Here is a 126,189-nt window from a genome sequence, read left to right as displayed (position 1 = left end):
AACTGTGCTGCTCTGCTTTGACTCTGTTAGCTAGTCAGGCATTTCCCCGGCTCACATGGGATTTTTCTGGGGTGGTAGGGAGAATGCATTTCTCTTCAGATTACTCTCTAGAAAGCCATGTTTCATTTGCATGTTTGAAGAGTGCCTTACACTCTCACATCCTCAGCATCTACATATTTCCACTCTGTGCTAGAAGGCTGCTGGCTGCCTCCTCATCCCTTTCTCCCATCCAGGCACAGACCACGTGCACACACACTCCACTCTGTGGAGGCCCTGCAGAGTGGTAGGCACTAGGTGGCAGTCATCCAAGAATCCCGAATAGACCCAAACGGGATGTTCAAAGCAAACAGCGATGAGGCCAAAGGACTCACGTCGCATTGTAGCAGGCAAGGTTCCCAGAGGCACTTTCCCCATCTGACAGCAGTGCTCCAGTACCCAGGACACTGAGGGGGCCCAGAGAGTAGTCTACTTTTTCCAGGTTGAGTGACGTTGGATTAAGTGACAACTTAATCCTGTTTACTCACCTCAGATGGATTTTGTTAAGCTCACATAAATCCTGTATGTAAAACACCTGATGCACAGCAGGCATATGGCAAATGTCAGTCCCTCACTTCCCTTCTCTGACTTTGAATGCATCCCCAGCACACTGCCCTGAAGTCTGCACACAAGAGCTTGCCAGAGCAGATCAACTGCCTGCCAAATATTACAACAGGATCCTTTGTCTGTTTTTGTTTTTGAATTAGGATCCTTTCTTAATTCACAATTTCTGAAAAGTTATGTGCAGTGATATATTAGGGGCATTTGCGTTGCTGTATGTCTCAGGGAACTCAAACAGGGGCTCTGTATCAACCTAAAGGGGTGGGATGGGAAGGGAGATGGGAGGGAGGTTTGAGGGGACATATGTACACCTATGGCTGATTCATGTTGAGGTTTGACAGAAAACACAAAATTCTGTAAAGCAATTATCCTTCAATTAAAAATAAATAAATAAATAAATAAATATATATATATATATATATATATAAAGATGCCTATTATCTTGAAAGTAACAGCAACACCTATCAGAGAGACCACAATAAGGCAGCAAATGTTGTCCTAGCACTTGCTGTGCCCGGCTCTGGGTGATTTACATTTATTGACTCATTCAATCCTCACAACACTTTGCCCAAAGCACAGTTACCTCTACTTCATACCTAAGGAAACTGAGGCAGAGAGGTTACATGGCTTGCCAAGGCCACCATGCCAGTGGCAGGGAGAGCTGGTGGGGCAGACGGTTGCAGGGGAGACGGTCTGGCTCTAAACTCATCATTACTACTTTTTGATTAAGCAATTAGTTACCTTCTACCTTTTGTCTAATGTTTTCAGATATAGGAATGACTTAAAGCAGAATTCCTATGAAATTATTTCATATCAAAGAATCAACCTATGCTGGCCTTCAGCTAGAAAAAGGAAATGTTTGTAACATCTTTACATTGGTTTGTAACACCAATGAAGCTTTAACATTCTATATCATTAATTTGTGAGTTAGTTTTATGAGAAAGAATAAACTTTATAACTCCTTGCCCTAAAATCTAAGGCACACCTGAGGTTCACCAAACCTATGGCAGCCATCTGTCCTGGTCATTATACATGTAGGAATTTTAGGAAACAATTTTACTAGGACATCTATACTGCAGGAATTAGCCATGATTTCACCTCTTTTCAAAGTAATATGCATTACTTGTATATATATTCCTTATATATTTCAACATATTTCCATGTTGCCTAGCCTAATGTTATAGGGTGGTTGGTTAAGAGTGTGAGTTCTAAGACTGATGTGGATTGAAATCCTGGTGCCACAACAAAGGTTAGATTTGGACTGTTTACGTCATTTAACTTCTTTAGGCCTCAGGTGCTTCATCTAAAATACAGAAAGCCTTCATAAAGCAGCCTGTGAGGATGTTTAGCACACACGCAGTATTGTTTTCCCCTCTACGTTGGCTTCATTTGTTCTCATTGCTGCTGTAATGGTAAGAGCCCAGTGTTGTCAGTGACACACACATAAAGAACTTGCTCTCTGAAAGGCTCTGTGGCATGGAAAAATGAGCCCCAATTTTTGAGTCATTTAATCTTGAATCCTAGGTTTCACTCTCAGCCTTTGTTTCCTCAAATGAATGTGAAATAGTGCCACCCTTGTCCCCTAAGGCTGCCATAAGGATAAACTACGTAGGAGGCCCTACACTGGCCCACAAAAGGTGCTAATGAGCATTCTTTTTACATGAGTTGTAGGTACTGTTGCTGTTGTTCAGTTGCTAAGTTGTGTCCAACACTTTGCGACCCCATGGACTGCAGCACGCCAGGCTTCTCTTTCACTGTCTCCCAGAGTTTGCTCAAACTCATATCCATTGAGTCATGATGCCATCCAACCATCTTGTCCTCTGTTGTCCCCTTCTTCTACCTTCTATCTTTCTCAGCATCAGGGTCTTTTCCAGTGAGTGGGCTCTTTGCATCAGGTGACCAAAGTATTGGGAGTTTCAGCTTCAGCAATAGTCCTTCCAGTGAATATTCAGGCTTGATTTCTTTTAGGATTGACTGGTTTGATCTCCTTGCAGTCCAAGGGACTCTCGAGTCTTCTCCAACACCACTGTTCAAAAGTATCAATTCTTCGCCACTCAGCTTTCTTTATGGTCCAACTCTCACAGCCTTACATGATAACTGGAAAAACCATAGCTTTGACTAGACGGATCTTTGTGGGCAAAGTAACATCTCTGCTTTTTAATACACTGTTTGTCATAGCTTTTCACCAAAGAGCAAGCATCCTTTAATTTCATGGCTGCAGTCACTGTCCACAGTGATTTTAGAGCCCAAGAAAATAAAGTCTGTCACTGTTTCCACTGTTTCCCTATTGGCCATGAATAGATGGAACCAGATGCCATGATCTTTGTTTTTTGAATGCTGAGTTTTAAGCCAGCTTTTTCACTCTCCTCTTTCAGTTTCATCAAGAGGCTCTTCAGTCCCTCTTCACTTTCTGCCATTAGAGTAGTATCATCTGCATATCTGAGGTTGCTGATATTTCTCCCAGAAGTCTTGATTCCAGTGTGTGATTCATCCAGTCCAGCATTTCCCATGAGGTACTCAGCATATAAGTTAAATAAATAAGGTGATGATATACAGCCTTGATGTACTTCTTTCCCAGTTTTAAACGAGCCTGTAGTTCAATGCCTGGTTCTGACTGTTGCTTCTTGACCTGCAAACAGGTTTCTCAGGAGGCAGGTAAGGTGGTCTGGTATTCCCACCTCTTTAAGAATTTTCCAGTTTGTTGTGATCTGCACAAAGTCTTTACCATAGTCAACGAAGCAGAAGTGGATGTTCTTCTGGAATTCTCTTGCTTTGTCTATGATCCAACAGATGCTGGCAATTTGATCTCTGGTTTCTCTGGTTTTTCTAAATCCAGCTTGTACACCTGGAAGTTCTTGGATTACATATTACTGAAGTCTAGCTTGAAGGATTTTGAGAATTACCTTGCCTGCATGTGAAATGAGCGTTAACTGTACATAAGTTTGAATATTCTTTGGCATTGCTTTCCTTTGGGATTGGAATGGAAACTGGGCTTTTCCAGTCCTAAGGCCACTACTGAGTTTTCCAAATTCACTGCCATAGAGTGCAGCACTTTAATAGCATCATTTTTAAGCATTTTAAATAGTTCAGCTGGAATTCCATCACGTCCACTGGCTTTGTTCATAGTGATGGTTTCTAACGCCCATCTGACGTCACACTCCAGGATGTCTGGCTCTAGGTAAGTCACCATACTATCGTAGTTAGGTCCAGGTCATTAAGGCCTTTTTTGTATAGTTCTTCTGTGTATTCTTGCCATGTCTTCTTAATCTCTTCTGCTTCTGTTAGGTCCTTGCCGTTTCTGTCCTTAATTGTGCCCATCTTTGCATTAAATTTTCCCTTGGTATCTCCCAATTTTCTGGAAGAATTCAAAGGGCAAGAGCAAAATGTCCTTTGCTCACCTTTAGGCAAAGTCCCTTTGAAAACCCAGCCTCAAAGAAATTCACCAGCACAAGGAGGCAGGTAACCAAGGCAGAGCTGGGAAGGGGCTGCTGGGACCAGAGAGGAGACAGAACTGACGAGCCCTATTTCCCACTGTCAGATGGAGCCTGGACGTGCTTTTGTGCATGATGCTTGCACTGCCGTACTGTGGGATGTAGAAGAAAAGGGCAAATGTGAACTGTGGGTGGGGTTGGGCTGAAAACACCATTTGTTGCCAAGGAAACACCAGGAACAATTCATAAGGTTCCAGTATCGACTTCAGGAACTCTTTGAGAATGAAGCCTTTTCTCTCCTTGAGATTCTTTAGCCTCCACTGTGTTGAGGCTATTCTTTACAAACCAGCATCACCAAAGCAGAAGAAAACGTTTGCACTCATGTCAATGCCACTCACTGTAACGGGCAAGGAGAATACAAGCCATGTGGCTTCCAACCACACAATGCTATGGCACTGTGATTTCACTTGTTGAATAAAGAAACCTACAAAGCTTGGCCACCGAAGGAAGAGATGTTACAAGAGTGGCAGCCACAGATACCACTTCTCTTTGAAAAGCTCACTGCTCAAACAGAAGGCTACAATATGCCAGCATTCAACAGCAATCCTAGGACATTGATGAAGATCATCAGACCCTAGGCAGTACAACCAGAAAAGTAAAATCCTCAGCTGACATGGGCTCTGCACAATTCATTTATAACCCTGGGAGTTGGAAAGGTTTCTTCTATTAACTTTAGGCCAGGATATTCCTAAAGCCAATTTAACCCCAAATTTAGATTTGACTTTATCACAATATTTTTAGAAAGAAAGACTCCATCTCCTTAGTGATGTAAAGCAGAAAAATTAAAAGGCTTGACCACAGACAAAGAATGAAACCCTGAAAAGAAAGTGAAGTCGCTCAGTTGTGTTTGACTCTTTGTGACCCCATGGACTATAGCCTACTAGGCTCCTCTGTCCGTGGAATTTTCCAGGCAACAGTACTGGAGTAGGTTGCCATTTCCTTCTCCAGAGGATCTTCCCAACCCAGGGATCAAACCCAAGTCTCTCGCATTGCAGGCAGACGCTTTACCATCTGAGCCACCAGGGAAGCCCTGAAGAGCGACCTATAATATGCAGTAGAGCTAAGTGTTCAATTTGGTCTGAGTGGTGGCTGATTTTGAAATAATTTGTTCTTTTACTACATACTCTATTAAAACTATTTTACAGTGAATAAAAAGTCTGTTAAAACAGCAAAGAGAATAGTGAACACACACACACAATTTGCTGTGTCTCTTGGAAATCCAACAGCCTGGAATGGGCTCTCGGTTACTCAGTAAATCTTTTGTATTAAAGGCCAAGTGTATGCCTTTTTGGTAGGTCGCTAACCCCAGGAGGAAGCACTTTTGTGACAGGAGGGTTAAACGTTCACCTGACAAATCTGGTCTCTGTGGAGGCTTGACAAATCAGAATTCTAATGAGATTCCACACACAGTCCAAAAGAAATGGAGCTATGCATTTCTCCAGAATGGATTCCACTGTGAAATAGACAATATTTAATACAAAACAAATGTGCTAACCCAGAGGTAGCAGATTCACTTTATATAAGTTATAAAATTACAAAATTGGGTAAAGGTTTTCCAAGTGTCAAGGCATTTGTCTTAAATGGATTTTCAAGCTTTAACACGGATACTTGCTTTTAGCTTAGGAGCAGAATTCTTATTGGAACAAAATCCTCTATTAAACACATAAAAAAAAAAGCCCTGAAATGAAAGCCTTTGAAAGCTGGTACAAAGTTGAGGATCCAAGGCACAATTGTAACATGGAAATGTGTGTAAAACAACTGAGGATTTTGTTCCTTTTAGCATTTCACAAGACTGCCAAGTGAAAACATTTTTACCTGAATTCATCAGGAAGACATCTTTTCTGAGAAACACGCTCTGACTTACAGATATAAATCAAGACAAAACTTGTTTTCCTTCTTCTAGGCTTGACTTTCAAGAAATTCAAGAATCAAATTTTATACTCAGTAACAGCAATGTGTTCACCCTTCTTTCTAGTCTCATTGGTTTTGCTTTTCTTCCCTTAATGTTCATATTTTATTTATTGTGTATGTCTTTTTTGGATATGCTTCCCAAATTCTTTTGGCAAGGAGGCCAGGTATACTTCAAATACACACCCGACAAAAGCAAGCAAATATTGCAAATACTTTTAGGATATAAAAGGGAGTATCTTTGCCCTCATAGAACATCATAATCAAAAGCAACATTTCAGAATTACCTTAAGTAAGATAATATACACCTAGATACAATAGCGGGCTAAAGCTCATTATTTTAAGAAGTCCCCAGGACTTCAATTTTACCAAGAATAGACATATTTCCTGAATATAATCTTAGTTATCTTCATTAATATAATCTTAGCTACCTTCATTAGCCCAACCCTGGGCTAAGAGATTAGAAATTGTGTGTGCTTTGCTTTTGACCCTAGATAAGTCATTAACACCTGGTTATCATAGTGTCCTCTTTCCTATTGGGAAAATGGTACCTCCTCGACAGTAGAAGACCCATTATGATTAGGTAGGTGCTCTTAGAAGTAAAATTGCAATATAAATGCAATGTATCACCATCATACACATTAGAGGCCTGAGTGATTCTTTCTCAAGAGCTTAAAAACTTCTTTACATTCATGGCAAAAATTTATCTTTCTAAAGTCATACTTTCTTTGGCAACAACATGAAGAGGCAGGAAAGCTGTATAAACACACAAAGATGCAGGAAACAAATAATGAAAGAAAACATTTCTATACATAAAACATTATTTATACCTGTTTTCATTTTTTACATTAAAATATAAACATCCCCTTATCCAACATAGCTGGCGAAAAAACTAAACAAAAAACAAATGAAGGATTTAAAGATAGCTGGTGAGTTTTCAAGTGTCCTTGCTTAACACCAGACATTATGACTCAATAATAAAAAGAACCAAACTGGTAAGAGAGCTATAAAGTATCAATATACAGCAAAATCTCGATGAACCAGAATACGCCAATTTCCTGGTTAATCAACTATTTACAAGAAAACTCTTCTTGCTTTAACCATTAGTTTATAAAAAACTTTCTCAAGTTTTACTTTCTAAAGTAAAGTGAACCAAGTTAACTTTCTGGTTCAGTAACTACAAAACACCAAACATAAATCAATTTTATTTTGATGATTTAGGATCATGTGGTACCTTGGGATAATCTCTCAGAATACTCACAATTTCTTTGCAGTTTTTTTAGGGGCAGAATATTGGAGGGAACTGGAGTTTCTTGTATTAAATAAATCCCCCAAATCATAAGCTTTCACTGTCTTCTTTTGCCTCATTCTCCTAAAAAGGAGAGTGTAGCAAAAAGGTTGTAGTTAAGCAGGATTTCTCATTGTAAGCATACCTATATATACTGGTTCTGGAAACAATGCAGTTTGGTGACTTTACCCCTCTGGACAATTTTTTCTGTTTAATTAATATACCCAGTAACATGAATTATATGTAATGAGTCCACTGTTTTTCTGGATATCAAATTTCAAACCTTATGAATTCCTTAATTAGAATCTTTCTTCAAGAAAATCACTCATGAAGATGATTTCAAAACCAGAAAGTGAAAGTGTTAGTCTCTCAGTCCTTGTCTGACTCTTTGCAACCCCATGGACTATAACCCACCAGGCTCCTCTGTCCATGGAATTCTCCAGGCAAGAAATACTGGAGTGGGTAGCCATTCCCTTCTCCAGGGGATCTTCCAGACCCAGAGATCAAACCAGGTCTGCTACACTGCAGGCAGATTCTTTATCATCTGAGCCACCAGGAAGCCCTCAAAACCAGAACCAAAATATGCTTCCTCTCACAACTGCTTAAACAATCTTTACAAGTTATCAAAAAGCACCACTTAGATAGTAGGTGCTTAACTCCTCGAAGTCATGAAATAATATGAGGGATAATAAGTGCTGAGAGAGGAGTTACCTTCTGACTCTTAGAACAACTCAGTGTTTCCACAGGGCAGGACCCATATCACTTGGTGGCTTGTGAGATGACTTTAGGTGATACACAACACAGAGTTAAATAATGTTGAGTCACAGTGTGAATGTCATTCCCTTTATAATTTTCTTTTAAACTTCTGATAATTCCACAGAGAGAGCCCATTTTGGGGCTAGCTAACATCTCTCACTGCAATAAAGAGTAGGCTTCTTGGATTCAGAGCCTTGGCAGTCATTAGCATCCAGTTAGAATCTCACAACATCCTGTTTTATTTTTAATTTATTTTGCAGTTCTCTTTTTTAATGGCAAACTGATGCTGGTTTTTCACTTGGAGTAGAGGTTAGTTTCTTTTTAAAATGTTTTAAAATTTAAAAGATAAATATTAAGTAAATAATAGCATATGTAATAGTAATACTTAAGTGATTGAAGTTTGGCAAATAATGGCTATAGCCTAATGACATATTTTTAAAAAGTGATTTCAAAAGAAGGTGATTTCAAAAGAAGGAAAGAAACATGTGTCACTGTGTTTTCAATACTTATGATGCTCTAGGGATGAGCTCACCACAGCCTTCTCCTACATGAGGTGATTTCCAGAGTTAAGATTCAAGCAAAAATATAAAAGGAAAAAGAAACCATTCCATACCAATCTGGACTTCATAGACTCATGGTACAATAAATGTGCAAATGATCTAATATTTAGTGAGTCATTTGTTTTACACATAAACTTTCCAATTCACTGCAGCATCTTTTATTTGGTCTGTACTAATGCCTCACAAAGGCAAACTGGGGTTGTAGAGTTCCTGCTTGGTTCTCAGGGCAAGTACCACACACACTTCTTGACTGAATTCTCCAGCCATGATTCAGAGCTGTTGGCCAAGTCTTCCAATGGCATCTGACTGTTCTTCCAATGCCATTGCCCTGTAGAGAGGGCTCTTCAACTTCTTCTGAATGATAATCATGGCCAACATTCTGCTGAGAGGAATTTGCCTACCAGGTATTGCATGCTCACAGGCATGCCATGCTGACTTAAAAAGGACAGCTGGAGAGAAAGAAAGCAGAGCTTCTCATTTGTGGTGAACAGTTTCTTCATCACAGTGGTAGTGTCCTTCCTTTTCCTCTTTAAGGCAAGGCAATATGTCTGAAGGATGGTGTCAGACATCATAATCAGGAGCTTTGCCCTGGGCTTGCCTTAGCCAGATCTGTAGTGTAACAAATGCTCCCACAGTCACGTGAAAAAAAAGCTGCCAGAGATTGCGCAGTTCATAGAGATACATGTTGCATAGACAGATTAAACCGAAAGTCAAAAAAGATTTGACATTCCGCCAGCTGGTATAGTAGACGAGTAAATAACACTGTTGAAAATATAAAAATAAATGATGATTAGGGTTATAGGAAGAAGAAATGGATGCTGCAACTATAAAACTTTAACAGGCCACAGGGTGAAATATGAGAGTGGAGTAAGGGGATTTTTCAACTACAGATAAGACAATGTAATATCTTTAAGACATTCAGCTATGAAAGCTCCACAGCTTAAGAGGGAAATAGGTTTCTCCTTTTATATTTTTCATTTTTCAAAAGGAAAAGCGTTTTGTATTGTATTTAAAATAGATAAACTTCCATGCAAACAAGCTAAACAAATTCCTCAAGATGACAGGCAACTAAGACGCAGTCTTAGGATCTTAAGGGTTCTTATCCCAGAAAAGTTAAAAAAAACTCATACAAGTTATTCAGCAAAATGGGCTCATATAACCTGAATCTGTATATTAATGAAATCAACAAATATTTACTTGAGTCTAAGGGGCTAAACTACGACCTGAGAGAACACTTGAGGGAGAATTTATTCAATGGAAATTTATTTATCTGTTTGGTGTTGTTCTTTGGTTTTAAGTAAACAAAGACCTCACTCAGATGGAGCTTACATTCTACTGGGAGAAGACAGATTATAAAGTTTATATATAAATATATATATGTATTTATATATATAAAATCAAGCAGTTATGTTCTAAAAAAGATTTTTAAAAATGGGACACAGAACTCAATGAGTGCTGATTTAGAAGATTTAAATACTCTCGTGCACCCAAACCCTGGCATTCACCTTTCCTCCTTTATTTTTCTCTATATTATATTTATTAACATACTTCAAAAATATGCTTATTTTTTTTGTCATCTATAGTCTTCCAATGAAATCCAAGCTTCATGAAGGGAGAGGTTTTTAACTGCCTCGTTCACTCACTTTTCTCCATTGCCCCAAACAATGCCTGAAAGTTAAGTCGCTCAGTCATGTCCGACTCTTTGCAACCCAGTGGACTGTAGCCCACCAGCCTCCTCCATCCATGGGATTCTCCAGGCAAGAATACTGGAGTGTGTTGCCATTTCCTTCTCCAGGGATCTTCCTGACCCAGGGATTGAACCCAGGTCTCCCACATTGCAGGCAGACGCTTTAACCTCTGAGCCACCAGGGAAGCCCAAACAATGCCTGGTATGTATATAATAAGTGCACAATAAAAATCTGTTGAATCAATGAATTATTTTCTAGAAGATATCTAAAATTCCAAGTCTGGGATATATAGGAGTTACATATGATCACAAAGTCTTAGGAAAGAGGTGCAGGACTCTGTGTGAGATTTATATCCAGACTTCAGAACAGGAAGAACATTAGAGTGTTTGTGACAATACAGAAAGAATGTGATGTTCTGCTTAATGCATTTAGTTCTTATACAGATCAGGCCTGTGTTTGCTATCCAAGCAAAATTTAACTAGAAAAATTTATTTTATTGGAGTGTTTTGAATTTAACAACTTGAAAAAAATAGAAATTTTCTTTTGAAATAATTTTAAATGTAAGAAAAGTTACAAAAGCTTTTCACCCCAACCAAATGTTATCCTCATATAACCACAGTATAATTATCAAAACAGGAAATTAACATTGATTTTAATACTATTAAGTAACCTAAAGACTTCACTTGAGTTTTGCCAGCTATCCCATAAGACCCTTTTCCTGGTCCAGAATCCAATCCAGGACTCCATATTTAATTTAGTTGTCAGGTCTCCTTGAATCTTTAACAGCTCAAGCCTTTCTTTGTTTTCTGTGACCTTAACAGTTTAAAGAGTACTGATCAGTTATTTTGTAAAATGGTCCTAATTTTGGTTCGGCTGATATTGTCTCAAAATTGAATAGAGGATATCCAATTTTGGAAAGAAGAATACCAAAGAGGTAATATGTGATGTGTCAAATTACTTATTAACTGTGATCTTTTGGTAAGGTGGTATCCAACAGGTTTCTCCGCTAGTTACTGTTTTTCCCTTTGTAATCAGTATCCTGTGGGAGGATACTTTGAGATAATGTAGATTTCTATCCCATCATACTTTTGCCCACTGGTTTTAGCATCTATTGATGATTCCTGCCTGCCACAAGTGTTTGCCAAATGGTCACTTTCAATTTCCATCATTCTCTACATTTATTAACTGGAAAATTCTACTATGAAGAAGAGATAGATTACCTGGTATTTTTTTAAAATAAATATCTAAGTTGTGGTTTTCAAAGGCTTTAAAGATAATGGTCTGTACCCCACAGATTACTTACTAATTACAAAGAGGAAAAAGATACTTTTGCAATGGAGATATCCGATAGGCAATCACTTAATCAAATGATCAAATTTATTACATGCCTCTTGACTTCTGTAATTAGAGGTATACATTATACTATACTACATAGTATGGTCACCAAAATAATTAACCTGAATCTAATCACAAGAGACACATCTAGATTATGGGGCATTCTATAAAGTATTTGCTGGGACTGTTAAAAAATGTCAGGGCTATGAAAGACCAAAACAAAATAGAACAACAAAAAGGCCAGGAGATGGCATTGTAGGTTAAAAGATACACAACAACCAAACACAACGCACAATTTGAAATCAGAGGAAAAGAGCTACAGAGAACATTTCGGAGACAACATAATCTGAATATGAATCCTATGTTAGGTAATACTGTATCAGTGTTAAATTTCTTGGGTGCGATAAAGGCATCACAGCTATGTACAACAGAACGATGTCTCTGTTCTCAAAAGACACACGCTGAAGTTTCCAGAGGTGAAATATCTTGATGTTTGTAACTTACTTTAAAAAAAAAAAAAACCTGCAGGAACCTCTGCTTCTGGGAAGATGGAGTTGATGTACTTTCCTCTATTCTTACCACTGCATACAACTAAAAATCCTGGATATTATATATCAAACAAGTATCAGATGACTCTGGATGATAAAGAGAAGAAGGCAGACAGGCTAAAGACCTTAAGTCTCAAGGAATGACACACTGGTAAATTACCTAAGTTTGTTTGTTTTGCCTCATATATCACACTTGGAGCTGAAGAAGTTGACAACTAGAAAACCACTGGATGTACACCAACAAAACAAACAAAACTCAATAAAATTTTGCTTTCTCTAGCCAAAAGACCAAGAGTGACGCGATTTTCCACAATAGAAACTTGTACATAACAACTATTCTACTACAGCCAAACACCACCAAAACCAAACCAAAACAAACCAAAAAAGCCAAAACACACACACACACACACACACACACACAAACGGTGACCACCCATATTCACCCCATCAAAGCCTATGTGGGCAGCCTATAATGCTCTAAGGAGATATTCTCATTCTCCAGGGCTTCAGAGAAGGCAAGTGGGAAGCCAGAACTTTGATTTCCACTGGATGGTAGGAGTCTCTCAACCCCACCCCATGGTGTATCACTGGAGACTAAGAAGGACTGCAGAAATTCACCTCCACTTGGCATTAAAAAGGCAATGGATTTCTCATTAGAAGCTATGAAGTTCAGATAAGAGTGGAACAACATTTTTCAAATGTTGAAAGAAAATTAGCTCTCAATCCAGAATCCTATATCCAACAAAATATCCCTTAGGAATGAAGGAAAAATAAAGACAGTCTCAGATGACAGAACCCACTCCAGTGTTCTTGCCTGGAGAATCCCAGGGACAGGGGAGCCTAGTGGGCTGCCATCTATGGGGTCGCACAGAGTCAGACACGACTGAAGCGACTTAGCAGCAGCAGCATATGACAGAAGATGAAGAGAAATCATCACCTGCAAATATACTCTAAAGGAATGGCTAAAGGAAGTTCTCTAGACAGAAAGGAAACCAAAAAAAAAAAAGGAACCTTGCAACACTGGATAGAAAAGGACTACATCAAAAATACATGTTAATGACTAGCTTTGCCTTTTTAAGAATTTTCTAAATTATGTTTGATGATTGAAGTAAAAATTGTAACAAGGTCTGATATGTTTCTAAATATATGTAGAGGAAATATTTAAGACAATTATAAATAGAGAAGGACAAAGAGATATAAAGAGTTACAATTTCTATGCTTCACCTGAACTAGTAAAATGATGACATCAGTAAACTGAGTAAGTAAAATGTAATACCTAAAGCAATATTTAAAAAGTCATCCAAATAAATACATTCAAAACCATCACAGATAAAACAAAATGGAGTTCTAAAAAAAGTGTTCAAGTAATCCACAGGAAGAAACAAACAATAAAACAGAAAAATGAAAAAGCTGAAAACAAAAAATAAGATGGCAGACAAAAGCCTTAACATGTCAATAACTACACTGGATATAAATGGCTTAAACATAGCAATTAAAAGATAGAGATTGACAGGATGTATTAAAAAGCATAACAAACTCTATGTTATCTACCAGAAACTCACTTCAAATGATACAGGCAAGTTTAAAGTAAAAGGATGGAAAAAGGCGTAGCATGCAAACACTAACCAAAGGCAGGCATGAGTGGCTATCCTACTATTAGATAAACGTAAAAATATTTTGGGACTTTCTGGGTGGTCCAGACTCCATGTTTCTACTGCAGGGTGCACAAGTTCCATCCCTGGTTGAGAAACTAAGAAACAGAAAGTGCAGCCAAAAAAACAAAAATAAATAAGCAAAATTATTTCAAAGAAAGTAAAAATAACCAAGGACTGAGAGGGATATAATGATAAACGGATCAATCAATTAAAAAGATCCAGTAATCCTAAATGTGTATGAAGCAAACAACAGAGATGCAAAAACTGATAGAACTCAAACAAGAAATTCACAAATACATGAATATAGTTGAAAATTTCAACACTCCTCTGAGTGTGCATGCATGCTAAGTCGCTTCAGTCATGTCCAGCTCTTTGTGACCCCATGGATCCCATATAGCCCACTAGGTTCCTCTGTCCACGGGATTCTCTAGGCAAAGATACTGGAATGGGCTGCCATTTCCTCCTCCAGGGATCTTCTTGACCCAGGGACCAAATCCGCATCTCTTAAGTCTCCTGCATTGGCAGGCGGGTTCTTTACCACTGGTGCCACCTGGGAAGCCCAACAATTGATAGAACTAGCCAGGAAAATCAGCCAAGACATATAGAAACTGAGCAACACTACCAACCAACAGACTCTAATCAACACTTACAGAACACTCACTTAACAACAACAGAATACACAGTCTAGTCAACTGCCCGTGAAATATATACCAAGACAACACATATTCTGGGCCACAGAACAAACCTCAACAAATGTAAAATAACTGAAATCACACAGAATCTGTTATCAAACTACAATGGGATCAAACTAGAATAATGGAAAGAAAATGAAAATATCCAAACACTTGGAAACTAAGCAACACAATTCTAAATAATCCATAGGCCAAAGAGGAAACTGCAAGGAAAACATTTTTTAATACACTGAATTAAACGAAAATACAACATCTCAAAGTATGGAATGGAACTAAAGAAGTGCTAAGAGGGAAATCTGTAATATTAAATGTACACATTACAAAAGAGAAAATTCTCAAATCAAATGATCTAAGCTCTCACCTCAAGAATCCAGGAAAAGAAGAGTCAAATAAACCCAGAGCAAACATGAGGAAAGAAACAATGGAGGCAGTGCAGAAATCAATAAAATAGAAAATAGGAAAGAAACAATAAAACAAGGAACAGGCTCTGTGAGAAGATCAATGAAACTAATAAGACTGATCAAGAAAAGAGAAGATACAAATGATCAATATGAGAACTAAAATAAGAAATATCACTACATATCCTATAGACATCAAAAGGATAGTAAGGGAATACCACAGCCATCCAACACACAAATTTGATAACTTAAGTGAAATGGACAATTTCCTCATAAAATGCAAACCATCCATTGTAAACAATTATGCGAACAGCTCTATAACTATTAAGAAAATTGTAAGACTTATTAGGGTTTTCCTGGTGGTCCAGTGGTTAAGAATCCACTTTGCAGTGCAGGGGACACTGGTTCAATCCCTGGTCCAGGAAGATCCTGCGTGCTGTAGAGCAACTAAGCCTGTGTGCCACGACTACCGGGCCCACGTGCTACAGCTACTGCAGTCTGTACATCTAGAGCCTGCGCTCTGCAACAACAGGAGCTGTCAAAATGAGAATCCCACACAGCACAGTGAAGAGCAGCCCCTGCCCCTCGGAACTAGAGAAAGCCCATGTGCAGCAGCAAAGACCTACCACGGCCAAAAATAAAAATAATCTTTTTCTTTTAAAGACTTACTAATAGTGGAGGTAATCAAAACTGTATGGCACTGGCAGAGGAACAGACACACAGATCAACAGAACGGAACAGGGGATCCAGAAACAGATCCACACAAACATGCCCAACAGATTTTTTCAGTGCAAAAGCAATTCAGTAGCGGGGAAAAAAAGGAAAAACTGATAAATTAAACTTCATAAAAATTTAAAATACTTGAACTACAAAAGACTCTTAAGAGGATGAAAAGCCAAGACTGGGAGAAGATATTTGCTACATATTTGACAAAGGACTAATATCTGGAATATATAAAGAATTCTCAAACTCAACAGTAAAAGACAAACAATCCCTTTAGAAAATAGGCAAAAGACATGAACAGACATTTCACCCAAGATGATACACAGGTGACAAACATGAGACGATTTTCAATATCAGTAGCCCCCAGGAAAATGAAAATTAAAACCACAGTGAGATTATCACTACACATCCATCAGAATGGCTAAAAAAAAAAAATACAGACACCACCAAATGCTGACAAGGATGCAGAGAAACTAGAGCATCCACACAGTGCTGAATGTAAAATGGTACACCACTCTGGAAAACAGCTTGTCTCTTAATAAGCATGCAACTGCCATGACCCAGTAATTACACTCCTGGGCACTGAGCTCAGAGGAACGAAGAATTTTTTCACACAAATCCCAACCATGAAAGTCTATAGCAACTTTATTTATAACAGCCAAAAACTAGAAACAATTCAGATGTCCTTTAAATGAGTGAAAGATCAAACAAACTGTGGTACAGCCATACCATAGAATACAAGTCAGCAATGAAAAGGAACAAACCATTGATACGTGCATGGATAAACCTTCAGAGAATTACGCTGAATAAAAAATGCCAACCACAAAAGGTTATATATACTATATGGTTCCATTCATATAACACATTCAAAATGAGAAAATTATATTAATGGAGAACACAGTAGTGGTTGCCAGAGATTAAAGAGGGGTTGGAGTTGGGGCAGGAGGGAACTATAAAAGGCAACCTGAGGAGTCTTTATGGTAAGGACTGTTATATACTTGACAGCATCAATATGCATTGCGATGTTGTATTATAGCCTTCCAAGGTGGTTACATTGGGGGGAAACAGATAAAATGTTATACAAGCATGCTTTATGACTCCAGGTGAGTCTAATTGTCTCGAAATAAAAAGTCTAATAAGGAGAACAACTTCACATATTCATTTTACCTGCAACTTACACTGTAAACAATGAGTATATACCCCATATACATACACAAACAAAAAAAGAATAAGACAAAGCAAACGTTGTGAAATGTTGACAACTGGTGATTCTAGGTGCACCAGTTTCTCAACTTTTCTAGAAATCTAAAGGTTTCCAAAATAAAACACAGAAGGAAAAGTGCAGTCTCTAGTTCCTTCTGATTTCCTATTTTACGTTTTTGGTCCTGCAGTGCAGCTTGCGGGACTCTAGTGCCCAGATTAGGAACTGAGTCCATGCCCCCTGCTGTGGAAGTGTGGAGTTCTAACCACTGAACTGCCAGGGAATTCCCAGATTTCCTATTGTGAATGCTCCATATCAAGATGATCTCTATCTGACTGAACCCTGTGATTCTGTAAGTATCGAGAGACTGGAGGAAAAGGCACCAAACCATTTAGTAGTGGCCTTTGAGGTCTGATCTAAAGGAGATTTAAAAATACCCTGAAATTGGAGATACAGCACATCCCATGGTAAAAGGTAATCACTTAATTTTTCCTATGGGGAAATCATAGGAATATGCTAATCATATTTGGAAAGTATTCAGTTTCAAGCCTGTCAATATGAAGGACATTGTTTTTTTAATTCTTTTTTAAAGTATTTATCTGTTTACTTCTCAAGTGAAAAGAAGACCTGGGTGACATTGCTCCACCACAGGCTACTCTTAAAACTATCAATACTTTCATCTGTTCTGAGAAAGTTAACAGAGGTATGCCTGTCCTTGGCAAGAGCACTGGTTCTAAGATCACCTAGATTCAAGTCACTGACTGACTGTAAGAACTGTCTAGGCTGGAGTGAAAAATGGTGATAATGATAGGATTAGTGTGGGGCTTTCTTTGAGGATCAAATGGCATAAGGAATGTAAAGAGGTTACCACAAAGGAAGAGCTCAACACATTTTTGCATTATTATTAGCATTTAAAATTATTTCATTAAGGTAAAACAGCTTAAAGTATATTTTATAAGGATAATCATTCATGAGACTATTTTAAAGTCAATATTTACCTCACATTGTTTTAGAATATGAAATAGTACATATAAGTTATTAAGTTATACACTTACAGCATTATAAAAGTCATGCAAATATAGGAATTTTGCTTAGAGGTAGCATGATATAGTGTAATGAATATGACATTTAAAATCTGAAGACCCAGTTCAGTTCTGACTCTACCACTTGCTGGCTATGTGATCTCAGGATAGTATTGAAACTGCTTCAGATTTCTTTTTTTCAAAAGAGTGAGGATAATATACCCTCTGTGATAGACTGTAGAGATTAAAGGACGAAATCTGCACAAGAATATTTCATAAAATTAAAATACTTGTGACATCAATGAAGACAAGCTTTCATATCTCCTGTATGAAATGTCATTCATTATAACCCAATCTGTCAAATTTGACAGAAAAACAATTTCTAAAGCTAATATAAATGATTAAGAAAAATTAGGGGAATTAAAAAAAATGGAGCCACTGAAACTAAAATTTCTAATGTCTTTACATAAAAGTCAAATGCATACATTTAATATATTTCCCTAAAGATTTCTTCTGAGTTTTAGGTACCCTTTTATTTGCAGTACTGAATCTAACATTTTTCTATGCAAGACAGAGAAATGTGACACCTGTTAAGTGTTAAGTCAAAAGGCCTTACTTGCTCTAACATGTTTCAGCAAAAAGACTTGAATCTGGGTAATCAGCATGGTTAAATCTCCGTTCTCTAACTCATCTGTGCCTCTGTGCCCTCTTCTGGTCTTGGAAATGAGAGTATGTATCTCCCTATCATTCAGGTACAAAGCCTCCTCTCTCCTGAAGTCTCAGATCTACTTGGCCTTCAAATCTCAGCGAGTCTTCCTTCTCAGCGTCCTTTCTTTTCCTATCCCTACTGCCATTCCCTGGAGAAGGGGTAGGCTGCCCACCCCAGTATTCTGGCCTGGAGAATTCCATGGACTGTGCAGTCCATGTGGTCGCAAAGAGCCGGAAACAAGCGAGCGACTTTCACTTTCACTTTTCACTGCCATTATCATAACTTAGGCTTTCATTACCTTCTGCCTCAAAACTAATAGCCTTACTTGTAGTCTCTCTGCTCTGACAATCTACTCTATTCATCACTGCTAAATTAAATATCCTAAAATCCTGCTTTTGCTGTTCCCTCTTCACAGACTGTCTCAAAAATACAAAATTCTCAACCTGGAGTAAAAGCAGAGCCTGCAAGTAGAATAATAAGTCACCAGAATATCTAGAAGTAGCCTTTACTGCCACAGGCTGATGACCTGCTGCCAATGAAGCCCCAGCACAGGAAAAGGGCTAACACTGAATTTATTGGGATCTATGTTCATTCAAAAGGGTCACAAAGCTTACAGAGGCTCAAACTGAAAAACGAGGCAAAGAACTCAGACATTATTTTATTTTAAGTGCCCAAGAAGTTTATTAGAAATGACACCTGAAATGAGCAATGACAGGAAGGTATTTCTTAAAAATGAGAGAGAACCTACCTGGTAAAGGCAGGCTGCTGTTCCAAGAAAAAATGCAACAATGTAATTAAAGTCCTCACCATCACTCTGCAAAAATAAAATAAAAAGTTACTCTTTCTGTGGAAGCCCATTTCCAAAAACAATCCATTGGGATAGGATATGACCTTTATGCACAAATGGTCAAAATTTTCAAAAGTGGCATATAAAAAAAAGAGTCCTAAAAGAGAAACATAAAACCTGGGAGTGTGAGGTAGAGGAGTCACAGACTACCAGTGTTCCTCTAGGTCTGGGCTCCCCCATCAATTATATCTTACCCAAGAGAAGATGAAAGCCAATGGAAACAAGTTTCCGTGTAACATTAAACGTGCCTCATGTGTCTCTCCTTTCCACTAAAGAAACCATATGAAAATATACAATACCCCAGCAGCCTATAAAGCTAGGCCTGCTTATTGGGATTACTATTTGACTCAAATAAATACTGATAGTTTACATCTAGAACTAGCAGATCACGGAACTGTCCAATGAAGTCATTTGACATGATTAACGTTTTTTTAAAAAGACAACTAAAATTGAAAAGCTACTGTCCACTAGAGTGTGCTAAATCCCAATGAGGAAATTCAGTCACATGTATTATGCTAAAACCACTCAGAGGAAAAACAGAGATAGATTATGCATAAGAGTATTTCTTTTAAAAGAAAACTGATGGAGACATGCAAAAACCCATTTTTTTCTACTCCTTTTCGGCTCCTTTTAAATATCTGTATTTCTCAAGTCTTTTGATGGAGTAGAACATAAAGCCCAAGCAGCAGCATCGCATTTCTTTTCTTCTAGGTAGAAACATTAAATGTGGCCTTTATTTTAGAAAAAAAAATCTCTATAGACAATAAAAATTTTCAGAAGACATGGGAGTGTCTCTCATGACCATGAGTTCTTGAAATAACATAAAGCGGACATTCCTTTTCCATTTGCTACTGGACAACAGAAGTGCCTGTAAGGCAGAAAGAAAATGGCTTACCCTAGTGAGAGGATCTTAAAATAGAAACCATTAATCTGTCTGGGATGGTTAGACTAGTTCTATACCAGAGACAAGGAAGGTCAAGAAAAAGCCCTTCTACTTTAATAATTCTAAGACTTTTAAATAAGTTCTGCTTGATTGTTTTTTCTTCTTCCTTTCAATGATCTTTTTTGATTATAAAAGTTCATATTCATTGTAGAGAATCTGATACAAAATGTTACAAAGAAGAAACTCACATAGTACATAATATCACAATTTTAGGAGAATTACTGCTAACCATTTATGTACTTCCTTCTAATCCTCTCTGTACAAAAGTATATGTACATTGAAAAAATGGAATCACACTTTTATGTACTTTTTAGTACTTCACACTATATCATAAAACATGTTCTCAAGATACTAAATATTTCTCAACCACTTAATTTGTAATCATTACATAACCTTTAACTGTGGGGCTATATAATAATTTCATTATTGTCTTAAAATCAAATATTATATTTTCCCTAAATCTACAGTATCACTTTATAATTCTCCTAATTGCCTTTGGAACACTCAACAGCATGTTTCTGGAGTAGATCAGAACTGGGTTCAAATCTTTACTTATTAGCCAGCTGTGTGACCATGGATACTATTATTAATATTTAACTCCAATTCCCTTTTTTGAAAATAAAAGTTGTAGAAAGTCAGTGAAATATCAATAATATTGGGAAACACAAAGAACAGTAACTGACACAGTAAGTATTCAAAAACATTCACTAATTTTTCCTTCCCAGAGGTTACTATGTGCATCATTTATCAGATAATTAGGATTACCTTTCAATATTGTTTAAATCTCTAATTTACTAGCCTTGTCTTCTCAGTGAGATCCTAACCTTCCTTCAAGGAAGAAAATAAATGTTACTACTTGCAAGAAACTGTGCACAAAGTGGGAATTCAACAAATGAATGCCAAATTGAGTTGTGCTTTGGAAAATCTTTATTTCCACTTAGTAAAGAGAATATTTATAAACATATTCTTCCATTTAAGAAATAGTCATTCATTAAACACTGATGGCCCAAGTACTGTGTTATGCAACCAAGGACAGAAAACAAGTCAACACAAAATGAGGAAGCTCAACTCTAATCAGGAAGGCAGATACAGAAAGTAACAATTTACATCCGAAGTGGTAACTGATGGGATAGGTGTATGTATAGGGTACTAAGGGAGCATACTGGAGACACATTTAATTCTGGAGAAAAACAGGATCAGGGAAGGTTTGTCACAGAAAGTACAGCTTGATTTGCATCTTGAAGGATAAACCAGTAGACAAGGTAGGACAAGAATTCCAGGCAAACGGAGTAGCTTGTACAGTTTTAAGAGGATAGGATGACTCCAAGGTCTCCTATTTAGGCAACATTTGAATGATACATACACTAAGTTGGCCTTTCCTGGTTGTTCAGATGCTGCAATGTGGGAGACCTGGGTTCGATTCCTGGGTTGGGAAGATCCCCTGGAGGAGGGCATAGCAACCCACTCCAGTATGCTTGCCTAGAGAATCCCCATGAACAGAGGAGCCTGGCAGGCTACAGTCAGTCCATGGGTTACAAAGAGTCAGACACGACTGAGAGACTAAGCATACACAAACACTAAGCTGGGAATATAGGAGGAAAAATGGGCTTGAGAGAAGAAAAAATGAGTTCATTCTGGACTCAGGTATTTTGGAGTTGCTCGTGAGATATCCAAAAAATAAGTTCAGTAGCCATTTAAGTCAGCTTCAGGGAAGAGTTTAACCTAGAGATCTAGTTTAGTAGTCAAATATTTAAATAGTAGTTAAATGAAATAAAGGAGTATGACAACGAAATGCAAAATATATTTCTTGACTGGCTGATAGACTAGAGAAAGGAAAAAATATAAATATAAAGGATATTTGGAATCAAATATGAATTGTGAAATCTGAAAACATTTTATAATTAGCTAATACTACATTGGTCTTCAGTTTCTTTGGTTTAATAAAGGTATTGTGATTATGCAGGAGAATGTTCTAGACCTAAAGACAGACATATTGAATAATTTTGGAATAAATCTGTCATAATGCTGAAAATTTTACTTTCCAATGATTCAGAAAAAAAAGTAAATAAAGAGAGAATGGAAGAAAGAATGGTAGGTATGTAACAGTTCAGTTCAGTCACTCAGTTGTGTCCGAATCTTTGTAACCCCATGGACTACAGCATGCCAGTCTTCCCTGTCCATCAACAACTTCCGGAGCTCACTCAAACTCATGTCCATCAAGTCGGTGATGCCATCCAACCATCTCATCCTCTGTTGTCCCCTTCTCCTCCCACTTTCAATCTTTCCCAGCATCAAGGACTCTTCCAATGAGTCAGTACTTCACATCACATGGCCAAAGTACTGGAGCTTCAGCTTTAGCATCGGTCCTTTCAATGAATATTCAGGACTGATTTCCTTTATGATGGACTGGTTGGATCTCCTTGCTGTCCAAGGGAGTCCCAAGAGTCTTCAGCACCACAGTTTAAAAGCATCAATTCTTCAGCGCTCAGCTTTCTATATAGTCCAACTCTCACATCTATACATGACTACGGGGAAAACCATAGCTTTGACTAGACAGATCTTAGCTGGCAAAGTAATGTCTCTGCTTTTTAATATGCTGTCTAGGTTGGTCATAGCTTTTCTTCCAAGGAGTAAGCGTCTTTTAATTTCATAGCTTTACTTTCAAGGAGCAAGTGTCTTTTAATTTCATGACTGCAGTCACCATCTGCAGTGAGCCCCCCAAAATTTTTTGGAACCCCCAAAATAAAGTCTCTCATTGTTTCCATTGTTTTCCCACCTATTTGCCATGAAGTGATGGGACCAGATGCCATGATCTTAGTTTTCTGAATGTTGAGCTTTAAGCCAACTTTTTCACTCTCCTCTTTCACTTTCATCAAAAGACTCTTTAGTTCTTCTTTGCTTTCTGCCATAAAGGTGGTGTCATCTGCATATCTGAGGTTATTGATATTTTTCTCGGCAATCTTGATTCCAGCTTATGCTTCATCCAGCCTGGCATTTCTCATGATGTACGCTACATATAAGTTAAATAAGCAGGGTGACAATATGCAGCCTTGACATAATCCTTTCCTGATTTGGAACCAGTCTGTTGTTCCATGTCCAGTTCTAACTGTTGCTTCTTGACCTGCATACAGATTTTTCAGGAGGCAGGTCAGGTGTTCTGGTATTCCCATCTCTTTCAGAATTTTCCAGTTTGTTGTCATCCACACAGTCAAAGGCTTTGGAGTAGTCAATAAAGCAGAAATAGATGTTTTTCTGGAACTCTCTTGCTTTTTCCATGATTCAGTGGATGTTGGCAATTTGATCTCTGGTTCCTCTGCCTTTTCTAAATCCAGCTTGAACATCTGGAAGTTCACGGTTCAAGTACTACTGGAGCCTGGCTTGGAAGATTTTGAGCATTATTTGGCTAGCGTGAGAGATGAGTGCAGTTGTGTGGTAGCTTGAACATTCTTTGGCATTGCCTTTCTTTGGGATTGGAATGAAAACTGACATTTTCCAGTCCTGAGGCCACTGCTGAGTTTTCCAAATTTGCTGGCATATTGAGTGTAGCATTTTCACAGCATCTTCTTTTAGGATTTGAAATAGCTCAGCTGGAATTCCATCACCTCCACTAGCTTTATTCATAGTGATGCTTCCTAAGGCCCACTTGACTTGGCATTCCAGGAAGTCTGGCTATAGGTGAGTGATCACACCATCATGGTTATCTGGGTCATGAAGATCTTTTTCGTATAATTCTGTGTATTCTTGCCACCTCTTCTTAATATCTTCTGCCTGTGTTAGGTCCGTAACATTTCTTTCCTTTATTGTGCTCCGGTATCTCTAATTTTCTTGAAGAGATCTCGTCTTTCCCATTCTATTGTTTTCCTCTATTTCTTTGCATTGATCACTTATCTCTCCTTGCTATTTGTTGGAAGTCTGCACTTGAACGGGTATATCTTTCCTTTTCTCCTTTGCCTTTAGCTTCTCTTCTTTTCTCAGCTGTTTGTAAGGTTTTCTCAGGCAACCATTTTGCCTTTTTGCATTTCTTTCTCTTGGAGATGGTCTTGATCACTGCCTCCTGTACAATGTCATGAACCTCCGTCCAGAGTTCTTCAGGCACTGTCTATCAGATCTAAACCCTTGAATCTATTTGTCACTTCCACTGTATAATCGTAACGCATTTGATTTACGTCATACCTGAATGGCCTAGTGGTATTCCCTACTTTCTTCAATTTAAGTCTGAATTTGGCAATAAGGAGTTCATGATCTGAGCCACAGTCAGCTTCCAGTCTTGTTTTTGCTGACTGTATAGAGCTTCTACATCTTTGGCTGCAAAGAATATAATCAATATGATTTCTATATTGACTATCTGCTGATGTCCATGGTAGTCTTTTCTTGTGTTGTTGGAAGAGGGTGTTTGCTATAACAAGTGTGTTCTCTTGTCAAAACTCTGTTAGCCTTTGCCCTGCTTCATTCTGTATTCCAAGGCCAAATTTGCCTGTTACTCCAGGTGTTTCTTGACTTCCTACTTTTGCATTCTAGTCCCATATAATGAAAAGGACATCTTTTCTGGGTGTTAGTTCCAGAAGGTCTTCATAGAACTGTTAAACTTCAGCTTCTTCAGCATTACTGGTTGGGCATAGACTTGGATTACTGTGACATTGAATGGTTTAGTAGCTGTTAATTGTATTGCTTTTTAAAACCTTTCTGTAAGTTTGAATTCTGTCAAAATAAAATGCTGTGTGGTGGGGGAAACAGGGATACAAATGAAAAAAAAAAATGCTTTTCGGTCACTAACAAGAATCTCTATATACTGCTATGAAATGATTTACATAGTTAGATGGAAAAAGATTCAAATCAATAATATACTTCCATTTACAAAGGAATAATTTTAAAAGAATATATAAGTAAATATATAAATACATATTTATTAACATATGTGGGCTCCGCTGGTGGCTCTTTGGTAAAGAAACCACCTGCAATGCAGGAGACCTGGGTTCAGTTCCTGGGTTGGGAAGATCCCCTGGAGAAGGGAATAGCTACCCACTCCAGTATTCTGGTCTAGAGAATTCCATGGACTGTATAGTCCATGGGGTCACAAAGGGTCGGACACAACTGGGCGACTTTCACTTCATTTCACTAACATATGCACAGAGTCTTTCTAGAAGGATATACCGGTGGTTGACTCTGGGGAGGAGAAATAGGAAGAGAATTGCCTATTATGAAAATTACAGGCTCTGAAATTTGCCATATACATGTTTTACTTGTGTATGCATGACTGTTGATATCTGTAGGATACCTGCATTAACTTTTTAAAAAGTCATTATGAAAATATCCAAGAAGATGTAGACTTTAAAGACTATAAAGCCAAGCACATGACACAAACCCTACAATTTAAAGGACAGGTGGAGGACGAAATTTACCAGATAAACTGAACAACAAGAAGAGAAAGGGAAAAAAATACAATAGGAAAAACTGTTTCATGGCAATGAAGGGATGAGATTAAGTCAAGAATAAAGTAAAACATCAAACTATTAACAGTAATCTATTTTATTTGGTTCTAAGTTTTCTAAAATAAACATTATTTTTTAATTCAAACAATGAATTATTTTCAAAAGCAAGCACTGAACAACATGTGTGATGAGACAGAGAGGACACATAAAACAAGGCTTCTAGAGTGGCTGCAATATCTGGTGACCCAAAGGACACTGGTGAACTTAATGGTCACTGAAAGAATTATAAGGGCAGAAAGGGATCATGGTAAACCAAGAGAATAGAGGTAATTGAACAGGGGCACAAGTGTAGTCTATGCTTTCAAAATACTAGAAGGGAACATACATCAAGAAGTTTTTTAGGGGTGTTTGTTTTAAAGATCAGCAGGCTATAGCATACTTATGAGCTGAGAGAACAGAGCCAGTAGAGAGGAAGCATATGAAAAACAGATGGATAGCTACAGGATGGGGAAACATGGGGCAGAGGTTTAGAGAGGGACGAAAGTGGGAGTCAGTGGGGGCAGGGTGGACAGTAGATGGGATTAAGGGTGAGGTGGGGAAGAAAGGGCTGAAGTAAAGAGTTCAAAATTTTAAAAATCACATTCACCTTCAGAGGCTGCTCGGGTACCAATATACTGCTTGAAAAATAATTAATAAAGGGAAAGAATTTTTTAAAATAAGGATGTCAAGGTAAGCAGAAGCTTGCTATGATAGGCACAAAATGTATTAGAATGATACTATTTAAATGTCCGTAATAATTGAGAAACATTCACTTTTTAAACTTCAGTGAAAAAAAGGACGCAAAGTTACATAATGGTATGATATGTGTGTGTATATATATGGTAGATATTAATAAAACAAGAGAAAATTGGGGATTTTTCTTTTCTTCTTTATATTTTTCCTTCCAACTCTTTATGCACAGAACACATGAAAAATGCATTTATTTTTTTGAAGAAAGCAACCATTGCATCTTAACATAGATATAATGCTGCTGCTGCTGCTGCCAAGTCACTTCAGTTGTGTCCAACTCTGTGTGACCCCATAGACAGCAGCCCATCAGGCTCCTCCATCCATGGGATTTTCCAGGCAAGAGTACTGGAGTGGGGTGCCATTGCCTTCTCCAAGATATAATGCTACTAAAGAAATAAAAACTTCCATTGAGCTTTAATAGGTACATAATTTGTTTAAAAGGTAGTAACAAATCTATGGGAAATAAATAACTCCAGGAATAAAGACAAGCTGACTTTTAGTTATAGTATCCATTACAAACGTCAGACATGACTGAGTAACTGAACTGAACTGAACTGAACAAACAACTTTAGAATCAGAGCCGTAGTAATGAAGTGATCCTTGAGCCTCTGTAGTCTAAAACTTTCCTCTTGCAAAATAGAAAAATGATATCCAAGAAGGTAAAATAACCCATCCAAGGTCACAAAGTTTGCTATTAGCAAATGTGACCCAGGTATTCTGACTTCCGGGTCAGCATTTCTACTTCTGTATCAGAATACTCGTCTTTTTTTCCTAGTGCACCACATGTGAATTACTTCTGGTTGGCATCAGTCTAATTAAGATCATCGTTCCAAGGCTGATCCTTAAAAGAACACAGGAAAAATAAGCCCAATGTGATAAAAGCTTATGCATTTGTGAGGTGTCAATTCACAATAACATCTCTAAACTCAGAACAAAGTATGGAAAGAAGCAAAAATAATCTAATTTACACGTTACTGTGAATACCAAATCAAATTTACCAACTTGAAAAAAAAGCTGTACTCATCCTAAACCTCCCCAGTCTGAACTTAGATACCAAAGAAAAACTTCACTACTGGGCATTGTAATAAATCACTTGTTATCACCCTAAGAATCAGTTATTAATCCAGAAGAAACAAACTTGTGCTGAACCTTCAAACGACATTAACTACATAGGAATGTTAATTCCTGTGGGTTCTCAAATTTAAATTGCCTCAGGCACCAAGTTACATACTAGAAGATAAATGTGGCAATCAGTTTTAATACTTAAGGACAGTATTTAGAATTCACAGCCTTAAAAAATCAAATTTGAAATTAATATCAATATATTGCTCACATTCAGGACACATACTATACATTTTCAGCTAGATCTAAAAATATGGCCCCCAAATAAACCCTTTGCTCTTAAATCAAGTATTAAAGAAATGCTGAGGCCACTTAATCTAGGTACTGTTTTTCCACTTCCTCTGTTACTACCATGATCTGCTGCTGCTAAGTTGCTCCAGTCGTGTCCGACTTTGTGCGAGCCCACAGATGGCAGCCCACCAGGCTCCCCTGTCCCTGGGATTCTCCAGGCAAGAACACTGGAGTGGGTTGCCATTTCTTTCTTCAATGCATGAAAGTGAAAAGTGAAAGTGAAGTCACTCAGTCGTGTCCGAATCTTAGCGACCCCATGAACTGCAGCCTACCAGGCTCCTCCGTCCATGGGATTTCCCAGGCAAGAGTACTGGAGTGGGGTGCCATGTCCTTCTCCAACTAGTGTGTGCGATGAGTGCAATTGTGCAATAGTCTGAGCATTCTTTGGCATTGCCTTTCTTAGGGATTGGAATGAAAACTGACTATTTCCAGTCCTGTGATAACTATATGTTTTTTTTTTTTCTTTAGCATCCTTGCATTTGAACTCGGGGCATTGCTGCTGAGCTTCATGTTCAGCTTCTCTTGCAGATAGGTGTGGCCATATGACTAAGTCTGTATCAGTGGGGTGTGATTAGATACAGGTAAGTTCAGAACAGATAAAGGTTTAAGACCCATGTTCGAGATTCTGCACTCAAGTCTACACAGTGGACCACCTCAAAAAGATCTGCTTTACTGATCAAAAATTATCTACAGCAACTGTAGAGATTATTCCAAACACAAAGCACAGTGATGAACAGAGAAAAGGCTAAGAAGTATGTCTTAAATTCAGTGGCTTTAATGAGAATAAAAAGAACATTTTAACCAACACAAGTCACAAACAATGATAAAAGAGATGCTGAGGGAAGAGTAAAAGAGAGAAAACTCAGGTCCCTAATTTTGTATATATTTCCTTTCAGGTTAATTCAAGCTATAAAGGACGTACTGTTGAAATTAATCTAGTTTGCATGCCTAAACTCAACCTGCTAAGAGCTCTAAGTTTATCACAGTGCTCTCTGCAATCACATTTTTCTCCATTTGTTAGCCTATTATCCATTCCATCTTTTAGGAATCCAACACTACGTGGACTCCAACACTACACAGTACTCCTTCATTAGTTTCATAACAAGACAAGGAAACATATCTCCAAGCTCTAGTCACTTACCAGAACATTCTCTCTATACAGATGTAAAAACCCCAATAACTGGAACAATGAGAATCTCTACTTTTGGTACAGTGAATTTCCAAAAGCAGTAATTCTCATTTAGGTGAGAGGATCGAAATTTGCTGGAAAATGCCTTAAAACTACCAATGAGTGACAAAGTACCTGTAGATTACATTCCCCCAACTTTGTACTCTTTTGTTTCCTCACTCTTCTCTTAAAGCATCACTGTTTTAGGAACCTCAACTGTTGATGAGTGTATTTGGGTTATGGCAGAACAAAGACTTAAAACAATGCTAGGAGAGTAACATGACCAGGTGTCCCTAGCCTCCAGATAGCTAATATCCCCACATGGAACAATTTACAGTTCCCTGGGTCAAGTGAGAAAGCAATGTTATTGGGGTGAATTTAGTCTAGGATGACATGAAAAAGAATTCCATATCAACCATCAGAAAGACACATCTTCAAAGATATAAGCATCCCAAACTATAAAAGACCACTATAACTTTTTCCCCATTCATAATTCACCCCATGCTGCTTTCATACCCCACCACCACAGTTTTAAGGAACTGTTTAAAACAAAAAAACCCTGAAGCTCCTCGGGAAATTGTAGACTCTAAGAGACAATAAGAAGCTTCAAAAAATGTAGGGAAAATGCTCAGCTTCCTCTTACTCTCTATGAAAATATATACCTTTACTCTGCCTGAAATTTCTGTTTCTTGAAAATCTACCTATTAATTTGGATTAAGACAAGTGTTTTCCAGATTACATAATAAGTGCTAATAAATATTAATTTTTAGCATTTAAAATCTGAATGTCATATATTTATATGGTTCAAAAAGTAAAAATTAAGATATATATTGTGAAGATTCCCAATCCTACTCTGCTTCCTATCTATCCAGTTCCCATTACATTTATTAGTTTTTTATCTTTCCAGACTTTCCTTGTGCAAATTAATGCAAATTATAGTTATTTCCCAGGACATCTTGATGAGGGAAGCTGGGGGCCAAGCTGAGAGAGACTGGTGGGTACAATGTCAGAGAACCTGTTCTGTCTCTCAGTGGCTTTCTCAAAATGGCCATAGTTCTCACACAGCAAAAATTTGTACATCCGACTATGAAATACAAATCAGACTCCTGAACCCAGGCTCCATTCTGGCTAGGGCTCTGGTGTCCCTACCTGGCCCATGTGAAGGGGAACACTCTGCCACTGTTAGAAAAGAAAGCCCCATCCACCATTTCTTAAGAGCTGGCCAAGTGTGTAGAGCCACACCTAAAGAAATACCAAAGTCCGGAGAATGTGCCTCCATTCTTTGCTAGAATCTGGTGGTGGGGGGGAGGTGTGTGTACATATGAACAGACTGCTATCTTTAGAGCAGCTTCAGGTTTACAGAAAATTTAAGCAGATGGTACAGCGAGTTCCCATGTACCCACCCTTTCCCCTACTCAGTTTCCTCTATCATTAGCATCATGCACTAACATTGCAACTGAGAACCAACAGTGACATACTATTACTAACTGAAGTCCATGGTTTACATCAGGGCCCACTGTTTGTGTTGTACATTCTACTGGTTTTGACAAATGTATAATGACATAGGGCTTCCCTGGCAGCTCAGACAGTAAAGAATCTGCTTGCAATGCAGGAGACCCAGGTTTGATCCCGGGGTTGGAAAGATTCCCTGGAGAAGAGAATGGCTACCCACTCTAGTATTCTTGCCTGGAGAATTCCATGGACAGAGCAGCCTGGTGGGCTACAGTCCTTGGAGTCGCAAATGAGTCAGACACGACTGAGCAACTAACACTATATGTGTACTATAATGACATAACCACTATTATAGTGAGAATTTTTTCACTGCCCTAAAAACCTCATGCTCCCTTCCTCCATCCCTCCAAATCTTTTCACTTATTCTCTTTATAAAGTTTTGCCTTTTCAAAATGTCATATAGTTGAAATCACTTAGTATATAGTTTTTTTTTTTCAAACTGGCTTCTTTCATTAAGCAATATGAACTTAAGGATTAGCCATGTGTTTTTGTAGCTTGATAACTCACTTCTTTTTATTACTGAATAATATTCCATTGTATAGTTTGCTGAAATCTGTTTATCCATTCACCATTCACTTTTTTTTTAACATGATAGATTTATTTGGATATATTTTGCCTTTTTTTTTTTTGGTTGTGCTGCATGTGGAAACCTTAATTCCCCTACTGGGGATTGAACCCATGTCCCCTGCATTGGAAGCATTGAGTCTTAATCACTGGACTACCAGGGAAGTCTCCAGTCTCCTTCATTTTATAAGAAATGAAACTGAGGAACCAGAAAGTAAGGTGAGCAATTCAAGGTCACAGAGCTAATCAGTAGCTCAGCTGGAGTCAACCCTCTCTCTCGCTCATCCACAAACAAAAATCAGCTCTCACACTTCTATACGACTGTTCTTTCCACTATATCAAGGTTTTTTTGTGTTTTTTTTTTAAAGGCAAGAGAAGATCTTATTTATTAGCTTTTTCCAGTCAGCAGCCTCCAAATTGCCTTTGTTTCCTTTTGGCAGGTTGTTTAAGTGGGTTGAAATTGATGCCCTACTAAAATAAAGCTAAACAGCTAAGCAACCAGGGCAGGAATGCCAAGAGACAGCAGCCAGCTGCCCTGTGCCTGAAAGGGAACAGGGGCTTTACCTGTAGGCCCAGGATGTTCAGGAGAGGAACCAGGAGTCATAAGAAGACCCCCAATCCCACTGGAGGGACAGCTCGGCTGCCTGAAAGCTGTGATGTCCTCTGCTCTTGGCTTCATATGGCTGAGGACTTTCAGAGGGTACTCAAGATGCCACTCTCTTGCATATTCCCCAAACTAACAGCAACTTTAAAACAATATAAAGTCCCTTGACTGGGTTCTTACAAATGATATTTTTAGCATAATACTGGCCAAAAAAAAAAAAAAAAGAGAGAGAGAGAACTAATTTACAATGTGTAAGTGTCAAAAACTTCAGAGAATGTGAGTAAAAACAGGGAAAGGAAAAGGGGAGATGTGCGTAACTTCAAGAAAGGAAGTTTCAAAAGTTTACAAAAAGAGTAAGAGAAAAAGTATGTTCTGATAGCTACAGTCTCTGGGAGAAACTCCTCTGGAAAACAAAATAGTTGGCAATATCTGAAAAAATTAGCGATTTCAGAGGTAGCCATCAATAAAAAAGAAAAAAAGAGCAGATAACTAGGGAGGAAACCCCAAAGCAGGACGAAAGCCTGCCTATGAGTGCTCTCCTCTTTCTTCCACTTATCTCTGTCTACTCAGGTCCTTCCAGGTCCTGCTCACTGCCCCCTCAGAGCTTCCTTCTCGTACCCTGACTCCTCTTTCAAACTCTCTGTACTTGTCATTTATTTGTGGACTTCTCTGCCTCCCAATTCAATTCCAGGGCCTGAGACTGCAAGGCCCTTGTCACACATATCTTGGTTTCCCCAGAACACCTCTAAACAGTGTCTCCTGCAGAGCAGATAATAAATAAATATGTTAGTTAAGTCGAAGAAGCCAACTAGAAAGTAGTGTTTTTAAGAGGAGAGGAAACTAGAGTAGTATAAAGGATACAAAATCTGGGCACAGTAAGTTGTACTAATGACCAAATCAATCTAAATCAATTGTGTAACAAGTGGAATCAAAAAGCACAGTCACCTGAAATTGCAGAAATAGCACAGTACCTGCAGGAGACTTTCTATGGCATGAAAGCCTCGAATTAAATTCAGAGCAGCACATAAAAGACTAAGGATAAATGCCACAATCCCTGAAAGAGTTGCTGGTTCCAGTCTCTGGTGAGCTGAAAAATAAAAGAAATGATCAGAAATGAACATCAATATCTCACATCAATACCTATACTTATATAAAATGAAATTCACTGCCCAATTTATATGGATCAAATATTGGTGAATCTTCATAAAATTATTTAATAATATACCTTACAAATTAAATACTTTTTTAAATGCAAAATGTCTGACATGACAGCTTCATTCCCTTGAACTCAAGTTAACTTTTTTTTCTACATTTTTAACAAAGACACCTAATTTGCATTTGGGGTACATAGTGCTAAGGAGTTCTCACATTTGCCAGTAAACCATATAGGAAAAAAAATCTTATTGCCTAAATATGTCTACCATTTACAAGTAGCTGCAAATATGTGTTTTTTTTAGCTGCAAATATTTGCGAAGGTGACTTTGCTCAGAAATTCACTGCATAATTCCTATTTTTTCTGAAAATGCTTAGGAGACATTTTAAAGGATAAACATAGCTTGCTTTTAAGAAAAGCTCTTCCTTATTTGGGTCCCAGGGCTATAAATACCACAGGATATATGTGAAAGCTCATCTATAACCACTGATCTGAACTCTATAATAGAATGGACTCTTACAGTTATGAGGCTCCTGGTCTCTGAAGACCACTTGAAGATAAAACAACAGTTGATGAAGTGACCAGTTTATTTTATAAACACATGCCTTATCCATCGGGGCTTTACAGTGTAACACATTTAGATATACAAGAGCTTCCCTTCATCATTCTGCAGTTAACAAAATTAACTATAGAGTCTAAATGAAAACACAAAATTAAATACATAATCATCTAGACCTCAAAAGGGAGAGAGAGGGAAAAAGAGGACAACAGAACTATATTTAGATCATTTTATTTTAAATCACTGAAGTGTAAAAGCCCTAACAACGAAGCTAATGAGGTAGAACATTAATATAAAGGCTTAAATCTTTGCAACTTATATTCAACAATTACAGGAGAAAAGCATCCCTAAATAATTCATAAAAACACAAAAACCCACATGTCACGAAAAAAGTTATTCCTCAAATTCAGTAGGAATCCAAATATAGGATATATTTTCTTAAATTTCTTCTGTGCCAAAGCTAATTGCTTGTTCTCCCAGTTAATTTCTTTGAAGTCGCTCAGTCGTGTCCGACTCTGAGACCCCGTGGACTGTAGCCCGCCAGGCTCCTCTGTCCATGGGATTCTCCAGGCAAGAATACTGGAGTGGGTTGCCATTTCCTTCTCCAGGGGATCTTCCCAACCCAGAGATCGAACCCGGGTCTCTCTCCTGCATTGTAGGCAGATGCTTTATCCTCTGAGCCACCAGGGAAGGCTTGAGATTAATATGAAAGCAAAAATTAAATTTCTTTGTAAAGTATTGGTACCAGATTTTCTATCACTAAGGAAAAAATCGCACAACTTAAGAATCTATCCAATGGTCTAACAATTAGTCCTATTCTGCATCCCTCCCTCCATCCTTCTCCACTCCCTCTGGGTAGTAAGGGGGAACTGACCTCCAAGTGAAAAAGAAATCCTTCGCAAGGACCTCACAAAGCTACAAAGCTACCTGATAACTAAACCGATTACAGAAATAATACTTCTAATGCCCATGGGATTTTCCAGGCAAGAGTACTGGAGTGGGGTGCCATTGCCTTCTCTGCAAGTATACAAGTTTATCTTACAAAAAAATCAAATAGTAATCTATACTGTAATTAAGAACCATAGCCTTTTGTGGTCAAGTAAGGAATAGCCATTCTTTAATGAAAAAATATTACCATTTTAATGTGTTGATCAATACCTATTTAAGAAATAAATAATAATATTTACCGAGTTTCTAACACTTGCCTCTTAGGCCCTTGGAGCACTCTCTTTATAATGATAGTATATGACTTAAAAATTATTTCAAATAACTAGAAACATTTTTAAAGGCATTAAAGCAAATGACAAGCCTCCTTTAACAAGGACAAGGCACAGATTATGTTGAAGGACAGGCTGGAAAGGCGCCAAATCACCACAAGAAAGAAAATTCTCAAGTGGAGATTCCCCCACTCCCACCCCAACCCCTTCCTAAGACCTGTGGGAACGCTTACTAAGAAAAACTCCACCTGCACAGAATGTGAGGCTGACACTTTGTAAGGACACTTTTTCATTTTAATGAATTGAACGAGATATTTAATCACATTTCAATGAATTATATTACATATTTTTTATTTTATAAAACAGATTTTAGATGAATTATTATTCACAAATGCTTACTTCACACTTTAATTTGGCACCATGATAGGTACTATTAGGTATAAAGCAGGTTTAGAACAGTAAGAAATGAAGAAATGAGAGGTAATATAGAAAATAATAGTTTTGTTTAATTCAAAATAACACTATCGGGTCACTTTTTATTTGTTTAGCTATTATTGTCTTCTGCTATGATGCTTTTTTAAAAATTAGTCTCCTTGAGCCCAATAACTGCATTTTCACATCAAAATTAAAATTTTAATGTGCCAATGATTAATGGAAAGTTTAAAAAAATTCCTAAAGAAATAAGAGCAAATCCCTTGGAACAAAAGGGCTATTGGTTATAGTGAGCTAATATATTTATTCAGCATACATTTTTGGGCATGATTCTGTGTAAGATGCTGTGCTTTACAGGATTTAAAAAAATGAATTACCCAATCTGCCCTCAAGGCACTTCTAGTCTTTTACAGCAAAATGGACAGATAAGCTCATGGAAGTAATAAGCATTCTAAATTAAGAGTTAGGGAATTTTGAAGAAGAAAGGTGACACGGGAGTGGTAAGAAAACCTAAAGAGATGGTTAAAACTTAGACATGTACAAATGGGAAGAACTGTACTCCACACACAGAAAAGAACATGAGGAGCCTGGAGATGAAAATGGGAGAAGCAAATAACAACAGCATCAACAAAAACCACTGCCACTACTTCTAATCCTTCTAATAGTGGCTGCTCTCAATGTACCAGGCACCAAGTGCTTCATATATACAATCTCATTCTATCCTTCCAAGAATTCAGTGCAGTACACACTACAGGTTTCGAAGTTTTTTCTAACAGGAAACTATGGTTTAGGGAGATTGAGAAATTTGCCCAAACTGAGTAAAGGAACTGACATTTAAATTTAGGTGGGTCTTCCCAGGTGGCACAGTGGTAAAGAATCAGCCTGCCAATGCAGGAGATGCAAGAGACCTGGGTTTGACTCTTGGGTTGGGAAGATTCCCCGGAGTAGGAAATGGCAACCCACTCTAATATTCTTGCCTGGAAAATTCCATGGAAAGAGAAGCCTGGCAGGCTACAGTCCATGGGATTGCAAAGAGACATGACTGAGTGACTGGGCACACACACAGCCTGACTCTAGAATTCATGCTCTTAACCACTTTGCTATTGGGCATTGCTACTGGTTTTGTTTTGCTCAAAAAGATGTTTATAAAAGTAGGAAGAAATTAGATCAGAAAGGGAGGCTAAAACAAATTAACAGTCTGAAATATGAGGCTAAAAATTATGAACAAACTCAACAACAGGGAAACATGGAAGAGCAAGATTTATGATAAAAGCTGTTCTTAAATAATATTAACCTGTAAATGGGTTGTAAAGAAATTAAAGGTATAGAGAGATACATAATATTTTCTTAGTGCCTTCTCACTAGGGATACACAGTCCCATTTATCCTTCAAAACAGTGTACTTCGTAAGATAGGAATGACTAAATTCTTTGTGTTTGAATTTTCTCACCTACAAATTAAGGTTAAATAATTTGCTCTAAGATGACTACTAAGTGCCATCTTCACAATCAGCAGTTGGGTCTGAAAAGCCCATGCTTTTCTACAATTCTGCATTAAGAAATTCATGAGTGAGTCATTGTAAGATATTGACTGAATTGAGGACCTGAATTAGAATACTGAAGTAGAAATGGAAAAGAAGAAAGAGGTGAGAGAGATTAGAGAGTCTAAAATTATTAGACTTGGCAACTAACTAGATGTGGGAAACAAAACAGAAAAGAAAAAAATCAAGGAAAATGCCAAGGTTTGGAGTGCAGGTATTAGAAAGATAAGGGTACTATTAGCAGACCCAGTGGAAGAAACCCAGGTTTGATTGAGAATGGAGACATTTTAAACATATCAAACTTGAAGTGATGGTGAGATATGAGATATGTTTAATAAGCAACTGAAGAATGCAAGAAAGGTGAGTTGGAAAAACAGATGAGGTCTGCATCTGATGGGAAGGGTGTGGATGAGATTACACTGAAGGAAGTGAGCCAACAGCAAATCCTTGGTAAACACTACCTTCACAGAAAGGAAGAAGAGGCAGGGAAGACAGACGTAGAACAAACAGAAGAGGAGGGAGCAACAGAAGCTCAGGAAGGGGAGGCCATCAAGAAGGTGTGGATTACAATGCCTGTAAACAGGCCAAAGACAATCTGAACTGAAAAAGAAACAAGATTCGATTTACTGACAAAGATGGTTCTGACTCTTCAGAAAGTATTCAATGGTTTCAGAAGAGTGGCTGAAGGCGAAATTCAGACTGCAAGGAGTTAAATAACTAGTAAAGCTAAGAGACAGCAGCAGTAAGTGAACACTTCTGCAGTTACAGGAGAGGAAAACAGGACGATAGCTTGACAGATACAACAGGATTGGAAAATAATTATTTTTCCCCAGTAATGGGGTGGGGGAAGGAGACTTTAATAAATTTACAGGTGGAACAACAAATTCAGAGAAGAAGAAAAATCAAGAGAAAGGAAAAATAATTGGTGAAACAGAGTACCAGAACAGTCATAGTAAGTATTCAAAAAGATGGTCCCATTCTAACCTCAAACCTCATTAGTGTCTATGCTGAGTCAAAGACAAAGTTCAGAAGTTGCAGTCATTCAATGATGTCCAAAACACCTGGAGACACAGGTTTTAAAACGCAGAGAAATTTCAAGTCAGTTCTATCTAAATGAGCACAACTTATCACTAAATTATGACTGAGACTAATGAAAGGTATAAAAGCACACTATTTTTTTTTCACTATAAGACCCTTTCTTATCATTACCACTTGTCAAAAATGTGCATGTCCTTCAAGTTTCCAAGGTCTAAAAGTGTTACTTCCTTTTTATCTTAGAGCATGTATCACATTCTACCTTGTATTTTATTTACTGACTTTTACTTGCTTTTCCCATCTTGAAACCAGACATGTGCTTACTGTCTTTATAAAATGCCCTGCAATATTTAAGCATAATACTTTGGAGGGAAAAAAGCAATAAATATTTGTTAGATTATGAGGGTGTGTGTGTGTCTATGTGTGTGTGTGTATAAGAAAGAGATTGGGAAATCTACTTGCATTGTGGGACAACAGCCAAATACAGCCACATTTTTAGGCAACTAATAAATTGTCTAGAAAATTATATAGATTGACAAAATGCTGATTAACCACCAAGTACTTATGCTAAAAACGGAGGTATTAAAGAAACTAAGAAACATGTATTAAATTTAGGGTTTCATAAATTTGTTTTGAAGGATATAAAATTTAAAAGAATAACAACATTAAATGTTGGTGAGGATAGAGGGCAATCAAAACTCTCATACACTGCTTGTGGGAATGTAAAATGGCACAACTACTTCAAAAAACTGGCAGTTTCATGAAGAGTTCAACATGCACCTAACCCGTGACCTATCAACTTGACTCCTAATATTTACTTGAGAGAAATGAAAACACACAGCAACAAAAGATGAATGTTTATAACAGGTTTATCTACAATAAGCAAAAACTGGAAACAAGCTAATGTCCAGTGTTTACCCACTCTGGATAAACAAATTGTGGTATGCCCACACAGTGACTACTACTCAGTGATGGGAACAAACTACAGAGATGCAACATACACATATGACATTTTATTAAGCAAAAGAGGCTGAACACAAGAATTACACTACATAGTCTTGTTTACATAAAGCTCTAGAACAAATAAAACTAATTTAAAGTGAAAAAAATCTTAATAGTGGTTGTCTGGAGTAGGATAGAGATTGACTGAGAAAGGTCACAAAGAAACTTTCTAGGGAGATGGAAATGGTCCACACTGTGATAGGTGTATGTACTATCATGGTTTTTTACTCTGTATTTTTGATGCTTTGACATCTTGGGGCCTTGCAGACATCGAAGGACTGCCTCTCCCAGGACTATTTAATTGCTAGAGATGGCAAAAAACTCATCTGCAAGCATGGCTTTCATAAGCAAACCCCACATCTGGAGCCCACACTCCTAACTACAAGGTTCTCATACCAAAGGGCACTATTCCCCTGCATGAAGTACCCCAGGGGCAGCTATCACTACAAGTATTCAAACTAGCCAATCTTAAATGTACTTTCTCTGCCTCTCCCGTTCCTTCCTGGGGAAGGCACAGCAAAGCCTCTTACCTCCTAATCTGTTGGCCATGCTGTGCCATACGTAAATAAGAGTAAAATCTATATTTTGAAACAGAGTGTGGTTTATACACTAACTGTTATATCCATTTGTTGAACCATACAGCAAATATCTGTGCATTTCAGTATGTTCAAATTTCCCTTAAAAAAGAAAACTGTGGCAAACTACTGGGTATAAGATAGGCTCAACAATGTGTTATACAACATGGGGAGTATAGCCAATATTTTATAGTAACTGTAAATGGAAAATGACCTTTATAAATTGTATACAAACTTAATTTAAAAAGAAAAAGAGAAAGAACTGTATAAATTATCAAGTGGATAAGTGGGTAGTGAGGGGAGGTATAGATGAAACAAGAATGTCAAAATATTGATATAACAGTTGGATGATGGATACAAAAGTGTTAATTATAATATTCTATTTACTTGATATATGTTTAAATTTTTCTATAATAAAATGTTTAAAAAAGAAAACAAGTAAAATTAAGACATAGTATTTAACATATTGACCCCAGCAGAACATCTGTCGAAAAAAGATATCAAAAGTAAGAGAGAAAAAGGCCTGCAAAATAATGTTTATCAAATAACTATTAATTAGATTCTAAAATAAATTCATTTAGGAAAGACAGCTGCAAAACAAGAAAGTATATTTAAACTGGGAGACTATACAGAAAATATTATGCAGGCCTGATCTGAATTAAAAACAAATTTAAAGTTAATATTATGATAATCTCCAATTGCCAATTACTTTAAAATTTTCTCTTTCTTATGATTTTTCTCTCCTTTCTTAAAACAATAACAAATTCCAGATTTCTCCCCATTTTCGAAGTATCTCCTATTTGGTGATCCAAGATACCATTGCAATCTACACGTCAGAGTAGAGACTTATGGAAGTTAAGTAATACAAGGAGTTTCTAATAAAATCTTCTTCCTAGTAGGTCAAGTTGAACCCCTACCCCAAATTAAGGTAATTCTCCTGGATCCTGAGTATATATTTTAATGAACATATATTCTTAGCAAGTGCTAGACCTATGGAATTAAAACTACTGGAGAAGGAAAGACCAATGGAAGTCTTGGAGCTCCCTCAATCCAAATATCATCAAAAAATTAATCCCTAGGCTAACTGCAGAGATTGGTGTGACCACCCGAAGCTTGCTTAAAAAGATGCATAGGTGATCATCACTATCATCCTATCATCCTCCTTTTTAACTTTCTAGTTTGTCTCCAAAATAGGTGCATCATAGAGGATGACAACAGATTACTGTAGGTTTCAACCGCACATGCTTTTCCAGATGCAGTCTCCAGGTGGAACAAACCAATTAACTCCCTGGCACACAGGTACTAACTTTTGTACACTTTTTTTTACCTATCCTTAAACAGAAGATCAGAAGCACTTTGCTTTTACTTAATACAGATATCAGTAAATTTATCATATTGCCACTGCTGCTGCTGCTGCTGCTAAGTCGCTTCAGTCATGTCTGACTAGGTTTTATCAGCTGTGTGCCACTGATTTGTCTAGAGCATGTGTTAGCAAACCATGACCCACAGACCAAATCCAGCCTAGCACCTATTTTTATAAATAAAGTTTTACTGCAAGACAGTTTCAGCTATTCTTTTACATACTGCATATGGCTGTTTTCATACTATACCAGCAGAGTCGAGTAGTTATAAGAGAGACCACATGGCCTGTAAAATATAAAATATTTACTACCTGGCCTTTTACAGAAAAAGTTTGCTAAATCTTGGCTTACAAGCACTTAACATCTTAACACCTCATAGAATATTGTATTAATCTACTTCATTGAGGACCTCATGCTGACAGGACCTGAAGAACAGACAGTATATGCTTTGTGTTAGATATCTTGAGATGACATATATGCCAGAGGGTAAAAAATAACCACAAGATTATAAAAGTCTACCACCTCCGTCAAATTTCTGGTGGTTAAAGGTCTAGAGAACATTGAAAGTAAAGATCAAGTTGCACCTTTCCACCCATACCACTAAGAAAACATATATTGCTTAATATGCCTTTGTAGATTTGTATATGATGCTTCAACATGTTTACTAAATGACAATGGTTAAGGAGGGCCTAAAGCAACAGAAGGATCCAGACTTCAATACAGGACATTTTTCTACTCAGCACTTATGACCCAGGGATCCAATGTTGCTAAAAATATCTGTGGGACTTCCCTGGTGGCACAGAGGATATGAATCCTCCTGCCAATACAGGGGACATGGGTTCGATCTCTGGTCCAGGACAATTCCATATGCTGTGGAGTAACTAAGTCCACGTGCCACAACTATGGAAGCCTACATGCTCTTGGGCTCTTAAGCCACAACTAACAAGAGCCCCTGTGTCACAACTACTGAAGTCCACATGCCCTAGAGCCCCCACGCCATAAGTGCTGAGCCGATGGGCTGCAGCTACTGAAGTGTGTGTGCCTAGAGCCTGTGCTCTGCAACAATTTCAAGAAGCCACAGCAGTGAGAAGCCCATGCACCACAACTAGAGAGTAGCCCCCACTCTCCACAACTAGAGAAAGCTCGTGTGCAGCAATGAAGACCCAGTGCAGCCAAAAATCCACTAATTAATTATTAAAATCTGTGGGTAAGAGGGATGATGTTTTGAGCCTGTAGTAAACCTGAAAAGAAAAATCATAAAAGAGGCTCCAGGTATTCTGAAGCAATGACACAGCCCTTAGGCAAAAAATGTTTTCATTTTCAGAACTAGTTTTAGGCTTATTAGCCACCACAGAAGTCCATACCACAAAATATCAGATATATATTAATAATCTCTCTTCTCTTTTTTTGTTTTGTCAAATAGGGCAGTTAAGGCATGAGAAATTGTATTTTCAATTACCATCTTTTCTCAATCAGAAGTTACCTTGTCAGCTTATCCATTGGAAAGAAAGACTATAAAACCCAAAAGAACCACAAAAACTGACAAATGAAACAAAGAGGTATAATAAGGCAACAAAGAACAGAAAATAGATCAAAAGTAATCAATACAAAAAGGGGCAGAAAAAGAGACATCTGATCAAAATCTGAAAGAACAAAACCAAATAGCCAAGATGATAGGTTTAAACCCCGACATACCAATAAGCACACTAAACATCAATGATCTGAATACATAGGTAAACAGGTAGATATTGTCAAATTGGATTTTTTCCCCAAAAGACTCAACTACATGATACCTAAAAAAAAAAAAATACTCTTTAAATATAAAAATACAATAGTCTCCCAAGGCAATATAAATAAAAGCAAAAATAAACAAGTGGAACCTAATCAAACTTACAAACTTTTGTACAGCAAAGGAAACAATAAACAAAACAGACAGCCTACAGAGGGAGAAAATATCTGCAAATGTTTTAACCAACAAAAGCTTAAACTCCAAAATACACAGATAGTTCACACAACTTAATAACAAGAACAAGGAAAAAACCCAATCAAAAAATGAGAAGACTTTCTCCAAAGAAGACATACAGATGGTCAACAGGCATGTGAAAAATGCTCAACATCACTAATTATTAGGGAAAAGCAAGTTAAAACTATAATGAGGTACCGCCTCACACTGGTCAGAACAGTCATCATTAAAAAGTCTATAAATATCAAATGCTGCAAAGGGTATGAAGAAAGGGGACCCTTCTACATCTTGGTGGGAATGTAAATTGGTACAGTCACTATGGAGAACAGTATAGAAGTTCCTCAGAAAACTAAAAATAGAGTTGGCATATGATCCAGCAATCCCACTTTGGGGCATATATCCGGACAAAACTATAATTCAAAAATGTTCACTGCAGCACTATTTACTAGACATGGAAGCAACATAAATGTCCACTGACCGATGAATGGATAAAGATGTGGTACATACATACAACGGCATACAGCAGCATGGACTTTGAGATTATCATACTAAGTAAGTCAGAAAGAGAAAGACAAATACCATGTGATATCATTGATATGTGGAGTCTAAAAGATGACATAAACATGTCCATAAAACAGAAACAAACCCACAGACACAGAGAACAGACTTGTAGTGGCCAAGGTGCAAGGAGGGAGGGTAGGGATGGACTGGGAGTTTGGGATTAGCAGATGCAAACTATTGTATATAAAATGGAAAACAAGATCCTACTGTATAGCACTTGGAACTACAGTCAACATCCTGTGATAAACCATAAAGGAAAAGAACATGAAAGAGAATGTATAATATAGATAGATATGTATAACTCAATCACTTTGCTATAAAGTAGAAATTAACACAACACTGCAAATCAACTATATTTCATTAAAAAATATATAAGTAAATGTATATATTTTAAAATATATAAATGTAGTTATTTAAATTAACTAATTTATTTAAATATTAAATAAGTATTTTTAAAAATACATTTACCTATTTAAAAATATGTTAAAAACAAATGTTAAAAGAAAAAAGATGGTAAAATATATCCTAATTTAAAAAAAGAAGATTATCATTGCTCTATTAATAAAATAGACTGCAGAGCTAAGAATATTACTGGATATAAAGAAAGTAATTTCAAAGGACAAAGGAGTACATAACACCAAGAGAACAATCCTAAATATTTAACAAGATTTAAAATACACAAAATATAAACAATAAGGAACAAAACATAAATTTGCAAATAGAGTAAGAGATTTCAACACCCCTTTCTCAATAATTAACAGAAACAGAAAATCAGAAAGGTATAAAAGACTTGAACACCATCAACTAGCTTGATCTAAATGATATTGATCACTGATAATGACATATAACCATCTAGCCAGTAACAGTAGAATACATATTCTTTTCAAATGAACAGAGAAAAATTACTAAGATATACTATACTCAGAGAAAACAAAACAAACTCAATAAATGTAAAAGGATTAAAATTATACAAAATTTGTACCTGGCTACAGTGAAATTAAATTTGAAATCAATAACAGGTATCTGAAAAATCTCTATATATTTGAAACATGTAACATATTTCTAACAAATCCATGGGTCATGAAAGAAATAAAAAGGGAAATTTAAAAACCATTCTGAACAGACTGAAAACAAAAATGCAATAGATTATAATTTAAATTCACGAAATGTAGCTAAAGCAATATTTAGCGGGAAATACACAATACTAAATGTCTGTATTAAAAAAGAAAGTTCTGAAGTAAACTATCTCAACTTCTACCTTCAGTTCAGTTCAATTCAGTCACTCAGTCATGTCCGACTCTTTGCGACCCCATGAGTCACAGCACGCCAGGCCTCCCTGTCCGTCACCAACTCCCGGAGTTCACTCAAACTCATGTCCATCGAGTCGGTGATGCCATCCAGCCATCTCATCCTCTGTCGTCCCCTTCTCCTCCTGCCCCCAATTCCTCCCAGCATCAGAGTCTTTCCCAATGAGTCAACTCTTTGCATGAGGTGGCCAAAGTATTGGAGTTTCAGCTTCAACAGAGAGTGAAAAAGTTGGCTTAAAGCTCAACATTAATAAAACATAGATTATGGCATCTGGTCCCATCACTTCATGGGAAATAGATGGGGAAACAGTGGAAACAGTGTTAGACTTTATTTTTTGGGGCTCCAAAATCACTGCAGATGGTGACTGCAGCCATGAAATTAAAAGACGCTTACTCCTTGGAAGGAAAGTTATGACCAATCTAGATAGCATATTGAAAAGCAGAGATATTACTTGGCCAACTTCTACCTTAATAACCTACAAAAAGAAAACTCAACTAAACTCTAAGGAAGCAAAAGATAGGAAGTAATAAACATCAAAACATAAATCATGAAACAGAAAATGAAACAATAAAAAGTCAAGGTAAGCAAAAGCTAGTTTTTTAAGAAAATCAATAAAAATTATAAACTCCATAGGGGAGAATGGATACATGTGTATGTATGGTTGAGTCCCTTTGCTGTTCACCATGAAACAATCACAACATTGTTATCAGCTGTACCCCAATACAAAATATATTTTTTAAAAAAACAAAGAAAAATGATAAACTCTAAGAAGACTGATGTCAAACTTTATGCCCCAAAATTCAATAACTTAGGTGAAATGGACAGAATTCTTACACGAAACAAACTAATAAAACTCACTCAAGAAGATAACTCGAATAACTACATTCACTAAAGAAACTTATCTGTAAACAAAAACCTTATCACAAAGAAAACTAGAAGCTCGAAAGGCTTCACCTACTAAATGCTTAAAGAAATAAAACTTCTACAGAAATATTTCTCAAATTTTGAAGAAGAGAGAATACCTTTCCATTTATTCTATGAAGCCAGTTTTTTCATGTTAGCAAAACCAGACACCCCCTCCCCCCAAAAAAAATCACAAAAGAGGAAAACTACAAACCAATTCCCTGATGAATACAGGTACAATATCTTAAGAAAATTTTAGCAAATTGGATCTGACTATATAAACAGGATAATACAGGATAAACCTCAGTGGGGTTTATCACAGAACCACCAGATTGATCTAACATTTGAAAAGCTACAATCATCTCAATAAATGCAGACAAAGCATTTGACAGAATACAACTTCAGTTCCTGATAAAAACCACTCATCAAACTGGGAATATAAGGGAATTTTCTCAACCCGGTAAAAAGGCATCAAATATAAACCTTAAGTTAATATTGTATTATAAGTATTTAACTGTTTAGACTGAGCTTTTCCTGGTAAGATCAAAATCAGGAACAAAGCAAGAATATCCATTCCTGCTACTTTATTCTTTCAAGATATCTTTGTTAACCACAGAATTCTACATTTGCAGTTAACCTCTCTTTTAGAAGATATTATTAAGTTGCCTTCTGGCCTCCACGGTTTCTGTGAGAGGGACAGAGAGAGAGAGGGTATGTATGTGTGTGTGTGTCTAATGGTTTGCATTCACATAGTCTGGTCTCCTCAAGGAGTCTGGTTATTTTTGATTGCTTGCCAATCTATTTTCAAAATCGTATTGTAGACATTAAAGCTTGTGAGACTATTTCTTCTAGGATATTTGTTTGTTTCTGCCAGGATCTTTGGAGCAAAGCATGGTGTAATCAGCTCAATTCAGTTTCAGAGACCAATATAGTTCAAAACTAAGCTGCAGTCCTGATAAAGCCTATCTACTTCACACAGAAAGCCTACCTACTTCGTACGCCTTCCTGTCTATCCTTTTCTTAGAGTGCAGAAATGCAAAATCCTAACCCAAAGCTGAAGAGCTGCTCATGAGGTTCAACACCTTGGTGGGTTCTGCGCTCTAATCCCTGTCTCCCAAGTCTTGAGAGGTTATCAGTAGTTCCCTCCAGAATTGGAAAAAGCCTCTCCACCAAAAAAGTAGTTCCAAACATTGGGCTCATTTTTCTGAGCCACCATTTTCCCCTGTAACCTAGTAATTTTTAGTACTCTGTTAGGTCTCCAAAGACTTCAGGAACATTATATTTTAAATTAAATTCTACATTAGACCTGTTATTCTACATAATATATACATTCCATTTATCTCGTCCACATGTATTTCATGGGACTACTGGTCTGAATGTCTTCCCTGGGGGCTCAGATGGTCAAGAATCCACCTGCAATGCAGGAGGCCAAGGTTCAATCCTTGGGTCAGGAAGATCCCCTGGAGAAGGAAATGGCAACCCACTCCACTATTCTTGCCTGGAGAATTCCATGGACAGAGGAGCCTGGCAGGCTATAACTCATGGGGTCATAAAGAGCCAGACATGACTGAGCGACTCACACAATTGGTCTCAATTACCTATTCCATCATTACTGGAAGTCTTTAAAGTAATAACTCCTTCATTTATTACTGATTTTAATAATTGAATATAATCCAAATATAATAAAATTCACCATTTTAAAGTATACAATTCAGAAATTTTAAAACATTCACAGAGTTGTACCATCATTATCAACTAATTCCACAACATTTTTATTACCTTAAAAAGAAACCTCATAACAATTAGTAGTTATTATGCCTATTTTGCTCCAGCTCCTATCAATGGCAAATATACTTTTCTATCTGTGTAGATCTGCCTGCTTAGGACATACTGAATAACTGAATTATAAATATGTGACCTTTTGTACCTGGCTTCTTTCACATCATGTTTTAAAGTTCATACGGTACCATGTAATATCAATACTTCATTCTTTTTTTATTACTTAGTAATATTGCAGAAGCTCTATACAGTCAGCAAAAACAAGACCGGGAGCTGACTGTGGTTCACATCATGAACTCCTTATTGCCAAATTCAGACTGAAATTGAAGAAAGTGGGGAAAAACACTAGACCATTCAGGTATGACCTAAATCAAACCCCTTATGATTATACAGTGGATGTGAGAAATTAAATTAAAGGAGTAGATCTGATAGAGTGCCTGATGAACCATGGACGGAGGTTTGTGACATTGTACAGGAGACAGGGATAGAGACTATCCCTAAGAAAAAGAAAAGCAAAAAAGCAGAATGGCTGTCTGAGCAGGCTTACAAACAACTGTGAAAAGAAGTGAAAAGCAAAGGAGAAAAGGAAAGATAAACCCATTTGAATGCAGAGTTCCAAAGAATAGCAAGGAGAGATAAGAAAGCCTTCTTCAGCGATTAATGCAAAGAAATAGAGGAAAACAACAGAACAGGAAAGACTAGAGATCTCTTCAAGAAAATTAGAGATACCAAGGGAACATTTCATGCAAATATGGGCTCAATTAAGGACAGAAAAGATATGGACCTAACAGAAGCAGAAGATATTAAGAAGACATGGCAAGAATACACAGAAGAACTGTACACAAAAGATCTTCACGACCAAAATAAACATGATGGTGTGATCACTCACCTAGAGCCAGACATCCTGGAATGAGTCAAGTGGGCCTTAGGAAGCATCACCACGAACAAAGCTAGTAGAGGTGATGGAACTCCAGTTGAACTATTTCAAATCCTAAAAGATGATGTTGTGAAAGTGCTGCACTCAATATGTCAGCAAATTTGGGAAACTCAGCAGTGGCCACAGGACTGGAAAAGGTCCGTTTTCATTCCAATCCCAAAGAAAGGTAATGCCAAAGAATGCTCAAACTACCGCACAATTGCACTCATCTCACATGCTAGTAAAGTAATGCTCAAAATTCTCCAAGCCAGGCTTCAGCAATACGTGAACTGTGAACTTTCAGATGTTCAAGCTGGTTTTAGAAAAGGAAGAGGAACCAGATATCAAATTGCCAACATCTGCTGGATCATCAAAAAAGCAAGAGAGTTTCAGAAAAAACATCTATTTCCGCTTTATTGACTATGCCAAAGCCCTTGACTGTGTGGATCACAATAAACTGTGGAAAATTCTGAGAGAGATGGGAATACCAGACCACCTGACCTGCCTCTTTAGAAACCTATATGCAGGTCAGGAAGCAACAGTTAGAACTGGACATGGAACAACAGACTGGTTCCAAATAGGAAAAGGCAGATGTCAAGGCTGTATATTGTCACCCTGCTTATTTAACTTATACACATAGTACATCACGAGTAACACTGGGCTGGATGAAGCACAAGCTGGAATCAAGATTGCCAGGAGGAATAACAATAAGCTCAGATATGCAGATGATACCACCCAATGGCATAAAGTGAAGAAGAACTAAAGAGCCTCTTGATGAAAGTGAAAGAGGAGAGTGAAAATGTTGGCTTAAAGCTCAACATTCAGAAAACTGAGATCATGGCATCCGGTCCTATCACTTCATGGCAAATAGATGGGGAAACAGTAGAAACAGTGGCTGACTTTATTTTTGGGGGCCCCCAAATCACCACAGATGGTGACTGCAGCCATGAAATTAAAAGACGCTTACTCCTTGGAAGGAAAATTATGAGCAACCTAGACAGCATATTAAAAAGCAGAGACATTACTTTGCCAACAAAGGTCCGTCTAGTCAAAGTTATGGTTTTTCCAGTAGTCATGTATGGATATGAGAGTTGGACTATAAAGAAAGCTGAGCGCCGAAGAATTGATGCTTTTGAACTGTGGTGTTGGAGAAGACTCTTGAGAGTACCTTGGACTGCAAGGAGTTCCAACCAGTCAGTCCTAAAGGAAATCAGTCCTGGGTGTTCACTGGAAGGACTGATGTTGAGGCTGAAACTCCAATACTTTGGCCACCTGATGTGAAGAGCTGAGTCATACGAAAAGACCCTGATGTTGGGAAAGATTGAAGGCAGGAGGAGAAGGGGACGACAGAGGATGAGATGGTTAGATGGCATCACCAACTCAATGGACATGAGTTTGGGTAAACTCGGAGAGTTAGTGATAGACATGGAGGCCTGGCGTGCTGTGGTTCATGGGGTTGCAAAGAGTCGGACATGACTGAGCGACTGAACTGAACTGAATATTCTATTACATGATTATGCCATCTTTATTTATTCATCAATTGATGGACATTTGGGTTATTTCTACTTTTTAACTGGTATGCATATTCATGTATACATTTTTGTTTAGACATACACTTTCAATTTCTGGGATATGTACCAAGAACTAGAATTGCTGAGTCATATGATAACTTTTTTTACTCTTCTAAGAACTTTCAAACTATTTTCCAAAGCAGCTTACCATTTTACAATCCTATTAACAACATAAGAATGTTCCAAATTCTCCACTTCCTTGCCAACACTTGTTATTGTCTGTCTTGTTACAGTCATCCTAGTGGGTATGACGTGGTATCTTAACACCTTGCTTTGTTTTTTACTAATGACTAACAATGTAACAGTGAAAGAGGATAGTGAAAAAGCTGGCTTGAAACTCAACATTCAAAAAACTAAGATCACGGCCTCTGTCCCCATCAATTCATGGCAAAGAGATGAGGAAACAATGGAATTTTCTTTAACAAACGATTTACTTTCTTGGGCTCCAAAATCACTGCAGATGGTGACCGCAGCCATGAAATCAAAAGACGCTTGCTCCTTGGAAGAAAAGCTATGACCAATCTGCTGCTGCTGCTAAGTCACTTCAGTCATGTCCGACTCTGTGCAACCCCATAGATGGCAGCCCACCAGAATCCCGTCCTTGGGATTCTCCAGGCAAGAATACTGGAGTGGGTTGCCATTTCCTTCTCCAATCTAGACAGCATATTAAAAAGCAGAGACATTACTTTGTTGACAAAGGTTCATCTAGTCAAAGCTATGGTTCTTCCAGTAGTCATGTATGGATGTCAGAGTTGGACCATAAAGAAAGCTGAGCACTGAAGAACTGATGCTTTTGAACTGTGGTGTTGAAGAAGACTCTTGAGAGCCCCTTAGACTGCAAGATCAAGCCAGTCAATCTTAAAGGAAATCAGTGCTAAATACTCACTGGAGTACTGATGCTGAAGTTCCAATACTTTGGCCACCTGATACAAAGAACTGACTCACTGGGAATGATCCTGATGCTTGGAAAGACTGAAAGCAGAGGAGAAGGGGACAATAGAGGAGATGGTTGGATGGCATCACCGACTCAACAGACATGAGTTTGAGCAAGCTCTGGGAACTGGTGATGGACAGAGAAACCTGGAGTGCTGCAGTCCATGGCGTTGCAAAGACTTAGACATGACTGAGCAACTGAATGATGTTCAGCATTTTTTCATGTGCTAATTAGCCAGCTACACATTTTCTTTGTAGAACCATAAGTTTTCTCCTAGGAATCTCACAGTTTTAGCTGTTAAATTTAGATCTCTGATTCATTATGAGTCAGTTTCAACACATTTCGTAAGGTAGAGGTCTAACTTCATTCTTTTGCAAGTTGGTATCCACTTGTCCCAGAATTATTTGTTGAAAAGACTATTCTCTCACCATTGTCTTGGCATTTTTCTTAAAAATGAATTGACTATAAGGATTTCTTTCTGTACTCTCAGTTCTAGTCTGTTGATCTGTACATCTGTCTTTACACCAGAACTACAGTCCTGACTATCTAGCCTGGTAGTAAGCTGGGAAGTGTGAGTCCCCCAACTTTATTCTTTTTCAAGATTACTTTGACTATTCTTAGTTCCTTGCATTTCCATATGAATTTTAGGATCAGTTTGTCAATTTCTGCACACACACACAAAAGCTGGAATTTTCATAGAGACTTCACTGAAGCTGTGTATCAATTTAGGAGTATGAAATGAAAGCAAAACTGTCTTTGAATCCATGAACAAAGGACTACTTTACGTTCCATTAATTTAGGTCTTCTTTAATTTTTTCCTATGTTTGGTACTTTTCAGCATATGGGATTTTCTTTCTAATTGCAAACAGTAGAATACGTACGTGTCTTGTTTTGGCCAATAGTTGCTAGGATCTTCTTAATTTCCATTTCAGATTGTCCACTGGTATTATTTAGAACACAAATGACTTTTCTATTTTGGTCTTGTACCCTACAACCTTGCTTGATACATTAGTTTAACAGTTTTTTGGTGAATTCTTTAGGATTTTCTCAGTTGAGAAATGCATAGTATATTTATAACTGTTATACCTTAGTATATTGATTCTTTTATCATTATATAATGTCCTTTGTTTCTAGTAGTGGTTTCTGTTTAAATTCCATTTGTCTGATATCAAAATAGCTATTCCAGCTCTCTTTTGGTTCTTGGTTGCAATATCTATCTTTTTTTCTTCCTTTTACTTTCAATCTATCTGTATCTTTGAATTTTGGTTTTTTAAATCCAGTTTAAAAATCTCTAACTTTTGACTAGAATGTCTCATCCATTCACATTAAAGAAAGCCCATTCGCATACGATGTGATTACTGAGACAGAAGCCTTACACTTGCCATTCCTACTTACTTGATATCCCTCATGCTTTTGCTCTCTTCCTTATTCACTGCTATATTTACGATAAGTGAATACTGCAGTGTTTTTCTTCAGTGATTTCTCACTATTTGAGTTATTTGCTTAGTATCTGCTCTAGAAATTACCATATACATCTTAATTTATCAGAAACAGCTTCAGATTTATACTAACCTAATTCAAATGAGCTACATAAAACATTACTCTTTTATGGCTTTATTCCCTTTCTCCTGTTTTTGTGGCATTGCTCTATGTGTATGTCTTTTAAAGAAATTAAGAGGAAAAAACACTGCAATTGTATTTTTGCAGGTTTTTGTTAATATGAATTCTTATCATTTCTGGCTTTTTCATTTACTCCTGTGGAATCAAATTACTACCTGGGGTATCAAATTACCATCTGGGGTCATTTCTTTAACCCAGTGGAGCTTTGCTACCATCTACCTCCTTTGTACTATAGAAACAGAAAATACACTACATTTCTATATGTCATTGGTAGCAAAATATATACATTGTTTTATTTTTTATTAATTTTTATTGGAGTACAGTTGATTTTCAAATTGAGGTGCTGGAAAAGACTCTTGAGAGCCCCTTGGACAACAAGGAGATCAAACCAATCAATCCTAAAGGAAATTAACCCTGAATAATTGACGTTGAATGATTCTATGAAGACCTACAAGACCTTTTAGAACTAACACCCAAAAAAGATGTCCTTTTCATTATAGGGGACTGGAATGCAAAAGTAGGAAGTCAAGAAACACCTGGAGTAACAGACAAATTTGGCCTTGGAATGCGGAATGAAGCAGGGCAAAGACTAATAGAGTTTTGCCAAAAAAAATGCACTGGTCATAGCAAATACCCTCTTCCAACAATACAAGAGAAGACACTACACATGGACATCACCAGATGGTCAACACCGAAATCAGATTGGTTATATTCTCTGCAGCCAAAGATGGAGAAGCTCTATACAATCAAAAAAACAAGACCAGGAGCTGACTGTGGCTCAGATCATGAACTCCTTATTACCAAATTCAGATTCAAATTGAAGAAACTAGGGAAAACCGCTAGACCATTCAGGTATGACCTAAATCAAATCCCTTATGATTATACAGTGGAAGTGAGAAATAGATTTAAGGGACTAGATCTGATAGATAGAGTGCCTGATGAACTATGGATGGAGGTTCGTGACATTGTACAGGAGACAGGGATCAAGAACATCCCCATGGAAAAGAAATGCAAAAAAGCAAAATGGCTGTCTGGGGAGGCCTTACAAATAGCTGTGAAAAGAAGAGAAGTGAAAAGCACAGGAGAAAAGGAAAGATATAAGCATCTGAATGTAGAGTTCCAAAGAATAGCAAGAAGAGATAAGAAAGCCTTCTTCAGCAATCAATGCAAAGAAATAGAGGAAAAGAACAGAATAGGAAAGACTAGAGATCTCTTCAAGAAAATTAAGAGATACCAAGGGAACATTTCATGCAAATATGGGCTCGATAAAGGACAGAAATTGTATGGACTTAACAGAAGCAGAAGATATTAAGAAAAGGTGGCAAGAATACACAGAAGAACTGTACAAAAAAGAGCTTCACAACCAAGATAATCACAATGGTATGATCATTCATCTAGAGCCAGACATCCTGGAATGTGAAGTCAAGTGGGCCTTAGAAAGCATCACTACGAACAAAGCTAGTGGAGATGATGGCATTCTAGTTGAGCTATTTCAAATCCTGAAAGATGATGCTGTGAAAGTGCTGCACTCAATATGCCAGCAAATTTGGAAAACTCACCAGTGGCCACAGGACTGGAAAAGGTCAGTTTTCATTCTAATCCCAAAGAAAGGCAATATCAAAGAATGTTCAAACTACCGCACAATTGCACTCATCTCACATGCTAGTAAAGTAATGCTCAAAATTATCCAAGCCAGGCATCAGCAATACGTGAACCATGAACTTCCAGATGTTCAAGCTGGTTTTAGAAAAGGAAGAGGAACCAGAGATCAAATTGCCAACATCCGCTGGATCATGGAAAAAGCAAGAGAGTTCCAGAAAAACATCTATTTCTGCTTTATTGACTATGCCAAAGCCTTTGACTGTGTGGATCACAATAAACTGTGGAAAATTCTGAAAGAGATGGGAATACCAGACCACCTGACCTGCCTCTTAAGAAACCTATAGGCAGGTCAGGAAGCAACAGTTAGAACTGGACATGGAACAATAGACTGCTTTCAAATAGGAAAAGGAGTACGTCAAGGCTGTATATTGTGACCCTGCTTATTTAACTTATATGCAGAATACATCATGAGAAACGCTGGACTGGAAGAAACACAAGCTGGAATCAAGATTGCTGGGAGAAATATCAATAAGCTCAGATATGCAGATGACACCACCTTTATGGCAGAAAGTTAAGAGCAACTAAAAAGCCTCTTGATGAAAGTGAAAGAGGAGAGTGAAAAAGTTGGCTTAAGGCTCAACATCCAGAAAATGAAGATCATGGCATCCAGTCCCATCACTTCATGGGAAATAGATGGGGAAACAGTGGAAACAGTGTCAGACTATTTTGGGGGGCTCCAAAATCACTGCAGATGGTGACTGCAGCCATGAAATTAAAAGACGCTTACTCCTTAGAAGAAAAGTTATGACCAACCTAGATAGCATATTCAAAAGCAGAGATATTACTTTGCCGACTAAGGTCTGTCTAGTCAAGGCTATGGTTTTTCCTGTGGTCATGTATGGATGAAGGTAATGGCACCCCACTCCAGTGCTCTTGCCTGGAAAACCCCATTGATGGAGGAGCCTGGTGGGCTGCAGTCCGTGGGGTCGCTAAGAGTCTGACACAACTGAGCGAGTTCACTTTCACTTTTCACTTTTGTGCACTGGAAAAGGAAGTGGCAACCCACTCCAGTGCTCTTGCCTGGAGAATCCCAGGGATGAGGGAGCCTGGTGGGCTGCCATCTAGGGGGTCGCACAGAGTCGGACACGACTGAAGTGACTTAGCCGCAGCATGTATGGATGTGAGAGTTGGACTGTGAAGAAAGCTGAGCGCCGAAGAATTGATGCTTCTGAACTGTGGTGTTGGAGAAGACTCTTGAGAGTCCCTTGGACTGCAAGGAGATCTAACCAATCCATTCTGAAGGAGATCAGCCCTGGGATTTCTTTGGAAGGATACTAAAGCTGAAACTCCAGTACTTTGGCCACCTCATGTGAAGAGTTGACTCATTGGAAAAGACTCTGATGCTGGGAGGGATTGGGGGCAGGAGGAGAAGGGGACGACAGAGGATGAGATGGCTGGATGGCATCACTGACTTGATGGACGTGAGTCTGAGTGAACTCCGGGAGTTGGTGATAGACAGGGTGGCCTGGCGTGCTGCAATTCATGGGGTCGCAAGGAGTTGGACACGACTGCGTGACTGAACTGAATCATTGGAAAGACTGACACTGAAGCTGAAGCTCCAATACTTTGGCCACGTGATGCGAACAGCCAACTCATTGGAAAAGACCCTGATGCTGGGAAAGATTGAAGGCAAAAGGAGAACAGGGTGGCAGACAATAAGATGATTGGGCAACATTACCGATTTGAAGGATATGAACCTGGGCAAACTCTAGGAGATAGTGAGGGACAGGGAGGCCTGGGGTGATGCAAGTCCATGGCGTCGCAAAGAGTTTGACCCAGCTTAGCGACTGAACAACAACAACAAATAGCTGCTTTACAATGTTGTGTTAGTTTTTCATTGTACAGCAAAGTTAATCAGCCATACATATACATATATCCACTCTGTTATAGATTTCCTTCCCATTTAAGTCACCACCGAGCACTGAGGAGAATTCCTCGTGCTCATTAACTATTTTATAGATAGTGGTGGTTTAGTGGCTATGTCGTGTCCAATCCTTGCAATCCCTTGGACTGTATGTAGCCTGCCAGGCTCTTCTGTCCACGGGATTATCCCGGCAAGAATACTAGAGTGGGTTGCCATTTCCTACTCCAGATTTTATACACAGTAGTGTACATATGTCAGTCCCAATCACCCAATTCTTCCCACTCTCTCTCTCTCCCATCCTTTGGTGGCCATACATTTGTTCTTTATGTCAGTGTCTTTATTTCTGTTTTGCAAATAGGTTCATCTCTACCATTTTTCTAAATCCACATATAAAGTGTTAGGTACTGCTCCTCCATCCATGGAATTCTCCAGACAAGAATACTGGAGTGGGTTGCCATTTCCTTCTCCAGGAGATATTCCTGACCTAGGGATCAAACCCAGGTCTCCTGCATTGCAGGCAGATTCTTTACCATCCGAACCACCAGGAAAGCCATGATATTATATCTTTTTCTGACATACTTCACCTGTTATGATAATCTCTAGGTCCATCCACATTTCTGCAAACGACATTATTTCATTCCTTTTTATGACCAAGTAATATTCTACTGTGTATATGTACAGTAGCAATAATAAAGAAGCTATTCTTTATCCATTCCTTTGTCAATGGACATTTGCATTGCCCACTGTGCTGCAATGAACACTGGAGTACATACATCCTTTAGAAATATGGTTTTCTCCAGATATATGCCCAGGAATGGGATTGCTGGGTCATATGATAGCTCTATTTTTAGTCTTTTAAGAAACCTCCATACTATTCTCCATAGTGGCTGTACCAATTTACACTCCCATCAACAGTGTAGGAAGGTTCCCTTTTCAGCATTTATTGTTTGTAGAATTTTTGATGATGGCCATGCTGGTGTGAGGTGATACCTCATTGTAGTTTTGATTCGCATTTCTCTAGTAATAATGTTGAGCATCTTTTTATGTGTCTGTTGGCCATCTATATGTCTTCTTTGAAGAAATCTCTATTTAGGTCTTCCACACTGTTTTTGATTGGGTTGTTTATTTTCTTTCTATATTGATCTGCATGAGGTGTTTGTATATTTTGGAGATTAATCCCTGCTGTTGCTTTGTTGGCAAATATTTTCTCCATGTAATGGCTGTCTTTTTGTTTTATGGTTTCCTTTGCTGTGTAAAGCTTTTAAATTTAACTGGTCCCATTCGTTTATTTTTGTCTTTTTTTCCATCACTCTAGGCAGTAGATCAAAAAATGTCTTGCTGTGATTTATGTCACAGAATGTTCTGTCTACATTTTCCTCCAAGAGTTTTATGGTATCTAGCATTTAGGTCTTTAATCCATTTTGAGGGGTGTGTGTGTGTGTGTGTGTGTGTGCGGTGTTAGGGCATGTTCTAATTTCATTCTTTTACATGCAGTTGTTCAGTTTTACCAGCACGGTTTATTGAAGAGACTGTCTTTTTTCCATTGTATATTCTTGCCTCCTTTCTCATAAATAGAAATATCTTGCTTTCCTATACACTAACAATGAAAGATCAGAAAGAGAGATTAAGGAAATAATCCCATTTACCATTACATCAAAAAGAATAAAATACCTAGGAATAAATTGATCTAAGAAAGTAAAAGACCTGTACTCGGAAAACTGTAAGATACTGATGAAAGAAATCCAAGATAACAAAAATAAGTGGAAAGATATACTGTGTTCTTGGATGGGCCACAGGTGGCCACAGGTGCATGGATTTACCTCTGGCCTTTCTATCCTGTTACGCTGATCTATATTTCTGTTTTTGTGCCAGTACCATATTGTTTTGATTACTACATATTTGTAGTATAGTCGGAAGTCAGGGAGCCTGACTCCTCCAGCTCCATTCTTCTTTCTCAAGATTGCTTTTGCTATTCAGAGTCTTTTTTGTTTCCATACAAATTGCAAATTTTTTTAATCCTTTGAAAAGTGCCCTTGAATAGGGATTGCATTAAATCTATAGATTGCTTTTGGGTAGTATAGTCATTTTGACAATAGTGGTTCTTCCAATCCAAGAACACAGTATATCTTCCCATCTATTTTTGTTATCTTGGATTTCTTTCATCAGTGTCTTACAGTTTTCTGAGTACAGGTCTTTTACTTTCTTAGATCAGTTTATTCCTAGGTATTTTATTTTTTTGTTGCAATGGTAAATAGGATTATTTCCTTAATCTCTTTTTCTGATCTTTTATTGTTAGCGTATACTACTACTACTAAGCCGCTTCAGTCATGTCCGACTCTGTGCGACCCCCCAGACAGCAGCCCACCAGGATCCCCCGTCCCTGGGATTCTCCAGGCAAGAACACTGGAGTGGGTTGCCACTTCCTTCTCCAATGCATGAAAGTGAAAAGTGAAAGTGAAATCACTCAGTCGTGTTCGACTCTCAGTGACCCCATGGACTGCAGCCCACCAGGCTCCTCCGCCCATGAGATTCTCCAGGCAAGAGTACTGGAGTGGGGTGCCATTGCCTTCTCCGTTGTTAGTGTATAGGAAAGCAAGATATTTCTGTTTACTAATTTTGTATCCTGCAACTTTACCAAATGCATTGATGAGCTCTAGTAGTTTTCTGGTAGCATTTTCAGGATTTTCCACATTTGGAAAACTCAGCAGTGGCCACAGGACTGGAAAAGGTCAGTTTTCATTCCAATCCCAAAGAAAGGCAATGCCAAAGATGTTCAAATTACCATACAATTGCACTTCTTTCACAGGCCAGCAAGATTATGCTCAAAATCCTTCAAGCTAGGCACCAGCAGTACATGAATGGAGAACTTCCAGATGTACCAACTGGATTTAGAAAAGACAGAGGAACTAGAAATCAAATTGCCAATATCCACCAGATCATAGAAAAAGTAAGGGAATTCCAAAAAACATCTACCTCATTGACTATGCTAAAGGCTTTGACTGCAAGGATCACAATAAACTGTGGAATATTCTTAATGAGAATGGGAATACCAGACCCCATTACCTGCCTCCTGAGAAAGCTGTATGCAGGACAAGAGCAACATTTAGAAACAGATATAGGACAAGAGACTGTTTGCAAATTGGGAAAGGAGTACGTCAAGGCTGTATATTGTCACCCTGCTTATTTAACTTATATGCAGAGTACATCATGCAAAATGCCGGGCTGGATGAATCACAAGCTGGAATCAAAATTCCTGGGAGAAATATCAATAACCTCAGATATGCAGATGATATCACTTTAATGGCAGAAAGCAAAGAGGAACTAAAGAGCCTCTTGATGAAAGTGAAAGAGGAGAGTGAAAAAGCTGGCTTAAAACTCAACATTTAAAAAACTAAGATCATGTCATCCAATCCTATCACTTCATGGCAAATAGATGGGGAAAATGTGGAAACAGTGTCATTTTTCATTTTCTTGGGCTCCAAAATCAATGCAGATGGTGACTACAGCCAAAATTTTAAAAGACGCTTGCTGTCTTGTTCTTGATCTGAGAGGAAATGCTTTCAGCCTTTCACTATTGAGTATGATGCTAGCTGTACGTTTGTCATCAGTTCAGTTGCTCACTTGGGTCTGACTCTTTGCGACTCTATGGACCACAGCACTCCAGGGCTCCCTGTCCATCAATAACTCTAGAAGTTTACTCAAACTCATGTCCATTAAGTCGGTGATGCCATCCAACCATCTCATCCTCTGTCGTCCCCTTCTCCTCCCACCTTCATATCTTTCCCAGTGTCAGGATCTTTTCAAACGAGTCAGTTCTTCGCATCAGGTGGCCAAAGTATTGGAGTTTCAGCTTCAGCTCCAGTCCTTCCAATGATTATTCAGGACTGATTTCCTTTAGGATGGACTGGTTGGATCTCCCTGCAGTCCAAGGGACTCTCAGGAGTCTTCTCTAACACCACAGTTCAAAAGCATCAACTCTTTGGTGCTCAGCTTTCTTTATAGTCCAACTCTCACATCCATACATGACTACTGGAAAAACCATAGCCTTGACTGGATGGACCTTTGTTGATAAAGTAATGTCTCTGCTTTTCAATATGCTGTCTAGGTTGCTCATAACTTTTCTCCCAAGGAGTAAGTATTTTTTAATTTCATGGCTGCAATCACAATCTGCAATGATTTTGGAGCCAAAAAAAATAGTCTGTCACTGTTTCCCCATCTATTTGCCATGAAGTGATGGGACCAGATGCCATGATCTTAGTTTTCTGAATGCTGAGTTTTAAGCCAGCGTTTTCACTCTCCTCTTTCACTTTCATCAAGAGGCTCTTTAGTTCCTCTTAACTTTCTGCCATAAGGGTGATGTCATCTTCATATTTGAGGTTATCGGTATTTCTCCTGGCAATCTTGATTCCAGCTTGTGCTGCCTCTAGCCCAGTGTTTCTTATGATGTACTCTGTATATAAGTTAAATAAGCAGGGTGACTTGACAGATTCCTTTCCCTATTTGAAACCAGTCTATTGTTCCATGTCCAGTTCTAACTGTTGCTTCTTGACCTGCATACAGATTTCTCAGGAGGCAGGTCAGGTGGTCTGGTATTCCCATCTCTTTGAGAACTGTCCAGAGTTTGTTGTGATCCACACAGTCAAAGGCTTTGGCATAGTCAATGAAGCAGAAATATGTTTTTCTGGAACTCTCTTGCTTTCTCGATGATCCAGAGAATGTGGGCAATTTGATCTCTACCTTTTCTAAAACCAGCTTGAACATCTGGAAGTTCATGGTTCACGTATTGCTGAAGCCTGGCTTGGAGAATGTTGAGCATTACTTTACTAGCGTGTGAGATGAGTGCAACTGGGCAGTAGTTTGAGCATTCTTTGGTATTGCCTTTCTTTGGGATTAGAATGAAAACTGACCTTTTCCAGTCCTGTGGCCACTGCTGAGTTTCCCAAATTTGCTGGCATATTGAGTGCAGCACTTTCACAGCATCACCTTTTAGGATTTGAAATAGTTCAACTGGAGTTCCATCACCTCTGCTAGCTTTGTTCGTAGTGATGCTTCCTAAGGCCCACTTGACTTTGCATTCCAGGATGCCTGGCTCTAGGTGAGTGATCAAACCACCATGATTATCTGGGCCGTGAAGATCTTTTTTGTACAGTTCTTCTGTGTATTCTTGCCACCTCTTCCTAATATCTTCTGCTTCTGTTAGGTCCATACCATCTGTCCTTTATTGTACCCATCTTTGCATGAATGAATGAAGAGATGGAGCCAAAGCTAAAACAACACCTAGTTGTGGATGTGACTGGTGATAGAAGCAAAGACTGATGCTGTAAGGAGCAATATTGCATAGGATCCTGGAATGTTAGTTCCATGAACCAAGGCAAATTGGAAGTGGTCAAACAGGAGATGGCAAGAGTAAATGTCGACATTTTAGGAATCAGTGAACTAAAATGGACTGGAATGGGTGAATTTAACTCAGATAAACATTTTATCTATTACTGTGGGCAAGAATCCCTTAGAAGAAATGGAGTAGCCATCATAGTCAACAAAAGAGTCGGAAATACAGTATTTGGATGCAATCTCAAAAACAACAGAATGATCTCTGTTCGTTTCCAAGGCAAACCATTCAATATCATGGTAACCCAAGTCTATGCCCTAACCAGTAATGCTGAAGAAGCTGAAGTTGAATGGTTCTATGAAGACCTACAAGACCTTCTAGAACTAACACCCAAAAAAGATGTCCTTTTCATTATAGGGGACTGGAATGCAAAAGTAGGAAGTCAAGAAACACCTGGAGTAACAGGCAAATTTGTCCTTGGAGTACAGAATGAAGCAGGGCAAAAGCTAATAAGAGTTTTGCCAAGAGAACGTACTGGTCATAGCAAACAACCTCTTCCAACAACAGAAGAGGTTTGTCATATATGGCTTTATTATGTTGAGGCAGGTTCCCTCTAAGCCTACTTTCTGGAGAGCTTTCATCACAAATGTTTGTTGAACTTTGTCAAAAGCTTTTTCTGCATCTATTGAGATTATATATATATATATATATATATATAGCTTTATAATATTGCTTTTAACTGACTTAGAAAAGAAGAAAATACATTTTATTGTCTAACTACCTTTATGATTGCTCTTTGCTTTTTATTCTTTCAGTATGGATTCAAACTATTGTCTGGGTCTTGCTTTCAAATATGAAGAACCTGCATCAGTATTTCTTTATGGTGAGTCCACCAGAAACAAATTCTCTCATTTTCTGCTTATTTGCAAATATCTTTATTTCACCTTCATTTTTGAAAGACAGGCTTACTATATATAGGATTCTTGGTTGAGTTTTTGTTTCCCTTTGAGTTTTTTGAGGATATTATCCTATCACTTTTTGTCCCCACTGTTTCTGTTGAGAAGGCAGTTGTTAATTTTGTTGTGGTTAACCTTGCAAATGACAAGTTGTTTTTCTCTTTCTGTTTTAAAGATTTTTCCTTGTCTTTCAGCATTTTTAATGATTCATCTATTTGTGAATCTCTTGCATGTATCCTATTTGGAATCCCTTGAGCTTCCTGGAGGAGCAGATTAACATATCTGAATAAGTGGAAACTTTTTAGCTTTTATTTCTTCAATGCTTCTTCTGCTCCCCTCTCTCCTTTCCTTCTGGCTCTCCCATCATGCATATGTTAGTGTGCTTAATAGGGCCCCATATTTTTCTGAAGTTCTATTCATTTTTCTTCATTTTTCTCTCTGTTCTTTGGACTACATAATCTCTGTTGATCTTTTTTCTGCCTGTTCAAATCTACTATTGAGCCCAACTAGCAAGTTTTTAAATTTTAGCTGTATTTGTCAATTCCAGAATTTCCATTTGGTTCCTTTACTTTAAATTTTCTTTCTTTTATTAATACTGTCTATTTGATGTGACATCACCATCATATTCTTTAATCATGGCTTCCTTCAGTTCTTTGAAGAAAATTATAATGGCTACTTTGAAGTATTTGTCTGTTAAATCGGACATCAGATCATTCTCACAGGCAGTTTCTATTGCCTGCCTTCCCTACCATACCCCATCCCCAGTGGATGAATTATAATTTCCTTTTCTTTTGAATGTCTTGTAATTGTTTTTATTGGAAACTAGGCATTTTAGAAACTATATTTTAACAACTCTGGGTACTGATCCACCTCTTCTCCCCCAAGGTTTGTTACTATTATTTGTTTGTTTACTTGTTTTCTGGCTAGCTGGATTATTTTAGTGAAATCTGCTTCCTCTGTCTCCCATAATTTATATTAATCAAACCAAACATGAAAGGTTGTGTTCAACCTTGAATGTCACATCTGAAGAATACTAACAAACATAAGCATAGAAAGAGGAAGCTTCCAGGATGAGGAGGGTTTCAAAATACAATAGACAAAAAGGGTAAGGAAATTGGGGATATTTTACATGAAGTCAATCAGGCTAATAGGATAAAAAGGACACAAAGCTGCTGATTTCAAAGCTGTGGTACAGCTGAAGCCAGGGAGGGAGAGGTCACAGAACTTAGACAAATGTAGGCATTACAGGGAACAGATTTTAGCTCAAAAATACAAGAAAGAATTTTTAAAATAAGCAATTCAACAGTGGCATATACTACCTTATAAAAGAACAAGGGTTTTACTTTTAAGCAGAAATTTTCAACATGTCACAGCTGTTGAGAATGACACTCCTTGTTTGAGAGGGACATCTGAGCAGATGATCATATTTTCCGTGACAGCCAAAAACCTTGACCTCAAATGTAGTCATTTTTACAGAATGCAAAGCACTTTACATGCCTATAGGTATACATTGCAAATAAACTATTATTCTTTTCAAGAAAAATGTGTACAAGGAAACCTTAAATGTTTCTCTAGCAAAGAGTTCCTTTGAGATTGCTGTTTAAAAGTATTTTTCTGATCAGTCATATATCTGAGAGATAACTATATAAATCATTGGGAGAAATGATTAATTACTTTGAGCTTCTACATTCATGTACTTGCTTTAAAATTTTAGAATAAATTAATTCATTTTTTAAGAGCCCCTCAGTTCTTAGAAAATACTTTTTTAATGAAGTAATTGAGATCCAGAACTCACCAGAAGAAATCTTACCAGCACCTTTATAGTCAACAGAAAATGCAGATGTGACTCCATTGGCTGACCCCAGCTCACCCATGGAAATTTGATAAGGGGGCCTCAGCTTGATTTCCATCTGCATGTCAGACAGATTTATCTTTGTTGAAAGAGACCTGGGATTATTATATCGCTGCTTGGTCCTCTGAATGAAGTTATCTATGTAAAATAAAAAATAAATTTCCTTGCAGTCATTTGTTAATTAAATCATTTGAAAGTGTGATGTTTACAGACAGTAAATTTGGTGATAAACAGTTTGTTATCCTAAATGTTCAACCTGTCATGGAATGCCCTAATATTATTTGTGTTTAATATATCATGGCATCATCAGTTTTTCTCACTAGAAATTATACTCTAGAAACTAGTAATTATAACTAAACTAAGGATTTAATATCACATGGTTGTGAGAATACTTCTACAATTATATCCACTTCAAGGAATTACTCTGAACCTCTTAAAAAAAATGAAAACAGCTCCCTTTAAATTTAAACCAAAGCTTTAATTTGTACAGGGATTCAGATCTCATAAAATATTATCTGTAAGTATTACCAGTTGTAATTACATTAAAACATACACTGTAAATTGCATGTTCATATAAACCTGTTTTCTTATTTATTGCTTATACCATTAGAACATATGCTTTAAAGAACAAATTTAATGAAATCAATAAAAGACATTTCCTAAATTTCTCCCAATTTTATTTCCACTATTTGCACCTTGAATTTACCCTTTTTCCCCCTTCTGCATCAGGAATCAAGCAAACAGGCCAAATCTAGCCTGTTGATTCTATTTGTGAACAAAATGTTACTGGAATATAACTATACTCATTCATTTATGCATTGCCTATGGCTGTTTTCAAGCCATAATAGCAAGGACTGAGACTGAGAAAATAATCCTTAAAGCCTAAAATTGTACTATCTGGTCCTTTCCAATAAACGTTTGTCAACTTCTGCTCTATATTAAGCAGCCTAAAAATACTATCACATAAACACAAAGCTCTGAATCTCTAGCTTATAAATTTCTCACTGAGAAATTATCCTCTGGGATTAATTCTTTGAGCCAATAATCACGATCCTCTAGAGAGTTCAAACAGAACATTTTCTAATAGGCATCCAAGTGAAGAAGTTGCCATAATTTATAGACTGTCGAACTATTCTGTCAAAAGAAAGTTAGTAGAATTTTTTGAGTTTTCTCTCTGTCCCTTAGTATTAGATGAAAAGTCATTTATGACTGAATAGAGACATGAAAAGGGAGAAAAAAAAATCAGGCCCTTACCAAATTCAATGAAACAGTACGGTCTGACAGCAGTATTTGTCTTCATCATGTTATAAGTAGTAATGAACTCCTTCTGAAGCTCATCCAGGAAAGAGAAGGCCAGAACATTTGGGTAATTTTCAGTGCACAACATCATGTAGCTCACTCCCATAGAGCTAATAAAACTATAGTGTAAAAAACATCGGATTTAAAATTTCAAATTAAATCAAGGTAATTCATTACTTCACAAAACTGGCTCTATACACCATACACTGCTGCTACAGAGGCATTGATGATATTAACACTTATTAAATATTTTGGCAAAAAATTGAAGGAATTGAAATCAGTTGCAGTTTAAAAACAATAGACAAAAAAAGTGAATGTATCCACTTTGCTGTATAGCAGAAACTAACACAACATTGTAAATCAACTACATTCAAACTAAGATTCATTTTTAAACAGTGGAGAGGGACATATACTGTGATTCGAACGTTTCAGTTACTTATCATTTGGGGTAGAAAGCAGGAAAGACTATGCAAATAGATAAGAGTCACAGATAGCTTAACATTTCAATCCTTCAACCTAGAGGAATTTAACACTGAGGTTCTGATGAAAGTTATGGACACTCTTTGCAGAAACAACACAGAATTTGGCTAACAGTCTCAAGGTGATTACTGACCTCCTAAAGTTATCCACTGACTCCAAAATCAAATCCTCTACTTCACAAAATGAATTATGTATCATTGGGGGAAAAAGAGAATTTAGGAGTTCATAACAACAAATAAAAGGGAAGAAAGGAAGACTCATTCATAGCAGAATGCTGAATACCACCTGGTAAATGTGGAGACAGTGGTAGAACTGGGAAACTTAGCACTTTGCAGCCTACACAGTAAAGAATGAATCCATTTATAAACAGTGGGTGCTAAATCTAGGTAGGTACTTTGGTAAGGAGCAGGAAATCGTGCATGGCTTTAAAATGTCTTCTCATGGATTGCTTATTGGCTGCAGGGGAATTCTACTGTATTTATAAAACAGTAGAAACTAGACAACACCTTAACCAGGTACTCTAATATCACTAAAGAGGGACAGATGGCCTTCCCATGCCTCCAGATGTGATCCTCGGTAAGACATATCAGTTCTGGCTGAGAATGCATAATCTGAATCTAATCACGAAGGAACACCAGAGTAATCAACGTTCTATTTTCTTTAAAAGGGTATGGGGTGGGGAGCTGTATTCTTCAGAAATCTCAAAGTTGTAAAAAAAAAAAAAAGAAAGAAAGAAAGGCTTTGGAAACATTTCTGATCACAGGAGGTTAAAGAGACACAACTAAATGCAATACCTAACCCTAGTCTGGATCCTGTGTTACAGAAGGGGAAAATTCTATAGCGGACATTCCTTGGTCAACTGACAAAAACAGAAAACAGGCGGTACGGTAGTTTAGGTAAAAGTATAGTATCAATATTAAATATACTAGATCTGATAACCATACTATAATTAAGTATAGGAATATCTCTAACCTTAGAAAATACACTCTGAAGTAGATAGGAATAAAAGGGTATGGTATTTTTGTTTCTCTCAAATGGTTTGGACAAAAATAAATCAGATAGATAAAACAATAAAGTAAATGGGGTAAAATGTTAACAAAATGTGACTCTGGGTTCAAGTAATATTTGTAATTTTCATACTTGTACAACTTTTCTGAAAGTTTGAAATCATTTCTAAATAAGTTAAAATTTAAAAACAAAAATGTTTAAATTAACCATCTTCTATTGGAAAAAAAATTTCTAAAACAAAGTATACATTGCCCTATAACGTGCATAGGATGGGACAGAAATTGATAGTTTTCAACGAGTCATTAAATGTTCTTGCATAGTACTGTCAACACCGTTCTGGTCCAGCTCAAGGGAAGCAAACAGAGCATACAGGCTATAACCTTGCCACTCCCACGCCAGGCACTGCTAATCTGTCACAGCAGTTTTTCTACCGAACCCTGATCTACATCAGAGTCTCTCTCTCTCCCTTTTTCTCTGCTATTATAGAAGCAGAATTTATTAATATCATTTTAAATTTAACTTTTAAAATATTCACATGACTCAAATTTTAAAAGAATGAAAAATGAAAGGAAATATATACTTGAAGTATCTTATCCCCACCGCTGCTCTCAGATACTCAGTTCTCTGTCCCTCAAGCAACTCATGTTACTATTAATTTCATATGCATCCTTCCAGTCAGAGTTATGCATATGAAAACAAATATACATCTGTCTTTTTTAAAACACCACCCAAGGTAGCCAAATGATGTGGGTTTGGTACCTATTCATCATCTATTATTAACAGTGCAGGATATACTACTAGAAAAACTGCTGATCTTGTTCTTCTGGAATAACCTGAAATTCCTTTCTGAAGTTCCACTTAACATACAGCCATTTGATGCAATGTTTTTCAAGCTGAAAGTTGTGACCCCTCCCCAGTAGATCATAAAATTAAAGAATTACACACAGCATTTTCTTAAAAACTGAAATAGAATATTACAGAAAATGCCAGAATGCAAATTGTTTCATAAAACTTTGGTTTATTCTATTTGTATGCTAAGTAACGGTCACAAAGTAAAATGTATCTCTTCTTGTGGGTCACAGTCAAAAAAGTTTAGCCATAATGTACTGTACTTTTCTACAAAATTGTCAAGTAAATTGAAAAATCAAAGTATGATTTTCCCAAATACTTTTCCCTGTCCAAAAAAATCTTCACTGTCACTATCAAAATTCTTCAACATGTCATTAGCATTCAAATATATCTCACAATAACTTGAACTGTGATAGAACAAAATTGGTGATTGGCTTCTAAACACTTGGAACTTTCAAGTAGCTACGAGGCGTTATTTCACTATCCTTCAATAATATGATGGAAGCTTTTACACTCCAGTTTTTGTGCTATAACAGGGTTTTACTGTACTTCCATGTTAATAACAGAGTGAACCATAGACACCTACATGTGTTTATCCCAAATGGTTTCTCTTGCTTGCACTCAATTTACCTGGCAAATTATTTGTGAAATTTAAAAAGTCCTGTTTTTAAGATGGTATGTTAACGTTTTCAAGTCTTTATTGTAAAGTCTTTATTTTATTATAAATGCTCGATATTCTCCAAAAATGCTATATTCTATAGTATTATGACTTTTCATAGTGAATTTACCCTTACAATGCTGTCTTTTTTTGAACTGCAAAGCTGGTTTTCCAAAATTACATACAGCTCTGTTATCAAAGGTTCTACTTTTTCATATCACTGGGACAAACTGAAAGACTCCTACCATCGCGCTGAAGACAACTTGCAATGAAATAGTCTAAAGTCACTAGAGGCAAGCAAGTTTGTGCAGGCTTTAGCCTGTCCATCAAGTTCATTTGGCTCACTTGTTACAGACAATCTGGCTGTTGTTCTTCTGCCTTGATGAGGAGGAAGAAGAGAAGCAGTAGTAACAGTAATGGCACGATTTAATAATAGTAACAGTAATAGCAGGTACGGTTTACTGATCACTTGGTATGAACCAGGCCCTTTGCTAAGTATTTTACATATTTTATCTAATTTCATTCTTACTTTATGTAAATAAAGCACATGCTATCTATCTTCACGTAATTAACCCAGTTTATACTTACATATTTGTATGTTTGTTGTTATGTCTCTCTCACTAATATTTATGCTCCATGAGAGCAGAGACGATTCTTTACAGTTCACCACTGTATTCTTAATATCTAGAATATTATGTCCAGTACACAATAAGTGCTCAATAAATTTGTAAATAAATAAGTGCATAGATGGCATCATTCATTTATTCATCTATACCTAATTGATTTAGATACTATGCACAGATAATTGCACAGCTCAGTGGCATCTACACCAAGAAGCTCAATAAACACCTGACTAATGACAGAAGGGAGTAGAACTTCACATACTCTTCCAGGTCATTGTTCCCGGAAGGCTTGAGTTCAAGTCACTAAGTCTTCAACATCCCCCTATTTAAAAGACAGAGCTGTTCTCAGAGATCATGTAGAACTACTCACCTGTGCACTGAGTACCTCCAGATGGTTATAAAGATCTAACAAGTCTGTCGGCTTTCCTCTTATCACAGTCATGAGTAATCCTCACATCAACAAAAAGTCCTCTTTTCTCCACCTTGAGCACAATTCTTAAATTGTCACTGTTTTCTTCCTACTTCACTCTAATTTCCTTTTTCTTTTTTATTTCCTTCCACTTCTGGACTTTGGGATCCATGGGATTTGATCTCTATAGCTACTGCCTTTCTTCTGACCCAGGAATTTATCTAACCTCATTACATCTTTGGTTCCTCTCCATGGCACATATACTAGAAACTTCTTTAAGGAATTCCAAGGTCAAGAGTGTCTGGGACAGGTAAGGCTGGCTGAAGTTCAAACTACAGATAAGGAGGCTTTACCACTTTCAGTCACTTTGTTTAATAGCTAATTTTAACATGTATCCAAGCAGGCTGCACCTCAAGTGATTCCTGAAGTTGAACAAAATGAATAAGTGGTTTTAGACATTAAACTTTTCCTAGAACCTAATTTTATTTATGAAATGCCAAAAAAAATTTTTTAGACATCACCAATTAAACATCAACATTATTAGGACTTGTTGGCTTGTTGTACCAAACTAAAATGATAAGTGAAGACTATGATCTTTCTCACAGCAAATAATAAAGCACCCAGTGCATATCCAGCATTCTACTCTACAGGCTTTAATATCAAAGACCAAATGTCTGCCCAATAGGAACCTGTAGTTAGGTACTGGGAATGTACTTAAAATGATATACAAAACAAGATTAAAGAAACAAAACTGAACTTTTTAGCATGCTAAATGAAAAAGTATAAAAACAGTTATAAATCGAAACAGTAATAATATTTGTATTACATATAGTTTTCAGCCACAGGACTGGAGAAGGTCAGTTTTCATTCCAACCCTAAAGAAAGGCAATGCCAAAGAATGTTCAAACTACTGCACAATTGCACTCATCTCACATGCTAGCAAAGTAATGGTCAAAATTCTCCAAGCCAGGCTTCAACAGTACGTGAACCATGAACTTCCAGATGTTCAACATGGATTTAGAAAAGGCAAAGGAACCAGAGATCAAATTGCCAACATCTGTTGGATCATAGAAATAGCAACAGAATTCCAGAAAAACATCTACTTCTGCTTAAAGCCTTTGACTGTGTGGATCACAACAAACTGTGGAAAATTCTGAAAGAGATGGGAATACCAGACCATCTGACCTGTCTCTTGAGAAATCTGTATGCAGATCAGGAAGCAACAGTTAGAACTGGACATGGAACAACAGACTGGTTCCAAATCGGGAAAGGAGTACATCAAGGCTGTATACTGTCACCCTGCTTATTTAACTTACATGCAGAGTACATCATGCGAAATACCTGGCTGGATGAAGCACAAGCTGGAATCAAGATTGTCGAGAGAAATATCAATAACCTCAATACGCAGATGACAGGACCCTAATGGCAGAAACCAAAGAAGAATTAAAGAGTCTCTTGATGAAAGAGAAGAGTGAAAAAGTTGGCTGAAAACTCAACATTTAAAAAACTAAGATCATGGCATCTGGTCCAATTACTTCATGGTCAATAGATGGGGAAACAGTGAAAACAGTGACAGACTTTATTTTCTTGGGTTCCAAAATCACTGCAGATGGTGACTGCAGCCATGAAATCAAGACATTTGCTCCTTGGAAGAAAAGCTATGACCAACCTAGACAGCATACTAAAAAGCAGAGACATTGCTTTGCCAACTAAGGTTTGTCTAATCAAAGCTATGGCTTTTTGAGTAGTCACGTATGGATGTGAGAGTTGGACCATAAAGAAAGCTGAGTGCCAAAGAATTGACGCTTTTAAACTATGGTGTTGAAGAAGACTCTCAAGAGTCCCTTGGACTTCAAGGAGATCCAACCAGTCTATCCTAAAGGAAATCAGTCCTGAATATTCATTGGAAGGACTGATGCTGAGGCTGAAACTCCAATAATTTGGCTATCTGATACAAAGAACTGACTCATTGGAAAAGACCCTGACACTGGGAAAGATTGAAGGTAGGAGGAGAAGGGGAAGACAGGGGATGAGATGGTTGGATGGCATCACCAACTTGATGGATGTGAGTTTGAGCAAGGTCCAGGAGCTGGTGATGGACAGGGAAGCCTGGCATGCTACGGTCCATGGAGTCGCAAAGAGTCATATAGGACTGAGCAACCGAACTGAACTGAACTGATAGTTTTCATTCTGCAGCTGTACCATTGCACATAGAAAATCTGCTCATCCTTTGTAGCCATGTTTACCAAGTAAACAGCTTTCCTGGGTGAAGAAAAGTTTTCCAGTTGGACATGAAATCTCTAATCCACATTTAAAAAACTCCTAAGAAAAAAAACCTTCCATACTGCATTCCATTTCCTAAAATAATGATTTTAAAGTTTTAATCATAAAAAATGGCTTGATGTTGTAAAATTGAGTATACCTTATGAATTTGTTATCACCAAATATATATGATAAGAAACAAAGTGAAAACAAGACTTTACCACCAGAGGGACAGTACAGTGACAGTATGATGACAAGAACCAGAAAGAGAACTAAGTAACAATGAGCGTCTGCCATGCTCCACATTCCATCAGGAATTTCATATTTTCTCACTCATTCCTCTCTTACATAGCCAACCTTTAATTATCCTCCAATGGTGAAGAGCTAAATCATAAATACATTATCGCATAAATAAAAGACCCATTTTCATTATTAACTTAAACCTCATTATATAAGAAAACATGTATTAATATGTAATATGTCCGGTGATAGTAACTTAAAACAGTAAGCTAAAGAAGAATTGGGCATTCCTGGTGGCTCAGTGGTAAAGAATCCACCTGACAATGCAGGAGATACAGTTCAATCTGTGGGTGAGGAAGATCCCCTGGAGAAAGTAAGGGAAAGCATTAGACACTCAGTCGTGTCTGACTCTTTGCGATCCTATGGACTGTAAATTGCTATCCACGGAATTCTCACTGGAGTGGGTTGCCATTCCCTTCTTGGATCTTGCTGACCCAGGGGGTCATCTTGTAAGTCTATGGGGGCACAGAAGAGTTGGACACGACTTAGCAACTAAACAAAAACAAACGGAGAATCAGATGATTTTAAGTGACTGAAGATGATTACACCATCAGAACCTTGGATACAAACTTTGCCTTTGACAGCCTTCATTTTCTTTTTCTGCAGAGTTAATCTATCTCCTGATTTTAACCCTAATTCCTTTACACCTTCACATTCCTGAATAAAGATCCTAACTTCTTTTAGATAACCGACCATTGACAGCCTCTTATTTGCCTGCTAGCTGTATTTCAGAGGTTTACTACACCTACAGAAACTGCGTTGTAAGAGTAACTAGATTTCTAGATCAGTTCATAAGAGCCTATTTAACGTAATTGGAGCTGAAAAGCTGTGGATCTTACCATAATAAACAGTAGAAAAGTAATACGATGCTAGTAATGAGACAAAACACAGGTTATCTTCTTCCCCCAAGTGGCCTGGTAACTACTGGTGAGTTGCATTCCCCTGCTGCATCCCCCGCACCAACCAAACACCTCGTCTCCAATGTTTTCTCATCAATTTTAGACTTCATATATACTCTATTCCTCATTGTTTTTCAACCAAAAAAGGGAGGGGGGATAGTTTCACTTAATACTCTTCCCCAGTTAATTTCATAAAATGAAAAGAATTAGGAAGGCACTTTATCAGAAAAGAGGTTAAGGGTAAAGGGAGGTAACTCCCTCTTTTTACTTCTTGCACTAAACTCACCTCAGAGTATGACTGACCTTCCAAAGGGTTTGTCTTTTCATGAGATCAGTGTCTCAATGTTTAAAGAGATTTCAAAATGTACAACTATCCTTTTTATACACCTAAAACCAATTTCAAAGTTTCAGGATTTCATAAAATTCAACTTAATTTCCATATGGTTAATAATTATTGTGTAAGTCACTGTTCCCTTAGTAGTAATATAAGTTTATCTATTAAACACTATAATTTAAGGATGGTATCCTTCAATTAATAAAACAGATGAATTCCTTAAAATTTTATACAGAGAATTATACTATCACATATGAAAAGAAATCACAAAACTGGATTATACATCCCCCTCCCCCACCCCAATCAATTAGTCAAGTTGGAGAATTAAAAGAAAATGAAGACTTAACTCCATTGCACTCTGCAACCACACCGCACAACCACCCCTCATGTAGCAGCTACTATGATATGTGCATGGCACAGTACCACCACAAGCCAGACTCCACAGAACGTGCACCATTAGCTGAACTGCATTACTCAGATACTATAATCTGTTGAAATTTATCTTTTATCCAATACACAGGGGGAGAAAATTAAAAGAATTTTCTCAATTTTAAATGTTACTCGCCTATTTTTTTCCTTAAAACTTTGAACTTCCTCTACCTATTCAACTAGAATCTAAGGTGAGGTACCATCTGATTTAGCACATAATTTGACACTTAGTTTGGCTTCTCAGGGGTATTCTGAAAAGAGCACTTCAATTTCTTTACAAATCTAAAAACCACAATGCTTAGGGGTGAGGAATCAAAAATAATACAAGCCAGGGCAGGTCAATTATCTCAATGAGTTACAACCTAATTTTAGAGAGTGGATATAGAAATTCTAAAAAATATTAATAAGAAAACAAAATGGTGAAAAGGGCAGTCAACAAGTTCTACAGGCAATCTGTGAAGGGAGTGAGGTTACTAGAGAAATCAAACAGCAGTAATGAGGCAGGCGACTCAAAAGACACAGGCTATAGGCAGAGCTTTGAAAGAAAGAGAAGTACTTAGAAATATGGCTAAGAAAGTACAGAGTGTTGCCAGTTTCATGCTGTGCTGCAACCACTACTATAGATCTTTGGGTTTTATCTGGCAAACTCATGGTGGTTAGAAAAAGAGGTGTCATGTGAGAATTTTAATATGTTAAGTAACACATCAATTTCCAATTTTATGTATTTCAGGCTAAATTTATCATACTGCATAAAAAACCTCAATGAACTAGAAACCAACTAACAAGACTTCTAATCAGTGAAAGAAAATATATGAAATCTAGGTTGTTAGGAACTAGAACTAAAAATTCTCTGTTATTCAAACCTTTCTTAAAACTTGGCTATAAAAATACACAGAGGTTTTTCTATACGTGGTTCTGGGGGTCATGTAATCTATTTATTCTTTTAGACATTTCTAAATTATATTCTTAGATCAGGCTGATTAGACCTCTGCTGATTCACCTGACTCCTAAACTCACTAATAAATTGCTTTTTGCATCAAGCTATTTGCTTATACTAAGGAATATTATAAGAAAAATCATAAAAAGCTCATGGTATGGCTGCTGGAAGAATACTATCCAAATTCTGTCTCTCTTTATGTACATCAGGTTTCAGTAACATGAGAAGCAATGTTTTTATTCAATGGAACCTGTGAAACCCATAAATGACCCATTATCCCCCTTTGTTTTGGCCCCAAGGAAGTTCAGAACAATGTTTGTAGCCTTTTTCTAAAAAAATTAATGGACTATGCAGTTTGCATCTCTAGAAGGATACGGTACTTCAGTTTATTACTCTATCTTTATTTTTTCTGTCATATGTTTCTCTTACCTGTACTCTTGAATTTTTTTAATTGCCTCACATCCTTTGTGGAATAACATGGGTGCAAATAAATAATACAAAATCTAGAATTCACAACAATTAAACAGCATTGAGCACTGGAAGAATGCTAAAATTTCACCACATTCTACTCTCCTTTTAAGCCAATAAGGTAGAGGAACAAAAAACATTTGCAAACAACCGTTTGGTTTTTTAGAGTCCAGGATATCTGCCAGAATTAATACATATTCAAACCAATCTGTCTTGGCACTACACAACAACTGGAACTCGGGATGATAAACCCAGGGCACTAAAAGAACCTATGAAATATTTTAAGGTTTCAGGCTTTTTCTTCAAAATACAGAAGTAGACAAAGATATCATTTTAGATATATTTTAACCACCATGACCATCACCACATTTTCTAGCTAAAACTCCCAGAAAGACCAAGTAAAGACAATGCTCATTATCCCAGGTAATCCAAGTAAATATAGACCTTCTTTAAGGTTCTCTTCTGGGCTTCTCTGAAACTCACTGGGCATGTCTACCCTCACATTTTCAGTTTCTATGTAAATAACTCAAAAATCTCTCTACCACTTCAACTGAACGCCTTGTTATAACCTCAAGTAAAATGATGAAAATGGAGCTTCACTGTCTCCCTCTTCTTCCTCACCACATAAGCAACCCTTTTCAAAGATCTCATTCTGTCCTATTCCAATTCCAAGTCAACTTCGTCCCTTTCTTCTCTTCATCTCTGATATTCTATCTCATCAGGCTTAACCATTTCTTCTTCTGAAGTATCTTTCTTGTTGGCATTTTCTTTATCATTTGCACTTTTATGTTACGAGTTCAGGCCCTAATTACAAGTTGACTTCTCTCCTCTACTCAGACTTTCCATTTCACCCTATATTTTCCTGTCTCAGCATTGTTTTTTATAAAGCTATTTTCCTCAAACCTGCAATAACAGTTTCCTAAACTTTTTACATCATCAAAGTGACATCCCTCGACCTGAACTTTCAGGGAGATGTAGGATATGGCCCCACGCTAATTATCTCACATTTCCCATAATTATCCCTACATCACCATTCACTACTCCAGGCCAGATTACTGCACCTACCACACTTTGATCTTCAGCCACAGCATTCATAAGACTGTTGTCTTTCATGTCTTCTAGATCTCTGTTCAAATGTCACCCTCTCAGAGAGGCCCCTGACCACCAAAAGTCACTATCCCACTGCTCATTATTTATTGGGCACTATGTCAATAAATAATAATGATGAGCACTATCTCCTCTCACTAGGATATAAATCTTGTAAGTTCTTTGAGGGCAGCTATCAAGTATGATTTTTTATATTTCCCATGAAAGTTTTCCTGGACATGTAAGAACACCAATAAATACCTAATGATCAGTTTACAAGACAGAATATCTGCAATCTGTAAAAATATAAAATTTTCTAAAGCCAGACATAAACACAGAGAAACTACAAAAAGGGTAATGACATAACAAATATTATTTAGTATAAGCTCAGAATCACATAATTTTTGACTTGAAAAGTTTTCCTAAGCTAATCAACACTGATTTCTATTTCAACAACTAAAATTTCATTAAAACGACAACCAGTAAGCGAATGATTCTAAGGGAGCAAGCTGAAGTCTTACTTAATATTATAACGTCCAGTTTTCAGTGCACATCTATCAGGGAGCTGAGCCAGTTTTCTTGAGAGCATTTTAAAATACTTTCTGCACTCCTGCATGCCTGTGCCTCGCTCACAGTCAGTGGAAGCAGAAAGTGGCAGTCCATCTCTGACACGAACGACTGAGGCAGATAAAATCATAGACATCTCCACCAGCAGAGAAGGCCTGAAACAAAATTAACAAGTTGACTCAGGTAAGAAATTAAATCCAAGGCTGATAAACAGTGCAAAGATGTGCAACTCACTAATACTCAAAGACTCACTAATTAAAGCAATGACATATCATACTTTCCCTCACAAATTAGCTGTTAAAAAAGCCCACTTGCTTCCTTCTGGCATTTCTATAAGTATACATGGAAATAAATATTGGAATAAACAGCATGTAAAAACAATTTGGTGATGCTCAACAAGAGTTAAAAAAAATATGCCCTTTGACCACTATATATATATATATCCTTATCCTAAAGAAGATAATCAGATTTAGAAAAAAAATTTTAAACGGAAAGACATTTTTCTCATAGAAAGAGCTGAAAACCTAAACATTCAACAACAGGGGGATGGTTAAACAAATTATTGGTACACCCCATGATGGAATATAATGCAACTAAAAGTTATGTTTGTTAAGAACAGTTTAATGATATGGTAAAAGGTTTATATGTTAGGTATTTGAAAAGCAGGATCAAAACTGTATATGCTGTTTTCCATAAAGACACAGAGAAGGAAGAAGGGAGGGATAAATGGCGAAACAGATACTGGAAGGAAACATGACAAAATCAGAATGCTCATTTCCAAGAAACAGTATTATGGGTGACAGTTATTTTACAATTTCCTAAGTCTCCACAATATTCCACAATGGGAACATATTATTTTCATAATCAGATAAATGTTTTATTCAAAATAAGTCTTAAAGCTAAAGGAATACTAATCAATACTGTTCTCAATCTTTTTGCCAGAAAGCAAATCATAATGTATGGATGTGAGAGTAATGTATGGATGTGAGAATGGACTATAAAGAAAGCTGTGCACTAAAGAATTGACGCTTTTGAACTGTGGTATTGGAGAAGACTCTTGAGAGTCCCTTGGACTGCAACGAGAGCCAACCAGTCCATCCTAAAGGTAATCAGTCCTGAATAGTCTATTGGAAGGATTGATGCTGAAGCTGAAACTCCAATACTTTCACCAGCTGATGCGAAGAACTGACTCACTGGAAAAAACCCTGATGCTGGGAAAGACTGAAGGTGGGAGGAGAAGGGGACGACAGAGGATGAGATGGATGGATGGCATCATCAACTCAATGGACATGAGTCTGAGTAAACTCCGGGAGTTGGTGATGGACAGGGAGGCCTGGTGTGCTGCAGTCCATGGGGTCGAAAAGAGTCGGACACGACTGAGCAACTGAACTGACTAAATCATAATGACCTGTTTTATTACATTCTAATCATGCTTTATAAAAATAAATGAAAGACCATAGGTTTTTGCAGGTCTGAAAGAAATCAGGTAAACAGTCAAATTTTGATAAAATACACACATATACAGTGGTTCTCAAATTTCAGCCTGTATCAAAACCACTGGAATTTTTATTAGAAATGCAGATTTCTGGGTCCATCCCTCAAAAAATTCTGATCCATCGACTATGGGGTGGAGCTTGAGCATTTTCCATTTTAAGCAAATTCCCCAAGTAATTACTATACTTATCTAAGGACCATACTTTGAAAAAAACTGAATTACAACATGTTCAGTTCAGTTCAGTCACTCAGTCATGTCCGACTCTTTGCAACCCCATGAATCACAGCACACCAGGCCTCCCTGTCCATCACCAACTCCTGGAGTTCACTCAGACTCACGTCCATCGAGTCAGTGATGCTATCCAGCCATGTCATCCTCTGTCATCCCCTTCGCCTCCTGCCCCCAATCCCTCCCAGCATCAGAGTCTTTTCCAATGACTCAACTCTTCACATGAGGTGGTCAAAGTACTGGAGTTTCAGCTTTAGTATCATTCCTTCCAAAGAAATCCCAGGGTTGATCTCCTTCAGAACGGCCTGGTTGGATATCCTTGCAGTCCAAGGGACTCTCAAGAGTCTTCTCCAACACCACACTTCAAAAGCATCAATTCTTCCGTGCTCAGTCTTCTTCACAGTCCAACTCTCACATCCATACATGACCACTGGAAAAACCATAGCCTTGACTAGATGGACCTTTGCTGGCAAAGTAATGTCACTACTTTTGAATATGCTATCTAGGTTGGTCATAACTTTCCTTCCAAGGAGTAAGCGTCTTTTAAGTTCATGGCTGCAGTCACCATCTGCAGTGATTTGGGAGCCCCCAAAAATAAAATCTGACACTGTTTCCACTGTTTCCCCGTCTATTTGCCGTCAAGTGATAGGACCAGAGGCCATGATCTTAGTTTTCTGAATGTTGAGCTTTAAGCCAACTTTTTCACTCTCCTCTTTCACTTTCATCAAGAGGCTTTTTAGTTCCTCTTCACTTTCTGCCATATGGGTGGTGTCATCTGCATATCTGAGGTTATTGATATTTCTCCTGGCAATCTTGATTCCAGCTTGTGCTTCTTCCAGCCCAGTGTTTCTCATGATGTATTCTGCATATAACTTAAATAAGCAGGGTGACAATATACAGCCTTGATGTACTCCTTTTCCTATTTGGAACCAGTCTGTTAGCAGTCTATATTTAAGTGATAACTTTCCTGCCAGGCCATAGAGCATAATGCCACTAAATACGTCTCCTTCACTAGCAGCAGTAAAATTGAAAAATTTGGTAACAATGTCATAGGCTTTTTTCAAGATAATACTCAGAGACTAAATTAATCCTTACCTAATCAGCTTAGTTAGTTCAATATTATCTCACTCCAAAAACGAAAAACTGAATTAGTAATATATCAAACAATGACAAAGAAAATCAGTTGGTACCAAGTTTGGAAACCAGGGGCCCCTAATTTTTGTCGCTGTGTCAAGTTGAAATCTGAGTGCCCAATCATGATGATAACTGATAACACAACTTAACCCAAATAATAAAGCTAATGCATTAAATTTACTTCCCCCTTTACCTCTATTCATGAGGGGATGAGAGGAAAAGCTAGGTATTAATATGTCATTATCCTTTAATATTTTCCTTCTCCATTTATTTGAAAGGAAAAAAAAAAAACCAGCAGGAATTAAATTAGTCTTTACCATAATGGAATCTTCAAACAAAAGTTCCAACGTGACATATCCAAATCATTTTTTTTCTTCCTATTGAACCAGCTCCTTTTTCCTTCTGAAGGCAGTAGCAAAAGAAAGCTGGGATCAAGGGATAATGTCTATACTATAAATCTCTTTTTAAAGTTGTTACATTTATTAAACTACAATTGTAACATTTAGCCTAAGTGTAAGAAATTAGGAAAATGGCTTACTTTATACCCTTATAATTTATGATTTAAACAGAAAATTTCATCTTTCCAGAAGTATACTGAAACACAATGACCACTCTAGGACTTAACATGAGGGCAAGATTGTGACTTACAGTTTCCAAACATCCATATTCTTAGTACTGTTTAAAAGAAACTGCATTCTTTATGTTTCATCTTTCTAGGATCTCAACAGAAATATTAGGAATAAGCTTTACCATACAATGCCAACTTTCACATAACCTTCAAACCTACTCTTTTCTTTTTATATGACTTAAGACAGAAATGTATGATTCATACTTCCTAAAAGAATACCAACCTAGTTAAGTTCCATTCATTTAATGAACATTTATTATTTATGCCAGGGGCTACGTTAGACATTAGGAATAGATAGTTCCTACCACGGAGAAGCATCAATCCAGAATTAAATTCAGATGGAAAGAGCAAACATAGCAAAAGTTATATTGCCAACTGCTTTACTAACTGGAAAACTACCGTTACACAAACTTGCCTTTCAGATATTCCTAATATACAGTTTTAGGCTTGTAAGCAAAAGCACAACAGCAGTGACATTCCCTTTCTAACTTCTTGAAAGGCTTTCAGAGAGGCTTCAATAGACCCACTGATAAGATTTCTCTGAGGAGAAAAAATTAAACCTCTTCCTTTCAGAGTCATTTAACCTAGCATTCAAACCAGTGAACTAAGAAAAGAAATTGGGATGACAGTTAGTGAACAATACGAGGCTTGACTAATTTATAGACTTTAGTCACCTTCAGTTCAGTTCAGTCATGTCCAACTCTTTGGATTAGCAATCTTTCCGTTATTTACTCAATACATACACCCCACCTTTTTTATTTTTACCTTGAATTCTTAATACAGTTCCTTAAACATACACACACTCCAATCTTAATCTGGACTGTGGCAGTAGAAAAAGGAATCTGTTGACATTAAGGCCAAGCTCGGGTTCAGTTCAGTCAGTTCAGTCACTCAGTCGTGTCTGACTTTTTGCAACCCCATGAACTGCAGCACACCAGGCCTCCCTGTCCATCACCAACTCCCGGAGATCACTCAGATTCATGTCCACCAAGTCAGTGATGCCATCCAGCCATCTCATCCTCTGTCATCCCCTTCGCCTCCTGCCCCCAATCCCTCCCAGCATCAGAGTCTTTTCCAATGACTCAACTCTTCACATGAGGTGGCCAAAGTATTGGAGTTTCAGCTTTAGCATCAGTCCTTCCAAAGAAATCCCACGGCTGATCTCCTTCAAATTGGACTGGTTGGATATCCTTGCAGTCCAAGGGACTCTCAAGAGTCTTCTCCAACACCACAGTTCAAAAGCATCAATTCTTTGGCGCTCAGCTTTCGTCACAGTGCAACTCTCACATCCATACATGACCAGTGGAAAAACCATAGCCTTGACTAGATGGATCTTTGTTGGCAAAGTAATGTCCCTGCTTTTCATATGTTATCTAGGTTGGTCATAACTTTCCTTCCAAGGAGTAAGCATCTTTTAATTTCATGGCTGCAATCACCATCTACAGTGATTTTGGAGCCCAGAAAAATAAAGTCTGACACTGTTTCCACTGTTTCCCCATCTATTTCCCATGAAGTGATGGGACCAGATGCCATGATCAGAGTTTTCTGAATGTTGAGCTTTAAGCCAACTTTTTCACTCTCCACTTTCACTTTCATCAAGAGGCTTTTTAGTTCCTTTTCACTTTCTGCCATAAGGGTGGTGTCATCTGCATATCTGAGGTTATTGAGATTTCTCCCAACAATCTTGATTCCAGCTTGTGCTTCTTCCAGCCCAGCGTTTCTCATGAGGTACTCTGCATAGAAGTTAAATAAGCAGGGTGACAATATACAGCCTTGATGTACTCCTTTTCCTATTTGGAACCAGTCTGTTGTTCCGTGTCCAATTTTAACTGCTGCTTCCTGACCTGCATATAGGTTTCTCAAGAGGCAGGTTAGGTGGTCTGATATTCCCATCTCTTTCAGAAATTTCCACAGTTTATTGTGATCCACACAGTCATAGGCTTTGGCGTAGTCAATAAAACAGAAATAGATGTTTTTCTGAACTCTCTTGCTTTTTCCATGATCCAGCAGTTGTTGGCAATTTGATCTCTGGCTCCTCTACCTTTTCTAAAACCAGCTTGAACATCTGGAAGTTCATGGTTCACGTATTGCTGAAGTCTGGCTTGGAGAATGTTGAGCATTACTTTACTAGCGTGTGAGATGAGTGCAATTGTACAGTAGTTTGAGCATTCATCCCTTTCTTTGGGATTAGAATGAAAACTGACCTTTTCCATTCCTGTGGCCAATGCTGAGTTTTCCAAGTTTGCTGGCATATTGAGTGCAGCACTTTCACAGCATCATCTTTCAGGATTTGAAATAGCTCAACTGGAATGCCATCATCTCCACTAGCTTTGCTCATAGTGATGCTTTCTAAGGCACACTTGACTGCACATTCCAGGATGTCTGGCTCTAGGTGAGTGATCACACCATCGTGATTATCTGGGTCATGAAGATCTTTTTTGTACAGTTCTTCTATATATTCTGCCACCTCTTCTTAATATCTTCTGCTTCTGTTAGGTCCATACCATTTCTGTCCTTTATCGAGCCCATGTTTTCCTGAATTGCTGAAATGGGCAACTTTAACTCAGATGAACATTATATCTACTACTACAGGCAAGAATCCCTTAGAAGAAATGGAGTAGCCATCATGGTCAACAAAAGAGTCCGAAATGCAGTACTTGGATGCAGTCTCAAAAACGACAGAATGATCTTTGTTTATTTCCAAGGCAAACCATTCAATATCACAGTAATCCAAGTCTATGCCCAAACTAATAACGCTGAAGAAGCTGAAATTGAATGGTTCTATGAAGACCTACAAGACCTTTTAGAACTAACACCCAAAAAAGATGTCCTTTTCATTATAGGGGACTGGAATGCAAAAGTAGGAAGTCAAGAAACACTTGGAGTAACAGGCAACTTTGGCCTTGGAATACGGAATGAAGCAGGGCAAAGGCTAATAGAGTTTTGCCAAGAAAATGCACTGGTCATAGCAAATACCCTCTTCCAAAAACACAAGAGAAGACTCTACACACGGACATCACCAGATGGTCAACACCGAAATCAGACTGATTATATTCTTTGCAGCCAAAGATGGAGAAGCTCTATACAGTCAACAAAAACAAGACCAGGAGCTGCCTGTGGCTCAGATCATGAACTCCTTATTGCCAAGTTCAGACTTAAATTGAAGTAGGGAAAACCACTAGACCATTCAGGTATGACCTAAATCAAATCCCTTATGATTACACAGTGGAAGTGAGAAATAGATTTAAGGGACTAGATCTGATAGATAGAGTGCCTGATGAACTATGGATGGAGGTTCGTGACATTGTACAGGAGACAGGGATCAAGACCATCCCCATGGAAAAGAAATGCAAAAAAGCAAAATGACTGTCTGAGGAGGCCTTACAAATAGCTGTGAAAAGATGAGAAGTGAAAAGCAAAGGAGAAAAGGAAAGATATAAGCATCTGAATGCAGAGTTCCAAAGAATAGCAAGAAGAGATGAAGGCTTCCTCAGCAATCAATGCAAAGAAATAGAGGAAAACAACAGAATGGGAAAGACTAGAGATCTCTTCAAGAAAATTAGAGATACCAAGGGAACATTTCATGCAAAGATGGGCTCGATAAAGGACAGAAATGGTATGGACCTAACAGAAGTTCAGGTTAGGATACCCTTAAAGTCTAGGCAGGGTAGTGGCTGGAGAAAACATGGAAAAGCTAGTGGGAACTGAGAAAAGGGAGAGGTTAAGACACTTGCATGGAAAGATTTGACAGCAGTAGTTTTATTGGGGTTATATATACATTTTTAGTACACTGGTCCATTCTCCCTCACCTTTAACAGAAAAAAAAAAAAAAAAGTAGCACATGCCTTTACACAGCATCAGAAAACTCACAGGAAATCTGAGTGCTGGCTTATATATTCTTTGCCCAATAGTAACTGCTAGAGTAAAAATTTCCACAATACCAAACTCCTATAGCAGTGGTTAGCAAGCAGTCTTTTAGATCCAAGACAACAAGACGCTGGCCTTTCTTCTTCAGAATGTTGTAGGGTAATGACTGTGGTTCCAAGGTTCCAGGAAGGCAATCTCTCAAAAGTAGTAAACAAAACCCAACACGTAAGTACATTTTATATCTACCTTACAGCAAGATGCTTTCAAAATGCCACTTTTAAGGGAAAAAAAATAATAATTTCATGACAGGTTAATCACTCTTACTTTTAGTCTGTTATTTCCCAAACTTCCGTCATCCAAGTACCATTTTCAGAAGTCATATTACCATATCTGCATCCCACCTGTACTATTTTTTACCTAATACAGGTCTTTCAATTGATTTACTTTTTGCCCTATGCTTAGCAATAGCATCTATGAAATCAGTTTTGAGGTGTTAGGTTTTCCTTCTAATTTAAATCAAAATATATAAAGAACTTTTGTCTTATCAAACATGTGTGGGAAAATTTTTGCAGAATTTCTTTTATGTTTATCTGCTTATCATTTGAATTATCTTGCCTATCTTAAGTTACCAAAGTTTGGGAAACACTACTTTGGTACATACTGTTTTATTAAAAGTACTAGCTGAAGATCTGTCTCTCTCCTTTTGACTCCCCCACTTCTCCTTCCTCCCTCTTCTCTTCTCTATGTAACTCTGTGAACCTCTCTGGGTGTTCCAGGCTGTGGAGAGCACATAGGGAACTGATTACTGGCTAGACTGCTCTTTCCCTTTTGATTCCCCCTCTTCTCCTCCTGGTCACCTGTATCTCCCTCCTCCCTCTTCTCTTCTCCATGTAATTCTGCAGACCTCTCTGGGTATCCCTCACTGTGGAGAATCTTTTCTCCATTAACCTAGATGTTTTACCATCACTGCAATATGGATGGAGAAGTCTTGAGGCTACTGTAAGAATAAGACTGAAAAACCAGAGGCCGAAGGCTTAAATCCAAAACTTGAAAACACCAGAAAACTCCTGACTCCAGGGAATATTAATCAACAAGAGCTCATCCAAAAGCCTCCATACCTACACTGAAACCAAGCTCCACCCAAGAGCCAACAAGTTTCAGAGCAAGACATACCATGCAAATTCTCCAGCAACGCAGGAACATAGCCCTGAGCATTAATATACAGGCTGTCCAAGTCACACCAAACCCATACACACCTCAAAACTCACTACTGGACACTTCATTGCACTCCAGAGAGAAGAAATCCAGCTCCACTCACCAGAACACTGACCCAAGCTTCCTTAATCAGGAAACTTTGACAAGCCACTGGTCCAACCCCACCCACAGGGAGGAACCACAAACTTCCAGCATAGAGAAAGGCCACCCCAAACACAGCAATCTAAACAAGATGAAAAGGCAGAGAAATATCCAGCAGGTAAAGGAACATGATAAATGCCCACCAAACCAAACAAAAGAGGAGGAGATAGGGAGTCTACCTAAAAAAGAATTCAGAATAATGATAGTAAAAATGATCCAAAATTGTGAAAACAAAATGGAGTTACAGACAAATCGCCTGGAGACAAGGATTCAGATGATGCAAGAAATGTTTAACAAGGACCTAGAAGAAATAAAAAAGGGTCAGTCAATAATGCATAATGCAATAACTGAGATCAAAAACACTCTGAAGGGAAACAACAGTAGAATAACTGAGGCAGAAGATAGGATAAGTGAGGTGGAAGATAGAATGGTAGAAATAAATGAAGCAGAGAGGAAAAAAGAATTTTTAAAAATAAGGACAACCTCAGAGACCTCTGGGACAATGTCAAATGCCCCAACATTTGAACTATAGGCGTCCCAGAAGAAGAAGACAAAAAGAAAGGCCATGAGAAAATAGTTGAGGAGATAATAGTTGAAAACTTCCCTAAAATGGGGAAGGAAATAGCCACCCAAGTCCAAGAAACCCAGAGAGTCCCAAACAGGATAAACCCAAGGTGAAACACCCCAAGACACATATTAATCAAATTAACAAAGATCAAACACAAAGAACAAATATTAAAAGCAGCAAGGGAAAAACAACAAATAACACACAAGGGGATTCCCATAAGGATAACAGCTGATCTTTCAATAGAAACTCTTCAGGCCAGAAGGGAATGGCAGAACATACTTAAAGTGATGAAAGAAAATAACCTACAGCCCAGATTACTGTACCCAGCAAGGATCTCATTCAAATATGAAGGAAAAATCAAAAGTTTTACAGACAACCAAAAGCTGAGAGAATTCAGCACCGCCAAACAAGCTCTTCAACAAATGCTAAAGGATCTTCTCTAGACAGGAAACACAGAAAAAGTTTATAGACTCAAACCCAAAGCAACAAAGTAAATGACAACAGGATCATACTTATCAATAATTACCTTAAATCTAAATAGGTTGAATGCCCCAACCAAAAGACAAAGACTGGCTGAATGGATACAAAAACAAGACCCCTATATATGCTGTCTACAAGAGACCCACCTCAAAACAAGGGACACATACAGAGTGAAAGTGAAGGGCTGGAAAAAGATATTTCACACAAATGGAGACCAAAAGAAAGTAGGAGTAGCAATACTCATATCAGATAAAATAGACTTTGAAATGAAGGCCGTGAAAAGAGACAAAGGACATTACATAATAATCAAAGGGTCAATCCAAGAAGAAGATATAACAAGTATAAATATATATGCACCCAACATAGAAGCACCGCAGTATGTAAGGAAAATGCTAACAAGTATGAAAGGGGAAATTAACAGTAACACAATAATAGTAGACTTTAATACCCCACTCACACCTATGGACAGATCAACTAAACAGAAAATTAGCAAGGAAACACAAACTTTAAATGATACAATGAACCAGTCAGACCTAATTGATATCTATAGGACACTTCACCCCAAATCAATGAATTTCACCTTTTTCTCAAGTGCACATGAAACCTTCTCCAGGACAGATCACATCCTGGGCCATAAATCTAGCCTTGGTAAATTCAAAAAATTGAAATGATTCCAGGTATCTTTTCTGATCACAATACAATAAGATTAGATGTCAACTACAGGAAAAAAAAACTATTAAAAATACAAAATGGAGGCTAAACAGCATGCTTCTGAAAAACCAACAAATCACAGAAGAAATGAAAATATGCATAGAAACAAATGAAAATGAAAACACAACAACCCAAAACCTATGGAACTCAGTAAAAGCAGTGCTAAGGGGAAGGTTCATAGCAATACAAGCTTGCCTCAAGAAACAAGAGAAAAGTCAAATAAATAACCTAACTGTATCCGGTAGTCATACATGGATGTGAGAGTTGGACTATAAAGAAAGCTGAGCACCAAAGAACGTATGTTTTTGAACTGTGGTGTTAGAGAAGACTCTTGAGAGTCCCTTGGACTGCAAGGAGATCCAACCAGTCCTTCCTAAAGGAGATCAGTCTTGGGTGTTCATTGGAAGGACTGATGTTCAAGCTGAAACTCCAATACTTTGGCCATCTGATGTGAACAGCTGACTCACTTGAAAAGGCCCTGATGCTGGGAAAGATGGAAGGTGGGAGGAGAAGGGGACGACAGAGGATGAGATGGTTGGATGGCTTCACTGGCTCAATGGACATGAGTCTGAGTAAACTCCAGGAGCTGGTGACGGACAGGGAGGCCTGGTGTGCTGCAATTCATGGGGTCTCAAAGAGTAGGACATGACTGAGCTGAGCTGAACACCTAAAGCAACTAGAAAAGGAAGAAATGAAGAACCCCTGAGTTAGTAAAAGGAAAGAAGCCATAACAATTAGGGCAGAAATAAATGAAAAAGAAACAAAGGAGACCATAGCAAAAATCAACAAAGCTAAAAGCTAGTTCTTTGAGAGGATAAATAAAATAGACAAACCATTAGCCAGATTCATAAAAAAAAAAAAAGGAGAAGAATCAAATCAACAAAATCAGAAATGAAAATAGAGAAATCACGACAGATAACACAGAAATACAAAGGATCATAAGAGACTGCTATCAGCAACTATATACCAATAAAATGGACAACTTGGAAGAAATGGACAAATTCTTAGAAAAGTACAACTTTCCAAACTGAACCCGGAAGAAATAGAAAATTCTAAACAGGCCCATCACAAGCATGGAAATCAAAAGCATAATCAGAAATCTTCCAGCAAACAAAAGCCCAGGACCAGACAGCTTCACAGCTGAATTCTAACAAAAATTTAAAGAAGAGCTAACATCTATCCTACTCAAACTCTTCCAGAAAACTGCAGAGGAAGGTAAACTTCCAAACTCATTCTATGAGGCCACCATCACCCTAATACCAAAACCAGACAAAGAATGCCACAAAAAAAGAAAACTACAGGCCAATATCACTGATGAACATAGACGCAAAAATCCTTAACAAAATTCTATCAGAATCTAACAACATATTAAAAAGATCATACATCATGACCAAGTAGGCTTTATCCCAGGGATGCAAGGATTCTTTAATATCCACAAATCAATCAATGTGATAACCACATTAACAAATTGAAAGATAAAAACTATATGAATATCTCAATAGACGCAGAGAAAGCCTTTGACAAAATTCAACCTACATTTATGATAAAAACCCTCCAGAAAGCAGAAATAGAAGGAACATACCTCAATATAATAAAAGCCATATATGACAAACCCACAGCAAACATTATCCTCAATGGTGAAAAATTGAAAGCATTTCCCCTAAAGTCAGGAACAAGACAAGGGTGCCCACTCTCACCACTACTATTCAACACAGTTTTGGAAGTTTTAGCCACAACAATCAGAGAAGAAAATGAAATAAAAGGAATCCAGATTGGAAAAGAAAAAGACAGACGCTCACTGTTTGCAGATGACATGATCCTCTACATAGAAAACCCTAAAGACTCCATCAGAAAATTACTAGAGCTAATCAATGACTACAGTAAAATTTCAAGATATAAAATTAACACATAGAAATCCCTTGCATTCCTATACACTAACAATGAGAAAACAGAAAGAGGAATTAAGGAAACAGTTCCATTCACCATTGCAACGAAAAGAATAAAATACTTAGGAATAAATCTACCTAAAGAAACAAAAGACCTATGTATAGAAAACTATAAACACTGATGAAAGAAATCAAAGGTGACACAAATAGATGGAGAAATATACCATGTTCATGGATCAGAAGAATCAATATAGTGAAAATGAATATACTATCCAAAGGAATCTATAGATGCAATACAATACCTATCAAGCTACCAACGGTATTTTTCAGAGAACTAGAACAAATAATTTTACAATTTGTATGGAAATACAAAAAACCTCGAATAGCCAAAGCAATCTTGAGAAAGAAGAATGGATCTGAAGGAATCAACCTGCCTGACTTCAGACTATATTACAGTCATCAAGACAGTATGGTACTGGCACAAAGACAGAAATATAGATCAATGGAACAAAATAGAAAGCCCAGAGATAAATCCACACACCTATGGACACCTTATCTTTGACAAAGGAGGCAAGAATATACAATGGAGAAAAGACAATCTCTTTAACAAGTGGTGCTGGGAAAACTGGTTAACCACTTGTAAAAGAGTGAAACTAGAACATTTTCTAACACCATACACAAAAATAAACTCAAAATGGATTAAAGAGCTAAACGTAAGACCAGAAACTATAAAACTTCTAGAGGAAAATATTCAAGAATATACAATGCAGAAAAGACAATCTCTTTAACAAGTGGTGCTGAGTACAAGCTGGAATCCAGATTGCCAGGAGAAATATCAATAATCTCAGATATGCAGATGACACCACCCTTACGACAGAAAGTGAAGAACTAAAGAGCCTTTTGAGGAGAGTGAAAAAGTTGGCTTAGAGCTCAACATTCAGAAAACTAAGATCATGGCATCTGGTCCCATCACTTCATAGCAAATAGATGGGGAAATAGTGGAAATAGTGTCAGACTTTATTTTGGAGGGCTCCAAAATCACTGCAGATGGTGATTGCAGCCATGAAATTAAAAGATGCTTACTCCTTGAAAGGAAAGTTATGACCAACCTAGACAGAATATTAAAATGCAGAGACATTACTTTGTCAACAAAGGTCCATCCAGTCAAAGCAATGGTTTCTCCAGTAGTCATGTATGGATGTGAGAGTTGGACTATAAGGAAAGCTGAGCACCAAAGAATTGATGCTTTTGAAGTGTGGTGTTGGAGAAGACTCTTGAGAGTCCCTTGGACTGCAAGGAGATCCAACCAGTCCATCCTAAAGGAGATCAGTCCTGGGTGTTCACTGGAAGGACTGATATTGAAGCTGAAACTCCAATACTTTGGCCACCTGATGTGAACAGCTGACTCATTTGAAAAGAACCTGATTCTGGGAAAGATTGAGGGCAGGAGGAGAAGGGGATGACAGAGGATGAGATGGTTGGATGGCATCACTGGCTCAATTGACACGGGTTTGGGTAGACTCCAGGAGTTGGTGATGGAAAGCAAGGCATAGCGTGCTGTGGTACATGGGGTCGCAAAGAGTCAGACACGACTGAGTGACTGAACTGAACTGAAGAGAAAAACAATAGGCAAAACACTCTCTGACATAAATCACAGCAGGATCCTTTATGACCCACCTCCCAGAGTAATGGAAATAAAAGCAAAAATAAACAAATGTGACCTAATTAAACTTAAAAGTTTTTGCACAAGAAGGAAACTATAAGCAAGGTGAAAAGACAGCCTTAAGAATGAGAGAAAATAATAGCAAATGAACCAACTGACAAAGAATTAATCTCAAAAATATACAAGCAGCTCCTGCAGCTCAATTCCAGAAAAATAAATGACCCAATCAAAAAATGGGCCAAAAAACTAAACAGACATTTCTCCAAAGAAGACATACAGATGGCTAACAAATACATGAAAAGATGCTCAATATCACTCATTATCAGAAAAGTGCAAATCAAAACCACAATGAGGTATCATCTCACACCAGTCAGAATGGCTACTATCCAAAAGTCTACAAGCAACAAATGCTGGAGAGGGTAGGAAGAAAAGGGAACCCTCTTACACTGTTGGTGGGAATGCAAACTAGTACAGCCACTATGGAGAACAGTGTGGCGATTCCTTAAAAAACTGGAAACAGAACTGCCATACGACCCAGTAATCCCACTGCTGGGCATACACACCAAGGAAACCAGAATTGAAAGAGACACGTGTACCCCAATGTTCATTGCAGCACTGTTTACAATAGCCAGGACGTGGAAGCAACCTAGATGTCCATCATCAGACAAACAGATAAGAAAGCTGTGGTACATATACACAATGGAGTATTATTCAGCCATTAAAAACAATACATTTGAATCAGTTCTAATGAGGTGGATGAAACTAGAGCGTATCATACAGAGTGAAGTAAGTCAGAAAGAAAATCACCAATATAGTATACTATTGCATATATATGGAATTTAGAAAGATGGTAACGATGACCCTATATGTGAGACAGCAAAAGGACACAGATGAACACAGCAAAAGAGAACAGTCTTTTGGACTCTGTGGGAGAAGGCGAGGGTGGGATGATTTGAGAGGGTAGCATTGAAATGTGTATATTATCATATGTGAAGCGGATCACTGGTCCAGGTTCAATGCATGAGAGAGGGTGCTCAGGGCTGGTGCACTGGGATGACCCTAGGGGATGGGATGGGGAAGGAGGTGGGAGGGGGGTCCTGGATGGGGAACACATGTGCGCCCGTGGCTGATTCATGTTGATGTCTGGCAAAAACCACTAAAATATTGTAAAGTAATTAGCTTCCAATTAAAATAAATAAATTAATTTTTTTAAAAGTACTAGCTGAGATCTGGGAACTGGGGTGTAGCTTTGGAGAAGGCTATACTAATTGTGATGCACTGGACTGGGGGAAGATTGAGTGAAACGAGAAGGATTTCATGCAGCCATAGGTTAGCAGGAAGGTACTTGGGAGATAGAGCCTGAAAAGAGGTGAAAAGGGTACGAAAAACAGCCAGAGTTTATTTTGCAACTTTACCTGTGCCCCGCATCTTATCGATAGCCTTTGGTATTTTTATTATAGGTACTTGTACTGCATAGTATGCATAAGAACTCTGGCTCCAGAGTAGATCATTCACACATCTAGGAAGAAGGCCTTCAACACATACTCAATTGCATCAGTAATTTGTGTAACACCTCACAGTTAACGAAGAGTGAGGGAGGTATAACCTCCATTTTATGGATGAGGAAACTTTCCTCAGTGTCACACTGCTAATATATGGCAGTGCTTAAATCTAAGTCTCTTGTATATCTCTACATCACTGTGCTCCTCCTATAATCAACAAGGGGCAAGAAGCCAGTGATACAGGAATTAGCTATTCATTCTGAAATAACAATTTTTAAAAACAGCTTATATACTATACAGTATTATAGTTAACAGGGTGTACTATGAAACCAAATTGCCTGGATTCAAAAACTGGCTCTACCGTTTAGTAATTGTGTAAACTTGGGCAAACTGTCTTTTTATGCTCAATACCCTCATCTGTCAATTTTGACTACCAATAGCACCCATCTCACAGGACTGTTTAAAGATACTAATAGTATCTACCACATAATAACATGTAAAGAACCTGAAACATCACCTTGCAGATGGAAAGTGCAATATTAAGCGTTTGTTATTATTGACTGTCCTCTATTTACCACTTTATACACATTACCTCATTTAAGCCTTCCAATACCCTGTGAGGTAGTTATTATCCATTCCATTTTATCTCTGAGGAAATTCAAGCCCAGAAAAGTAATCTATTCAATCCTGAAACGAGCAAGTGACAGAATTAAACTCAAGCATAATTCTAACCACACTCTGAAATGTTGCCTATCAACATATTTAAGCTTCTTACTCAACTACATTGGAGAAGGAAATGACAACCCACTCCAGTGTTCTTGCCTGGAGAATCCCAGGGACGGGGGAGCCTGGTGAGCTGCCGTCTGTGGGGTCACACAGGGTCAGACACGACTGAAGCGACTTAGCAGCAGCAGCAACTCAACTACATGGATAGGAAGGTCGACAGTACCTGTTTGTTAAGACCTAGACTCATTGGAAAAGAGCCTGATGCTGGGAAAGATTGTAGGTGGGAGGAGAAAGGGACAACAGAAGATGAGATGATTGGATGGCATCACTGACTCAATGGACATGAGTTTGAGCAAGCTCTGGGAGTTGGTGATGGACAGGGAAGCCTGTGCGCTGCAGTCCATGGAGTCGCAAAGAGTTGGACACGTCTAAGCAGCTGAACTGAACTGCAGGCTCCATTAATACACCAGTATAAAATACACTGAAGATTTTTAAGAATCAATTATGTACACACTGGCTTTCCTGGTGCCTCAGATGGTTAATAATCTGTCTGCAATGCAGGAGACCCAAGTTTGATCCTTGGGTGGGGAAGATCCCCTGAAGGAGGAAATGGCAACCCACTCCAGTATTCTTGCCTGGAGAATCCTATGGACAGAAGAGTCTGGTGGGCTACAATCCGTGGGATCACAAAGACTCAGACACGACTACCACTTTATAATCACTTTATACACATACACACACACACAAACACTAAACTAATTATGGTTCTCAGTATAGGCAATGCCCAGATGCCCCTTAAATTGGGGTTGTGTTGTGTGCTTGGTCCCTCAGTCCGGTCTGACTCTTTGCAACTCCATGGACTGTAGCCTGCCAGGCTCTTCTGCCTATGAAATTCTCCAGGCAAGAATACTGGAGTGGGTTGCCATTCCCTTCTCCAGGGGATCTTCCTGACCCAGGGATCAAACCCAGGTCTCCCACATTGCAGGCAGGTTCTTTACCATCTGAGCCACCGGGGAAACCATTATCTTAGCACTTGAACAAATGCCAGTAACCTGCAAAGGGACTCAGAAAGTTTTAAGAAGTGGCTGTTCCACCTGTTAGCTGAGATCCCATCATCTCCCTCCTGGTGGCCGACACCTCACCCCTAGGCTTTGCCTTGGCTGAAGCAAAGCATAGAAGGAACTGATTCTCAAGCTTTCCCACTGCCCCAGGTGGATGACCCAGGAAACTAAACGGGGCGGGGCAAAGCTGCTGTTTTCACTGTCAGAGAGATTAAAGGCAGCTGAGGCTCGGCCTCCTATTCCGGAACCCTCAGCTACCTGTCGAGCCAATTGCTTAGGTCTCCCTTATGCCACATCGTTTCCTAAGTGCCATTAACAGGACCTTCGGTTTCTGTGAGCCAACGCGGGCAAATCTCTGGGTTCAATGCTTGAATTAGCATTGAGGTTGAACTACCTCACAAAAAAGCTATGTAACCCTGCCTAAAAGAAAATAGGAAGTGCCGTGTCAAGCTCTCTGGGCCACCTAAACAGCCTAGGAGGGCCACCGTGTTTCTGACACCTGGGCGCCAGGGAATGCCGCTTAACCGCTGGCACCTCAGAGCGACTGTCCCTCCCTCCTCGGCCCCCTGCCCAAGCTGCCCGATATCCCGGCAGGTCAGCCGAAGGGCAACCGCCGTTCGCGCGGCCCCAGTGAAGTTGAAGGGAACGAAGTCCCAGCAATCCCACCCCTCCAAAGCTCCACGACTCCGACGACTCCCGCTCCCACGCCACGAACTTAGTTCCCGCCCGGGGTAGGTAGGTCTGTAGTCCCAACGGCGAGAGTCAGGACCGTGGCAGGAGAACGGGAGAGAGAGGCGAGCGGCAGATCAGGGTTCGGGCGACCCCAAGAAGGGACGAAGGACTGGGAGGGGCCGGGCCGTACCTGTCGAGCCGAGACCCGCCGCTCCGAGTGACGCGCTTCGCAGTGCACTGTGGGACCGGGGAGTGGCCTCTCCCCGGGGCAGCCCCGCGTGCAACGTGGCTGGCACCCAGCGGGATCAAGCCCCGCCCCCGTTCCTTGCTCAGGCCAATCAGGTTCTGGGGGAAGGACACACTTACCCGCCGGCTCCGGAGGAGATTGACAGCTTTTCACGCTTCTACGCCAAGAGAGTGGCCAAGTCCTGGATTGACTGATTATACTGTCCCTCGCAAATAAGGCTGATCTCCGGTCTGCCGCCTGTACCTGCAGGTAGTTTGTTTCTTATGCGGCCCTGCAGGAAACACTTATAGAAGGAGCATGAAAGCTCCACTCTGAGTGAACAAGAAAAGGACCTGTCCCATTATTACCACGCCCGGGAAGGCATCCTACCTTGACAAAGAAATGCCAAATGCTGTTCCTGCAGTCCATCCTAGCTTTTGCATCGGTCATGCATTATTAAACAAGTGCTTACTGACTGCATACTATGTGCCAAGCCCAGGTTAGGCATTGGGTTATAGGAGTGAATATAACTTTCGGTGGATCTAATGTGTGATAGGAGCAAGAGATGTTAAAGCATAAACATTACGTAATTATAAATTGTGATCAATTCTATGAAGAAAAATTAGTGAGTGCAACGATAGATTAATAAGGACTATGGGGAAAGAGTTCTTTGAAGAAGTGCCTTTGAAGCTCCAGGCACATGAAAGAGCCTTTAAGAATGTTGCAGGCATAGAGAATGTTATGTTTGAGATTGTTGGGGCATGAAAGAATTTGATGTGTTCTAGGAACATGTCACTGAAAGGAAGTCAGTGGGGCTGAGGTGTAGGAGCAAACGAGTCGAAATGAATCAGAGGCCAGACTATGCAGGCTCCTCCTGGCCACATTATAAATTTTAGACTGTATTTTGGAATGTATCTTAAGGTCAATGGGCAGCTAATAGAGTGTTAAGTAGGGTCAGATTTACATATTTATTAATAAACTCTCACTTAGGCTATTTGTGGGGAATAGTTTGAAAGAGGAGAGAAGGGCTTATTGGAAGTCCTGTTTGGAGGCAGTTACATTAGTCAAGGCCAGAGATGATGGTGGCTTGAGCTAGGGTAATGACACTAGAGACAGAAAGATTTGGGTAATTTTGAAATACTTATTTATAAATTAGAGGTGGAATCCAAAGGATGTAATAAATAATTGGTTTGCCTAGAATGATAAAGAAAAGCAGAGCATTAAGAATGCCTCCATGACTTACTAGATGAATTCAGAACCCATTTACTGACTCAGGGAACCTAGAAGGAGGAGCAAACGGTCTTGGACATATTAAGTTGGACATGCTTGTATATGGAGATGTCAAACAGATTTGGAGATGTAAGTCTGAAGTCCAGAAGCAATGTCTGGACTAATTATATAAATTTGCTGGTTGTTGGAGTGGGTTAACCAAGCAATTCCACTCCTAGATGTATGTGGAACAGAAATCTATTCATTTGTTTACCATAAACATATATAAGAATATACCACATATATAAGAATTCTCATAGGATAAATAAACTTTAGAATATTCACATAGTAGAACAGTATACAGGAAAGAGAATGAACAATCAACAACTACATACAAAACATGGATGAATCTCACAACTGTAAAACTGACTGATAAAAGCCAGACACAGAAACTGTATACTACTTGATTCTACTTATATAACATTCAGAGACAAAAATAATATATGGTAATAGAAGACTGTTGGTTACCCTTAGGTGGCATTAAGGTTTAGAAAGGGCCCCTAGGGGCTTCTGGGGTTCTAGTAATGTTTGATCTGGATGTTAATTACACTAGTGTGTTTGATTAATGAAAACTCATAAGGTTGGGAATTCCATGGCAATCCAGTGGGAACTCTCCCTGCTTCTACTGCAGGGGGCACGGGTTCAAACCCTGATCAAGGAACTAAGATCCTGCATGCTACATGGAGGTGGCAAAAAAAGAAAAGAAAATTTGTCAAATTGCACACTTAAGATATGTAATGTTTAGTATGCATCTTATTATTCAATAGAAATTTTATATTTTTAAAGTGTTATGGTGATTCAGCCATAAATAAGTGACTGGTACCAAACTAAACTAACTTTCCTACCACAAACAATAGAAAACTGAACCAAACCTATGAGACAAGTATCTCTTCAGACATTGGACAGTAGGCACAGTAGAACTGTGATCTTAGAAAGAAGGAAAGCAAATAAGATGAGCCCAAAGGTGTCCCTGGAGAAGGCAATGGCACCCCGCTCCAGTACTCTTGCCTGGAAAATCCCATGGACAGAGGAGCCTGGTGGGCTGCAGTCCATGGGGTCGCGAAGAATCGGACACGACTGAGCGATGTCACTTTCACCTTTCACTTTCATGCACTGGAGAAGGAAATGGCAACCCACTCCAGTGTTCTTGCCTGGAGAATCCCAGGGACGGGGGAGCCTGGTGGGCTGCAGTCTATGGGGTTGCACAGAGTCGGACACGACTGAAGCGACTTAGCAGCAGCAGCAGCAGCAAAGATGTCCCCAGATTTTCTTTCTGGTAGTATTTTCCAAAGCACAGGATTGAAGAAAGCTAAGCAGAATACAGTACTCTCTCTAACTGAGGAGAGTGAAATTTGAATTATGAGAGATGGAGGCAACTGAAATTTGCAGGGCAGAGAACCAGATTAAGAGTTTCAGAAATATGCGTGCGTCTCCTTGAATCTTTGGCATAGCTTTAATGAGACTCCAGGAGGCTGGTTAAATAACAACTACTGTGGGAACTACAAGCTGAACAACTACTAGATCTTAAATAAGGTTTGGAAACATTGAAGTTCTGACCAACTGGAATGGAAAAACCTTATTAAACAAATAGGGCATTTGGTAAGAAAACCTCAGAAAGGCCACAGTTTAGCGATAAGGCTAAATTAGCCCAAGAGTAAAAGCTATTCTAGACTCACTCAAACAAAACAGAAAACTTACCTGCAAGTAAATTAAGTGCTTCATTGAATGAAACTTAATAATCTTTAAGGACAACAAAATCCAGGCACTAAACAATGTATTACCCATAATGTCCAGTATCCAAAGGTCAGTTTTCATTCCAATCCCAAAGAAAGGCAATGCCAAAGAATGCTCAAACTACCGCACAATTGCACTCATCTCACATGCTAGCAAAGTAATGCTCAAAATTCTCCAAGCCAGGCTTCAGCAATACGTGAACTGTGAACTTCCAGATGGTCAATCTGGTTTTAGAAAAGGCAGAGGAACCAGAGATCAACTTGCCAACATCTGCTGGATCATTGAAAAAGCAAGAGAGTTCCAGAAAAACATCTCTTTCTGCTTTATTGACTATGCCAAAGCCTATGACTGTGTGGATCACAATAAACTGTGGAAAATTCTGAAAGAGATGGGAATACCAGACCACCTGACCTGCCTCTTGAGAAATCTGTATGCAGGTCAAGAAGCAACAGTTAGAACTGGACATGGAGCAACAGACTGGTTCCATATAGGGAAAGGAATACGTCAAGGCTGTATATTGTCACCCTGCTTATTTAACTTCTATGCAGAGTACATCATGAGAAATGCCAGGCTGAATGAAGCACAAGCTGGAATTAAGATTGCTGGGAGAAATATCAATAACCTCAGATATGCAGATGACACCACCCTTATGGCAGAAAGCAAAGAAGAACTAAAGAGCCTCTTGATGAAAGTAAAAGAGAAGAGTGAAAAAGTTGGCTTAAAGCTCAACATTCAGAAAACGAAGATCATGGCATCTGGTCCCATCACTTCATGGCAAATAGATGGGGAAACAGTGGAAACAGTGGCAGACTTTATTTTTGGGGGCTCCAAAATCACTGCAGATGGTGACTGCAGCCGTGAAATTAAAAGATGCTTGCTCCTTGGAAGGAAAGCTATGACCAACCTAGACAGCATATTAAAAAGCAGAGGCATTACTTTGCCAATAAATGTCCGTCTAGTCAAAGTTATGGTTTTTCCAGTAGTCATGTATGGATGTGAGAGCTGGACTATAAAAAAAGCTGAACGCCGAAGAACTGATGCTTTTGAACTGTGATATTGGAGAAGACTCTTGAGAGTCTCTTGGACTGCAAGGAAATCCAACCAGTCCATCCTAAAGGAGATCAGTTCTGAGCGTTCATTGGAAGGACTGATGTTGAAGCTGAAACTCCAATGCTTTGGCCACCTGATGCAAAGAACTAACTCATTTGAAAAGACCCTGATGCTGGGAAAGATTGAAGGCATGAGGAGAAGGGGACAACAGAGGATGAGATGGTTGGATGGCATTACCAACTCAATGGACATGAGTTTGGGTAAACTCCAGGAGTTGGTGATTCATAGGGAAGCCTGACGTGCTGCAGTCCATGGGGTCGCAAAGAGTCGGACATGACTGAACTGAACTGAATTATATGAAGAAGCAAGAAAATGTGAATCATAAACAGGAGAAAGATTAGTCAATGGACCCAGAAAGGACAATGGTAATGAAATTATCAGAGTACTTAAAACAGCTGTTAAAAATGTAGCCAGGAATTTAAAGGAAAACACAATAAATGAAAACTATAAAAATAACCAAATAGAACTTTTAGGGCAGAAAAATACAGTATCCAAAATGAAAACTTCACTGGATGGCCTTAAAAACAGCTTAGTTATACAGAAAAAAAGATCTGTGAATGAGAAAATAGTACAAAAAGAATTATCTATACCAGAGCACAAAGAGAATAAAAGTTGAAAAGAAAATGAAGAGAGACTTAGTGACCTACAGGACAATACCAAGTTACCTAGCACATGTATTATCAGAGACCTAGAAAGAGAGGAGAGGTGATTTTAAAATATTTGAAGAAATAACAGCCAAAACTTTTCTAAATTTAAGGAAAAATAGAAATCCACAGTATCAAGAAATCAAACCAACCCTAAAGAGGATAAACACAAAGAATCCTCATCAATGCACCTTACACAAAACTGCTGAAAATAAATAATTAAAAGAAAATATTAGAAACAACCAGAGAAAAAGCCACATTGTATACAGAGAAAAAGATAAGAATTACTCCTAAGAATCAGAGGGACTGTAAGCCACAATGTTTTTAAATTTACTTATTTTTAATTGGAGGGTAATTGCTTTACAATGTTGTGTTGGTGTCTGCCATACATCAACATGGATCAGCCATAGGTATACATATGTCCCCTCCTTCTTGAACCTCCCTCCCACCTATCCTGTCATCCCACCCCTGTAGGTTGTCACAGAGCTCCCAGTGTTATACATCAAATTCCTACTGTCCATCTATTTTACATATGGTGATGTAAATGTTTCAGGGCTATGCTCTCAATTCACCCCATTCTCTCCTTGCTCAACTGTGTCTACACGTCTGTCCTCTATCGTCTGCATCTCTATTGCTTCCCTGCAGATAGGTTCATTGGTACCATGTTTCTAGATTCCATACATATGTGTTAATATACAATATTTGTTTTTCTCTTTCTGACTTACTTCACTCTGTATAACAGGCTCTAGGTTCATCCACCTCACTAGAACTGACTCAGATTTGTTCCTTTTTATAGCTGAGTAATATCCCATTGAGGAGATCCAGCCAATCCATTCTGAAGGAGATCAGCCCTGGGATTTCTTTGGAAGGAATGATGCTAAAGCTGAAACTCCAGTACTTTGACCACCTCATGCAAAGAGTTGACTCATTGGAAAAGACTCTGATTGGGGGCAGGAGGAGAAGGGGACGACAGAGGATGAGATGGCTGGATGGCGTCACTGACTCGATGGATGTGAGTCTGAGTGAACTCCGGGAGTTGGTGATGGACAGGGAGGCCTGGTGTGCTGCGATTCATCGGGTCGCAAAGAGTCGGACACGACTGAGCGACTGAACTGAACTGAACTGAATATCCCACTGTATTTATATTATATATGTGTGTGTGTATGTGTGTGTGTGTGTGTGTATCTATCTTCTTTAGCCATTCATCTGTCGATGGACATCCAGGTTGCTTCCATGTCCTGGCTATCATAAATAGTGCTGCAATGAACATTAGGGTGCATGTGTCTTTTAGAATTGTGGTTTTCTCAGGGTATATGCCCAATAGTAGGATTGCTGGGTCATATGGTAATTTTATTCTTAGCTTTTAAAGAAATCTCCATACTGTTCTCCATAGTGGCTGCATTTACACTCCTACCAACAGTGCAAGAGGGTTCCCTTTTTTCTACATCCTCTCCAGAATTTATTGTTTGTAGATTTTTTGATGATGGACATACTGACTGGTGTGAGGTGGTATCTCATTGTAGTTTTGAGTTGCATTTCTCTATTCATAATAAGTGATGTGGAGCACTTTTTAATGTTTATTAGCCACCTGTATGTCTTCTTGGAGAAATGTCTGTTTAGGTCTTCTGCCCATTTTTTGATTGACTGGTTTGTTTTTCTGATATTGAGTTGCCTGAGCTGCTTGTAAATTTTGGAGATTAATCCTTTATCAGTTGCTTCATTTGCAATTATTTTCTCCCATTCTCAGGGTTGTCTTTTCATCTTGTTTATGGTTTCCTTTGCTGTGAAAAAAACCTTTAATTAGATTCCCTTTGTTTTTATTTCCACTATTCCAGGAGGTGGGTTATAGAGAATCTTGCTGTGATTTATGTCTCAGAGTGTTCTGCCTATATTTCCCCTTAAGAGTTTTAGAGTTTCTGGTCTTATATTTAGGTCTTTAATCCACTTTGAGTTTATATTTGTGTATGGTGTTAGGATATGTACTAATTTCATTCTTTTACACGTAACTGTCCAATTTTCCCAGAACCACTTACTGAACAGACTACTTTTTCTCATATATTCTTGCCTCCTTTTTCAAAGGTAAGGTACTTGGGTTTAATCTCTGGTCTTTCTAACTTGTTACATTGGTCTACATTTCTGTTTTTGTGCCACTACAACACTGTCTTAATGACTGTAGTGTAATCCAGAATCTAATGGAATAAAATCTGAAAGAAAAACCTCTGTCCATCTAGAACTTTATATCCAGCAAAAATTCTTTCAAAGTATGAAGGTGAAATAATGGCAAACAACAATAGGATATACATTCTTTCTGAGTACACATGCACTATTCACTAAGCTATACCATACTCTGGGGCATAAAAATAAATTTTAAAATATTAGTGGAACAAAAGACTAAATACCAAATACTAAAAAGTACGTTCTGTATCTTTCCATTTAAATTATGAGGGTCGCTAAGAGTCAGACACGACTGAGCAACTTCACTTTCACTTTTCACTTTCATGCATTGAAGAAGGAAATGGCAACCCACTCCAGTGTTCTTGCCTGGAGAATCCCACGGATTGGGGGAGGCTGGTGGGCTGCTGTCTATGGGGTCGTGGAGGGTCGGACACGACTGAAGGGACTTAGCAGCAGCAGCAGCAGCAAACACATAAAAATAATATATAGTGGAAAGAAAATCAGAAAAATGCTTGTCTCTAGTGGTTGGGTTGACTAGAAAGCGATATGAGGGACATTTTTAGGGTGGTGATAAGGTTCTGTTATCTTGATAGGGATTTGGTTTTCACAGGTGTATGAATTATTCAGAACTCACTAAATATACACTTAAGATTTTTGCATCTCATTGCATGTAAATTTACCTCTAAAGAAAAAAGTGGTATATAAATATTGAAGTCTAACTAGCAATCTGAAATTATTTTTGTCTTTTCTAGGCTTGAACAAAGAAATCAATACATTGAGAAGGATGGAAGGCAGGTTACTCAAGTCAAGAAAGGGAGTTAAAAATGTTACCTAATGTTATTTTAAAATAATGGAGTTACCTAAATAAGAGAACAGATGCCATTTCCACTAAAAGGGACCAGAAGTCTTTGGGGAAAAGGTTGATTGCAGGCCTACAGCACAGAAAGAATAATAGGCGCCTGGATCATATTGTGCCAGAAAACAAAGAAGTGTCAAAGAATGACAGAGATGTATCCAAGACATAGGAGCCAGCTTGAAGGATTTCCTCTGACCCGATCTGGGACAATATCATAGTCTCAAACTAAATAATAGCTGTCATTTTTTATATAATTCCTATTGAGTAGAATAAATACCATTGAAGCAAATAATCTGTGAGTCTATGTGCTTAGTCATGTCTGACTCTTTGCGACCCCATGCACTGTAGCCCGCCAGGCTCCTCTGTCCATGGGGATTCTCCAGGCAAGAATACTGTAGTGGGTTGCCATGCCCTCCTCCAGGGGATCTTCCAAACCCAGGGATTGAACCCAGGTCTCTACCAACTGAGCCACCAGGGAAGCTCAAGAATACTGGAGTGGGTAGCCTATCCCTTCTCCAGGGGATCTTCCCAACCCAGGAGTCAAACCGGGATCTCCTGCATTGCAGGCAGATTCTTTACCAGCCGAGCTACCAGGGAAGTCCATGAGTCCATACTGATATAAATTTAACTCATAGATGATAGATATAGATAAATGAGGAGGGAAAGCTTTTTCTTACAGTAGAATGCCAAGTAACATGCAGGAAGAATGAGAGACTTAGAAAATTATTAATGGATGCCTATCCCAATCTAGGGGTCTTCCCTGGTGGCTCAGAGGTTAAAGTGTCTGCCTGGAATGCAGGAGACCAGCGTTCGATCCCTGGGTTGGGAAGATCCCCTGGAGAAGGAAATGGCAACCCACTCCAGTACTCTTGCCTGGAGAATCCCATGGAGGGAGGAGCCTGGTAGGCTACAGTCCATGGGGTCACAAGAGTTGGACACGACTGAGCGACTTCACTTCACTTATCCCAATCTAAGTAGACAGAATTATAATGAAGAACAAGATATTTATATATCTTAAAACATCTCCCCAAATTGCCTGCTAAACAAAGGGAAAACCAGGAATTTTATAATGGAGAAACCTGGCAGATGCCACCAAATCACCAAGTGGCTTTATATGCTTGCTTCCTAATCTGATGCACTGAAAAGGACACTGTCAGAAAGTGGGTTCTTTGGAGCCAGAGTTTGAAGTGTAAGATGTGTATTAGCGATTAACACCTATGAAGGAAAACAGAGTGGAAACGGGATTGAGTTTACACTACAATTCAGACCTAAGAAAGCCTCTCCCGATCCAGTGGATAGCTCTGGAGTGAGTGTTTCTTATCAGAGTGTCCTGTGTGGGCCAAAATGACCACTTTTATAGTCCCACCTCAATCAGGGACCAGAGGCAGTCTGCCCTGGGAAGGGTGTGACCCCACCTACAGCTACTCTTGTAGCTGGTGCAGATGCTGAAGGGTCTTCACTCATTAAAGATTGGCAGCATTTTCTTCATTGGTGGGGTGGGGAGAGGGGAGGTCTAGGAATCTTAGCTCTGTGTCTATCACAGTCAACACCTTGTTGTCAACCAACCCACTTCTCCAGGAATATGGTGGATCTCTTTCAAAGGGCAAACTTAGAGGAAGGAAGGGAGGGAGACAAGCTACAACTGATACATCACATCATCCCCCTCCGCTTTGCATTCTAATTGTCCTCATCTTCCATTTCCAACTCTGCTGGCCTCAGTGGCTTACCAGTGGCATGACCCAGATTTTCATTCCTGGCCATCATGCCCTGCTCCAGCTGTGGTTTTACAGTCACAGTTGGGCAATGGAGTACTCTGAGGCTCCCAAGTGGGAAGCCTGCATTCCAAACACATTTGTCCCTGCCTCAGTTGTGTAAAAAGCAGCCCAACCTCCTCCTGATGCTCTGTGATCCCTGACAAGACAGTGACTCTCTTCTTGCCTGGTCCCTGGCCACAGGAATTCAAAGTGCTCAGGGAGCAGTCATAGTTCATAATCCCCTAGGACTCTTGTATCACCTGCCAAACATGTGGAGACCAAGAACTCAAACCTCTCAGAGCCCAGGGTTATGGAGACAAGAAATATGAAGTCCCTTGACGAGTCATTAAGAGTCATAATAAGAGATGCCAGTCTGCTTCTACCCCCTGGTACCTAGACTTGTGTATTGTCCCTACTAGGGATACAAGGAATCATGATAGTCATGATCAGGAATCATGAGTTTTTTGTGGGATGAGTACACTCAGCCTCCCAGTTTTCTATTAGTGAAAGCTGAGTAGTATTTAGTTAGCTGCCCATCTATTTTGCCCCAGTGAAGGCCATGTTCTATTAATCATTTTTTATAATTCTTTGCAGTCAGGCCAGCAGACTGCCACTCTAACTTTGCAGATCATTATAGTCATCACGGTCTCACCCTGGCATTTGTCTGTTAAACATCAACACTTGGCCTCTGTTTGCTCAGGGTCTTGTAATATCAGGGAACCAAATTCTACTATGACTTCTGCTGGCTGACAGAGAGAGACCTGCTGAACCTCTGAACAGTGCCCCACAGCTCATTCCTCTGGGCCTTTCCAAGAACATATCATCTGGCAATTCTTGCAGTCACACACAGTGTAACCATTCCAGCGTGCTCACTTCCACTTTCTATCCCGTCCTCCCCTGCCATTCTGGTGTTTCAACTGAACTGTGTCAACCACACTTGAAGGAGCCATCCAAGGGCTAAATGCTCACCTCCTGGCATTCTGGGTTCTTGCTGTGTGTTAAATCCTGAATCTCAGGAAGGTACTCCCGAGTCTAACTCTTCTCTATCCAATTTTATACTCTGACCCCTTAGATTAAACAGCCTTAAACCCCAGTCACACATGGACTACCCCGCTCCTTCTGATAACTGTTGGCTGGATCTTGCAACTCCCTTGGTGTATAGCTCCTTTCCTTCCTTCCTAGGCTCACCATGTCCTCAGCTGGGCTATACCTTCAGTGAAGCCTCATCATAGGCCTGGTGACCGATAGGATAGGCCCAGGAGCACATATTGCCTTTGAGGGTCAGGTACCAACTCATAATGTGGAAGGTTGTCACACAGCCACTTATGCAGGCTCAGAATGTTCAGAAGAGACAAGAGTGGGATAGGGCTGCAAAAACTTTGGGGTCCTCTTCACATATGACCCCTTTCCCTGTGTTCTATTCCCCAATTAGTGTTTCCTGACCAGGAATCTGACCTTGGCAAAGCAGTCCTGCCTTTATTGGCTTTTAAATTCTTAAACCCTTGGCTTTCTCCTGGGCTTTCTCTGCAGTCTTGCTAGAGATGAGATTTGTCTCTTTTTATATATGTAATCAAAGTGGTCCTCTAATTTTCACACCAGGATTTCAATTGACTGTTATTCAACTTCAGCTGTGTATTATATTTCTATGTAGAACCTCAATGTCAATCAGCAAGAGCCATCCAATGCACTACCCTCATAGATTTTCTTTCTCCATATATCTTGAATGTCTCATACATTGTACCTGCTCGTGTATATCCCCTTCCACCTATATACCTCTCAACTTACCACTGCTAAAGACTTTAACAAGTGGTACTGTCAAATTTTCCATCTATTAATATCCCCAGCCAGGTGGTAAATGATTCCATTTCAAATAGTCTTTATTATTGCCTTTTTTTTCATTATCCCATTTCTGTTAACATCATGAGTTGGGTTCTTTGAAAGTAGGCACTAAGTAGAGTTTGGGATATGAAATGTTTATTAAGGACCAACACCTGTGAAGGTGTTGTAGCTACACGTTCTGGGAAACAAACTCACTCAGAAGGACGATGCAGATAGTGGAGTGCAGTTTATTACACCGGCGGGCCCAAGGCAGTCTCCTCTTAGCCAAGGACCCCAACCAGTTTTTCTGAAAACCTTGTATACCCTAAGTGTACGTGCCCAAACCCACCTCCCCAAATTCCCTAAAACTAGTCTGAACAAAGGAAGAGAAAGATACAATCAAAGTTAACCCGTGATTCATATGCCTTAAGCCTAGGTAGTTAACAGTGGACAATTATCAATAGGCCTGTGGTCATAACACAATAAGCAAAATAGAATTTATGATTCTATTTGGTTACACAGATAATTAGGGTATTCTGTTAGGCAATGGAGAATATAGGTATGAGCCCTGGAGTTCTTCCATCCAGAGTGCCTGGTTTTCCAGTTGGTATGTCATTTCCATGGATACTGGGCATATAGCTCAGAGTCCACAGTCCAGCCCAAGATGGAGTCTTACTTTCAAGATGGAGCCTGTTCTGTCTGTTCCCTCCTTCAAAGGGAAGAGAAAGAAACAGTATTGGCAGAGGAATAAGTTGAACTGTGATGCAGATCTAACAAAGGAGTGCTCAGTCCGTCTAGCAGGAGTTCTGGAACAAGTACCACCTATTATAGTGTCCTGTGTCAGATCAGACGGCCAGGCTTTGATATCCTTGCCTCACAAGTCACCATACATGGACTTCCCGAGATGGACATGACATCACATAAGATTTCTCTCTGAAACTGAGGCTGACGGTAGAGCGTCTGCTGACTAGAGCCTATCTTCTGACCGTTCTCCCTGCAGGTACATGACAAGTCCTCTTGTCTTACTGTATCCTCGTATAGTAAGAGAGTGAGCTCTGGTGTCTGTTTCTTTTCTTTTAAGGATAATAATCCCACCATGGGAGCATCACGCTCATGACTTTAACTAAACCTAAATACATCATCTCCTAATACCATTACATGTGGGGTGGGTCTTCAACAAAGGGAGACAAACATTTAGTCCATAAAACTCAACAAGTCCTCCCTTGAGGCAGATTCTGGCATGGAGTCCCTGTGTCTACAGCAGACACACAGATTTTCTGTGGGATGCTTACCAAAAATGCAACACATGAAAATTATCATATGGAGACATCAAACCCAAATTAAAGGACATTCTTTGTAGCAACTGGCCCATGCACTTCAAAAATCTCAATGTCTGGGAAGGCTGAGATTATTTTCCAGTTTCAAAGAAACTAAAGAAACATGACAACTAAATGTAATACATAATTCTAAATTAGATTCTGGACTGTGGTAAGAAACACCCACGAGGAACATTATTTGAACAACCAATAATATTTGAATATGGAGAATGGATCAGATAGTATCAATAGTACTGTATCAGTACTAAATAGATAATATCAATAGCATTGTATCAATACTAAATGTACCAATTTTAACCATTTTTATTTTACTTAACTTTAGTTAAATTTAAGTTTTTATTTTAAAATTGAAGCAATGTAGAACTTTAAAATTTATATGCACTGAAATCATAGTATGCTAATATGTGGGTTAAAATATGTTATCATAGTTAATTTTATATTTCTTTTTCTTAAAGATAGCTACTAAATATTTAAAATTATATGGCTTGCATTCTATTTCTATTGGATAGCACTGTTGGATTCCATTACTTTTTCATAGTATAGAAATCAAGATTATCTCTAGTACTGTCATCATCCCATATTTTTAAACAGTTTACATGCCCTAGTTTGAGACCGCTCTGTTGTTTTATGAGCCAGTTCTATGAAAGGCCTGGGTTTTTTTTTAAACTGTTAATGAGGGACAGATAAACAGTGCTGACCCTCTATGCAGCCAGCCATGTAAGGGAGGCTCCAGGTAGACCCGGTGGGGAAGGAAGTGCAGATTTGCATTAGAGGGCAGTGTGTCCGAGTCTTGCATGGCAGCACTGCAGAACCAAGAAAAAGAGCTGCAGGACAGAGGGGCTAGGGAAGCCAGACGGCAAGGATTGCCCAGCATTGCAGCTGTGTCAGTAGCTTTGCCACTATGACATCATTTCTTTGTCACTAACACCACCATCAAAAGCCATCCTTAACACACATACGTGTCATATCTGTATCAAGTTATTTTTCTTTTAGGTTAGCGAAGCCTTTGTTAGCCCTATTTCTTAGAAACTGAGAGGGGGAAAGCATCTTATATCTTGGAAATCCTGAAATGACTCTGCAAAGGTGATTTCCATATCTGGTTTATTGTCCCAAACTGTATTTTCATTAACCTTTCACACATTCAAACAAATTGTGTGCCCTCTGTATGCTGGCAGTCACAATGGTAAATAGGATACTGCTGCTGCTGCTGCTAAGTCGCTTCAGTCGTGTCCAATTCTGTGCGACCCCATAGACGGCAGCCCACCAGGCTCCCCCCGTCCCTGGGATTCTCCAGGCAAGAACGCTGGAGTGGGTTGCCATTTCCTTCTCCAACGCGTGAAAGTGAAAAGTGAAGTCGCTCAGTTGTGTCAGACTGTCAGCGACCCCATGGACTGCAGCTCCTCCCGTCCGTGGGATTTTCCAGGCGAGAGTACTGGAGTGGGGTGCCATTGCCTTCTCCGAAATACGATACAGTCCTCCCCAGTCCTCCCCTTTAAGGCCCTCACAGTCAGGATGGAGAGAGAAAGATGTATAAAGACAATGATAATTCAATAAGATAATTGTCAGTAAAAATATGACCAAGAGGCTCTGGAGGATCACAAAGGGGTGACTAACTAAGCTGCAGTGAAACACAGAAAACTTTTTACAGAAAGAGGTGATAAAGAGGAAGAAGAAAAATTAATCAGGCAAGCTGTGGTGGGTCATGGAGAGGGGACTCCATATTTGTAAAGACATAGACACATGGAACAGTAGTAACAACTCAGGGAACTGCAAGTGGCCTTCTGTTGCTAGAATGTAGATGGGAAATAAAGCCAAAGGAAAGCCCAGATTCCAAAGAGCTGATATGCCAAATTGCCAGGTTTGACTTTTATCCTGCAGGCACTGAACGATTTTAAGCAGAGGAATAGTAAAATAAATACATCCTAAATTTTTTTAAATGGTGCCTTAAAAATAAGCATATTTTATAGCTTTAAAAAAAACCAACTATTAAAGCAGCTATATGAAGATAAAGGTGGATCTGGCTTTGGGATAGCATGAAAACAATGAAGAAACCGCAAAGAAAAAGATTAAGAGACCAAATTAAATAAAAATATAAAATGTGTACCTGAAAGCAAGTAAAATTAAGAACCAGACAATACACTGAGGAAAGTATATGCCAAGAGAATTAGGAACATTTTCATCGCAAACAGGCAGGGCACTAAAAAGATCATTCACCAAAGAACTATTGTAAGTGGCAAACAAATATTTAAGTGGTAATTAAAGGGGAAAAAATGAAATAGCTTCACTTCCTAGTCATTGCATTTCAGAATAAACAAGTTGATGAGAGAAAGCTCTATTTAATAGAATAGTACCCCTCTGGTGCTCAAGGGCACCACACAGACTACTGTGCAGTTGCAAAAGGGAAATGGAGGGAGAAGGTTGCTACTACTGTTATCAGGGGTCAGTCTTAACAATCCTAATGACTGACCACAAGATGTTATTGGTCAGACTGCTAATATGATGCAATAAGAAATATACGACACTTGTGATGTATTCTTTCCCAAAATGTTTAGCTTAAATCTCATACCTTTAGATCCAGCTCCTCATTTACAGAAAATACAGGGAATAGAGGATCAAAGTAAATAGCTGCTGCTGCTAAGTCGCTTCAGTCGTGTCCGACTCTGTGCAACCCCATAGACAGCAGCCCACCAGGCTCCCCCGGCCCTGGGATCCTCTAGGCAAGAACACTGGAGTGGGTTGCCATTTCCTTCTCCAATGCGTGAAAGTGAAGCATGAAAGTGAAAAGTGATAGTGAAATCGCTCAGTCGTGTCCGACCCTCAGCGACCCCATGGACTGCAGCTTTCCAGGCTCCTCCGTCCATGGGATTTTCCAGGCAAGAGTACTGGAGTGGGTTGCTATTTCACTGCAGGGAAATAAGACAAATATGGAAAAATAAAACATTCTACAGACAACTGACCAAATCTCTTGAAAAGTCAGTCCATGAAAAGCGAGAGTGAGAAAGGAAGAAAACAAGAGGGAAAAAGAAAGAGAAATAAAAGAATTGTAGCTTAAAAGAATCTTAAGAGACATAATATTCAGGTTGAACGTCTGGTCTTGGATTGGATTTTGTTTTAAAAAACCAGAAAAGACATTTTTAAGACAAATGGTGCAATTTAGCTATGAAACAAATATTGATATAATATTATTATAATTTTATGGAGGGAAATGTTCTTTTTTAAACTACAAACTGAAGTAAAAAATATATTTTAATTTTTCCAACTATAATAACGATCAAGTAAACACAAAATTTTAAAAGGAAAAAATTTTTGCCTGTTAAATAGATTCCTTCTTATTATTTTGGCTTCTTTTAATTTTTTGTTTAAAGTACAATTTAAGCTACTGCCCACAGTGGGATGGTTGAAGTTTCATCACAGGTGCTCAGTCGAGTTTGACTCTTTGTGACCTCATGGACTGTAGGCCGCCAGGCTCCTCTGTCCATGGGATTTTCCCAGCAAGAGTACTGGAGTGGGTTGCCACCCTCCTCTAGGGGATCTTCCCAGCTGAGGGATTGAACCCATGTCCCATGCATCTCCTGCATTGGCAGACAGATTCTTTACCACTGAGCTACCTGGGAAGGTCATTCATTTTGATCTCCTTCTGGTAAAAGTGCAAGTGAATTCAGTATTTCCAGGAACCAACTTGGCAATATGTGTCGAGCCAAGATTGCACTCCTCCTCCTTTATCCTGAAGAAGCAATCAAGAGATATAATGAAACATATTTTATATGCATGTATACATATTCTTTACAATAGCAAAAATAGAAACTATCAAATGTTCATTATGAAATAACTATTGGTATATCCATAAAGTATTCTATAACTATTAAAGTTATGCCAAATAATCTAGAGAAGCGCTCATAATAAAACATTAAGTTAAAAATCAGTACATAAGGGATTTCCTTGGTGGTCCAGTGGCTAAGACTTTGTGTCTCAATGCAGGGGGCCCAGGCTGGACCCTTGGTGAAGGAACTAGATCCCGCGTACTACAATAAAGATTGAAGATCATGTGTGCTGCACCTAAGGCATGGAGCACTTAAATAAATTTAAAAACAATTTTTTAAATCAGTACATAAATATAAATCAGTGTATGATACCACATCTATAATTCTAATTTTTAAGGATTTATTTTTAAAAGACTGCAAGATAATACAGAAAAAATATGTGTACCATTGATTTCTAGACAGTGGGATTGCCACTCACTGATACGGGCTCAGTAGCTGTGGCTCCTATGCTCTAGAGCACAGGCTCAGCAGTTGTGGCGCTCAGGCAGAGCTGCCCTGTGGCATGCGGGATCTTCCCAGATCAGGGGTCAAACCTGTGTCTCTTGCATTGGCAGGTAGATTCTTTACCTCTGAGCCACCAAACAAGTGCTCTACCACTTGTTTTTATGACAGTATTTCACGTACAGTCCCTCTTCCTACCCCAGCCAGTATCTGTGGATTTACTTCATTCTTTTTCACAGTGTCGTATGGTAATATGGATTACTGTAAGTGATTGAATCACTTTCTACTAATGGATGTTTATGTTCCCTTTTCAGGCCATTACAACCACTGATGTTGTAAAGACTGTCATATATGAATATTTAGGTAGGACAGATTCCTTGAAGTAGAATTTCCTGGCCAAAGGGCACACGGATTGAAAATTACTATCAGATTGCTCTCAAAATTCCTGTACTCACTTATACTCTCGCCAATATCGTGTGCATTTCCCCAATCCTCCCCAAAGCTGCACTTGTATCGGCAGAGTGTTTAACTTTTTTCCAGTTTGAAAAGTGAAAAAAAGTTACATTATTGTTTAGCTTTCAATTCTTACACAATTATTAGTGAAGATGTTAATCGTTTTATGTGTTTCTTGCTCAAATGTGTTTTGTCTTCGGAGAGTTGCCCATTCATCTGTTTCTTTGGCTAAACAATGTGTGAGTACTATTACTCTGTTGATACCCTATATTTAAAGCAGCATCTTCAAATTTACAAACTTTGTTCACCAAGGATAAAATATTTCAGGCTAAACAAGGGTTCTAATTTCCCAGACCCTTGTTTTGAATGTTTGCCTGTTTGGATCCAAAAGCCCCCAAATATTTTTGATATTCTCTCTTTTAAAAAAATAAACTCTTATGCCATACTTTCCAGATAGTTATATTACAGTAATCTTCCAGGTGGAGAATCAGAGCATGAAGTGTTGTATTTAGAGTTACAAAATGATTCGGACGTGCATCTCAAGTCCGTCATTCCATCTCATCTTCAATTACGTGCTCCACATTTTCCTTCTTCAATTCGCTCCCCATCAGTCTCGTTTGTTGGAATAAAGAGCCAGTTAGTATTCATAGGTTTTATTCAAATACATAAATATGTAAGTTCATGAAAGAATGGAACAATCACACATAAGCTATAAATTACTTCTTGTTCCTATTTATATATAGTGCTTTAATTACTGCATACTTCTTGGCTCAAGGAATAAATGACTTAGAAATAATTTTCACTCTACCCAAAATTCAGTAAGAAATATGGTTTGGTACAGTGGTGCTTGTTCAAAGAAAGACCTCAATGTGACATTGCTGCTGAGGTTTAAGAAAAAATGTAAGGTAAGCTGCAAGGAAAGGACTTTAAACCTTTATTACAGGAGAGGGGTTTAGGTGCAGGAAGTTTTTGAAATCCAAAATACAGTTTCCCTAACTGCTATAAATACATCCATCATTTCTTCACCACCCCCATATGGCAGTGACCTTGTAGGAGAGACGGAGTGGAAAGAAAAGCCTATTTCAGGAATGAGGAGTTGGCTGTGGGCTGTAACAATCCCTCCTCTTTAACCATTTCCTGGGGACTAGGAAATATTCTATTAACACTGATAAATATGATTAAAAGTAACTATTCCCATTCCTTTATTTTGGGCTAATTACTTTGCACCCATCTCATTTAGTTTTTCTAGCAACCCTATGCCTTAAATATTATAATAATTACTATCTTATAGAACTAAGTCTCAGAAACTTGGCCAAGGTCCCACAGTGAGTAGATGTAAGAGCCAGGATTCAAATCCAAGCTTGCTAATTCCCATGCTGGCTCTTGTCACTGTAATCCTTTGCTGCCACTTGCAGTGGGTAGCTCTGTAGCCAGGAAGACAGACCAACTGCATTAGGCTTGTCATCTTAGGACACTCCACATATCTTAGGGATCCAGCCATGTCAGCCTCTCAACTTTGCAAGCTCAGAAAGCCAGTGTTATGTATGTGTCGGCTCATCCTGGCATGAAGTAAACTATTGGGCCCTGTGCATACCCAGGGAGGAAATCTAAGATCACATGAGGGGAATGTGCATACAGACAAAACCTGCAGGTCTCTGAAGGGGGCAAAGACCTGGGAAGTCACTGAGACTGGAGACAGGGATATAAAAGCAGGACAAGAGATGTCCAGTCAATGCCAGGGATTCTAGCCGTGTATTGAGAGCCACATAATGAAGTGGATAAGCTTTTCCAATAGCCAGACAGATGGCAGCCTGGGATAGAAAGGCCTATAGGAGCATTGGCATCTCTCACTTGGGGAGAAAACAGCCTGTGCAAGTCTGGAGGACAGCTGGGAGGTAAAGGCAAGCTAAGCTGGGGATGCAGGAGCAAAAGGCAGGCACAGCTCTTTGAGGTGCATTGACTGACCAGCCAGGCAACTGTACTAGAGACTTAGCCACAGCTGATTGGACCATGTGACAAAAGGAGCTGGGCAACGATCAATCAGACTCTCTGAATTCGACCTAAGAAACATAAAGAGTGGGCTGGTCAGATGCCACATGCATGCAACTATCTGAAAGGTTATTTAGAGGGTGGGTCAGAGAGTCTATAAGTGCCGCACATGGCCCAATTTACAGGAGAGCACATGTCTAGGACACAGCAAAGGAAGCCCCAAAGAAATGAACATGGCTCTGTCTCCTCAGAGAGAGATGGGGCGGGCAACTCATATTACGATTCCCAGTGAGGATAGGTTATATCTTGCAGTTAAGTCTCTATGACATTCCTCTCAGTCTTGATATCAAATCCACTTTTTATGAGCTTCTTAGAGTAGATTTCTTTCTTACTAGCAACTTCTGACTCAGGTACTGATTTTTGAATAAGAATGCCATTGTATTCATGAACAATGGAACAATCCTTTCCAACAAGACTTCTTCTGTCCACATATTTGGAAAATGGACTTAGTAATCAGAATGTGGCTTTGTGATCAGGGTATCAGAGCCCAGGGTGTTGGTCATCTCATATCGGCTCAGGCTAAGGAAGCAGATGGAGAATGCTCCTTCCTCAGGAAACAGAGAGAAATGAACAATCTTTGAGCACCTACAAAGGGACTGTTAGTTGTTACATAGCATTACATCATTTAATTCTCACAACCTTATTATTTACTTACAGAAAGAACCTGAAGCTCCAGGAGGTTGACTAAACTGCCAAAGATCAAAAAGCTAAGAAGAAATTCAGCTGGGAATCAAAATCAGGGCACTTTTCCTTTTGAGCACCTTATCTCCCAGGGACCAAAATACTATTAGCCACTCGTGACAGCCCTGGACTCTTCGGGAAGGGTGATGGCTAATGTTATGTGTCAGCTTAGCTGGACCAGTGTTTGATGGTTGAGCAAACATTATTTTGTGATGGTGTTTTTGCAAGAGATTTACATTTAAATCTTTGGACTTTAAGAAAAGCAGGTTGTCCCTCCATGATGTGGGTAAGCCTTATCCAGTTAGTGGAAGGCTTAAATAGAGTAAAGACTGATCTCTGAGCAAAAAAGGAATTCTTCCCTCTGATAACCTTCACACTTGAGCTGCACCATTGGCTCTTTCCTGGGTCTCCAGCTTGGCAGCCCACCCTGCAGATGTAACTATATAAACCTAGCTATAGTTAACCTATAGATATAGATATTGATCTATCTCTCCTATTGGTTACATGTGTCTGCACAACCTGAACTAACATGGCAATGATGAATAACTACTGCTTAGATTCACTTTTTAGTCTGTATGAGTTCGGCCATTTCTTCTACCATTTTTGGGCTCATAGAAAAGAGCACTCCAAACCACAAAACAGGATATGTTACAAACACTCCCTTCCCTTGTATATTAAATCTCATTAGGTCCCATGTTAAAGAGTGACTTTCCTGACCTTGTCTTCAGATTCCAGCTTAGCTCAGTGTTTCGAATAGTGGGAATATATAAATTCACCAGGATATTACTTGTCATACTTTAACACCAGCAATAATAAGTACTGATTCTGGACCTATATTCTTCAACACCATCGCAAATCTCCATAACCTCTATCCACACACAAATGTCACTGATACTTGCAAGTGCCAGAGAGGAGATGCTAATTTGAAAACTTTTATTGGCCGTAATTTGTCTGAAGGTGATGAGCTGAATTACAAATCAACCTAAAGGTGTGCTTCAGCTCTCATAAGTATACAAAACTGTTGGAAAGATATGGGGAGGGTGAACTGATCTGAAATCTTATATATATTCTATTTTGAAACATTATTTTCAGTCAACCAGTAACTCTTTTGGAGGGAAGACTGAAGAGTATATGGACAATATTTATTAAAATTATATTGTGACTCTTATAACAGTGATATTATTTTTGACAGTGATATTATTTAGACTACAAGAATGCCCATGTTTTAATAAGGTAAAATTAGTATTAATAATAATAAAATAATAATTTCATATATTTCAAAATAAAAGGCAAGCTTACAAAAACTTGAGTGATATAGTCAAACAGAACTAGAAGAAATACTGTACTATATGGTGGTTTACATTGGGAAAAAAAAGGGGTGGTAAATTAATAAGCAAAGTGTTTAAGAAGGTAGAAAAAGGGTAATAGAATGAACACAAAAAGAAGGGAAGGAAAAAAATTTTAAAACAAAATCAGAAATTACTAAAAATAGAAAACATACAATCAAATGACCACAAAACCAAAAGAGATTCTTTGAAAGGCTAATAAAAAGATAAACCTCTTGCAGTCTTAATCAAAGAAGTAAACAGAACAAGAAAAATAATAAGTGAATATTATATCGTAAATGAATTAATGGAAAGGATGCGTGAGTGCGTGCTTAGTCACTCAGTTGTGTCTGATGCTTTGTGGCCTCAAGGACTGTAGCCTGCCAGGCTTCTCTGTCCATGGGATTCTCCAGACAAGAATACTGGAGTGGGTTACCATTTCCTCTTCCAAGGGATCTTCCCGACCCAGGTATCAAACCCAGGTTTCCTGCATTGCAGGTGTACTCTTTACCATCTGAGTCACTTGGAAAAGGGTGCTGCTGCTGCTGCTGCTAAGTCGCTTCAGTCATGTCCGACTCTGTGCGACCCCATAGATGGCAGCCCACCAGGCTCCCCCGTCTGTGGGATTCTCCAGGCAAGAACACTGGAGTGGGTTGCCATTTCCTTCTCCAATGCATGAGAGTGAAAAGTGAAAGTGACCTAACTATAAATCCAACATAGATTTCAAAACACATTGAGAAATAATATGAATGAATATCATGCCAATAATCCTGAAAATACACTTGAAAGGGAATTTTTTTCCAAAAAAAATGTCTAGAGAAAGATTATAAATCCTAATTAGACTAATAACAAATTTTTAAAATTGTGTCAATGATCAAAAATTGACCCCTCCAAAGCCATGAGGCCTAGATTTCTAACTTTTACTTTGAAATAATCATGGATTGCAGAAAAGTTGTAAAAATTGTTCCTGCATAATCTTCACTCAGCTTCCCCTACTGCTAACAATTTACATCACTACAGTATAATTATCCAAATCTAGAATTGAACATTAGTGCAATACCTAAAAAGGTATAGACTTATGGAGAACTTTACTAGTTTTCCCAGGAATATCTTTCTGTCTTGGGATTCAATCTAGTAGCCCATATCACATTTCAGTTCAGTTCAGTTCAGTTCAGTCATTCAGTCATGTCCGACTCTTTGCGACCCCATGGACTGCAGTATGCCAGGCCTCCCTGTCCATCACCAACTCCCAGAGTTTACTCAAACTCATGACCATTGAGTCGGTGATGCCATCCAACCATCTCATCCTCTGTTGTCCCTTTCTCCTCCTGCCTTCAGTCTTTTCCAGCATCAGGGTCTTTTCAAATGAGTCAGTTCTTCACATCAGATGGCCAAAGTATTGGAGTTTCAGCTTCAGCATCAGTCCTTCCAGTGAATATTCAGGATTGATTTCCTTTAGGATGAACTAGTTGCATCTCCTTGCAGTCCAAGGGACTCCCAAGAGTCTTCTCCAACACCACAGTTCAAAAGCATCAATTCCTCGGTGCTCAGCTTTCTTCACAGTCCAATTCTCACATCCATACATGACCACTGGAAAAACCATAGCCTTGACTAGACGGACCTTTGTTGGCAAAGCAATGTCTCTGCTTTTCAATACGCTATCTAGGTTGGTCATAACTTTTCTTCCAAGGAGTAAGCATCTTTTAATTTCATGGCTGCAGTCACCCAGTTCGAACTGTTGCTTCCTGACCTGCATATAGGTTTCTCAAGAGGCAGGTCAGGTGGTCTGGTATTCCCATCTCTTTAAGAATTTTCCACATTTTGTTGTGATATATTGCATTTAGTAACCATATCTACTTAGTCTTCTCCATCTGTGACATTTTCTCTATCTTTTCTTGATTTTTATGACTTTGATATTCTTAAAAAGTGCTGGTAAGCTATTTTGTAATATGTCCCTCAAATGAGTTTGACTTGTGTTTTCTTGATCAGACTGAGCTAATGCTTTTGGGGCAAGAATATCCCAGAAGTCATGTTCTGTCTTTTTCAGTCTACCATACACTGAGGGGTGTGTGATATCAATACGTGTTATTGTTGGTGACTTACTACTCACTGTTGCTGGGGCAGCTTTGGCCCTTGAAGCCTTCTTGATGGCTGCAGGATGTGGCATTGTGGTCCTGGCAGACTCTGGAGAAAGACATTCTTGCAATCACAGGATTTCCTTCTTCCCAGAGCAGAGTGGTAAATGCCACATTCTGCAGCCATCAGGAAGGCTTCAAGGGCCAGAGCTGCCCCAGTGGAGTTAGGGTGCACCCAGAGGGAGCGAGACAATGAGTAGAAAGATGTCAGTGCAGTGCCAAGATGCTGCTGATTGGCTGTGATTCAGGGGTCTTTTGCAAAAGGGCTGTCAACTGTTCTTCCAGAGGCTGCATCAAGAGCCTGGGTGCCAGAGTTAGAGGTGGCAGTCAGAGGAACTGTGGCAGCCAAGGGGAACCAGAGAGAGTGTCACCTTCCATATGCTCAGCCACCAACACAATGCCTGCCTTCATCAGGATGCTTGTCCATGTGGCTACAAGAGACAGAAGAGAGAGGGGTACCAGAAACAGGGTGAGCAAGAAGTCCAAGCAGGCCTAAGGGAGGGGGCACTGGATGCTGTAACCCCTTCACTCCCAAGCATCAGCTCTCAAGAAAAGTTCTTATGTACACACAAGAGGACATGTTAAAGAATGTTCACATCAGTATTGTTTGTCAGAGAAAAAATACACTTTAGTCGTGTAATAAAAACAGATGGCACTGGTATTTGAATGAATTACAGCTGCACATATTAACAAGAAAAAAAAAATCTCCAAAAGATTAAAATAAAAAGTAAGTTACAAAAGGCTACTTAGAGTATGATGTTGATTATATAAAGTTTAAAATCTGCAAAATGAAACTACCATTTTGGATGTATATATGACTAGTAAAAGCATAAAGACTTACCTGAGAATGATAGACATGAAATTCAGGATGATGGTGTTTTGGCAGAAGAAAAACAGAGGGGAATGGGGTCAGGAAGGTGCCAACTGTTTGTAAGATTAAACCAAGAAATGGGCGTAGTGAGGCTCTTCATATTCTTTTAATGCCTTTTTATATATATAAAATACATTATTTTTCAAAAAAGAAATTTAAAGGTTTATAGTTTATTATTCTCTCTACTTTTCTGGAATTTGGAGTTTCTTCAAATTAATAAAATACCATATTTTAATATATACTCTATATGCATCACTTCCCCTTTCATGTCATCTGTATTTTATTACTCATATGAGTTGAAGGGAAAATGGAATTATTTCAAACGTAGTGAACCAAGGCCTCCTCTGCTAAGAACCAGAACTTGAAATAAATTAGGTTTGGTTCAGTCTGGAGTATTAATTGGATTTAATTATTTATAAGCTAAGTGTCATATGGGTCCATGAAATTTAAAAGAACTAATCACATTTCAAAGGGCATTGAAAACCATATAAATGTAATAAAGCTGTACAGTCTAATTATCAGCACATTATCTGAGAGTCTGTGGAGAAAGTGGCCTATTTGACATTCTAGATACTAGCTCAGACTTTTACATCAGACTGTGTAATATCATTTAATACTCGTGGAGAAGAAACAAAGATTTTACACACACATGCACACACACACACATACTGCAACACATATTTCATAAGGATACGTTCATATTTAAAGACATATCAGATGCATTTGTGGATGATTATCTGGGGGTGAATAAAGATGAATAGGTAAAAATAAAAAAGTATAAAACTAGAAAGAGGCCTCATGTGGACTGGTAATAATTTGCTATGAATGGAGTAAAATTGATCCAGCTCTCAGCACTTGAGATAACTGAAAAAAAAAAAAAAAAACACACACTTAAAAAACACAACCAAAAAAAACCACACACACACACACAAAGCGACCTGGACCTTAAGTTACTTAAAATATAAGAGAAAAAAATATTTCATAATATAAATGTGATAGCTTGTAAGGTGCTAAGCACTTCTGAATTCTTAGTCAAAGAAATAGTAATTGCTCATTACTACATGCTTCAATACTTTGGCCTCAGATAGCAAAGAGCTGACTCATTGGAAAAGACCCTGATGCTGGGAAAAGATTGAGGGCAGGAGGAAAAGGGGTCAACAGAGGATGAGATATTTGGATGGCATCACTGACTCAATGGACATGAGTTTGAGTAAACTCTGGGAGATAGTGAAGAACAGGGAAGCCTGGTGGGCTGCAGTCCATGGGGTCCATGGGGTTGCAAAGAGTCAGACGTGACTTAGCGACTGAGCAGCAACAACAATGTCTCTTTAATGCATTTGTTGACCCTAATGCATTTAGTAATTTGGTTACCAAACATTTTTTTTTCCCAAAAAGGGGGAAAGACTATCATAACACATTCAGTGGAAGATATATCATAGTTTATACCATTCTTCATGCATTTATCTCTTTTGAATGAATGTCACACTTGGCTCCAAGTGAAGAACCAAGGCACACAGGTTAGAGAGAAGCTATGGGGAGAAGAGTGAGCTTTGAGGAAGGATGTTGCAGCCCTGGCATGAGTAAGCAGGAACTCCTCTTTCATTTTGGTGTGAAAAGAATGTAAAGGTAAATATCCAAGTGATGCTACACGTGACATGTAAGGATACAGGTTGCATGAACACCTGATCCTAGTTATATTAACCAAACAGAGTATTTAAACCAAATCATTTGGTTAATGTGATATGACACTAACCGTCTGAAGGGATACTTTGGAGATTTCTGTGTTAAAATGTAGGTTTGTTTTCAACAAGACAGAACAGGCTCAATACAGTGAAGTTTTATTCATCACTTATAACATGGTCCGGGGTCTCGGGCTGTCCCTTAACAGTTTCTCTCCAAAGGGGGACCCAGAGATCTTAATTTCTTCATCTAGAACACATGGTATCCAAGGGAAGAGAGAGCTGGAGGGTTTTTGGAGGACATTTTAGGACCCAAAATGAAGGTGGCTTCCATTGCGCCCCCTGCATTTTACTGGGTAGAAGCCAGTCATAGACCCCGCAGCATAACTGCAAGGAAGGCTGGGAAAAGCAGCACCCCCACTCCCCCAGCATCCAAGAAGAGCAAACAGAATGAGGAATGCCCTTGCTATCTCTACCAGACAAGTGGTATCAGGAAAATCATTGAAGAAATCAGAAATCACCACCTTTGGATGCTTGTGACCATATCTAATACGTGACCACTTATTTATAGACACCAATGTTAATCATTAAAACAATTAATCCTGATTTTTCAGGTTGATCTCAACAGCAAGTCTCAGCATAGAAAGAACAAAAGTCCAGCCTAATTTCCCCCTAGTCGTGCAGAGGCTCAGGAAAATGGTAGAATTATTGGTGCTCCTAATGAGCCTGATCTGATAATAGTAAATAAACCTTATACTACAGTAAGGTCCATTACTCTGTATCTCTTGAAGTATAGTTTTAAACCCAACGAGGTAATCTCATTTAGTTGAAACAAATTCAAAATTCAACCATTTATTTTGATATGAATTTTAAAAAGAAGAAAGAAAAGGAGCAAATCAATTTTATATAACAGCAAAACTGAAAAAAAAACAATACTACTGCCTGGCCTCCCTTTGGCCTCCATAAACCTCAGAGAAAAAAAATAATCAATATATTAGGAATTCAAAATGGCCAGAAAACCAAAAGAACATGTATTTCAACAATATCTGCAAAAGCCCCGTGAGTCAGGGAAGTGCCCTCACAGCCCTCCTCACTTACAACAACTGACCAACCTAGAGTCAGAGAGCCTCACCATCGAGGGTGGTGCTTCTTAACCCTTTTGGCTTCATGGATCCCTTAGCATTACTGCTGCTGGAACTAATATCACTACACTTATGACTCCTGTTCCCAGCTTGCATTTATTGATTGAGTGCACTCTGCTCTGCACTTACACAAACTCTCTATCTTAATGCTCAAAACAGCCTAGTGTGAAGGAATATCATGATGTCCTTCTGTTTTAATTGGAGGATAATTGCCCTACAGAATTTTGTGGTTTTCTGTGATACATCAGCAAGATTCAGCAAGATTCACCTATGTCCCCTCCCTCCTGAAACTCCCTCCCATCTCCCTCCCCAACCTCCCTCCCATCTCCCTCCCCATCCCACCCTTCTAGATTGTCACAGAGCCCCTGTTTGAGTTGCCTGAGTCATACAGCAAATTCCCGTTGGCTATCTGTTTTACATAAACTTCCATGTTACTCTCTCCATATATCTCATCCTCTCCCTCCTCCCCTCCCACCATGTCCCTTGGTCTACTCTCTATATCTGTTTTTCCATTGTTGCCCTGAAAATAAATTCATCAGTACCATCTTTTTAGATTCCATATACAATATTTATCTTTCTCTTTCTGACTTATTTCACTCTGTATAATAGGCTCTAGGTTCATCCATCTCATTAGAACTGACTCAAATGTGTTCCTTTTTATGGCTGAGTAGTATTTCATTGTGTATGTGCACCACAGCTTCTTTATCCATTCATCTGTTGGTGGACATCTAGGTTGCTTTCATATTCTAACTATTGTAAATAGTGTTGCAATGAACATTGGGGTACATGTGTCTTTTTCAATTTCGGTTTCCTCAGGGTATATGCCTAGGAGTGGGATTGCTGGGTCATATGGTGGTTTTATTCCTAGTTTGTTTTTTTTTTTAAGATTTATGTATTTATTTTTATTTTTCAGCTGTAGTGAGTTTTTATTGCAGCACATAGCTTTCTCTAGTTGCAACAAAAGGGGGCTACTCCTCATTGTAGTATGTGGGTTTCTCATTGTGGTGGCTTCTCTTATTTCAGAGCAGGGACTCTAGCTGTGGGCTTCAGTAATTGCTGCATGGGGTTCAACAGTTGCTGCTCAGGGGTGCTAAAGCACAGGCTCAACAACTGTGGCTCAGGGGCTTAGGGCTCCAAGGCATGTGGAATCTTCCCAGACCAGGGATCAAACCAGTGTCCCCTGAATTGCAAGGCAGACTCTTTAACCACTAGACCACCAGGGAAGCCCCTATTCCTAGTTTTTAAAGGAATCTCCACACTGTCTTCCATAGTGGCTGTATCAGTTTACATTCCCACCAGCAAAGCAAGAGGGTTCCGTTTTCCTCCACACCTCTCCAGCATTTATTGTGTGTAGACTTTTTGATGACGGCCATTCTGACTGGTGTGAGGTGGTATCTCATTATAGTTTTGATTTGCATTTATCTAATAATGCATCACTACGAACAAAGCTAGTGGAGGTGATGGAATTCCAGTTGAGCTATTTCAAATCCTGAAAGATGGTGCTGTGAAAGTGCTGCACTCAATATGCCAGCAAATTTGGAAAACTCAGCAATGGCCACAAGACTGGAAAAGGTCAGTTTTCATTTCAATCTCAAAGAAAGACAATGCCAAAGAATGCTCAAACTACCGCACAATTGCACTCATCTCACACACTAGTAAAGTAATGCTCAAAATTCTCCAAGCCAGGCTTCAGCAATACGTGAACCATGAACTTCCAGATGTTCAAGCCGGTTTTAGAAAGGGCAGAGGAACCAGAGATCAAATTGCCCACATTCTCTGGATCATCGAAAAAGCAAGAGAGTTCCAGAAAAACATCTATTTCTGCTTTATTGACTATGTCAAAGCCTTTGACTGTGTGGATCACAATAAACTGTGGAAAATTCTTCAAGAGATGGGAATACCAGACCACCTGACCTGCCTCTTGAGAAACTTATACGCAGTTCAGGAAGCAACAGTTAGAACTGGACATGGAAAAACAGACTGGCTCCAAATAGGAAAAGGAATATGTCAAGGCTGTGTATTGTCACTTTGCTTATTTAACTTCTATGCAGAGCACATCATGAGAGACGCTGGGCTGGATGAAGTACAAACTGGAATCAAGATTGCTGGGAGAAATATCCAGAACCTCATATATGCAGATGACATCACCCTTATGGCAGAAAGTGAAGAGGAACTAAAAAGCCTCTTGATGAAAGTGAAAGAGGAGAGTGAAAAAGTTGGCTTAAAACTCAACATTCAGAAAACTAAGATCATGGCATCTGGTCCCATCACTTCATGGGAAATAGATGGGGAAACAGTGGAAACAGTACCAGACTTTATTTTTTGGGGCTCCAAGATCACTGCAGATGGTGACTGCAGCCATGAAATTAAAAGACGCTTACTCCCTGGAAGAAAAGTTATGACCAACCTAGATAGCATATTGAAAAGCAGAGACATTACTTTGCCAACAAAGGTCCATCTAGTCAAGGCTATAGTTTTTCCAGTGGTCATGTATGGATGTGAGAGTTGGACTGTGAAGAAAGCTGAGCATCGAAGAATTGATGCTTTTGAACTGTGGTGTTGGAGAAGACTCTTGAGAGTCCCTTGGACTGCAAGGAGGAGATCCAACCAGTCCATTCTAAAGGAGATCAGCCCTTGGTGTTCTTAGGAAGGAATGATGCTGAAGCTGAAACTCCAGTACTTTGGCCACCTCATGCGAGGAGTTGACTCATTGGAAAAAGATTCTGATGCTGGAGGGATTGGGGGCAGGAGGAAAAGAGGACGACAGAGGATAAGATGGCTGAGATGGCATCACCGACTTGATGGACGTGAGTCTGAGTGAACTGTGTGAGTTGGTGATGGACAGGGAGGCCTGGCGTGCTGCCATTCATGGGGTTGCAAAGAGTCGGACACGACTGAGCCGCTGAACTGAACTGAACTGAATGGCTACTGATTTATCGCCATATTTCCTTCAACCATTTTTTTTTAAACACCTTTAAGTCAAAATAGAGGTGTCATTCTTTTTTTTTTAACTGCTTAGTTGAAATATAACTCACATACCACATAACTCACCAATTTTAAAGCCTATGGATTCAGTGATTTTAGTACCTGCACAGAGTTGTACAATCATTACTACTATCTAATTTTAGATTATTTTTGTCTCTCCCAAAAAATGCTCCACAGTACTTCCCTGTAGTCCAGTGTTAAGAATCCACCTGCCAATGCTGGGGAAACAGGTACAATCCCTGGTCCGGGAAGATTCCACATACCAGGGCATCTGAGCCTGTGGGTTGCAACTGAGCCCTGACGCCACAACCACAGAAAGTCTATGCACAGCAACAAAGACCCAGCACAGCCAAAATAATAGGATAAATTATAAATAAATAAAGCCAGCCTTAAAAAATGCTCCACATCAATTCCCCCACCCTCCTACCTCCTGCTATGGGCAACCACTAATCTAGTTTCTGTCCTACAGATTTTCCTATTCTGGGGCATTTCATATAATAGACTCATACAATATATGGTCCTTTGTGACTGGCTTCTTTCACTTGTCATGATGTTTCCAAGTCCATCCATGCTGTAGAATGTATCAGAACCTCATTTCTTTGAGTCATGTTTCATGATATGCATATACTGCATTTTGTTATCTAGGCATCTGTTGATGGATATTTAGGTTGTTTGTACTTTTTGCTATTAAATATAATGCTGCTTTGAACATCCACATATGGTATTCTGTGTGGACGCACATTTTCATTTCTCCCAAAAATGGAATTTTTGGCTTATAAGGTAAGTAATTAAGTAAGTGTTAGTCTCTCAGTCATTCCCGACTCTTTGCGACCCCATGGACTGTAGCCCACCAGGCTCCTCTGTCCATAAGATTTTCCAGGCAAGGATACTGGAGTGGTTGCCATTTCCTCCTCCAGGGGATCTTCCCAACCCAGGGATCGAAACCGGGTCTCCTGCATTGCAGGTAGATTCTTTACTGACTGAGCTACCAGGGAAGAGGCCGGCTTATAAGGTAACTCTATGCTTAATTTTTGAGGAAATTCTAAACTGTCTTTCCAATTGAGTGTACCATTTTAAACCTTCACCACAACGAATAAGAGTTCTAATTGCATCACATTCTCAGCAGTGCTAATTGTTGTCTGTCTTTTTATTATAGCCAACCCAATGT

General features: G+C 38.7%; 1 protein-coding gene across 3 annotated transcripts; it reads right to left on the bottom strand.

The window, feature by feature from the left end:
- SEC22A (SEC22 homolog A, vesicle trafficking protein) lies at nucleotides 5,587-94,908 on the bottom strand. 3 transcript variants are annotated; one of them, XM_018045723.1, is made up of 8 exons: nucleotides 94,707-94,726; nucleotides 92,650-92,744; nucleotides 76,494-76,694; nucleotides 65,186-65,349; nucleotides 63,875-64,069; nucleotides 32,812-32,927; nucleotides 19,320-19,385; nucleotides 5,587-9,362 (listed from the first exon to the last, which is right to left on the bottom strand). In XM_018045723.1, the coding sequence occupies exons 2-8, from the start codon at nucleotides 92,652-92,654 to the stop codon at nucleotides 9,162-9,164; spliced, it is 948 nt and encodes a 315-aa protein (XP_017901212.1). In that variant the 5' UTR covers nucleotides 92,655-92,744; nucleotides 94,707-94,726; the 3' UTR covers nucleotides 5,587-9,161. The 3 variants fall into 3 exon arrangements, with proteins under 3 accessions (XP_017901212.1, XP_005675093.1, XP_017901228.1); XM_005675036.2 differs by lacking the exon at nucleotides 92,650-92,744 and having other exon boundaries at nucleotides 94,707-94,908; XM_018045739.1 differs by lacking the exon at nucleotides 19,320-19,385.

The sequence above is a fragment of the Capra hircus genome, chromosome 1 (genome assembly GCF_001704415.2).
Source record: "Capra hircus breed San Clemente chromosome 1, ASM170441v1, whole genome shotgun sequence".
Classification (NCBI taxonomy): Eukaryota; Metazoa; Chordata; class Mammalia; order Artiodactyla; family Bovidae; genus Capra; species Capra hircus.
This window is presented reverse-complemented; position numbering and strand designations above follow the sequence as displayed.

Bases quoted from the DNA above. Each gene is read 5' to 3' on its own strand.
- SEC22A (XM_018045723.1), bottom strand. The intron at 64,070-65,185 runs GTAAGGGCCTGA...TATTTTACATAG, and splicing joins GTACTGTTTCATTGAATTTG to ATAACTTCATTCAGAGGACC. The intron at 32,928-63,874 runs GTGAGTTCTGGA...TTTATTTTTCAG, and splicing joins TGCTGGTAAGATTTCTTCTG to CTCACCAGAGACTGGAACCA.